General features: G+C 27.7%; 2 protein-coding genes across 6 annotated transcripts; one reads left to right on the top strand and one right to left on the bottom strand.

Moving 5' to 3' along the window:
• Window positions 1–50,493: 50,493 nt before the first annotated feature.
• LOC135928697 (A disintegrin and metalloproteinase with thrombospondin motifs adt-1-like) lies at window positions 50,494–76,657 on the top strand. Its single transcript, XM_065465154.1, has 15 exons — window positions 50,494–50,598; window positions 54,576–54,747; window positions 54,805–54,861; window positions 55,043–55,281; window positions 55,450–55,574; window positions 55,617–55,678; window positions 55,728–55,833; window positions 64,825–64,959; window positions 65,014–65,167; window positions 65,216–65,314; window positions 74,284–74,444; window positions 74,486–74,564; window positions 74,608–74,716; window positions 76,401–76,561; window positions 76,610–76,657. The coding sequence occupies exons 1-15, from the start codon at window positions 50,494–50,496 to the stop codon at window positions 76,622–76,624; spliced, it is 1,779 nt and encodes a 592-aa protein (XP_065321226.1). The 3' UTR covers window positions 76,625–76,657.
• LOC135929034 (phenylalanine--tRNA ligase alpha subunit-like) lies at window positions 62,220–108,874 on the bottom strand. 5 transcript variants are annotated; one of them, XR_010572456.1, is made up of 12 exons: window positions 108,745–108,874; window positions 108,564–108,701; window positions 108,429–108,524; window positions 103,253–103,464; window positions 103,082–103,210; window positions 101,604–101,719; window positions 101,469–101,553; window positions 95,130–95,226; window positions 88,957–89,125; window positions 88,721–88,913; window positions 88,312–88,410; window positions 62,220–62,237 (listed from the first exon to the last, which is right to left on the bottom strand). XR_010572456.1 is itself a non-coding variant. In XM_065465526.1 (11 exons), exons 1-11 carry the CDS (start codon window positions 108,871–108,873, stop codon window positions 86,983–86,985), a joined length of 1,467 nt encoding a protein of 488 aa, XP_065321598.1. In that variant the 5' UTR covers window position 108,874; the 3' UTR covers window positions 86,949–86,982. The 5 variants fall into 5 exon arrangements, 3 of the variants coding, with proteins under 3 accessions (XP_065321598.1, XP_065321599.1, XP_065321600.1); XR_010572455.1 differs by lacking the exon at window positions 62,220–62,237 and adding an exon at window positions 87,732–87,772; XM_065465526.1 differs by lacking the exons at window positions 62,220–62,237; window positions 88,312–88,410 and adding an exon at window positions 86,949–87,085.
• Between the last annotated feature and the right edge of the window lie 775 nt (window positions 108,875–109,649).

Raw genomic sequence — 109,649 nt, 5'->3', positions numbered from 1 at the left:
AAACCTGTTCTTATAAATTATAAAATGGTCTATTAATTCTAAAAATGGGTTTCAGATTATGATTTTAAGAATTGATTTTTTCACTCAAATATTTGCAAATATAATTGTTAAGGGAGCAAGCTATTAAGCCTAGCGCTAGAGGAAGATAATGGCGTAATATACGAATAATAAGGAGTTGAATAAATAAATATTAAAAAAAAGAAAGTTGATTGACTTGTGATAAATAAAACAATAAATAAAAGGGATGATTTTGTAAAAAAACAAATATATAAGCGCGAAAAGAAAAACAAACGATGATTATTTTTTTTTTATGTACGATATATATTTTATTGATTTTTTATTGAAGAAAAAATAAAGAAATATAGAAAAGTAAAATTATTAATAGTGTTGTTTTGATATTTTAACAATAAAGAAATATAGAAGTAAAAATATAAATAGGGTTGTTTTGATAAACTAACAGTGGTGACCCCGACGTGATTACGGGAAAAAGGTTATTTTAAAATTAGGAAACATAGTAAAAGGTTTAAAAAAGAAGGAAACCTAAAATTATAAGAATAAGGAAACATAGTAAAAGGTTTAAAAAAGAAGGAAAACCTGAAAGTATAAGAATAAGGAAACATAGTAAAAGGTTTAAAAAAGAAGGAAACCTGAAATTATAAGAATAAGGAAACATAGTAAAAGGTTTAAAAAAGAAGGAAACCTGAAATTATAAGAATAAGGAAACATAGTAAAAGTTTTAAAAAAGAATAAAAACCGGAAATTATAAGAATAAGGAAACATAGTAAAAGGTTTTGAAAAAGAAGGAAAACCTGAATTTATAATAATAAGGAAACATAGTAAAAGGTTTAAAAAAAAAGGAAAACAAATTTTTGTACGGCATACAAGATATATGTATAGTTGCATCTTTAGTTTGTTTACAATTCTCATAGTATTTATTTATTAACGTTGCAAATTGTTAAACTCTTTATATTAAAAGTATTAGTTAACTTTTTGTAGAGAGAAAATGAAAACTTTTAGATTTATAAAAGGTTGGGAATTACAATATAATATTATGGGAGCACTAGTCATATTAGTGATTTGGATGTGTAGTTTGATTTGGGGTAGAAGAGTCAAAAAGAGTCGTAGCGTGAGAATAAAGGGCCAGACATTAACAATAGAGGGGCATAATGGAGAGGAGGATGTTATGGGAAAGGTAACATGGTTGCCGGTTCAAGAATTAATTAATGGATGGACAGAGAGTGAAGTGGATAAATTAATAAGTAAGCCTGATGGGAGGGAAGTATATAGTAATAAAAGGTTGGGACCAGTGGCGTAGCTACGGGGGTGGTTTTCGGGTTTGGACCCCTCCCAGAGCAGAAATTTATTTTTAGATTATACGTTCAAAAGACTTAAAAGTGATTTATATTAAATAAACACCATTAATATTTATATTTTTCTGGTTTTGATGTTTGTGGAAAGATATTATATTACTATTTAAATTATTCTGGATAGTATTATTATAAAGTCACTGTGAGTAATCTACTAAATTATAATAACATATTATTGATGCATTTAAAAAAATATATTTATTATATATTATCGAAGATATGGTTATGATTTGTAAGATAAACCCGGCCGAAGGCCGGCAAAAGGCAGAAGGCCCGTTAAAGGGGTCTGGGGGCGAAGCCCCAGCTTTTATATGTATGGACCCCCTCTAAGAAAAATTCCTAGCTACGCCACTGGTTGGGACCTTTTAGCGGACCTAGAGATGATTCTCAGGGACGTAGAGGGGAAATAAGACCCAGTTTTGATTCGAGAGTGAGGGGAAGAATGAATTGTTATAATTGTGGAAGACAAGGACATATGGTCAGAGATTGAAGGGAGGCAAAGTGTTTCGAATGTGGTAGATTTGGTCATATAGCCCCTTATTGTCCAGGAAAACAAGAGAAATTACGATGCGCGGGTTGCGGAAGATTTGGTCACAATAAGGAAGAATGTAATACGGGAAATTATAATACTCGGGGAGGTTTCCCCCAGAAGGTAATGGGGCCAAATACTTCAACTGTGCGAACCATTGAGGATGCCAGAGTTGGGGGAAGAGTAGTATTTCCGAAGGGAGTTGAAGATCAAACCGTGGAATGTTTTCGATGTCGAGAAAGGGGACATGTGGAAAGGGATTGTGCTAATTTGTGACTATATGATGGTAAAAAAATGATACACGGGGCCAAGAGAGTGGGTTATTGGAAACAAACAAAATGTATTCACGAAGACAAAGAAATATAATTGGGAATGTAAGGATGATACAAGACGATTTAATACATGGTCCTTGTCCTAGAGTAATAATAGACTTCAATGGGAATAGGGTACCTATGCTATTTGACACGGGGGCAGCTATTTCAGTAATGAGTTATGCGAGATATAGGAGTATTTGGCCCGATGGAATGATAGCAAATGAAGGCTTGAGAATACGACAATTCGATGGGTCGCAAATAGCAGTAATGGGAAGAGTGGAAATAGAGGCAATGACGGAAGGAGGGATAGAGGTTTTAGAAATAGGAGAGTAGAAGCGGTATTGGGGTGGGATTGGATCACCCGGATTGGTCCATGGTATAGTTTTTGGGGGGTATTTGCATGGTGGGGAGTATTCGTTCCGATGGTGAGTGATGATACAGATGGGAGGAGGACATATGAGGACGTGGAAGTATTGCCCGGAATTGAGAACATGTTCAATTGGGAACGGGAGGGAGTTGAGGAAATGAGGGGAGAAATTAGGGGTGGAGGTCTGGGAGTAAGGTTTAGGAATGAGGGAATCAGAAGAGATAATCATAATGGAGAGGCAAGCGGAGAGTGGGGAAGGGAAATATAAGGAATAATTTTATAAGAGGGATTGAAGCGAATAAGTTTAAGGGGGAAATAAGGGCGCATAATCCTAAGGGGAAAATAGGGAATAATTATAAGGGGGAAATAGGGAATAATTACAAGAGGGAAATAGGGGCGTATAATTCCAAGGGGAATAATTCTAAGGGAGAAATAGAGGAGTATTATTCCAAGGGGGAAGTAGTGGCGAGTAATAGTGAAGAGGAGATGGGGGCAGAAATTTGTACCAAGGAAGGGGAAAAAAATAATTGTAAGGGGTGGGCGGGGGGAAGGAATTACGAGGGAGAATTAGTGGTGGGGAGTTATGGGTATGCGAGTAGGAAAAGGACAGACACTGGGAGGGGAAGATCCAGGAGACAACCGATAATGAAGCGAAGAGCGGGAAAGGGAAGTTGCAGTATAATAATGAAAATATAATAAAAAAGAAATGACAAAGGAGCATCCGAGCCAAAAAATGGCATGTGGGAACCGGGAAGGAGAGTTGGAAATAATCAGGATGCAGGAGGGAGTAAGAAAATTGGTGGATGATTATCAAGAAATTTTTGACGAAGAGTTGGGCTGTTTAAAAGATTACGAAGTAGATATCAAATTAAAAGAGGGATGTGTACCAAAGTTTTGTGTTTTGAGGCGAGTACCGTTTGAATGGAGGAAGGATGTCGAAATGGAATTGGATAAATGGGTACAGAAAGGCATCATATGTGCTGTGGAATATAGTGAATGGGCAACGCCGTTAGTGCCTGTGAAAAAAACTAATGGTCCACTACACCTGTGCGCTGATTTTCGAGTGACTCTAAATCCCTGGGTCGTAGAAGTTAAATATCCCTTACCGAGAATTGAAGAAATTTTAGCGAATTTGAAGGGAAGTATATATTTTTCAAAAGTCGATTTTTCCAACGTGTACTTGCAATTGCGGGTAAAATCAGAAGTAAGAAAGTTGTTAACCATTACTACTCCCAAGGGGTTATTTGCGTTTTGTAGATTACCTTTTGGATTAAGTGTATCCGCTCCGATATTTCAGAGGACTATGGCTGCGGTTTTTCAAGGGATGGAAGGCGTATTCTATTATATGGATGACGTATTGGTAATGGGGCGAACTCCAGAACAGCATGAGCAAAGATTGAAGGAGGTGTTCCGAAGAATTAAAGAAAAGGGTTTGCGGGCTAGTGCCGAAAAAGGCGTGTTAGGAGTGACGGAAGTCGTATATTTGGGACATAAAATAACGGGAAAAGAGGTTAGACCGTTGGATAAAAATATGACGGGAATTGCGAATATGTTGAGGCAGAATAATAAAATTGAGGTTCAGGCTTTTTTGGGAATGGTAAATTACTACCACCGATTTGTAGAGGGATTCGCTCAAATAGCTGCGCCATTATATACTCTGCTAAAGAAGGGTGAAAAAATTGATTGGAAGGAGAAACAAGAGAATGCATTTGCAGAATTAAAAGCTAGAATTGGAAGGGAGCCCATTCTTATGTGCTTTAACAACGAGTTGGAGGTGGTGTTGGCGGTAGATGCATCGATTAAAGGAGTAGGGGGCGCGTTATTGCATTATATAGATAGGATGGAAAAACCGGTTTTGTTTTTCTCGAGAATATTCAGAGCCGCGGAAACAAGGTATTCTGTGATTGAAAAGGAGGCATTGGCTGTTATATTTGGACTGACGAAATGCCGTGAGTATTTGATTGGGCGTAGGTTCGTGAGATATACAGACCACAAGCCGTTAGTACACCTGTTCAAAAAAGATAATAAAGAACTGATGATGTCGCCCCGGTTACAGAGATGGCTCTTACTTGTGGGAAGTTTTGATGTACAATTGAAATATCGACGGGGAAAGGAAAACTGTTTACCAGATATTATTTCTAGGTGTTGAGCTGGAGAAGAAGGATATGAAATGGCTCAAGAGGATATAGAGGAGGGAAAGGAGCAAGGACTAATTAGAGCAATGGTCAAAATAGCCAAAGGAGGACCGATAACGTGGGAAGAACTTAAAAGGGCAACTCTAAAGGATCGTGAATTGACTCGAATTAAGGCATGTATAAAGGGGCGAAAACCTTGGAGCGACGGAGATAAAGTTTTTAAATACATGGAAAAGGAATTAGCTATAGAGGATGACTGTGTGGTACGGGGAAGTCGGGGTATAGTACCATTTAAATTGAGAGATTCGGTCTTGGCAATGATTCATGCAGGGCATCAGGGAGTTGAGAAAATGAAACAATGGGGCCGAGAATATGTATGGTGGCCAGGAATGGACAAAGAGATTGAGGACATAAGCCGAAGCTGTGAAATGTGTAACCCGTGGGTGAGTATGCCTCACAGACAAGAAAAGTGTATGGCCCAAGACTACACAGCCGTGGGAACGTATCCACATCGACTTCTTTGACTTTGAGGGGCAAATATATTTAATTGTGGTAGATGCATACTCCAAATGGGTAGAGTACGAGGCAGTAAGGGGGTTAACTACGTAAACTGTAATAAAGACCTTAAAGAATTTATTCGTTTTGGGGTAGCGAGGACGATCGTGTCCGACAGCGGTCCCGCTTTTGTGAGTAGACAATTTGAAAAATTTTGCACGGAAACCGGGGTAAAACATGTCTTAGCACCTCCTTATCATCCAAGCTCAAACTTACAAGCGGAAAGAATGGTGGCTCTGGTTAAAAGTTGGTTAAGAAAATCGAAATATGGCGGGGGGGAACTATGGATCGCCGTGGCCTATTATAATAATAGTCGAAAAGGGGAGGAGTTGTCACCGGCGGAAAAATTTTTGGGCCGTAGAACTCGCATTCAATTAGATTTGCTAAAACAAGAGGTACCTCCAGAGATAGATTCGAGGGATAACGCGGTTAAATTCGTGGTGGGGCAAACGGTTTGGGCTAGAATTTTTGGGGGTACCCGAAAATGAGAATCCGGTGTGGTCATAGAGAACGTGGGGCACAAATTGCATAGGATAAAGTTCCCAGATGGGAGAGAAGGAATAAGACATGGGGATCAGTTAAAGAGAGGAATGGACCCCGGAAGACTTAAGTCAAGTCAAAAGACTTAGGTCCAGTCAGGAGGGAAAAGGGGGAGTCAGCATGTGTGAAGATAGAAAGTCGTATATAGAAGGAAAATAATAATAATTGAGAGAATAAGTGAGCATATAGAATGGGAGACGTAACAATTTTTGGAGGAATAAAAGAGCCTATAGGAATCAGGTGGGAAGGAGGGAAAAATTAATACAATTGGCAAAGAAAACAAATGTAAATTCTTTCTAATAGTCAAATCTTATCAAATGTAAATTCTTGCTAATAGTCAAATCTTATCAAATGTAAATTCTTTCTAATAGCCAAATTTTATCAAATGTAAATTCTTTATAATAGCCAAATTTTATCAAATGTAAATTTTTATCCTACCCCACCCCCCACCCCTAAAAAAAATCACGATATTTTCACATTATTACAAGTTTTCAATTATGGTAATCCCTTCATACATTTTAAAAAGAATAACCTATATTATATTAAAGAACTGTGAATATAAAAGAGTTCTTTTTTAGAATATAAAAGAAATTATAAATATTCCCCACATTCACGATGAATATATCATAGTATATTAATTGACATGGATATGAGATTGCTGATAGATCTAACCAGTAACTATGATTTTATGCAGTAGCATATCCAGGATTTTATATAGGGGGGGGGGGGATTGGGGAGCTTCACACCCAAACTTACTTTACCTAGCCTTCGGCCAGCTTTCCCCCGGCCTTCGGCCGGGTTTTATGTTTTAGCATAATTTAATAGTAATAATATTTCTATTTTATAACTATTATTTACTAATTCGTGCTTACGGATATTACAAGCCTATTTTTTATTATTTTAAGTTAGGTATATTATATTTAATAAAGTTTTTTTAAATGTAAAATCGAAATAAAGTTTTGCCATTTTTTTTATAAAATTTGCTTTAAAAACTAGCCTCAGCTTAAATCATACAATATAAGTAGAATATAATTTTTTTATTGAATATAATAATAGTAGTGTGTATAAAATATTGACTAGAAAATAATTTAAAAGACAAGTTTTTTTAAATTTCTTATCAAATACAATATTATACAAATTTTTTTATTAAATACTATAATTATAATGTGATTTTTAATTTTCGTGGGAATGTTACCAATTCATCAAGAATTTCGTTTGTCGTTGGAACCAAATCTCTGTGGATATTTAACAGAGCTAACCCATTTAGCCGAGATTCGGAAGTAGTACTTCGTATGTTTTCAGCCATCTTAAGTTGGAAAAAGTCCTTTCATTCGCACATGTTGTAATAGGCAAACATGCAAGAATATCAAACAACTTCAAAATATTAGGAAATTGAGCCAAGGTTTCTTTAAACCGATTGAGCGCATCAATAGAATGCTCATATAAAATAGCTAAACGTAGTAAATATTTTTACCACAATTCGAATTCACTGCTTAAATTTATTTCACTATCAATATCATAGGAATAAAATTTTGCTAAATATTTAATTTTACCAATAATGGCATTAGAAAACGAAGGATCTTTGGGTAATAAAACTTGAAGATTGCTAAAGACTTGTTCTAAAAACCATACTTTTATTTGCGATAAAAAAGTATCTAAGAATGGGATAAATGGATATTTTATAATAATCTTCAGTTGAGCCAATATTTATTTTAGATCTCAATAATTGCCTAGGTGCTAGACGAGGTTTAATTAGTGTTATATCATAAAATTTAGCCTTAATATTATGAAAATATTCATCTACATTCATTATTATTGTATCTACCTGTTAATATATATTTTCCGCCAAATCAATGACCTGAACCAAATCTAAATTTGGTTTTTATAAATTTCTACAAAGTAGTGAGCTATAGGAAAATAATTTATTGATGCAACTAGCAGCAATGATAAACTCTGATTGGTCAATTGATTCAATAATGATATCGCTTCTGACGACACATTACCTTTTTTCATGCTCAGCCTTATTTAACTTTTGTATTTCTATTTCTTTTGTTCTACAAAATGGAAGTAAAAATGAAAAATATTAAAAAAATTATAGATATTTATTAATAATTAAATATATATTAAAAATACTTATTAATTCTAACTCACTAATAATTTTGAATTTAATAAAATGATTATATATAATAGTCAAATAAATTACCGTTTGATTTCAATCTCTTTGACTAAAAATTTTTCCATTTTATTAATATTTTTGAATAATGTTAATGTGCTCACAAGAAAGGAAATTTTAATAAAGTTTATTTATAAAAAATAAGTTTTATGCTGGAAAATTGATATTCAAATATTTGTAAAATTTTGATTGGAGGGGGGGGGGAGGGGGTAAAAACCAGGGATCCAAACCGAACCTGAACCGAACCGTTAAACCGCTAAAACCGGTATTTTTTATCAAACCTGAACCGAACCTAAACCGCTAAAAATTTCTAGCCGAACCTGAACCGAACCGCTAAAATGCCTCTGAACCGAACCGGTTCGAACCTCGTGATTTTATGCTGCTAAAATAATGTGCAAGTTATTACTAGTATATTGCAAAATATTTTAATTATATTCGAATTGTTTTAAAGATTTTTATCAATCACATTTGATTGATAAGTGTCAGTCATAATTTTTATGAACTTTAGTATATTGCCATTTTACAATATTTTTAAAATTTTTTAAGCTTATAAATTATAATGCCTAGAGCAAAATTAAACCCCATATACAATTATTTTACTTATAATATTATTAATGACACATAAAATGTAATATTGCTGATTGTCAAATAAATATGAAAGGTCACATAAAAAGAAACCACCCTATAGAATTCAATAAAATTAAAATATCACAACAACAAATTCTTAATAAAATAAAAAGGCTTAAGATGCCATCAAACCAACAGACAATAGAAGAAGTATTTAAAGAACAAACTACTATATCAGTGAAGCTAAATAAAAAAATAATAATTGATGCTTGTACTGAGCTGGTAACTTTTAATGGTAGACCATTCACATTAATCGATGATCGTGGCTTTAGAAAAATTCTGGATCCTATATTAGAAGGTTTAGGTAATATTAAAATTAATTCCCAAAATATTCAATCGAATGTTGCAGAATTAGCCTTAGATATTCGGCAAAAAAATATAATCGAAGAAATAAATGGTAAATTATTATCTCTAAAAATTGACTGTGTTACTCGTCTAGACAGGTCCATTATTGGGATTAATCTTCAGTACATTCAAAAAGCAAAAATTGTTCTGAGAACACTGGCAATGAAAGAAATTTTTGAACGGCCCACTGCAGAAAATTTAAAACTCCTTTTAATAAAAGTATTAAATGATTATGAAATAAAAACATCACAACTGTACACTATAACAACGGACAATGGGGCAAATCTAATTAAGATGGTAAAATTATTTATGGAGGATAGTGATGATGACAATCAATTGTCTGAAAATCATGAAGAAGAACAAATACAAAATATAGATAATTATGATATTTATACTAGTTTCACAAATGTACCTGATGAATTAGCAAGCAATCTTAATGATTCTCAATATGATATTATAAATATAAGATGTGCTTCTCATACCTTACAACTTGTGGGTAGAGCATGCATTAAAAAATTGCTCCATTTCTAATATTATTATTAAAGCTCGTACTGCCTGCAAGAAGCTAAGGACAAAATCGATATCAATCATACTAAAAAAATTAAACTTAAAAAGACCTATATTGGATTGTTCATAGATGGTTATCAACCTATGACATGCTAGAGAGATTGAATGAATTAAAAGATATTTGTGAGGAGTTATCAGTATCATATAGTGAACTTTGTTTTACAACTCTGGAATGGGAAGCAATTATAGGGTTGGTAAATATACTAAAACCAATGAAAGTAGCTACCAAGAACTTACAACTTGAGCAGCTAACTTTAGGGGATTTTATGGCATATGGCTGAAAGCTAAATTAAAAATTTCCATTTTTACTTCACCCTTTGCTGGTTCAATAATTGATGCTATGAATTTTAGAGAGAAGCAACTTTTAAGCAACAATGCCTTTTTGTCATGCATATATCTAGATTTAAGGTATGTTTTAAAAATATTATATCTTATATAAATTTAATCAATATTTTATTTATTTTAATTAATAAATTTATTTCACTTTATATATTTTTCTATTTATACATAAATATAATAAGATTTTTTTAATGATATTTTTAATTTTTAATATATAGATATCAAGTGCTTTTGACTGAAGAAGAAAAAACCAAAGCTAGAGAACATATTATTAAAATATGGCATAACATGGAATCGAACTTTGTTATAAGAGTGGAGGATTTTAGTGAAGGTGAATCAACACCGGTGAATGGATCTTCATCTGAAGAGGACTTAGTAGAAAGTCTTCTTAAAAAAAAGATGTGAACAAACAAAATCTCTTACAAAAATCGGAGAATATTAAAAATATTTTAGTTAATTTTTCTAAAGAACCTAGGTTAAATAAAAATATGAATATTTTAGACTATTGGAGAAATCAGAGTAATCCCTGAATTATATAAATTGTCTGATATCATACTGGCAGTGCCAGCTACCCAAGTTAGTGTAGAAAAATGTTTTTCTACAATTAAATTTATATTATCCCCTTATAGATGTAATTTGAGTGTGATAAATCTTGAAAATTTATTAATTGTACGGCTTAATAAAATTTTTTTAACTAAATAAAGTTATAAATATTGTTCATATTATAAAATTAATCATTGATATCTATTTGTTATATTTATAAATTATATATTATTTTATATTATGCAATTAATAAAAATAAAGGTTTTATGCATGTGTTTTTTTATTTTAATGATAAAAAAAATATTTTTCCCTATACATAATTCGAATATAGGTTTGAATACAAAAATGTTCAAACCGGTTTATAGAGGTTCGAACCGAACCGTTATTTTTATTTTTTACGAACCGAACCTGAACCTTGAACCGTTATTTTTATCCGAACCTGAACCGAACCGATATTCGTTTCGGTTAAAAATTTTATTAGCTTAAAATGATATTTATGAAAACAGTCAAATTTGCGATGCCCCCCCCATTGGTTACGCGCCTGATTTTATGCAATATATAGATTTAATCGATGTTTAACAATATAGTATTGAATAAATTTTTACAGCAACATATTTCGCTGTAACTCATCTAAGATACCCCCTAGGATGCTTCATTTTTCAAAAAATTTGGAAGCAAAATTCTCCTACCCCTCTGCTCATGTCACGTTGACTCCATCAAGCTATGTTTGGAAGTCCTCTTTTTTAGTCGACCATCCTACAACCTCATTTATATCAAGAAGTCAGCCTGTGAAACATTCTCTTCTCTTCTCTTCTCAACTTTTTCTGGAAACGGCTATGATTCCTTGAGACCATCTTTTTACAAACGAACTTCGTTACACCATCAGACTATGACTTAATTGTGAGATGGAATACCATACGTACAACCCGTGGAACATTCCCCTTTCTTCATGACTTCCTCTGGATACAATTTGAATTCCTTGAGCATTTCTTTAAGTAATTTTGACTTATTACTTAAAAAACACTAAGCTTAGTCATGCCATCGGAGACTCATACTTGGAAAATGGTAATATTATTTGTAACTATCTCAAACACCTGTTGACTCAAAAGGATGTCACTCTCTGCAATGCAAGCGATGTAAAGGCAAGTTTTTATATAAATAGTTAAATTACAACATATATTGTGCCTTAAAACCTACTGAAATTCTTTCTCTCCTAAATCTAAAATGGCTTTGCAACGCAGAGAGTAAACGACCTGATGGCTCATCTATCCCATGAATGAGTGGTCCTAACCTATGACTTATAATGTATATATTTATTCACACCCTACAACCTAAACCAAGATACTATTAACTAAAACTAACTTTTGATTTGCCAAACAGTGGCTATAAAGGGTATGAACCCCCAGTAAAAATCTCGGTCATCTATCTCAAAAAATTAAGAATATAAATTAGTCTTCATACTTATGCATATCGTTTCTCTTTTTATTTGTTCTCTGCTACATCAGAGAAGAAAATGGACACCATCTAAGACCAGATGTTTTAACCTTATTTCCATGGGAAAGGGGTGAGATTACACTTATGTAGACATATTTCCCAAATCTAACACCCATGAGAATCCTTTCTGTGGCCGAAATAAAAAAAACAAATTTAAGTGCTAACCAATATTGAATTCGTTCATGTTGTCACATTAGCCACCGGAAACTTCGAACACGAGGCACTTAGCTTTTCAAAGGGATAGGAAGAAAAATTACCCACCTCATAGGCTATACTAAAGAACATACCGATATTTGCAAGAAAATAGCTTAGAAATTTACCTTTTAAATTTCTTATCAATTCACGGCTCTATATCGCCTATTATCCATTGTTTAGGATAGTTTTTTTTAATATATATTTACTCTTACTTTTTATGACTAAAATTATTTTTATTATATTATCTTAATATCATAATGATACATTTCTAAAGAATTAAGATTCAAAATATGCTATTTGGTGATTTTTTCCAATTTTTTAAAATGCGTTTCCTATTCGAAAGTGAAGTTTGATTAATTTATATCTCATATTTTTATTTATAATTTAAAAAAATAGAATTCAATTTTCTAAACTAATAAAAAAAACAATCGACACTTTTTCAATAATATCCTTGTAATAAAACAAATATTTGAGATAATTAAGTTTTTAGGTAACAAAACTTATTCTACATAGGATCAGACCACAATGAACACTCAGCAATCAAATAAATAAAAATTTAAATAATGGGAATTTCCTTAGATGATACAAATTATATCAAAAAAGAATAAAATACTCAGAGACCATTTAGAGAAGGTTATTATTTTCAGGTGAAAACAGAAGATCAAATTTTCCGATAAATCAAAATATAAGGAATCTTTCTAATAACTTTATTGCAAAATACAAATTAATAAGATTATTAATAGGTAAAGTTAGTTTGCAAATATATAATACATAAGATATCAGCAGATCTTGGAAAATTAAATAAATTAATGTATACTCTATCTTTTTAAATAATTTATCTGGCTAAAGTAAGTGGCAAAGGCTCAAAAAATAAGTGAAACATGATGGGGACACATGAGAGCTTACTCCAGATCACTATAAATGCGCTACAATATATAATTAATAAGAAATTGGGCCCAAAACCTCATCTAGTTAAATATTTGATTGAGTATTTGTGAACATTTAAAAAGTTAAATCAGCTATAATTTTTTGAAAATTTTTGAAATAATCAGTCATCTTTTATTATACCTACAGATATATTTATCAGCTAAAAAAATTAGTGCTGTAAACATTTTTAAAAAAATCGAACGCGTTCGCGTTCAACGTTCATTGACAAAAATCGAACGCGTTCACGTTCACGTTCAAATTCAAAAAAAGGAACGTGTTCAAGTTCATGAACGCGTTCATACGTTCAAAATTTTATGATAAATTTTTTTTTAAATTTAATTTAATATAAATAAATGCCTTATATTTTTCAACACAATATATTAGCCATGATAAAAAATAATAGTTTTATTTTGATAATATAATTATAAATACAATATAATAGAGCGATAAAAAAATAAATTTATAAAAAAATTTTCTTATTAATTTTTAATAATAATTGCTTTTCAAAATTTTCATCTGATAGGCATGAACGCTTGTCAGTTAATACAGCGTTAGCTATACTAAAAACTCGCTCAACAGGGGCGGATGAAGGGATTGCGGTGTTATACTTGATAAACAATTCTTTTAAAAGGGGGAATTTATTAAAAACATTTAATGTTTTATCCATTGTTTCAAAAAATTGAGCCATGTTATCATCCTCCAATCTGCCCTCTTCTTCCTCGTCAAATAAAAAGGATATCTCGGAATTGATTTTAAAACAGTGAAATATTTTTGATATTTGGGCTATGGTAATTCTAATTCATCTAATATTGAATTTTGATTTTCAGAATCTGATGATGAAATATTTATATCCATGCAAATGCTAATCTATTAAATTAAAATATAAAATATTCAAATTAATAAACTTTAATCTTATCTTCTCTAGCAGTATCACGTATGGTACGTTAATTGCAATATGAAAGAAGAAGAAAAACAGCTGATTAAAAAATATAAGACTTTTTTGTTAAAAAATTGGATTAAATATTAATTTTTCAAATAAATAAAAATATGACCTTTTTGTTAAAAAATGCGGATTAATATTAATTTTTCAAATAAATAAAAATAAAAAGTGTTTTTAAAATTGAACGAACGTAAAATTGAACGCGTTCATCAAAGAAAAGGAACGCGTTCACGTTCAAAGTTCGTCAAAAAAAAGGAACGCCGTTCATCACCTTTTTTCAAAAAAACGAACTTCGTTCACGAACGCGTTCATTTTGAACGCGTTCGTTTACAACATTAAAAAAAATTGATCTAAAATGCTAATTCTCCTGTATCTTTTATATACATTCAGCTATGAAAATGACTTCAAATTTAGATGAAAATATATCTGATTGAAAGCTGCTAGATAACACCTGAGTCAGCTATAATTCTTTTGGAAAAGCTTTTATTATATCTTCAACCTAAGAATTGATTTAGTTAAGTAAATGATCTAAAATGTCAGGTTATCGGTATCTTTTATATCCCTTACATTCATTAAAAATAAAGCTATGGATTCGAATTTAAATAAAAATATTTCTAATTGAAAGCTGCTAGATAGCATTTGGGTACTAAATGAAATGCTAAAAAATAGAAAGAGCATGTATAGCGGTTAGTAAAGATGCATGTAAATAGATCCAATTTGATCTCTGTTGACGTATTTCTTCCTATTAATTAAAAATAGTTTGCCCAAATGGTTTTCGAAGAACAAAGAGCTATAATGAATGTGGAATATTTTTATTTAGGGCATTTCGATGAAATAAATGCCAAATCTTTGAAAAGTACTTGAAGAAAGTTTCACAATTTAAAAATGTATTCAGTGACAAATTGCGAATAAATTTTCAGTATTTATAGAAATTAAATAGTCGAGTTAAATTAAAATGGAGACAATATGATTTCTGATAATGAAATAACATAAGATAACTCCGTCCAGGTGCAATAACAAGTGTAATCTATGCTTTATAATTCGGCTCTATAATATGCACACTACCAGTGTTGAACACTTTATAAAGTTAACGGTTATAGTTATTCAGAGAAGAAATTTAACGGTTATGTTATCACCCTTACCTAAAAAAATATGTGATTATTATCAGTTCATACTAGTTAAAATAGCTTTTATATTTTATTTTGCAATAAAACATTTACAGCAAATTAGAGCTAAAACTTATTTTATGGCTCAGATTTAATTATTAAATCGGTTTGAATTTTTAATTCTTATGCCCGGGATGCTCCAATGTAAGTATTTGATTATATTATAAGATTTTCTTTCTTCTTTCTTTCTTTCCTTCCTTCTTTCTTTTTTCTTTCTTTCTATCATTCTTTCTTTCTATCATTCTTTTTTTCTATCATTCTTTCTTTCTATCATTCTTTCTTTCTATCATTCTTTCCTTTCTATCATTCTTTCTTTCTTTCTATCATTCTTTCTTTCTATCATTCTTTCTTTCTATCATTCTTTCTTTCTTTCTTCCTTTCTTTAACATTGAAAAATTAGTTCAATGAATTCGTTTTAAATAATAATTAAATTTTGTATGTTAAACTTTTAATTTTAATAAAATGTTTATTATATATTTCACTTTTTATTTATATAAAAAAATATAAACTTATTTATTTTTGATATTCAACGATACGTAAAATATGCCAATAAGAAACCCAGTTTTAAAATTTAATGATAATATAATTCATAAAAATATAACATCAAATAGAATAATAAATTTATTTTAAAACATGTTAGGTGAATTTATAATTAATTTGGTAATGTTTATTTAAATTTAAATCATTATATTTATATATTATTAATTCACTATAAAATTATATTCTCCGTTTACAATACATCTTTACTAATCGCTTCTTTAGTATAATTCTCTAAAGTAAAGCCGCTATTCCTTTTAATCTTTAAGGTAAATAATATATTTATACTGCATACGTGGGCTATTTAACGATTTTATTTTACCTTTACAAAAAAGTAATGAATTATTTTAAATTAAAAAGAAATTTCTAGGTTAAAATAAAAAAGATTTCTAACGCCAACTTTTTAGATTATAAATAAATCGGATTTTCTTAGAAAGCACATTTATCTGGATAAATTAAAAGAATTTAATAAATAGAAACATTCCTATCTTTTTTCTTAGTAATTTTGCTAAGAATAAATTTCATAGTGATATATTCTTGACTAATCCAGATGAGCTTACTATTAAAATCATGGCTCTTCATATTAAATTTTAAAGCGTAATGAGGATTTAGATAAAGTTAAGCAAATGCTACCTTCATCCTTAATGATAAATAAACCAACAATTGTTTTTCTCCTGACATACGGAGGAGAGATAATTATCTAAAAATGAATATAATTACTTAATAATAATGGGAAACCCTTTTTTGATTTATATTATATCAATGAATTAAAAATTAAATTTTGCTTATCATGTTTTAGGGAGCTATTATTTTAATTTTTTCTTCAAATATATATAAGAATTAATAATTATAATAATTATTTATATTTATTATCGAAAATTAATATAAATGTATTAGGTCCATACTACAACTCTCCTTGTTCCTTCTTAAGTTATGAAATAAAATCAATTGAAAACAGTATGGTTGGTTATATTCAGGGGCTTTGGTCCATTTTTTGTTCAAATTAAACATCAATACTACTAAATCATTCAGAGTATACGATAATATTCATGATAGTTAATATATTTTTTATTTTCATTTTCAGAAAATTTATTTGTATTTTTTTTGCCAACATCACTGTTTTATTTTATTTTTATTGTCCCTTAACCTCACCTCAAATTACCATCCTGATCAAAGTTACCGATATCTGACGATCTTAGAAATTGAGGTTCAGTAACAAAATTCTAATTATTAGGCATTTTTAGTGAACTATTTTTTTATATTTTCCATTCATGGCTTCCTAAGGAACATGTAGAAGCATTGACATCAGAATCAATTAGTGAGATCCCCTTTAAAATTATGAGTGCACAAGTTAATATAAAAAAAAATTAAAACCAGTTATATTAGGTTTGAGGTTTCACTCTTGAAATAAATTGTATTTACAAAATACATAATTTTAAATTATATAGCTGCGCTGTTGTTACGCGATAAATTACACATCTTGAGAGATACCACGATATTTCACGCTTACTATAAACTAAGCCTTACGCTTTACCCTTTTGTTAACATGGCATACAAACATATAATTTCGTAATAATTATTTTTTCAGACCGTTCATTGCTTATTATTACCTTTTCTAGTCTAAACCTAATATATAAATTTCTCAATTAAGATAGAAATATACCTCTATATGGTCAACTGGCTAAGAGATTTGATTTTTTGTTAAGAAACTTTTACTGCACCTATTCACGATATTATCGCCAATGTTTATTATAAAAAATGTCATATTCGCCTATCAAATATCGTGAGTTTTTATATTAAAACCCTTGTCGCGAATAGAGTGAATACAAACAGCAAAAAATAATATAATACAAAAATATTATCGGAAATTTAAAGATAGTATAGCGAATGCAATAACGTGAATTTAAATTCGTGATTCATGATTGTAATTATAAAATTTAAATTATTTTATAAAGTAAAAAATAATATGCGGACTGACCACTAAATACTCAATTTTTTTTAGTGTCTTAGGTTGGCCTACACAAATTATATTTTGCTAAGTTTTTTTGCCGTATTTATCTGATAAATTATTAATAAAAACTCGCTAGCCCTTTAGGTCATCCTAAAGGCTTAGCTCCGCTTTACCCTATTAGAAAGATAGTAAGTAGTCCAACGAGTAATCCTCTGAAATTCTACCATTCGAAGAAAAAGCTTCAAATTGAAATTCTCAAGGAGAGTTTTATCTGATATACTTAGACCTGTGCGCCCACAAAATTATCGGAGGTTGGCGCAATTTTCAAAAATCTAATTAAAGGCCGGCGGGGCGCAGATTTTTAGCCGCCGTCAACAAAAGCGGCGTAAATCGGCGCATTTATAAATTTTTTTAAATTACTTAATAAATTTAAAAAAAAAAAAACATTATTCTATAGATATCTCGGCATATTTTTTAATCTTTATTTAAGAGAAAACTCATTATAAATCCAAAATCAATTTCGTAGTTTTATAATTATCATGCATAAGAATTATTTTATTTAAATTTTCGGGATATAATGATGATCTCCCTGAATTTAACGTCAATCCAGCAATAGAGAAAACTCTTTCACGCGAGCCTGGAAAGATTGGGAAGTTTACTCTTGCTTTCTCTCTAAAAATTTAGAACATTCATATCTTGTGAATGTCGTTTTCCAAAAATTCTTCTATCAAATTTGATTCATAGTTTGATAATTTGAGAAAATGTTTCCCAATTCTTTTCGAAACATTATTAATTAAATTCTTATTTAATCCAGATATGCTTTCTAGCATAATTAATATCAACGTGTTAGGACATTTAATCTTAAGATTTCCCATATTCGTGGAATTATTGTGTATCTGGGTATAGATCAGTGCTATCAAGATCTCACATGTCTGATGTTAAATCTATTGTACTTAGGCATTTTCTTTGATCTGCCTCGAATTCAAATTCAATCTCTGCAGTTTTATATCTTATAGCAGTAATAATTTCTCTAATTCTTTTGATGAGATTTTCAACAAAGGGTACCTTTTTAATACCATCTACTGTAACCAGATTGTTTAAACTATGACCCAAACATATTCATGTTCACCTAATCGAATACCCTTTCTAACATTAGGTTGTATTTTTTTTCTTTTTTAAATTAAATTCCTCTTCTATTTTATCAATCTCAGTTAGAATAGTCCCACTGGGTTATATAATGAGTTGCTAAAGTAAAGTAATCATTTCAAAATTATCATCTATTAAATGAAATTAAATGCAATATAGTTTCTTCTTCTGTATTGATCTGTCCACATATCGAATGCAATTAAGCAAAATTTTGGCCCTGAGTTAATTTGCTCTTGTACATGTGCATTTATGATAGGTAAACATCATTAAGAGCAGTACGACTTAGTGTTGTCCTGTTTGGCAAATCAGAATTAGAATTGATATTTCTAAAATAAGTATTTTGAAATTTATAACAGAAAATAATTTATTTTTAATTTATATTAGACAACAAATTAGGGAGATTTATCGAAATAAATTTGTTAAAAATTTATTCATAAAACTACACAGAAACAGAAATGATTAGGACAAATGAATATGCAATTATCCAATATTATTTAAATCATTCATGTCTATGTATAATCATATTGTTAGCATGGCTATGAAATTCAACTATTATAAACCTTCCACAGCAGCCATTGCTATTTCAATAGAAAAAAAGACATAAAGGTAGATCTATTATAGATAAATATATCAATTTTTTTTATAAATTTGATACCTTCAAAAAATTTTTAATTCCTATATTATCAATTAATTGAAAAGGGAATAAGTCAGCACAACATAATAACACATAGCTTTTTGCTAGAAGCCATTTTTTAGAGGTTTAAAAATTTGTCTGGAATTTTGGTTTGGATATAAAATATTTTTTTAAATCAAAAGAATTTAATAAAGTATCTTCTTTAATATTAGGATCAGAAGTTCAGGTGTTTTAACAAATTTCATGTGTTAATGTTGATTTAAAAGTTTCGAATTTTATAGCTAGATTATATTTTACAAAACATATTTTATTTTATTAAAGATTTTGGCTTAATATGAGAAATAAATATTTTTAAAAAAATATACTGTGAAAATGGCTTATTTAAATCATCATCGTCTACATTAGCCTTTTTTAAGCAACAATTACAGTAAAATTTGTCAGAATTTTAGGAAATTGTTTTATTATCTTTTTTTAAGTGTAAGAAACCAAAAAACTTCCACACAAATGATATTTTATTTTTATTATTTACTATTATAATACTAAAATTAATTATAGATTTATTAAATGTAGATGCATCTATTTTAAAAATATGTAAAATTATGGTATAACTTTTGGAATTTTAGATTTTTGATTGATGAATTCTATAATAACGTCAATATAATTATTATTTTAAAATATGTAGAAAATAAGAATTCATCAAAATCCTGTTTAACATTTAAAAAATTACAACAAAGATGTTGACCAATTATTAGAATAAAAAGGTATAAAATATTTAAAAAAATTCTGCGCCGGCCGTTCACCGCTGATATGAAAATCGACGGTGCGAAGGCTTGATTTTCATAAACGGCGGCGTTTTTGGCGTAACCAAAAAAGTGACTGGTCTAGACATAATTAACTCTGTTTCAATAAAAAACTATTACATTAATTTTTTCGTGCAAATTTATTAATAAATTAAAACAGACATTATAAAAGGCTTTTAAGACATTTTATTAGATTTGAAACATTAATTTTCATCCACCTATTTTGGCAAGATATAAAATAAGATTTGATTATTCCACCACTATCAAATCGTCCTATCGGGTACTGTTTAGCATTAATCTAGAAAATCTGTCTTTAACTTAATTATTTTTAAAAATTATTTGCTATTATATTATTTTTTTAATCGTTAATTATATTTTATATTATATACATATAACTTCTTCATAAATTAGAACCAATCATATTAACAAAATGACAATTTTGAATACAAATAATAAAATAAGGGAAAATAGAAAATAATCAAGAGCGAATATAATATTGTTAAAAAATATTACAGCTAGATAAATCAGTACATTTATTCAAAAAAATCCCCTAATCATCAGAAGAGATCGAATTAATAAAACAAAAATAATTAGCTTTAATAATAGCTGAGATCCACTGTCTTAAGTAAAATCCTTCACTAGGCTCTCCAAAATTTTTCCTGATTTTTGCGGCCGACGTCTTTAAAATTTATTTTAGCGAAATCCTAATTTGTTGTCTAAAGTAGAGGAAATAGTTGATGCTAATAGAAGAATCCGCCCTGTTATTTGGCGATTTTAAAATTTTACGCTCTGTTCCGAACATCTTTGTTAAAATTGGAAGGGGGAAATTGTGACCAGACAAGAAAAATCCCATATTAGAAACGTTCATTGTATAAATTAACCTTTTCCTAATTTGTTCATTCTTCCGGTCTCTAATGACTAGAAAAAGGCGTTGAAACATGGCTATTACGAGGCAAATCGCGAAAACGAGTAAAAAATATTGTCAGTTTTTAAAAAACCATAAAATGTTGTTTAGAAGACTTAGAGACATTTCAAGAGTGTAACTCTTCTTTCAAATTTTCGTTTATTGATATATATTGCATGCTTGGGGGGTTGGGAGGGGGGTAATTTGCTTCAATCTGTGAGAACAAGAAAATTTCTTTTCCACTTTTTCACCCTTTGTTTACGCGCCTGCAATGAATATACCACTCTGTTATAATAAAAAAGACCATCTTCAATTTCTCGTGACACATCTGAAGGACTTAATTTTTAAATGAGTTTTTAGGAGAATATAACACAATTCTAAATTTAAATTAAAAAAAAACTTAAAAATATTTATTTTCCTTTATCATTTCAGAATTATCATAAAATTAAAAATGGAACGTGTTTCAATAAAAAAATGACCACCATTGAAACTTACGTTATATTATTATCTAAACAACCATTTTACGGATAAAGGGCTATTTATTGGCTCTAGGGTAACAATCTCATTTTAAAATAAAACCCTACTCCCCTACATCTTTTCCAGTTATGATCCAGATTACTACATTTTGGGACATTTTTCAGCCCATATTCAACTTTATTTTTCTTTATTAATATGAAATTTCTAATATTTTATTGTATTGCCTTTAAAATCAGATTTAATCAATAAATACCAGTTGATTTCGTTTCTTGGAAGTCTAAACAGAGGTTTAATTATCCAATCAGGTTTTTCTTTTTTAAAGGCAATTTTTAGACCTTATAAAGAAAATTGAATATAGACGAAATAATAACTTATAATTTAAAATTTAAAAAAAAACACATTTTTATAAAAAAAATAAAAAACTAAAATTATTTTTTAATAATACTAAGGTTTATAATAAGTGGACTAAAAGGCCTCCATTAAAATTTATGGCGAAAAATCCCACCTAATAGCGCTCTCCACTCATGAGAAAATCCTGGATGTAGCGATAATTTTTTATATACATATTTATTTTTAATTTGTACATTAGTGGCAAAGTTTGAGGCCCGGCTCTATTGGAATTAACTTTCGCCCCGGCCTACTGTGCATATCATATATATATTAATTTTTTTTTATCCTTGCCAATAATTTTTAGGATAATTAAATTCATTAGATAATTAAATGTATGCTATTATTTAATTAATATGTTTATTATTATATCCAATTGTAATATAAATAATTAGCTTAATAAAGTTATAAATATTTTTACAATTATTTTTTTTCTAATAAAATAGCTAATATGTTCAATACCAAATGTCTACTATGACTTTCATCGGGTTTCTATTTTTAAGCGGTCCGATATTTTTATAAAAATATATGTCTGGCCTTTTCCAAACAAATTTTCTCTTTATTTGTTCCAAAAAAACCGACCCGAAATAAAAATTATTTGTCACCGGCTTAAATTTATTATGATATAGAAATTATTATTTTTTCTAATAACTAAACAAAACCGAGTTTATGATTATTCTATAAACAAATAAAAAATATTGACTACTTTTTCTTGAAATTGTTTTGAAATATATTAATTTATTTCAAAATTTAAACTCGACCTGGTCCAAATCTATTTTATTAATATTAGACTTGGCCCAGAGATCTCCAAGTCCACCTATCTATTTTTACATGTCTAAATTTTAAGTTTTCTTTTTATTTTAAAATATTAAAAATTACTACATATTTTAAATATAAATGATATTTATCTAACGATTTTATCCTTACGATCATTATTTAAGGTGCAAAGGCTCTTGGACTAGTGTCCTAGTCTGATTTTGCCCAAATATAAGAAAGTATGATGTCTATCTACAAAAAATTTGAAAGAAAAAACAATCAGTTTTCTTTTTATAGCTATTTCCGGTTTTTATAGACTTATTTTCAATATAATATATTTTATATCGTATTAAGGGCTATTATAGAGCTATTTAATAAAATTTAAATTATGGTTTAAGCTTAATATGAGATATTTAAAATTAAAAGCTTATTTTGGAATTTTTATTAAAGATGGCCATATCTCAGGAAGTAGGCTGAGTTGGGAATTAAAATTTTCTATTTTTACTAGTTAGTGTTACTTACATCATACAAATTTTAAAAAAAATCGGAAAAAATGAATTAATATCTAATAAAATTTTTGCAAATTCCGAAGAATTTGTTTATAAGGAATTTTGCTCCTTTTTTTATTCTTTTGAATTTGTCCGGGAATCATTTTTTTATATTAATAAATGCATACACATTTATTTCGCCTGGCGACAAAAACCATGGTAAAAATTTGCCATACATTCATGATTTGGTATTCGCGCAAAGCATTCCTATTAATTAATGGCGACAAAATTCCATGCTCTAAAATTTTAGCAGTAACAAATTTGTTATTATAAATATGCGATATTGCCTTCACTCTAAAATTCACGAAATATTTGCTACGACAATAGCTTTATTGTATTTATGATATGCGCATATTTACGATACTAAGTTTTAAAATGAACATGCATATATAAAGATATTTTAAATCAGTGATAAAAGGAATAATAAATCAAAATTTTTTCTTTTATGAAAAATGTTCAACATAAAAATACTGTAATTTCTTTATTTTAACAGGCCAATTGATATTTATTATTATTATTATTAAGCGATCTTTCTTTAATTAATATTTTTATAATGTTCAGTTTTTATTAATCTTTGCCCCATTCGAGCTTAGCTAGTAAAATTCTTTTAAAATGCAATCTGTCCAAGCTAAAGCAGTGCTTGTTAATCAGATAATTTTTGCCCATTCATGCAAAGGATTATGAGAATCTTTCACTATTTATATTATTTTCTCTCATGATTAGTAATTTGTAATATCGTAAATAAATTAAAAAATAACGAAATCGTAGATATAAGCTTAAGTGATAGAATGTCATTGACCATTTATAATAAACATATTAGTGAGATATAATTTATGCAAATTACGTATTTCAATAAAAGACATTAAAGTTCAATGTCATTGTGTTATTTTTAAATATATTGTGCAAAGATAAGTTATTTTTGCTAATAAATAAACATTATCTTATAGTTATATAAATATTCCATTGTATTAAAATCGAATGAACTTAATATATTTATTCCTTATTAATGGCAAACATCCTCTTTATCCGTATTATTGTTCATTGCATAGTAGACTTATAAATTTTTTACATTTTATATAAGGATTTATCATATTTTAAATAATTAAAATGAAATTAATAGATAATAAAGTTCAACATTTTATAAATTAATAATTTTCTTTAACCAAATTGAAGTTGAAATAGTTATTGATCAGAAATTTAATGCAACTCGTCAATCAAAAATTAAATATAAAACAATACTAATTAAATAAAAATCAGAAAGTTGGAAAAAGAATATTAAAATTAGACACTTGCAGAATATTTATTTTTCTGCTGAACCCACCCAGGAGCTAAGCAGTAAATTTTTTCTAAAAGCCCGTTGCGGCCGACCCAATTTTTAAAGGGAATAAATATTAAATTAACAAGATATTTATGAATGTTATGTATTATATATAAATATTCAGCAATAACTTTGATAATTTAATGTTATCTCTTTTATTTATTACAAAATATGTTATGAAAATATAGTATAAATATTTCCTATATTTTGACTTTTTTTAAAAAAAATAATTTAATTATTTTTTGAAATACTTTTATAATTGTGTCAACCAGGCAAAAAAAGGTAGAATAGGAAACATTAATATTTTTCGGGCCTTGGGCCGGGTCTATATTTTCTGCTATTAAATGAAAAAAAGGTATTTAATGAATAAGGAAATTATGATAATACAACAGTGGCGTATCCAGGATTTTCTTATAAGAAGGGGAAATTATTATTTTAATTTTTTTTGGGAGGGGGGGGGGGAAGACTTTCCCTCCCCCCAAATCTCTCTTAGATGGCTTTCAGCCAGTTTTCCCCCGGCCTTCGGCCGGGTCATATGTATGACCCATTTTATATTACTCATAATAATAATAATTATATTAATATTTTTAGCTTTTATTTACTAATTTTTTTTTCCGGTCATGGGTTACTTTATTTGAATATTTACTGATATGATATGTTGACAAAATGTAGTAGCAAATCATTAATTATTTTAAAAAGTAAAATAAATAAAGGTGAAAAATGTGGAAATAAAATTTACGGGAAAGGATAGGGGATAAAAAAAAGGAAGCTAGTGATATGGAAGGTTATTCAGTGGAAGAGATGAAACTTAGGTAGTTAGACCGAATAATGGCGGTATCAAGTCTTTGGCGTAAGAAGAGGGATTGCTTAGGCTGATCGGATTTTTCGCGAATTCGTTTGCCTAATTCTTTGAGAAAACGTTCAGCTTTGCTACCGAAGGTGGTGAAAATGGAGCAGGCGATTGGTATGAATAAGAAAGAAGGGTCTAAGGAACTGTACTTAATGGTTTTCGAGATTCTGCGAGGGCGAGGGCATCGACGTTATGGTTAGATGGTGCATTTGGGTCAATGCAGGTGAAGTCCCAAACCAGGAGCTGAACCCTTGACCAAGGAATCAAGGACATTCCATCAGGACATTTACCATCGGTTCTAAAAATTCCGGTTGGTTCAAGTCTAGATGGAATGCCTCCTGATTTGAGGGCGCGTAGTATGATGTCGTTGCATTTGGTGTGCCGTGAAAAACGGCCACGACAAAAGCGACAATGGAGACAATGTCTACCCTTGCTGTCGACACTGGTTTCGCAATGTTTGCATTGATACGGAAGAACAATTTCGCAATTGAGCCGTAGTCCAATAGCAAATCTTAGTTCGTCAGCGGAGAGCAACAAATCAAGGTTGTTGGAGGGTATGGTTTCCAGAAACTAGTAACCAGATCCTTGGTTCAAATGGTGTAAAACTGTGAGATCGTCGTCGTGAAGGCTCTATTTTAGGTAAGCGATGCAGCCTTCGTTGAGTAAAATATCCCAGTCTCTCTGTGAACATGATGAGGGTCGTGGAGTATTTGGGACAACGGAAGGGAAGTTAGAAAGCTGGTTAATGTGTGAGTCAGATGAAAGACGAGAGGCGATGAAACCATTGATGGAAAGAGTTAGAAGTGAGCATAAGCCGATACCCCCGAGCTTGCATGGAAGTAATGCTTGTATCCATGAATTATGGTTAAAGCGGAGATTAAGGATCACTTCGGCAAGAGATTTGACAGAGATTTCAAATGATTTTAATGAGTCGGTGAATTTGAAAATTGAGGTGGATCGAAGGGCATAAAGAATTTTAGCAATGTAGTAAATGAGGAGAAAAAAATCTTGATGAAGAGGGAGAAACTTAGAGATGTTTTTGGAATGAAGTAAGCTGGATGATGCGTTAGTGAAGAAGTGATTGATGGATTCCAGACCACCGACTGGAGAGCCGAGATGACTGAAGGATGAGAGTTCGGTTGTGTGGAAGTTGTGAGTCTAAAAAGGAAAAATATAAGGCAATCCATATGGATATTAAAATCCATCCAAAACAATCTAAATAAATAACCCAAAATAAAACTAATTGTAATTTCAGCTCGGTTTCTATAAACTTATAAGCCCGAGCCTGTGGTCCAATTTTTTTTTTATCTAGGCCCGAGTCCGGCCCAATTCGAAATTTAAAAATATAAATTACACCAATTTTTATAAAGTTAAATAATATAAAATCATTTTTGCTCTGTCATAATTCCAGATTCTAATTATCTTTTTATTTTAATAAAATTAGAGATTTTAAAAATAATTTTGAATGATTTTTTTGAAAAATTAATTATTTCTGGGTACACGCGTATTTTTTAATCTTCATGTGTAAATATTCCTAAGATATAAAGAAATTTCTAAAACTTTAAATTTTGCTGATCTAAAAGATAAATTTAATTTTATTGAAATGGTTTCATAAAAAAAATAATTTCCTTTCCCCAAAAGTGGAACATTTAGGAGGTTTGGGCTTGAATTGGGTTGGTCTGTGAGTTTTACATTTTAATAAAAAAATTTATGTGACTTTTTAAAATCATTTAATTCATTTAAATCGGGTTACATTTCAATTCATTCGAAAATAATAGGGTAGACTTACTTTGCTTTAAAAAGATATATTTGTGATTTGCTAAAATATTAAAATTAATATTTATTTTAAAAATTATAAAAAAATACTCATGACCCATATTTTGGTATTTAAGATTGTTAAAAATATCATATAATATTTAAATCTCATCATTTTTTTCATATATTTTTTAATAAAATGCCCAGAAGTAATTAAAAAAAAATTGCCGCCTTAATTAAATATAGATTTTTTAGCAATAAACGATAAATGACGAATATGATAAATAATATTATTATAGAATCCTTGCTTTTATATTTTTAGGTAGGTCTTAGACAGTATGAAATTTTTAAAATAATCTGGACTAAAATTTTAAAAATTTTATTTTATTAAAATGAAAAATAGGGGGTCGGATATCTTTGCTTCTCGATCAGGAAATTCTATTCCGGGGTAGGGGGTATGATGCAAGATAGGTAGAATTATGTAGAAGTCATTGTCACTTGAATAAAATTGAGCGAGATAAAAGGTAGTTTTGGTATTTTTTGTGCTAATTTTAATAGGAGGATGGAGTGGATAAAATTTTGGAGAGGTGTAAGATAGAGGGTATAATATTGATTAATTATTTATTTTTTGGAAAATATTAAATATTTAGTGCTTATTAGCAGTATACTTAATATTCCTCAATTTGCCAATCATGAATATATAAAATCGAGTTATAAACAAAAATAATCTAATACTAATTCTGAAATTTATATCAAATCATTAAGTGGTGCTTAATTAAAATTTTTATTGCTTTAATCTGTTTGTATATATTCTAAAGGAGGAAAGAATTATTGGAAAAAAAAGGTAATTTTAAATTAGAAAAATATATAAGCTCTAAATATCTGATTGGCTATAATATTTATAGTCTAACTTATAAGTTCTTTTAATTTTGCCACATAACCGATTTAAAAGAAAAATAAGATATCACGTTAAATGCAGTCTGCCAAACTTCGGCACATTAATTCTGAAACTGTAACAATAATTAGTGTTAGTTAGACATATGCGCCGACAGCATTTTCGGCGGCGGCGTTTCTTTTTATAAAATGATCGGCTGGCGGCGGTGAATCGATTTAGTCGCCGCCACAAAAATCGGCGGCGGCGTCAAATATTTTTCTAACTTAAATTTTTTAAATTAAATTTATAAATTCATTGGAAACACTTTTAAAATAAAATTTATACTTTATTATGTTTATAACTATAATTTAATGATTTTATTAAGTTATAATTATCATGAATAAATATTATTTTATTAAGATTTATAATAATGATCTTTTAGAGTTCAGGCCCAGCTATAGAAAATACACGCTCGCTGAGTGTGCTCGTAGCTGGAACGCACAGGACATTTCTAGCTAATATTGAAAGTTTAGGAAGATCCAATGCTCTTATCTTCCAAATATCTAAGACATCTTTTATCTCCAAATCATAAGGCGAAAATAATGAATAACACTCTTTTTCTAAACTAGTTAAATAGTGTTGTTGTTCCAGGCTATTGTTTTGAATAGATGAAAGTTTCGTAGCCAATGACTTAAGATAATCGAGTTTTGAAGCAACTTCTGTCGTTTCACATTCGTTTAATTCGTCCGTGTAAGGCCGTAGAGAGGTAGCGTATTGACATAAAAATTCAACCAGAGTAATATTTTTTTCCTTAAAATATTCATTTACTATGTTTATTGATTGAAAACGAGGATCCAAAAGTGCTCCTAACACCTAAGTAAAAAAAATAAAAGAAAGAGAAATAATATATAAAAAATAATTTATGTATTTTAAAATACTACCTGAAGATCGGTTATTAGAAATCTATGATCAAATTTAGTAAGCATATTTTGTTTAAGGGATGCTATGGGAGGACTATCATATTCTTTTATAATTAAATGATTTTTAATTTCACTACGAAATAATAAGGCTAAATTTATAGTAACTCCTTTTTTGACAGATAAAAATTCAACAGTTTTTTGAAGGTTTTAAGAAAATTTAAAATACTCCAATCAGAATTAGATAATTTGAGATCCGGTTTCTCCATTCTATTTAATAGAATATTTATAGGATTTTTGTTATTGCCAGTCACACTTTCCAGCATTATTAAACTACTATGCCAACGTGTAGGCACATTTAATTTTAAGGTTTTATGTTTTTTCTCATATGATTTTCCTATCATCATCAAACCCCAAACGATCTTCATAAAAAGGATCATTATCATCCAAATCTAAAATATCCGATGTATATGATATCAATTCAAAACATTTTCTATTTTCTATATCGTTTATATTTTCAAAATCCGCTGTTTTAAATCTTAGGGCAACTATAACTTCTCTCACTTTTTTAATGAGATTTTCTATTTTATTAACTTTTTTATTCCATCGACTGTCACTAGATTATGTAATCCATGCCCCAAACATAAATGATGGTCATATTCTCCTAGACGAACACTTTTCTTTACATTGGGTCCTGCATCCGTAACCATTTGAATTTTCTTGGACCCTAAATCAAATTCATTTTTAACCTTTTCTATTTCGGAAAGAATAGTTTCAGCGATATGTTTTTGAGTGACATGATGTGTCGCCAATGTATAAAATACAATATTAAAATTATTATCTATTTTGTGAAATGTAAAGATGATATAATTTCCCCTCTATATTTATCGGTCCACATATCAAAAGTTATAGCACAAAATTTAGGACCTATGTTAATTTGTTGGCATATGTAAGCTTTCATTGAAATACAAATCATCCAATCCACTCCGGCTAAGTGTAGTTCTATCTGGTTATTCTTTGGTATCTGAAATAATGCCATATTTCTACATAATAAAAAGTTAATAATAAAAATTTTATGCCATAAAAAATTCTAAATGTGGGATGTTATAAAATAATTAAATATCTTAACAGTTAAAATAAAAATTAAGATTGCCCTATAAAAAATTATAATGATTTTACAAATAACCTTTAGAAAATCTTGCATTCCAGTATTATTTATAGAAGAGAATGGCATTAAATCCTTGCAACACATGAAAACATAATTCCTTACCAGAATCCATTTTTTATCTTTTATAGGGTCAGTTGTATCTTTTACAATGGGTTTGAAAAATAACTTTAAATTTTGTTTAGATATTTCTTTACATGATAAATCATGTTTGTCAAGTAAATGTTTTATTATATTTGATGTGCTTATATTTTTTGAAAAAGATTTGATTGGATAACTAATTAAAAAATATACAAATATTTTTAAAATAATCAAAAAATTTACTCTGAAAATGAATAATTATTTTCATCCTCACCATCTTTATCAAGTGCTATTTGCAAACATATATTACAAAAGACTTTATCTGTATCAACACTGGTTCTCTTATTATTTATGTCAGTTTTTAATAAAAGATCCAAAATGTTTCCATGCAAAAGAAGGCTTTGCTTGCAAGGATATTCTATATTTTGTTACAGGGTATTGCAATGCTACATCCATCATAATTGTTTTAGTCCTGGTATTTTTATATATGTTATAATGGCAACAAAATAAAAATCATTAATTAAAATTTCCTATTATGATAAAAAATAAATTTTATATAACGAGTTTTAAATTTTTTGAAGCATCAAAATAAAAGAATAAAATAGAGAATTACCTTTTCAAGTTTAATGTCCTATTCTTATTTTATCTATCATGTTGGTCACAAACCTGCCCAAAGTGTGCGAATATGGATTGTTACAAATCAAATTTATAGCAAATAATATTTATTAATTTTAAAAAATAAAATCGCATTTTTTAATAATTCAAAAAATATTATATATTTTTCTTCTAATTACAATTCATAAATAATATATAAAATAAATTAATAATAATAAAAATGTATCACGCCGCCACGCCGCCAAATTTTTACATCGGCGGCGGCGTGTTGAGCGCCGACGCGTGGTCAAAATCACCAGCGGCGGCGCATTTGACCGGCGGCGTACATGTCTAGTGTTAGTACATTATAATAAAAATTTAGGAGAGGGTTTTATCAATTAAAAAAATTGGAAAGCAAATTTTATTCCTGTCTTATTTTCAATGGGGGGGGGGGGGGCTCTAGTGTTTACAAGGTTGGACTGACGGACCGGTCCAGTCCTAGTCGGTCTCATCAGGTTCAATCTATAATGACACTTGAATCATGGATAAAAAATGGAATAATTTTTGATATTTAGAAGATAATTAAAATATTTATTTATATATGATATATTTTATAACAAAATATCTATCGAATTATATACATATCATAAAAAAACTAATTAAATATGTAAATAAAATTGATTTAAATTATATTCAATAAATTTGTATTTTAATATTCTTTATATTAGGCATTTGTATTATAAGATATAATAAAAATGATTTGATGATATAATTAAAATATTGGTCATTTAACACTTTTCATTTTAAATAAATTTAATGCAGAATAAAACTTTCGTAGCTTAATAAAAAATTTTCTTAGATGGGACCGGACCGTTGCCAACACTAGTGAATTTAAAAAAAATCTCAAATAATTAAATTTATATGATTCATTTAAGGCTCATGAAAAGGGGAAGGCAGTCAGTGCTGCAATTAAAACTCTTTTAAAGGTAGCCTTATTTTATTGTTTGTTCATTTAAAACGAATTGTAATTTAAAAATTGTAGTTTTATAAAATGTACAAACATTTATAAATCATTATTCTATATTTAGGAATGAAATTTTAAATATGATAAACGCAGCTCGTTATTTTCATGAGCTTAGAGTAAATTGTGGTTTTCAAAGGTGTCAAATTAATTTTCCCATCGGGAAGCTATCTTATTTAGCACATTTAGGTTGCATTCTAAGCAATATCTATCAGCTAAAAAAAAAATTTTGTTGAAAATAGAACATATAAATTTTAAAAACGCTCTCTGACAATTGGGAAAAATGGATATGGGACTCATAATAGTTTTCAATTTCTTTAATTATCTATTAATTTTCAAAAAAGTTATATTTTTATTCTAGTTAGAATTCTTTTTCTTATAATTCAGACAGACTACTAAACTCGTTTGAAAATATAAAATTTGTCTTTTATAATTTTTTCAAAAATAAAAAATACAAGCTATTTTCTCGGTTAGAGATGAAAAATTTCTTATACATAAAATAAATGAATATTTAATCATTTTAATTTTTTGCAATTAATTTTTATAATATTTATATAGGTCCGATTACTTATCAAATACAATGGTTAGATCAACATAGTTTTTAGAAATTTTGGTTGTGAGAAAGGAGAAAACAATTAATAAAGAGAAAATGTATCATGGTTTTTTGAATTCTTGGATGTTATTAAAAATTTATTCGATTTTTTGGATAAAGTCTATTAAATTCGGCGTATTGTATTTAATATACCGACCATTTAAGTCGAAACTATCACTCGCTCAATTATTATTCGTAGCCCATCTCCAAGCAAAGCTTGTTTACGGAAATATACTCATTGATGAAGTAAATAATAAAAAAATATCTTAAAATTTTACAATTAATTAGACTCCATATGTAGTGTTGTGCAGATTTAATTTAAAACATTTCCATATTTTTTTAATTCGTTTGTAAATAAAATTATATAACTTGTAAAAATTGAATAAATATGGAAATCAGGGATGTGAACCCTTCGACAAAAGAAAGAATCAAGGTCCGGGTTCGGGTAAAGTAATAAAATTTAAAAAGGGTCCAGGTTCAGAGTCCGAGCTCAGGTAACATAAAAAAAATGACTCAAAATAAGACTTTTTTTTCATTCATTTATTATTATACTTTAATATATACACATTCATTATTTACAATTAAAAAATTTAATGAAATAATTTATATTTTAAATGTTTTTCAATCGCACAATCATAATATCTTCTAAAATATCATCCTTGAGATTTCCATATAAATTAAACAATATATATTTCAAAGATGAAAATCACGTTCTACACTTAACTAAAAAAGATAGTTATCTTTATAATACATAAATTATTGTACTTGTGTGGCCGGTACAGCCATGACGATCCTAAACAAGATATAATATATAATTCTGGATATATTGAAGAATTTTCTTCCCAGAATTTTAAAATATTTGTATCCTTATTTTTTTTTTTTTACTTCTGAGAACTTTTCTATAAAGATGCAATAGGCATTTTTTTGATCCTCTGATAATTGATTTTTTTTTCTCTATCTAAAAGTAAAATTTCAAGATCATCAATGTTGCTATCATTATCTTTATTATCACTACAACCAGTAGATATTAATGCAATATATTGTAAATAATGTAGTTTAGCGTATGTCATAAATACTTAAGATAGTCTTTAGCCATTTGTTTTTGCTCAATACTTATAGAAGCATATACAACACTATTTTGCAAATATTTTCATGTTTTCTAATATTTCGTATAGAAAAGGATAGTAAATCTTTCATTTAATCGGCATCTAATCCATATGCCATAAAAATCAGATAATTGTTCTGATTGTAATCTTAATGTTGTTATTTTTAAAGGAACTAATATACTAGTAAGGTCCTTTATTTGGCACCAATCTTCTCCCGACAAAATGACATCATATACTCCTATAATAAAATCATTACATAAATCTTTCAAACTTAATCATTCTAGAATCATACAAATTGAGGACCAAAGTGTTGTGCAATCTAATATTGCCATTGAAATTTTCATTGATTTCCTACAATTGTGGGAATTCTTAAAAATTTTTTAACATCCCCTGCTTTATCAATGATAGTTTTAAAGTGATTATTTTTTTAGGCAATCATTAATAGGCAGTTGTAGAGTATGGACTGCACATCTGATGCAATATATATTTATGGGGAAATATATTAAATTTACATCATAAAATACTATTACCTACACTAGAAAATAATTTATGATATCAATCTCTAAATAAAATGGAAATTCAGGAAGAGTTGAAAGAAAAACGCGAAGATAAAATAAATGATTCACGAAAAAAAGTTAATAAAATAAAATTTTATTTATATTTTTAAATTTATTTTATGACACCTAGACCTTTGGACCCTCTACTTTTAAAGGGTCCGGGTACAGCCAGAATACGAGGGTTCAGGGTCTGGGTTCGGGTTCACATCCCTGATAGAAATGTTTTGAATTAAATCTGCACAACAATGTATTATTTTTTCATTCATTTATTCATTCATTTAGTAGTCATTCATTGATTTCTTCGTGATAAATTGTTACATATATAATAATTTATTTACAAAACATTATAAAATAAACATTTATTGTTTGATAATATTAAGTTTCTTTCACTAAAATAAAAATAAATTTATTTAATATGATCATGGCAAGGTCTCTATTTTTATTGTTTTTAGAAACATAGTGATAAATGCGTAAAAGAATACTACAAAAATGTACAGTTGAATCTGTTAGCGTGGATAAATTATCACAATCATTCCAGTATCTCAATATAGAAAGAAAATACTCCATATAATATTCATATTTTTCTTGATTCAATTTTAAGGTGCTGTGAATATTAAATTCTTCATTAGTATTGAATTCAAGGCCCAAAATTTGTGATAAATTTATGAGATATATTATCATAAAATATAATAATATCGGATTTTTTTTCATATATAATATCAAATCATTTGTCTTAATAGTATTCTTAGAAAAATACTCCATTGTAAATTTGATAAAACAAGGAGAAAATTCTAATTTTTTCAATGATTCTTTTAATTTGTCCCAAATAAAAAGGTCCAAAATTATTGAAGTCTGTGATTGTTCATCTAACACACCAAATTTAGTTGTAACAGAAAATTTATCTTCTAATATATTTTGCAATGATGATAAAAATAAGAAACTTATTTCCTCCGTTTTTTGGTCAAATTTATGTTCTACTATATCTATACATATTTGAACAAATTTATTATACATCAATAAATTTGAATGTTTATTGAGATCGACATTGTTTTTATTATAAAGTTTTATTGAAATTTTTATTACTAAAAATAAAAATTTTAATGGTGGATTATTCACGGAATTATAATTGTCCACTAAATCGGAAGCGAAATTTAACAAATCACCTGATAGATTTATAAAATCTTTCTTTTTTTGTAAATTTGTATCTTTAAGATCAAGTGTTATGTTATCTATAAATGTCAAATAACTTTCAATATTTTCTAAAAGCCTCGTATCTTTAGGATCTAATTTGTCGAATATATTTGTTTCACTGTTTAATATCATCGTTTTTAAAAAAAGCTCGCCATTATTTCTAAAATTAGTATCAACGCTCAAATTTTTGAGTATATCAATAATATCCATGTAAAGATCTCGATTAGTTGAAGTAATAAAATTATTAAGTGATTCGTAATCAGCTAAAAATAATCTTGAGAATGTACTCCTTCCTACAGCGCAGTTTGTAAATAGTTTTATATTTTTTAGAATAATTTTAATAATTTCTTTATCATTAGTGGCATGTAGTAATAATAAAAATTTGCTAATTATATATTTTTTGCTTAGAACAAAATGAACATTAGATATTATGAAATTAGAACATTTATAGATAAAATTTAATAAGGATATTAAAGATTTTGAGTGATTTTCTTCAGTAAATGGAATAGAGAAACATTTATACTTTATTAATTCAATATCTAATATTGAAAATCCACCCATATTCCCGTATAATAATTTATCCCTATCATTCTCTACAAGTTTAGAAAGCATATTCAAATTGTGACATAATTTCATGAAAACTTGATTCATGTTGTTTTCATTTGTAGTACTATCCTCTATATCAGAAATTATTGCTTTAATCTTAGTATACTTTTCGCAACATGAATTATTTATAAACCTAGTCAATGTGTTATCAATAGGTAATTTATTTGGATAAAGTCTAATGTCATTTTTTATTTTGGGTGCTATGATCGAAACATCCTTATCTTCCCCTTTAACAATGAATTTGCTATCAATATCAGTGTTCTGACTAGCTGTAGTTAAACAAGTTTTCCCTTCGTTAGTTAATACATATGATTTATTGTTTTTTAAGATTCCTTTAACTATAGTTTCATATGAGATATCATCATCTAATTCACCTTTAAAAGAATTATCGCAAGATATTTGATAATGATGATCTATACCTTTACTACCATGCTTAGTTTCTTCAATAGTTGAGATTGAATTTTCATATTCATAATTGTATATCATTTTTTCTTGAGTTAAAACTGGTGACCATTTAACATATGTATTTTTCCCATTACATTTTGGTAATAGATGATTTTGAAAAGCTTTTATCAACATATCTAATTCCTCCATTGTGTTTTTAGGGAATAATAATTACTTAAAATTCTTTTAATAACATTCCTCCATAATTTTTTTACTGAATAAAAATTACTTAAATTTTTATTATATAATATCATAAGTCATAGTTACGTTTACTTTTATGCATTTTTTTATTAGGAAATATCACACGAATTTATGAAAAATCTTGATTTGGAGCATCCATTTTTCTTTAAGAATTCAAGTAACCCTATAAATAATTATATATTATAATAATAATAATTTATTTTTATATAAGCAATCTGATAAGCAGTATACTAAGTCTTAGAAGGAATTTTCTAATAAAAGGGTGAGGGGGATTAAAAAAAAGAAGAGAAATAAAGTTGCCCTGTCCGGTTCGAACCAAAGACAGAACCATGACCTTCACCAGCTTTAAAAATTTAAAATCATATGCTTTATATATAAATATGTTTCATGACCATCAATAAATTTTAACTGACACTAAATGAAATTCCATATTTATAATAAATTTTTTCTTTTCATAAGGCTAGATGCACTTGTTGAAAATATATAGACGATTTTCATCTCTTTAAAATTGATAAAATCGTGTCAAAAATTTCCTTTTCTATTAAAAATATTCTAAAAATTTACAAATAAACCATCCATATTTAAAAAAATTGAAAAACACATTTCTTAAAGATGTCATAATTCTCATGACTTTTGAACCTTTCCATTTTCAAATGTAAAAGCTCACTTAGTATTTATATTACTTTACTAAACAATCACTCAACCTTACCGCTTGAGGGTAAAAAATCTTATATTAGCATATTCTCTGATGTACCTTTTATACCGCTACCAAATTATATAAATACCAAAACTATATAGTGATATCGAGTCTCATATTTTATTAAGGATTACATATTGTCAAGAGCTTTAATTAGTGGTTTTTAAAGTTTTACAAACTTCATGTTAAAGACTGCATCTTAATATGATATTCAGATTAATATCAGATATATAATTCTTTCAAAAATTTTAATAAGGTCTTAATTATTTTATTTCTATAACTATTAAATAAACCGAAAAGAATAAATAATATCTATTATAAAACTAAAAATTATTTCGAAACGAAGAAAAATAAATCTTAATGTATTTAGGTGTAATTGATCTGAATTTCAAAGCGGCTTCCTCTAGTTATGTTGGCAATTTCCCTTTATACCAAGTTTTTCTAAAATATTATATTTTACAAAAAAATTAGCTCGAAAACTTATTATCTTTTGTTTGAAAATAAAAATAAAATTATATGTGGTAACGATTTTGCAGTTGATAAAATATTGCTTATCTCGAGGGCATTTTTCAAAATAAATTAGGGCTTTGCATTCTTTAGAAATGTGATGAGCTGAACAGTTTAGGCTTTTATCTAATATTTTAAAAATAAATGTATAATTTTTTGTTTATTTGCAGCTCAGTATATCTCAAATATTTTAAATAAAATAATTAACCTTTCCAGCGCTTTTTTTTCTCTCCTTGATCTGTCACAAGAACAAATTTAGGATAATATTCGCGTGGAACACCAAAATCTTTTTAGCATTCTTTAAGAATACCCCTTCCCCCCATCTTTTCTACCTTTTGGAATTCTGAAATCAAAAGGAATATCTTTTATAATTTTTAATTTTGTAAAAGCTGGATTGATAGGGATATATAATATGGGTTGGTAAAATTCTCACACCACATATTATTAGTAGATTAGAAATTGAATCTTTATACAATTTACTGAGTTTTAGGAATAGAGACTACCTGTCTTCATCTTCAAACTGTTGTGTGGCAAGAATTATTTTTTTACATTTAATTTTCCGTATTCGCACCTAAATCGACAACATTTATAAAAGATTTTCAGGCCTTTAAATAGTATGAAATGGTCTATAAAATAAATTTAAAAATTATTATTGTAAATTAAAATACGTGATGTTTCTGGCACAATATTGAATAAAATTTGTAATTTGATTCTATTTAATGGAGTTGTTTAGTATAAGATTAATCGTTATTATTTTTTGCTATTAAATCTATAAGATGTCCATACAAGCATTGATGTGATGGCATTTGTTAATATATTTATACATTAAATCAGAATTACTACGCACGTCCAATCTAGTCTTTCCCCTTTGACATCGCATATGATTTAAAAAATTTTCCATATAAAAGATTTATGTTCGTTTTCTTATAAGTTATAAAAATTATTTTTATATTTTTTAGCGATGGGTTTTTTTTTGATAATTATCTTTTTTTATTAAATTTTTTTTCTAGCATGTTTAAAAAAAATATTAAAATAAAATTAGAAAATTGTAAAAAAAATACGGATTTAGCAATTGTGTTCCTAAAAGGAACCATAATTATATTTGAAAATTTCGATTAGTATTATTGTCTAAATTCTTTGGTTCCACGTCAATTCGGCGCGGAAAATTCGGCGCGGAAAATTCGGCGCACGACAATTCGGCGCAGAAAACTCGGCGCGGCGTCAATTCGGTGCATCGTCAATTTAGCGCGGCGACAACTCGGCGCAACGTTAATTCGGCGCAACGTCAATTCAGCGCGGCGACAACTCGGCGCAACGTCAATTCGGCGCGGCGACAATTCGGCGCAACGTCAATTCAGCGCAACGTCAATTCGGCGCGTATCTAATACAGTTGCAATTTATTATAAATTTATTAGTATAAAAAAAAGGATGATTAAATAGAAATGATTTCGAATGTTGGTCATATTAATTATTTCTTCTTATTTTTTTTTACAAAAATCTCAATTTTATTTACTACATGTGTAATATCAATAAAAAAAATTAACAACTAATATTTATACCGATTTCCTTGCTGGACCAATTTACCACATTATAAGGTAGAGGAGACTGGGTTTAGTCGGACCGATTTTTATAAAATTGGCTATAGCTCCTGGTTTTTTAGATAATATAAAAAAAATATATGATTAGATACCTAAAACTATACTCTATAAAGGTTCCTTATAAAAAATTTTAAGAATATAATCATTTTTTTTTGAATTTTACTTTTTGTAAAAGAACAATTTTGTCCAACAAGCCCCAATAGCGGGTAAATTAAGGCAAGTTATATATAAAAATTGAAACTTAATTTTGGTTAATTTAATAAACATTTTGTATTTTTTTCATTATTAACTGCCATAATAGACGTGTATGGTTTATCAAGCCCTGCTAACTCTAAATTTCTGGATATAATAAATACTCATATAACTTTCCCAAATTATAAAAACTTCATCAATATTTTATTTCTTAAATAAAATTTTTAATAATTATTTCAAAAGATTTTTTGTCTATAGACGTAAACTAATAAAAACTATATTATGAAAAAAATTTAACCTTCTGGTGTATTTAATTTTAAGATGAGATTAAGTGGTTTGCCAAGCCCCGGTATCTAACCCCAGTCTCCCCTTTTTTGATTAGTAGCCAATATTATGTAAGCGAGATTTTGCGCTAAATGTAAGAAAAGTTTGGACTTCTATCTCTAATCTTACATGTTATTATGGCTAAAATCTTAATCGACCCAAATCGGACGTTTAACAACACTAATGTTGATCCAATAAAATTCAAATTAAGACTGATTCATTTTTTAGATTTATTAAAAATCCTTAAAATAATTCTATTAATCATTTTAAATATATATTATGTTTAACTAATTTTTTCTATTATAAAATAATCAAAAACGAATTAACGCACAAAGGCAATTTCATGGCTGTTTATGATTGGTATTTAGGATTTATGCTAAGAAATCATAATATCTCCTTTATGTCCAAAATGTTTATTAAATTAACATAAATTAAGTTTCAATTTTTATATATAATTTAATTTATAAGTATTATGATATTTTTAACAATAAAACAATAAAATTATTCTATACGTATCATTATTAATAAATAAAAATGCATTTCAATTTATTATGGCTAAAAAAACCAATGATTAGGAAGCCCCTTGAATTTGCCTCACCCCGCTATTGGGGCTTTTTGGATATTATTTTTACTTTTTCAAAAAGTAAAATTTAAAAAAAATGATTATATCCTTAAAATTTTTATAAGGTACCTTTATAGAGTATAGTTTTAGGAGGTATCTAATCATATATTATTTTTTATATTATCTAAAAAAATCAGGAGCTAAATTTTGTAAAAATCGGTCCGACTAACCCCAGTCTCCCCTACCTTATAATGTGGTAAATTGGTCCAGCAAGGAAATCGGTATAAATATTGGTTGTTAATTTTTTTTATTGATATTACACATTTAGTAAATAAAATTGAGATTTTTGTAAAAAAAAATACGAAGAAATAATTAATATGACCAACATTCAAAATCATTTCTATTTAATCATCCTTTTTTTATACTAATAAATTTATAATAAATTGCAACTGTATTAGATACGCGCCGAATTGACGCCGCGCCGAATTGACGCCGCGCCGAATTGACGCCGCGCCGAATTGACGTTGCGCTGAATTGACGTTGCGCCGAATTGTCGCCGCGCTGAATTGACGATGCGCCGAATTGACGCCGCGCCGAATTGACGTTGCGCCGAGTTGTCGCTGCGCTGAATTGACGATGCGCCGAATTGTCGTGCGCCAAATTTTCTGCGCCGAATTGACGTGATACCAAATTCTTTCATTTCTTTGATAGAATGTCTAATATTGGAATGAAAATAAAATTATTATATATCTTTTTGGTTTCAGCCTGTGAAACAAAACATTTGATAAGTTGGTGGATTCCAGATGGTTGAGTATTTAAGCGGCTTTTAAAAATTTATTGATGAGGTGATTTATAGAAGTGTGACGTTGATGCCCAGCCTTGAGTATACTGGTGTATTACACATTTGACACAAGTATGGGGCAGGGCACCACATTCTAGGCGTAAACCGATGGCGACTCTCAATTGTTCATCTGATAAAGGTTTGCCAAGGTTACGACTAGAGAACCATTAATTAAAGTTTCAAAAAAATTAAACGAGGAGCGAGAATTAAAAAAAAAATTAAAAATAAAAACTGATATAAAAAAGGAAATTTTATGTTAAAAAATGCAAAGGGTAAATAAAGATAAACATTATAAAATAAAGGCATGTATTAAAATATTTCTTAATTTTATATAATATTGGCCTTAAATTTTCATACTAAAAATCAGAACATTATTTTTAAAAAACCAATAGAAATAATATAATATTACTTTTTTTATATGAAAAAAATATCTTTAGATGGTCATAATTTATTAAATGATAAGTCTTTTACCTTTGTCATTCTTTCTTTATTAGCCTATTGGGATTTCGCCTCATCAGGCTATATATAAATATAATACTAAATAGGTAGTGCTATTAGGTTTTTAAAATTATATTTTAAAAAAAAATTTGGTACCCGAGAAGGAGCTGATCATCCCGCCTTGATTGAAACAAATTTCATTCACGATGGATGCATCCTTTTGAAATTGTCAAAATCAATCCATTTTTTTGAAGTTCCTCGGTTTAAATATGCTTCCTAATAATATAAAAGAAAGAATATGGTCAAAAATGCGTAATGGTGTTCAATAATATAAAATATCTGGATAGCAAATATAAAAATATTAAATTTCTCCATTCCTAAAATTTTGATCCCCCCCCCCCTTTATTCATTTACCCTTGTTAATATCTTTTTGTTTTTTTCTCCCATCCAAAGTTATATCATGGTAAACGCTTGTTGCCATGTGTGTTTAAAAATAATTTCACTTAATTTAAATGGCACATTTAGAAAAGATGGTTCACCCGCTTGCCTTATTTCTGGAAATTCCCCCTCCCTTCTCTCCCTGACCTTTTATTAGATCTCCTCACTCACGTGATCCCAGATCTGATTGTTTCTCAAGCTCTTTTGATTTATTTCTTATTTCACATAAGCCCCCAGTTCTATCTAGAATTCCTATAGCAGCCTGAGAATCGATTTTATAGTTCCTCACATCACTTATAAATAATTTGAATTCAGATTTCTCCAACACCCTTATGGTTAAACATGATTAATTTTTGTTTTTAAGTTCTAGTTAAACCCAAAAATAAAATAAATAATTTATCTGCCTCAATTAAGTAGAAAGTGTCCAATTTTGATTAAAATTATTTATAAATTTACTCTATCCATTAAATCCTAACTCTTTCCGCTCTAAATTGATTTCTGAAAATTAGACCTTGGAGATATTAACGGTGCTGCCAATTTGACTATTGGCGTCCCCTTCTAACATTCCCCTGCATGGCTCTTCTCCTATTCCCTAGTAAATAGGATCCGGTCTAAGACCCGTTTCCTCCTATTTTTCTCACAGTTAGGTTTTGGATAGAGGTGGGAGCGAAGTGACCTCGCATGTAGAGCGTATTTTCATAAACACTGAGGAGTAAGGTTTTCTGCAAGTTAGACTTCAAAAATGCCTTCAACAGCATTCATAGGAGCTCATTTTTACCCTCTTTCTTACAATATTTTCCCAAATTTTGGAATTTTCTTAATTCCTGCTATGGATTTCCCTCATTACATAAATTCAGGGAATTTTTCATCCTCTGAAGAGGGAATTCAGCAAGATGATCCCCTAGGTCCTTTGCTCTTTACTAGGTATTCAGGATTTGATCAAAAATTTAAAGCCTGATTTCAAATTAGACCTTAATTTATGGTCGACGATGGCTCTTTTGGCGGATCTTTACCCAATGTTATGTCGGCCATCGAGTACGTTGAAATGAAATCCAAAAATTGGTCTTTCCTTAAATAGAAAGATATGGATATTTAAATCATTCCTCACTAGGAACTCTGTCTTTTAGATTCTCCTATCGACTTTTCAACATCTTTATGTCAAAATTTTTGACAATTTGATTCAATCTCTTTTTAATTCGCTAAAGAATCTTCCTCATATTCCTAAGCATCAGTTTTTTTTCTCACCAAAAAATGTTTCTTCTTACATTAATTGCCCTCCTTAAGTCCTTCGAATTAAAATTTAAACCGAATCCCTTTTATCCTATTTTATGATTTTAATTAGCCATTTGCCTCTTTGCCTGTTTACCAGGAAGGACTTGGATTTTCATCCCCCAATTTAATGGCAATTGCTTGTTTTCTTTTTTTACGGATATCCTTTAACGACTCTATTTCCTCGCTTATCATGTTAAACGATCACTTTTAACTTTGGCCAAACAATCTTGGCTTACTCGAGTTCTTCAAGAATCCGAGCACCCCGTTTCCAGCCATTTAAAGAGCTTTCTAGTTCACATGCTTCAATGTGCATTCGAAAAACTTTGTTTGTGTCCCTATCTAACTAACATTCAACTACTCAGAAAGGCAAAAAGAAATCCTAATGGCCATGAATGCTAGACGCAATCCCGAGTGGAAAAAAGGAAATGTTACTCACAAAAGATGAGTTTGTCTTATCCCATCTGTTGACTTCTGTGCTGCCTGTAATAAGCAAGTTAATCCATTTTCTAGACATTGCTTCTCTTGCCTTACAGTCAGTGGCCGTTTTTCGTGACATGACAATTTAAATAGGTTTATTGGCAAATCTTTGATTTCGGCCAGTTTCCCCAATAGTTTGGAGCCTTTGGGTCTCCTATTATAAGTGTCCCAATGGCATGCCTTTAACATCTTGCCTCGGCGATAAAAGATTTGTCTGGGATGTGTCATGTGTTATTTCATTTCCCGTTAATAAAAATTCTGACCTCTTGGAACTCCAAGAAATCTCAAAATGCAATAAATATAGGTCCCTTTTAAATTCTTTTATTTTTATCCCCCTAATTTTTAGTGATTGGGAAACCCTGGTCCCCAATCCCTGAAATTTTATAATCAATTAGGTAAAAAAATTTTAATCGGGGGTTAAAAACAAGTCCCTTTTACTCAAACAAAATATTCAATTCGAAATCATAAAAGAGAATTACAATTCCCTCTTAGTTAACATTTATTATTATCATTTAATTTTTTTTTTATTTAAGATTTTATTTCCAAATTCAATATTTCTATGATGAAATGTCGCAAATATTTTAAAAAATTATTTAGATCTTAAAAATAAAATATTCAATTTTGTGATCAAAATAAAATATTTATAAATATTAATAAATAACTTCTTTTTTTTCTCAGATAAATACTTTATTTAAAAAACAAATTTTCACAAATTTTAAATTTAAAGTCGAAAACACGCTTAAGTTTTAACAATAAAATAGATGTTTATCAAATTTGATGATAAAAAAATTGTAATAAAAAATTTAAATTTTTAATACATAAAATCTTTTTATTAGTAAATTCCTTTTTTAAATATAAGGTTGTAAAACGTTTTTTACCTTAAATGTTTTTTTTTATTTTTCATAAAAAATCTTAATTTTAACAATAAAATAAATTTACCCCTAAAATAAAATAAAAAAATACATATATTCATTATATTTCATGCATTTGCAACCCTTCAAAATCACAAAATTTTAATTTTTTTTTAAGGATTTAATTTCTAAGAAAACTTTATTGATTTAAAATTTTTGTTTATAAATATATATACATTATTTATAAGGAAAAATGGGAAATTCTTTTAACCCGCCCGCTCCTTCTTTAAAAAATAGCCAACCCACCCATCTATTATTTAAAAATTATTCCTAACGCCCATAATATAATTTGAATGTATATATATATATATATAGAATCTTCTCCGCTAACTATAGGATTAACTGTTCCTAAGTTTCTTACCTATGAAGAAGATTCACTACACAGATCAAAACGTTCAACTCTCAACGATATAACCATAAAATTATCTAAGTCCATAAATCCTTTAAAAACGACTAAACCTAATAGGATTATGAAATATGACATAAATAATTACGAAGAGGGCAGTATATACCAAACCGATCTTAATCATAATTTACATTCATATTCATCTTTGAGGAGGAGTAAACCTCTGGGCTTTCGCAATGAAAATCATTTAAAATTACTCAAACAACAAGAAAAACATATACGCTATCAAAATCATCCAAAGAGTCGCAATGTTCATATTAAAATATTTAATGAAAGTTTTAATATTAATCTCAAAAGAAATGATAAATTACTTGGGCCCAATTTCATATACACCATTCGTAATGGTACTCATGTAAAAAATTTACCTATCAGAGTTCCAAGTTGTTATTATAGGGGATTCATATTTAAAAATAACACAGTAAATTCATTAAATAAATTGAATGAAAAAATATCAGACACTTATGAAGATACATCCTCAACATCGTTGGCAGCTTTAAGTACATGTAGGGGAGAATTGGTATAATATATACTATATTTTTATTACCTTGTAATTTTACAAGGTTTTTAGAATGAAAGAATTTGGATCTAATATTTTGAGAATAAATTTATAGTCATAACAATTTTTTTCTTCTATTTATTTGTTACTTTATTAAGTAAATATAGCGAACATAATATTTTATGAAAAGATAGTGGCGTATAATAATTTTTTTCTGACAAAATTAATAAAAGCGACAAATACAAAAATAGAATTTAGGGAAAAGAATAAAGAATTTTTAAAAAAGATGTCTAAAAAAGGAAATAATAAAGAGAAACTAGGAAAGAGAAGGAAAGAGAAGGAAAGAGAAGGAAATAAAGAAAGTTTAAGGAGGCATGGAAGATTATTCGATGGAAGAGATAAGACTTAGATAGTTAGAATGAATAATACGGTAGCAAGTCTTCGTCATAATAAATGGGGTTCCTTAAGGTGATCAGTCTTTTCGCGAATCCTTCTCATCAATTCTTTAAAAAAGCATTGAAGTGTGCTGCCGAAATTTGGCAAAAATGGAGCAAGCAATGAGATAAAAGAGTAAGAAGGATCGGTATTTGATGATTTTCCGAATTTCTGCAAGGCTGCAGCATCGATGTTATAGTTGGATGGTTCATTTTACAATGCAGGTGGAGTCCCAAAACAGAAGCTGACCCTTTAACAGAATTAGAGGTATTCCATATTTTTTTCCATCGATTCTAAATATGCCGGTTGGCTCAAGTCTAGATGGAATGCCTGTGGATTTAAGTGCATGCAAAATGATGTCATTACATTTGGAGTGCCATGGGAAATGACCTCGACAAAAGCTGCAATGAAGGCAATGTCTACCCTTACTATTAACGATGATTTAGCAATATTTACATTGGTACGGTAGAACAATTTGGCAATTGAACCGTAATCCAATAGCAAACCTTAGCTGCTCATCAGCGGAAAGCAGCAAATCGAGGTTTTTGGAGGGTATGCCAGAAACTCGTAACCACATCTTTGGTTCAGTTAGTGAAAAACTGAGATCATTATCGTGAAGGCTCGATTTTTGATAAGCGACGAGGCCTTCGTTGAGTGTAATATCCCAGTATTTCTGTGAACACGAGTAGGGTCGTAGAGTGTTTGAAACTAGGGAATTGTCCCAAATGGTCTGGACTTCCGCTGACAAGGGGAAAAGAGAGAAAATGTATGGATCAGATGAGAGACGGGAAGTGATGAATCCACTGTTAGAAAGAGAGGGAGTGAATGTTAGCTGATACCCACGATCTTGCATGGAAGTGATACTTGTAACCATGAATTATGATTAACGCGGAGATTAAGAATCTTTTCATCAAGAAATTTGATGGAAGTTTCAAATGATTTTAATGAATTGAGAAATTTGAAAATTGAGATGGCTCGAAGGTAAAGAATTTTCGGAATGTTATAAATTTTGAGATAAAATGAAGTAAGCTAGATGATGCATTCGTGAAGAAGTGATTTATCGATTCCAAATGAGTAAAGGATAAGAGTTCTGTTGTATGAAAGTTATAAGTGAATGGGATGGAACAATATATTTCGCTATTCTGCTTGATGAGTGAAAGTCCAATTGTTTGGGAGTGTGTTTTAATGATGGTCAGTGCTTTTGCGACCTCTTTGGGTGGGGGGGGGGACGCCGAATATTCCATAGTCGATGTATCAGGTGTGCAATGGAAGATCGGCAGAAATGTTTTTGACATTTCATTTATACCTATGATGAAAAGCATCGAGCTTAGAGGTTCTCCTTGTTGGATCCCTATGAAAACAAATTATTTTTGAATTGGAGATGAGATGGCAAAGAATAGCAGGAATTGGAAAGATTGAGAAAGGTGGGAAATTAATGGTATATTTGTGGAAGAAGAGATAGGCGAATGGAATTGGAAGCATTAGAAAAGTCAATTTTGACGAGGACTTTATCGCTTGAATTGTTTTGGAAATGGATACGATTAGCGATGAGGGTATTTTGCAACTCATTGATATCAATACCAAGTTGGTAGAATGCTAAATTAATGTTGCGTTGTCCTTAATTTTGAAAGATATGAATTTCTTGACAAGAAGGTTAAATACGATCATGATTGCTATTGGTAGAATGTCCTTATTAAGCTCTTCTAGTGCTATTAATTTTAAGCTTATTAGGTGTGGTGTGATGGATTCGGGAACTCCATTTAATATTTAATCACACAATGTTGTCAAATATATTGAAATAACGCTTTATTTTAAAAATCAAAAATTAAATTTATTTTCATAGCTGTCTTCAAACTTGAATAATTATTAAATTATCTCTAGATTTTATAATTCCTTTGATGAGGATATGAAATTGCAGGAGATTATTTTTTACAGCTCTTTGGTGAACTATTTATTAATTAGATCATTACATTCATAAGATTTCTTATAATTATTAACTAAAAATAATTGTTAGGGATTTACTGCTTGAGGGGGGGGGGCTTAATACCTTTTTAAGGTATATATATATTTTTAAATTCAAATTTCCAATTTATGATGTATTGAAGATCTAATACACAATCAGTTAGAAGCGAATGAAAAATTTATAATTTTAAAATATTCAGCATTTTTTGGATCAAAGAAATGCTTTTGATGATATATCTAGTAGGATAGGTATTCTAGATAAGTATTCTACACATGCTGGAAAGAATTTTCAACAAAATCCTTTAATAAATGGAATTTTGCTTTCAAAAATGTTTTAAGTAAATTTCAAACAATTGGTCATTAAATTTTGAGTCATTTAAACTTATATACTGGCAATACCACGAGCTGACTAATATATTAATAAGGCAATGCCCGTTTACTAAGTAAATGTCTAATGTGGACTAGGGTTATATATATATACACTAATTTCTTAATCTTACCTAAAATAAATAAAAGATATCAGTGGTAGGATTTTATTTCAGATGGGATGGGGAGAGGGCTTATTTAAAAAAATTGAAATATTACTTAGTATAATTTTTTTAATTATATATGAATAAACAATCAATAAAAATAACAAGAATAAGGAATAAATACATTAAAAATAAGAGTTAGGGAGGAGTAGATGCTAGGGAAATTGAAATCAAAATTGTTCACGGTGGAATCTCCAGCATTTGTAATATTTTCCCCAGAATTTGATTAAATTAAAAGGCCTCATAGCTGAAGATCCAGAATGCATTAGTGGTGATAGGGATAAATATTACTCTATTGAGGTAAAAGTATCTTTCGGAGTAAACTTGAGCTAGGACAGAATTATTCAAAACCAATTACGGTATAAGGTATGTATATGTTCGCCTTCTTGATGGCCATTAGAATTATCTCGTTTATTGCTTTGTAACGGGATTGACAACCACCAAATATTTGTGAAGGAGGGAGATGACGGCCTTTATTATCTATGGTTTGATCCCTGCCGATACAAGTGAAAGACAAGACAAAAAAGATTCTGAGCTATTTCTTAAGAGAATGAGCTAGAGTGGAGCTATGTATGGCCTCAAACTATTCGCAGCCCATCTTAGCTCTAAATATAATTGAATTATGATTAGCTTTTAGTTGGCCGGAGAAGAGAATTAACTTAACGGACAGCAAGGAGATCATCCCATTTTTTTGCATATGAGAGATAGATTTAATACAGGATTGAGGATTTTTTATACAAGACATCCAAGGCATGAGATTGCACAATAGGAATTGTTTCTCTGTAAATAAACTGGTATTTTTGATAATTTATTATTGGCTGCGGCTACGTGATGAAAGTTTTGAAAAATATCTAATTACATTAAGCATTATTTCATTCATCCTGGAACTGAAAACTATATAATTAATGAGACATCTTTAAATTTTAAAGTAATTGTCAGTTTATAAAAGGTTTTTTTTTATTGGATCGGCGATGAAATAACTTGATAAATTTATGCAAATCTTAAATGGCCGCCAGGAGACATATCACATGGCAAAAGATTTCCTATAAAAATATAAAAGATAAGAGTTGAAATATTAAACTCTATTATATTAAATATATAATTAGGATAGCTTATTTTAAAAAAATGGATTAAATTTGAGTTTAATTTTTTTTTAAAGGATGCTCAATATTTTTATATTTAATGTTGTATAATTAAATTTGCACCTACTCTAATTTGACCTGGGTTTAACTATATTGCAAAGGCCTAGTTAAACTAAAACTAGAAATGCCAAGGTAAACTGTAAATGCTTAGGTAAGATTTTTATATTTATGCCATTAATTGAGTTGAGATTCATTTTTATGATATAAACAAGTTATAATAATTTACTAGATATCTCATACACATTTTATGACAATTTTTTGTCGCATTCTTTTGTTATACTGTGATAAAGTGTACAATATCCAGTGGAATCAAACTCAAGACTAAATATGATAATTGAACATTTATCGCAGCAGCTTAGCGTTTTGCCTTCACGAGTTCTATTTTAATGTTATTTATTTTTAAAGTTGCCTTTTTTTGGTCTTATGATGGTAGATGTGTCCAATATAGGTATCAATCGATAGCTAATCTAAAAGTCTATTCAATCCAACGGAAGGTCAACCTCTTCCCCTTAATGGGCTAGTCTAGGGGGCCAATAATATTTTATTCAACACAAAATATTGATATGGGTATCAAATCTTATTTAAATATCTTATACTGAAAATATTTACTCTTAATCTTAATAGCTTGAACTTGGTTTGGGGAGGGAGATGGGGTAAAAAAATAAAAAATTGATATTGGTATTATATAAAAGATGATTAAAATATCCTTTGATAATAATTATCACTCTAAATGAGCTCGTCCCTGCTCATACCATCACCTCCTTCACCACCTATCTCAACAACGCTGAGTACTAACCCTTATTTCGCTTCTACTCCTTTACCCCTTAAGTTATGGGTTACTTCTATCAACACTATTTATTCCAACTTAATTTCGTATGCCAAGAGTTGCCAGGTCTATTTTTGCGGAAGATCTCTCAAAGATTTTACATAATTTCGATAATGATTTGGATCTTTATCAATTTGGTCAAAATTTTTACTATGCTCACTACTTGAACATATCAAAATACAAATCAAACATCTCCAGCCACATCAAAACATTTAAAACTCCTTCCCTTCCTTTTATATCCAGTAGCTGTCCCAAAATCTCCTCAATAAGATATTTTCAAAGCTAAACAGGTTACAAAAAAATAGTCTTAATATATTATGTGCTTTAAGAATAGCAACATTCAATGATTCAATCCTGATGCAGAAATCTTTGAGAAACTTAAATTTAAACATCATGCAGGCAACTTATCTACTCGTGGTCTTATTCCTGATCCTCCATTAGATTTATTAAAAATTGGAGTTCTTAACGATATCAACTCGATCAATAAAGATTTCTGGTAGTCGTCATTCTATCTATTTGCAATATCTCCTAAAACCGTTTATCCCTGCAATCTATCCCTGAAAGTAACACTAAATGGTAGTACACTTCCCGAAGTTATCCATATTTTATTTGCCTCTTAATTGCCTTAAAAAATCATATGGTGGATTCCTTCTTATTGCAATAGGCTCTCTTTTTTGTTGAATGCCTGCCAAAATAATAAGCTCTAGAATTTGATGCCCTTGAGACATGTTTTAAACCCCATTAATTTGACTATTGGCGGTTATGAAGCAGCCTCTTAGGTCTCTCATTTAATTTCACAAACACATGCATTCTTAAACTTGATTATAAAAATGCTTTTAATTCTCTTCATGAACCTTTTTGTTCCTTTTTTCTCAAAATCTTTGAATGTATCAAGTTAATATTGAATAGCTAATAGCACAAATCATTCCACAAATAACCAAGATTATATTGAATCCAACAAGGTTATCCCTTAGAACATTTTCTCTTTTGCATAGGTATCAAAAAAGCATTGACCATAACAGAAAAGGTTATTCTCGACTACAATATCTGGTACACTTAGATAAAAGTGCATTAGTATGCGATTTAGACAAACTACTAGATGTTCCTAAAATGATTAAAACCTGTCTTTTGAAATTGTTTTATCCCTTATATAATCCCACGATCCATCTTTTAAAATGCAGATCAAATAAATAATTCATTTAGGCTCTCCAATTAGTAGTTCTGACTCAGTCTTCTTTCTTTAAACAATTCATTAAATTTTACTTTGGTTTCAATGATCTGCTATACAAATAATCCTTTCACTATACATTTTCAATAAAATATTTTCTCTATATTACTAAAAAATATTCCATAGCTTTGGCTCTCCTTTGTTTTAGCATGCACAGACATTTTAGTCAATCATGAGGCTCAGATAAAACAATATCTTAAGATATTATTAACTTAATATTCTCTCCTTCAGGCTTCACTCCCATCCCAGATGGTCTTGGGATTCGGTCCCCTATTAATCTTTCAATTGCCGCTTTCATATCCTCAAGGCTTTCAATAAATAAGTTAATCACTTAGATAGCTTCTCAACCTGATCCAAATTTAGATAAGGCTCTTATTATCTTGTATCTTAATAAATCTTCAATATCAACCCGTTCTATGTCAACCCTTTAAAATGTTATGGATTTTCCCGAATTAAAACCAGAGGACCTAACCAATTTTAAATTCGCAAATCTTAATAGTGGTTACGAATAGATAGATGTCATTTCAAGTCAAAACCTAGGCTCCTTTTCTTCCGAACAATTGACGATTTTCATTGAGCTACATACCTGGTGAAATATACTTCCTTTGTCTGCTCCGTTTGTAATACACAAGTGAAAAAAAATAGTCATTACCTGAATCACTGCATATTTTCTGAAAGCTGCCATCCTAGGCACAGTGTAATAAACAATATCATTGATAAAGTTCTTAAAAGAGCCAATATCCCATGTTCCTTAGAATAGGGTTAAATTCATTGGTCGGTAAAAGAGTAGATGGATTACTCTGATGCCCTGGGAGAAAGGCCTTCCCTTTGCTTGGGAGTGGGTACTGAAACAAAGATTATTATTCAGGAAAAACAAGAGAATAATAATTTTTTCTTGATTCTATTGTCACAGATCATTTCTTAATAGTAAATTTCCCTGGGGCACGTCTGATTACTTGTTAAAATGCCCGTTTTTTCAATGTTTTTATCCATTAAACTAACTTTAAATGCGGACATACATTTTTTTCTAACTATACAATAAAATTTGGCGAAAATATATACAAAAAATTGAAATATAATTTTTATCATTTTGAATATATTTTGGAAATATAAAATGCATGTTTGTTTTCTTAACATTTTTTATAATATCTCATGAAATTTAACATAAGTAATCCACAAACATAAAATATATATATTAGAAATAATATTTTACTATACATTGGCGGTTCAAAATACCTGGGTTTGGCGCCCCACTAGTACTAGTTTACTAAGTATGATTAAAATAATATCTAGATACCAATATTCGTAAAATTTTCTCAAATTTTGAAAGAAGGGTCAAACTTTATTATAAAAGTTAAATTATATATTAAAAATTTTAAAATTTACTAAAAATGATTACAAAAATTTTCCAAATTTCACATCCTATCTCATAAAATTTAATAGTTAATTATTTAAAAATATCTATATTAGCGCAAAATTAAATGAATATTTTATAAATTAGTTATTTACTTTTTTTTTTAAATTGCCAATCATGGTGTATAACTTTTTTTGTCCTATAGTATCTTTTCCAAACACATAGCGACCTCTTAAACAGGGTAACTAGATTTTAATAATTTTTCCAGCATGTGTAGAATTTAGAATACCTATACTAAATATTTTAGTCAATTTTACGCAAATTGACTTTAACATATATATTTTAAAATTATAATATGAGCTTGCAGTAAGTAATTTTTGGATTAATATAGACCAGTACTCTCCACCTCGAAGTAAAAATTTTTGGTTATGATGACTCTGATTTAAATAACAAAGTAGTAATAAAATGCATGAAATAACAAAATAGAATCGTAGATTCAGTAATTTCTATCGTGAATACAATCCCAACATTTTATTTTTACCAATATATAACTTTATTTTGCTGGAAAAACTTTATTTCTATTTTAAAAACATAATAATATAAAAATCATATAAATGGTTATATCATGCCCAACCATTTTTTAGTTGGATTCCCAAAAAGAAGCCATAGTTATATTTGAGAATACCAATTTGCATTCTTTTCTTGCAGAAATAGGAGTTCTCTTGGTTCATTAGTATAAGAGGAAAAATGACCGTTTGTTACCCAAGGAAGAATTGTAGAGAATCTAACTGGTCTCAAACTACCCCCTGATAATGGATTTGTACGTGAGTCCGACTTATTATTAGATTAATTGAGGTATGACGTTGATGTTGGCCTTGATTATGTAAACGATTAAGTGCTCATGTCTCCCCTTAGATGTGACCAAAGTTTTGCAATCATTACAATTGTGTGGTTAGACGGTGACACATCTTAATCGTAAACCTATGACAACTCTCAATTGTTCATCTGATATTACCAAGGTTTCGACTGGGAAGGACTTCAAAACATTCTTGATCCCCTAGTCTGTCATCAGACTGAAGGAGTTGTATCAAATCGAAGGGGCGATTTGATAGTGTGTCGGTAAGAAAGTTATCAATAAGGGTTGGAAATTTTTTTATGGTTAATAACTGATGGATAAGGGAGTGTTTACCTGAATATTTTCTTTCTATATATTAATTGCAGTCTAATAAAAGGTCAGTTGGCAAAATGAAACTATATATCATAGAGTTATCAATCTAGATGTGATAAAAGGATAATGGTATATTTATTATAATTTTAATTATTAACAGTTTTTATGACAGACTAGTTTGTAAAAGTATAGATCCTAGAAAATATTATAAATATATTTTTTATTTTTATGGAAAGCGTGGATACATTAGATCGGATGATGGGTCTCATTATTATATACATCCTGTGTCCTCAAAAATTATCCACAGAGTAAAAAGGGCCATCTTAGATAAAATATATCGTTTAAATACTTCAAATATAACACGCTCATCTACAACTAGAAAAAGAAATATACACAAAAAAGTTCATGGTTTTTTAAAAAAGTCAATTAATCCGCATATCGTAATTCAATTTAAAAAACTGAAAGATCCAAATAATAAAAATAAACTACCACATGACGAAAATGATATGATTTGCCCGCTAGGTAATATTTATAAGAAATCCGTCATCCTTGATAATTGTGATAAATTAATAGAAAATTCATGAGAGTAAAGATTTGAATAAAATTATTAAAATACAGATTACATTTTTGAAGTGTGAGAATAATCATTAATAGATATTATTATATAAAATAAAATAAACCATGAATGATATTTAAAATAAAGATCATTTACATGAAAGCTACAAACACATCATAGACCCACTATCGTTTTATAAGAAAATCCCATTTGAAAATAATTCAAATAATATAAATAAGAGAAACAAACGTGCTCCTAAAAATATAAATTCTGATGCCACTGTTGAAATAGGATTATTTTATGATGAAGACCTTTATATGCAAACTCACTTGGCCGAAAATAGGGAAGAAAAAATAATGGACTACGTTTTAAACATCATGAATGCAGTAATGTAAACTTTATGAAATTAAATATGAATTTTATTAGGTCGGATTGTTATTAATACATCCTTCACTTGGGAAAATACTCTATGCTACATTGGTTAGATTAGAAATATTTGAAAAGCAACCCGTATATTAATAAAATTGAATTTCTAACTGTAGTATGTAATATAGGACTCTTTAAAGACAAAAGATGCCACTGCCTTGTTAGACGCTTTTAGAGAATTTCAAATGGATAGTAATCCAGTACATGAATTTGGCAGTAGTAAAAATTGGGACAATGCTATCCTTTTGACGGGGTATATATAATTTTTTAAAATACACGTATAAATAACATAAAGAATGAATATGTATCAAAATATTTATGCAAATGGACAATTGAAAAAAGTTCAATCTATTGCAGGTAAAATACCAAAATATCATAATTATCCAACTTCTTGAATTAATTTTAGGTCTAGCAGGAATAGGAACTATGTGCCATAATAAATTTTCGGCTAGTATTATTGAAGCTAAAGGATACCGAAGCGCTTACAGCATAGCTCATGAAATGGGACATAAGTATGTTTTAATCTTAAATATTTATTTATAAACACTTATTGTGTTAGGTAATCTTATTAAAATTAAATTCTTAGGTGAAATTAATTTTTAATAAAAAGAATGCAGTAGTAACTATATATTTTAGGGATAAATAACAAGTCCAAACAATATGATCAATAGAACGGGTGGGGGGGGGGGGGTTGAAAAACATGTAAAGAATAATCTATACATTATAAAAAGTCTCTAAAAAATGAAGTCTCGGAAAGTAGAAAATATGTACTATGTAGTTCTGTAAACATTTTCAAAAAAAAATTCGTTCGTGTTTGTCGTTCATTGGCAAAAATCGAATTTCGCCTCAAAATTCATTTGCAAGAAAGGAAAACTGAGCGCCTTTGCATTCATGTAATATTGTTCAAATACCAAATATACAATTATTTTCGATAATTTTAATTTGTATTATAATTATATCATTTTCTTCTTTAAAAAATATGAAATTTACAGTAGGTAAGTAAGTGAATAGACTATCTTGGCATAAATTAAATTATAAATTTGAGGAAAAAATTAATTTAATTCAATTAATAGTTTTTTTTTAAAACATATCTCAAAATCGTGAATATAAAAAAATTGAAAAGAAAAAAATGAAAGGAAAGGGAAATAAAGGATTATTATGAAGGGTAGGGTATAAAAGGTCTAAATCTGCCTGGCTACTCAGGAAAAAAAACCCACAAAGCATATGAAATAAGATTTTATAATTTGAATTAATGCGCTGACTTAAGTAAATGCCTTCTTTCTGATCTTCTAATTTAATCCTTATGGTTCTGCCGAGCTTTTTAATTAGACTAAGCTCCTGGCTTCCAAAGGTGTTAGGGATATAGTAATAAATGGTATTAATTTATATTCATCTATAAATAAATATATTTGTTATTTTTAAGTCTTCCGTGTATATGTAAAATCAATATTCTATCCATAAAAATATTACGCAAGTCTGAAGAATTTTCGCATGGGTAATATTTTTCTGGCTAAAATATTGAGTTATCCATTTTAAAATCAAATCGAGCAACTTAGCAACACTACTCCCTGAAGAGACCCGGGGTTCTTGCATTTGAGACAGTGACGATTAGATTGACGTACTGGTTTCTTGTACTAGGTGCACTCATAATAGAGGCTGTGAAATTTAAGTTAATGATCACTGCGAAACTGAATTCCTGATTTGAAAGCTCGAGTTCAAAATTTTTGGATGGAATGGCATATCGGTATTCAAAACCAGAACCTTGGTTGAGAGAGGTTAGGAAGGCATAATATCCTAATAGCAGGGTCGAAAAGAGGTAATCAACGCTTGCAATTTTTGGATTATCTCAATCTTTTTGTTTATGAGAGGTTGGAAGTTGGCATTCACTGTCGTGAGGGTTTCCATAAGATTAGGCTTTGTCAAGCAGCGCATCTGGCAAGTTAGGTGATCAGTTATTATTTTGAAGCTTGTCAATCTGGACGAAGCCACTTATTGATAAGACTACGAGTTATCATAACTCCATACCTCCTTTATTTCAGATTAGAGTAGCTTAATGCCACGAATTGGAGTTAAAATGAGATTAGTTATTTTTTCCATGACGTTTTTTATATTGGATTCATGTGCCAAATGACCGTTGACTGCAGATCATAGAGGATCTTCTGTATATTAATAAAAAAATTTATAAAAAAAAGATTTATATGTAGGAAGCTGTATGAGGATCTCTTCCATATTGTTTAAATTATTAAACGTAGCTAGAAAAAAGTTATGAAATAAATAAATACAAAATATAATAACACCATATTAGCCGTTTTAATATTTTTATTTTATAGAATATAATATGTGAAAATTTCAAAATATAATATTTCGGCGGCTGAGGATTATTATAGTTATCTATATTCACATTTTCCAAATTTTTAAAATTTATCTGTTGAATTTTCTATAGAATAATTTATTTTTTAGTTTATGCTTAAGGAATAGATTAGATAGGCAAGATCTAATTAATATAATCTTGCTAGAAAAAATATTTTTATACTTTTTAAAATATGGAGATAAAACATTATATTAAATTTAACTTCGAAATTTAAATAAAACTTCTATCTCCAAAAAATATCTATTAAAAATAAATCCTAATCTTTGTAAAATATAGTATTTTTGAAATTTCTGAATGAATATATTATATTTATAATCATAATCAGGAAAATATTTTAACCGAGTTTTTAGATCAGGAACTTCTTCTTTTTTATTAGACAGATTTTGCTTAGATTAATCCTTGGAATATTTAGGGTAACTATAGTGAGATTAAATAGTTGGAAATGAGTTAATTTTAATAATCTTTCTTTTTGCATACTGTCCACGATTATATCTTATTGGAATATTTGATTTTTTCTTTTCTTTTATTGTAAAATAGGAAATAAGTCGTTGAGGTATATCTAACGTTTACATGATAATATTTTGCAAACCCAAATTAGTATTAAGATTATGTAGAAAATATGAATAAATATAGTTCTTAAAAAATTATTATGTTACGTCTTAATTCTTTTTTCAGTACATCTCATTATATTGAGATACAAAGATGTACTTTCTTATCACCTGGTAATGACCAAAAATTCCTTGTTAATATTATAAGGCAATTGATATATTGGTCATAAAATTTTAAGTTATATTTATTTATTCTCAATATGATTTTGATTATCTTCATTATTTATACACATTTACAAAATTGATTAATTTGATTATAAATTTTAAATATTTATATTTACCAGAGACCTTCAGAACATTTGCACAGCCCGGATTTTTTTTAAAAAAATTTTTAGGCCCCATCCCGATTTTTTTTAAATATATTATATTTATTTTTAATTTTTATCTAATAATGGCGATTTAAAACATTCGGTTTATGAATATACGGCCCGGTCTGGATAATTTTTAACAAACTTTAGATTCGACTCGGGTATTTTAATTTTTTTAGGCCAGCCCTTGTACCCTGGCTGGGCTTAGGGCCGGATCTGCTGGTCTCTGATATTTACTTATAAACAGTATGAATTTGACTATCTTTATTTAGACTATCATTACTCACGCTCATACTGCTAAATTGATATTAATTTAATTATTCTCATAGATTTAATTATTTTCCTTATTGATGCTATCAGTCTCATTAGTCAAACTTACTAAATTGAAATTATTTAAATATTCATTTCGTAATATAAAATATAATTACTTGACTATTCTCATTTGGAATATAACCTAATTATTTATTTTAATATGATATATTGTTTATAATCAAATCTAAAAATCACATGATTTTTAAGTATTCTGGTTGTTTTAAGGATTAGGATAGGACATTATAAAAATATAATTTTTTTGTAAAGTGTTGTTAATTTGCTTGGTCGTGAAATTTAAGACCTAATTTGATGCTCAGGCCTTCACCCGAGGTTCAGACCTGTGTTTTTTTATGTTTAATTTCTTTATTTATATTAAAAAACAGCATGATATATAAATCTATATAATAACATTTAAAAAAGAATAAATAAATTTAAAATCAACATGGGAGGGAGGGAGGCAAAAAAAGGACTCTTATTGAGAACCAAGAAAACTAAGATAGTTGCCACGAAATACAGCGATTTGATTTGATTGTAACATTTAAAGCAGATCCATGATCACCATTAATTTGGGAAACTTTTTTACCCAAAATCTTAAAAAAATGATAGCCTCGGAGGTCTAGGAACCCATCAGTAGAAATAACTATTGGGATAAAGTGAAAAACAGAAAAGTCGTGTTACTTTCTAATTTTGACCTTTCAGCTGTAATAGTCGGATCAATGTTTGGGTTAGAGGAAAATTGGGAGACACAAGTGAAAGTCCAAATAAGGTGTTTTCTTCTAAATCCGGAATGTTTGTGAGCCAATCTGGTCTTTTCCCATCCGACAGGGATAAGTGGACGGGTTCCAGAAGGTTAGGATAGTTGGCAAACCCTAACTTGCTCAAGATTATAGAGTTAATAGTCCTATGTCGACTGAACCGGTCTTTAGAATATAAACAGCTTAGACCATGCTTGCCTATAGGGTCGGAGTCTTTCCTGCACCCTTTGCATATAGTAGACATATGTCATAGCCAAGTCTACATCTTATGGTCACCCGTAGCTCCTCGCCGGATAGCAAAAGACCGAGATTGGCACTAGGAACCGCTTTAAGCTATTCATGGTCTGACTTTTATCCCAAGTATCTAAGGATTGGAGTGTCTTCAAGTGGGGAGGGGGGGGGGTTAATTCCCATTAATTTCTTATAAACCAGAAGGGGATTAAGAAAATCTAATCTCTTTGTGCCGAGGACTTTGGAAAAGATAAGGCATAAATATTTCTATAAATCACAGGCAGTTTCAAATAGCCTATCGCTAACCTTCGCAAAAAAAAAGAATAGAAATAGTGATTTAAAAACCCCTAATTTCTAGTTTTAAATAAACATGGGGAAAAAATCATGAAGCATTACCATAAAAAGAGGGCTAAGAACCAACTCTCAAAATTTTACTGAATCCAAATTCTTTTTTAAAACTAGGAATTTATTAGGTGATAGATTTAATCATAAATTTTTTTGTATCAACAAACCTAACCAAACCAATCAAATAATAAACGTATTGTAGCAAAATGAGTACACTAAAATGTAACATAACTGTCTATTTATATAAAATACAAAAATATAAATTTAATATAAGGGAAAATAATTTTATGTCTTTAAAAAGAATCGCATCCAACTGGCACAGGCAGGATAATGTGCTGGAATTGCAAGATAATCTCTGGCAATTTTCGATAATATTGGATATCTATTTTGATTTAATTTCTACCAGTCTATTAGATTTGTATCATTAGTTGTGACTTCATCATCATGTTTTCTTGTTTCTAAACTATTATTGTTATGATTATGTTAGCTTGATATATTTTATCATAAAAGGACAATTTTTTGGATTTATTTTCTGTTTCATTTTTATATTCCGTTGAATTGAATATATTTATTTTATAAATATTATATTATTCGGTTAGGTATCCAATGAGAGTGTCTATACTTTTATCCTTTAGGTGACTTAATATTTTAAACTGTGGGTCAATCCTTGTTGATATAATATAGAGGTGTTTATTAAAATTAAAGTATTTATCAAGCTTAGATAAGGCAGCTAAAGAAGCCCTCTTTAAAATAGTAATAAGTATATTATTATAACTCTCAACATGCTCAAAAATGCTGGAATATAAAGAAATAATGGTTGAAACGGATGGGTGCTTGCACATGAGGCTGTAGCAAAATTAAATGGTTCCAGAAATTCTTGATATATTTATATATTATTCCATGCTAAGGCACTAATATAATTTTCTTCATTGGTATTTTGTAAATGATTGGTATATGTTGTCAAATGGAGTTTGAGCAATATTGTCATTTCAAGCATTTGGTATGTTGAATTCCAACGTGGTGGTATTTCCAAAAATTTTAAGGTTGGATTTTTTTCAAGAAATATTTTTTCGAGTGTATTAAATTTAGATATAGAAATTTTACAAATTTTCTTATTTTTTTTTAAGTTTTATTTAAGGGATTTAAGGCGGCCATAACAGCCAACTGTATAAAATGCCAAAAGCATTTGCACACATTATTTAAATTAAAATTATCTTTTTGATTAAAATTTTTAGAAATGCTAAATTATTACTTGCATTTTCTAATGTAATAGAAAAAAAATCAATTTCAAATTTTACTTTTATGTAGAATTAAAAATATTATAAATATTAATAGAACTATGTGCGGATTTAAAAGGAAAGAAATCTAATAAATGATTATTTAATTTAAAATCAATATAATGAATTGTTATGCCCATAAAGGGTATTTTATAGGGAGAGAGAAAACCATATGTTCATTGTTAAGGAAAATTTAGATGTAATGTTAGAAAGTACAGATTTTAGATTGTTAAGAGTTATGATAATGTTTTATAATTTCTATTTTTAGTGTTTTTCTAAAAACTAAAGTTAGTGAAAGGTTACAATATGCTATTAAATTTTTAAAAGGGATATTTTCAACCTTTGAAAAGGCTGTTATTTTGAATAAAAAAGTCTATAATTAAATGATTTAAATTAGTTTTATTATTTATATTATTTACTAAAAATGATTTTATTGTGTTAACTTTTTTAATTTTATTTGTTCGTTCACATTTCCTATATGATGTTGGGTGGATGGATTTAAGTGTCCATAACCCTGAGGTTCCAAAATTGGGAAGAGTTATTTTTTTTCATTTATTACAAATAGCCTTCTTGTTATCGCAACTCGTATAAAATTCCCAGATTTTTGCTGTATTTCGTTTTTTATGTTGATTGTTCTTGTTCATTATCGTTATTAGTATCATCATTATCTATTTTTTAACACTATTTAGTCTTCATTCATTATAATATCCTAAATGAATAGATAAAAATTGACATCATATAAAAAATTTACTTCCAATAATAAAAATAAACTAAAATTATAAATTATCCAATATTGATATCATAGTACAGAAAAGTTATTATTTGCACTAAATAATCGGATGTAATAAGTTTAGGCAATTTAAATAAAGTAAAAAAATATACCACGATATAATCTATCAGAAAATAATCTGGTATATGTGTTGTTTTTTAAAGATATCCTGCCTTTTCTTTGTCAATATATTTTCTCAAACTGGAAATAAGTTCAAGCTTTCTACCTTCGTTTATAATTTTATCCAGGGCTAATCTAATTTAAGCAGGGTGTGAATCATTGCTGATTAGATGTGTTCGAATTATTGAAAATAAATATAATTAAAATATAAATTGTAAACAAAGTCTTGCTTGCATTAATAAGTTGCTTACAAAACTTGAAATTATTTAAAGCAATTTTTAAAAATTTTAATATTATAATAGTTATCGTGGGAGTGAGATATCCCAAATATTCTAAAATCGAAAGAACAGTAGCAACAGGTTCCATAACATATAACATCATATATATACATATTATTTTAAATTATCACTAACTATATAAAATTGGACTTGTATTTTTTTTTTAAAAATGGCTGCACAGTTTCGTTCGACACTACCCAAGTTTATTCCACAATTGAAGAAATATTTGATTTATGAAACAATTTTACAAATTGACTTTGTACCCTTAATTTATTTTTTTATTGGTATAAAAACTGTTTCATATTGGGGCTAGGGCAGGTTAAATCATCTTCATCTGAAGAAATATATATCATTGACATAATATTCTTTATAAAATAAATTATAATATTAGACAATAAGAATATAATTTAACATAATCTTGATTGATTCAATATTAATTAGATTAACAATCTTGACTGAAAATTTAAAATAAAAATGAAGAAATTTGGTGGTTGGTCTGACTTAAAAACTCAGCTAAAATTATTTATAAAATTTAAAAAATAAATAAAAATAATTATAATAAGATAAAAGTTGTTTTTTCCATATTTTTTAAAAATAATTAACGCGTTACCGGTACCGTCTAGAAGAAAGTAACGAATGGCTTCTTCAGAGAAGGTAACGAATGGCTTTCCCTTTCTTCAAAAAAGATAACGCCGTTAGTATCGACGTTGCATTTAAAGTTACTTTACAGTACTAGTTTATATAAATTAAATAAAAGATTAAAATGATAATAAAAAATCTAAAATTTCATAAAAGATAAATTTTTAAAAATGAGTATTGAATGCTACTAAGTTAGGACTTTTTCATTTCTTTAGAACTTATAATTTTTTTGTATCAAAATATAAAATGATGAGTAGAAATGGAGATATATCATTATAAATAAAATACTAGATAATTAAGAAATTTATGGATAAACATCATTTATAATATAGATAGATATAATTTAAGGAATAACAAAAATCGTTCTATATAAATTTATATCATTTAAAAATTTAATTAATTTACTTAAATTTGACATATGTTTAATATTACGAAAATAAGAATATTCATATATATAAATGACAAGATTTGCTTCTTGTTCTAGAGATGCTCGCCTTAAGATCCCACCATAAATGCTCAATACGACGAGTATGGGTCTATCTATTATTTGGATCTATAAGTTGTAACTGTGATTGACCGAGTAATCATCATATCCATTTTCAATAAGATTGTTATATCTTGAAAATTTTTTAAGATTTATCAATATTTAATTTACCCCTACCATTTGTCAGTCATTAGAAGGGTTTCTTTATCCCTTTTTAAAGTTTCAGCTATAAAAAATTTCCCATCATTTCTTGATATCTCCAAATGTCATTTGATTTTATTCTAATATTTTTCCTTTTAAAAATATATTAAAAATCGTCAAATAATGGCCTCAATAAAATATATCACACCACATATTTGTTTTTTTAATAAAATAATATTTAAAAAAAAAAAATAAATAAAAAATTTTATTAAAAATTTCCCTGGATTCAATAACTTACCAATATAAGAATAATATAAAAATGTAAATTTAAAAAATCCTAAACTTTTTTTCCTAAAGAATAAATTTATTGAAAAAAAAAATTCATTTTGTTAAAAAGTGAATATTGAACACAAATTTTGCTATTTAATTTTTTTTTTCTATTAATTTTAGCAATTGTTTTCAAAATTGCTAAGCTAGAGAGTTTTGTAATTAAAACTAAATTTTCTATGCTAAAAAAGTTCCACCGGAGCTGAAAATGGTAATGCTTGTTATAATTTATGAATAAAGGTCTAATTTAAGGGAATTTAAGAAAATATTAATGTTTTATTTTTTAATTTTAAAAATTTCAATAACAATCGTCTCCATTAATTCTTCGTAAAAATAAGAAATTTCACTATGTTCTGATTCTACATTAATGTAATATAAAATAATCTATTCACGAAATATATGACTAGGATATAATTGAAAAATTACCTTTTATTCATTTATAAATAAGCAATTCTACCAGAAAATAAAAATAAGGCTTTACTTTTTACTTAAAATGATGAGAAAAGTCAATTCACTATATCAAATTTCAATACAATAGTTTTGGCATGGTACACGATGGAGTTAGTTACGCTAGTCGTTGTGAAAATGAAGGATTTATTATGTCACCACACACTGGAATGGGAACAAATAAATGGTCTGAATGCAGTAGGGAAATAATAAGTGATACTTTGAAGTAAGACCCACATATATAGTTTATCAAATCGATAAAAACTTATATTAATATTAGATATTTTACATGTTTGTATGAAACATCGGAAACACCATGGAAATTAAGTTTTCCTGTGCAAAATGTTCTGCCTGGCCAGCGAATAAGCGCTGACCAACAATGTGAAGCTTTTGTAGGAAAAGGTTCCAAAAGATTTAAAGGGACTCAAATTGAAGTTACATTATATAATTAATATATATTTATAAAAGTTACATAATTATAGACTATATGTTATTATTTGTGGTGTACTCAACCTAACAACGATTATTTTGCATATGGTACTCATCCAGCGCTGGACGGAACATATTGTGGTTGGAACAAAGTTATTAATAATTTTTAACTTTAAAAATAAAAATCTCTCATATTTTATTTTGCATAAACATAATAAGTTGTCTATATGTGAATTTTTTATTTTAATAATCATTATAGGTAATAATTTGATAGTATAAATAAAAATATCTTTTAGTTTATCTCTTGAAAATATCTAAAACTTTATATCTTTTATTGTTAGGAGTGTTAACCTAATAACATTTTAGGCATACACATTGTGATTTTCATACATCATTTAATAAGATATAGACTTTCGTTATTATTCCGAAGGCTCCAATTAGTATTCATTTATTTTAAGCGAAATAGTATCTCTCAGTGCTTTCCGCAGAAAGGTGGAGGGGATAAAGCTAAAATTAGTAAATTTCGAGAGGGATAACAAAGTATTTTAATTTTTTAGATTATTAAATCATACGTAGGAGATACGAGATCTTATGATCTTGGAATTATTGCGAGCTTTGTCTAGAGTACTAAACTCTAATGGTTAATTTTTTTATCAAAAATATATACAATATTATACATATACTGTCATAAAAAAAATTTATTGGTACAGAAATAAAATTTTTAAAGCACAATATACCCCAAAAGTAACTTTTTCTTATCCTGCAATTTACAACAATATAATATTGGGGCCAAAATTTAACAACCGATCCGCTAAAAAAATTTACGAAATGAGTTATAAAATTATTTTTTTCGTTAAAACAATTAAGTTATTATAACCTTTTCTTTAAAAAAATTAATAATTCACCAAAGATAAATATTTAATAATCATAATTGATATATTATTAGGATGTTCAGTTTTGTCTAATCAATTTTATAACTATATACTATAAAATTTTAAAGTATCAATCAACGCGTTTATACAATTTTAAAATAAAACGTAGGTTATCTGGATAATAAAAAATTAAAAATGCGTTATAACAAAAAACGACGAAAAAATAAATCGAAATTGATATAAAACAAAAATTTAATATAATTTTCCCCTCTGAGAAAACCCTCATAACATTTGTTAAGTTTGTTTGTAGTTGCTGAGCCTTGCTGGTGCTATATGATGTAATTTGTAGCGTCGACTATCTCAAGTTGGTAACATGTTGTTTAGTTTGTATTGTGGTGATATAGATAGTCATCATGATTTTAAGATTCACTTATAATTTTTTTTATTTTACTTCTTATATTTTGCTTTTTATATTTTACTTTTACATCTTATTTTAACTTCATGTGTTATTTATTTTACATTTTTCAATTCAAGATTTAAATTTTTAATATATCCTCGGCCTAGAATTGGAGTGCTCCACTTGCGCAAATGTTTAAAATGAGAAAATCAACATTAAAGTTTAAAATCAAAGGAAAAACTTATTGATCAAAATTACTTAAAAATTTCAGAGATAATTTATCATATTGTTAATTAATTATTGCCTAAAAAAATTTTGCTCAGAAAATTTAAATATAAAATTTATTTGATAAAATCAAATGCAAGTAAAGGAAATATAACACTTTATGATTTTTTTTTGATGTTCAAAATGCTCCATTTACTTTTTATATTAAAATTTAATAAATATATTTTTAATAATAACTTCAAATTATAGAAATTAATACTATATATTAATTTTTTTCTAATTTATTCATGTAAATGATGATATTTATCAGGAATTCATGATAATTCATCACATTAAATAATGTATAATTGAGTCCCTCGAAGTACTCCTTTAAAGAATCTTTTTGCCTGTTTCCAGTATTTTGATATAAATTTTTAAAGAAATAACTAATATGTTTATTACTTAAGTCAAATGTTTGTAGGAAAAATTATCTGCAAGCTCTAATTTTAACATTCACAACTTTAAAAAAATATAGTATGAAAAGTTTTTATAATTTAAAGAATCTTTTACCCTTCTCTTACATGGAGTTCTAACAATAAATTTGCAATAGAAGGATCCTTTAGCTTCATCAGCTAAGCTCTAAAAAGCCTCATGAATAATTTTACTCTGATCTGCATTAACTTTTTTATGACATTGAATTGTACATTTATTAAAATGATCATTCTGAACCATCCTTTCTATTTTCAAATCACCTTAATTGATATAGGTCTCACCACATTCTCTTAGTCTTTTCTTTCATTTGATTCGATTCTAGAGTTGAAGGTAAAATAAAAAGAAATCTTAATATTTAAGATATGAAACCCCAGGCTTGCTAGAATTGATATTATTACATAAAAATGGTTTATTATAAAGATCTGAAATCTTCAGTAGCTTCATCAAATATATCTTAGAATCTATATTCCAAATTTCATATTTGGTTGAGTAGCTATTAAGATATAAGCCAGAGTTATTATGCAATTTTTTTTATAATTATCTCATTTTTCAAATTATTTTTATCATTCATTATCATGTCAAAGAAAAAAAAGGATGTCATAATGCTATCAACTTTTCACTATAATAAAAATGTTGTTAAAATAATTCAAGCAATGAAATGATGGCATTTTATAATATGATTAAAGGTAAGTTAGATATGGTGTATGATCAAAATATGAATTATAATTTTAAAAACAATTATTAATAAAAAATTTACTTTGACATTAAAATAATTTAGGATAGATATGGAATCAAAATATTTTACGATTATGGAAAAGCCAATAATTAGTGTTGTTAAAGTTACTTTTGAAACATAACTAGTTACAGTTACGAGTTACATTGGCAAAAATATAAAGTTACAGTTACTAGTTAATTTTTTACAAATGTAACTAGTTATTAGTTACAGTTATTTTACAAAAGTAACTAGTTACATTATAAGTTACTTTATACATCATTCATATAACGAATTTATTTACTGAATGAATTTATTTAATATAAAAAAATTATGATATACAAAATATAAACATTTGTTTAAAAAAAATATATAATTTATTTATATAAAAAAATAAGTAAACCGAAATATCGGATAATAGAATATTTATATTTACATCGAATAAAAATATTCTATATATTGGCATTGTAAAAAAAACATATTTATTTTTCATAAAAATTTGAGTTTAATAAATGTTTATTTGCTTTTAACAACAATTGGATTTCAAAATTTTATCTAAGAGACGCGCTCGTCTCTCTCCAAAAATGAGCTTCCCTATTCTGAATAAAAGCTCTACAGGAGCACTTAATGTTTTTTTTTCTCTTTAGCTTTCACCTTTTCTGGTGGTAAGCTCCTTCAACATCTCTTTCCACTTTATGTTATTAATACAATCTCTTTTATCTAATTTATACTTCCTTATATTGGCTCTAACTTTATGGCCCCATTGAAGTTTTGGCCTTCCTCTTTTACGTTTGCCCATCACTTCCAAACTCTTTTAACTTTATTTCCTATGTAGTTCATAGGCCTTCTCATTGTGTGCCCATACCACCTAAGTCTGTTTACCATTAACTTAGTCTTAATGGGCACTACCTTTAAACTACTTAGTATTCTTGTACTGCTCACTTTATCCTTTCTTGTTACCCCAGCAATCATCCTCAGCATTCTCATCTCCATGGTTTGTAGACTTCTCTCGTCTGATTCTTTGGTTGGCCATGTTTCCGAACTATATAGAATAGTTGGTTGTATTATGGAACTGTAAATTTTTCCCTTTAATTTGTGTGGGATTCTTTTATCAAATAGCACTCCAGATAAAGATCTCCACTTTAGCCACCCTTGATTAATCTTACTCTTTATCTCTTTTTCTATTGTGCCGTTTGTTTGTATAGTGGAGCCCAAATATTTGCAGGTTTCAATTGCCGATATCTGCCATTCATTTATATAAATACTCTCTGTTTCATCTCCTCCTATCACCATATACTCCGTCTTTTCTCTATTTACTTTTAATCCGTGCGTTTCTAGGATATTTATCCAACTCACTAGTCTTTCTTTCATTTCATCCTTAGATTCGGCAAGTATCACAATATCATCTGCAAATATCATATTCCACGGGACTGTTTGATAGACTGTGCTAATACATCTATTACTGTAATGAAGAGAAGTGGGCTGAGAGCCGACCCTTGATGAACTCCTTCGGCTATTGTGAAGCCTGCTGAAGTACCTGTTGTGCTACGGACCACTGTTGTATGGCCCATAATTTTTCGGGAACATTTTTGTGGCGTAGCGCCCACCAGATAAGTTTTCTTAAGATTCTATCAAAGGCCTTTTCTAGATCGAGAAAGACCATGTGTAGCTTTTTGTTCTTTTCCCTGTATTTTTCACTCATTTGCCTAATTGCGTGGATGGCATCGGTTGTTGATCTTCCAGGCATAAAGCCAAACTGAGTCTCTCCTATTTCGATTATATCTCTTAATCTTTTTTCTATTATTTTTTCGTATAGTTTTAGACAGTGTGACATTAGTTTTATGCCCCTGTAATTTTGACAATTATGTGGATCCCCTTTATTTTTGAAGATAGGAACTAGATAGCTCTGCCTCCATTTTTGGGGAACTTCTTCATTTCCAAGTATCTTATTGTATAGATTTGTGAGGAGATGTATTCCATCATCTCCTAGTGGTTTAAGGCTTTCTATTGGAATATCGTCTGGACCCCTAGCTTTGTTGTTTTTCATATGCTTGAGGCATGTGATTATTTCTTGTTGTGTTATAGGTTAACAACATTATATTTAATAAAGATTATTTTTAAATTTGGAAAATCGTCATATAAAGATAATGTGCTGTTATTGGATTTAATAAAATTTTCAATTAATTCATCATTATCAATAATATTTTGACGCTTTAAATCAAAAAATCCAACTACATCTAATGATGTTTGTTGCGAACATGAGCCATTTGTGTTAGATTCATCGCAGGTTTTAAAGTATTTATTAAATTTAAAATTTCCATCTTTTTTGATCTATTCTTTTCTTGCCTTATCCAAGGCCAATCAGTTTTAAATAGTGGATGAAGAATAGCAGCAATTATATTATCATTATCATAAAGATCATGAAACCTATATCATTGTATTATTAATTTATAAATAATTATTTAATTTAAGTTACCTTTTTTTAATACTAGCTAATATAGCATCTTTTAAAGGTTGACAATATTTTAATTCTTGAACACCTTCCAGACAGATAAGTGTGTTATTGTTGGGGTATAATAACCTAGACAGGGTTGGGCAAATTTTCAGTAAATTGTATTCGGATACAGATACAGATACTTTATAAAATTTTGTATTTAAGATACAAGATACTTTAGAAAATTTTAATAAGATATAAGATACAAGATACTTGTATTTTTTTTAAAAAAAGTATCTACGATACAAGATACTTTTTTAAAAAACTTTAAATAGTCAAAATCAAAATGTATAAAGCTTTATTTCCTTATCTATAATATAAATTTATAAAAAAATATTTAAAATAAACTGTAGAAAATAACAAATTTATTATAAAAGATAATGTGATATTCCATTTAATAATTATATAATTAGTAAATAAATAAGAATAAATCAGCATCATAAATCAGCATTATTTTTTATATTATTAATTTTTCAAATGATTTATCGTTCAATCTTTGACGATTTGGTCTATTAACCATATTAGCAAAGCTAAATAATCTTTCAACGGGGGCTGAGGAGGGTAATATTGTATTATATTTAATAAATATTTCTTTTATATATTTATAACTATTTAACATATTTATACTCCGCCTGTCATCTTTCATATAATTTATGACCTCTATTTCAATATCATTTATACAATTATTAGAATTGGATGTGGTACTTTTAAGGCTAAAGTAATCATCATCTTCATCAATTGAAGATTTTGTTGAAGTATTAAATTCAATATTATTTTTATAAACAATTAAAACTTCATGTAATAACAAATCCTGAAGGTATTTTTTTTCTTTTTCACCATCAATCCAACGATTTTTAAAATAGGGATGAGAAATAATTGCCAAAAATGCACTTTTAAAATTGTTATCAAAATCATATATATTTTTTAATCTTTTATTTAAATAATTTTCTATGGCAATAGCTAATGGTTTGCAAAATTGTAGAATGGTTTGAATTAAATTTGTAATTTTTTTTAACGACATTTAAAATTGGAGCTGATTCTCCATAATAGCAGTTGATTTCACTCTGAATTTGTCAATCGCTATAGCCAATGGGGTCATTATATTGCAATATTCTTCTAAATATTGAATTTCAATATCTCTTAATTTAGGAAATTCTAATTTTTGACATAATTTAGGAAGTTCGCCTTTAAATTTTAATAAACTATGAAGACTATCATACAAACTATTCCATCTAGTGCAACAAGGTGTAACTAATTGTTTTCCTAAAACTGCTTTGACAAATTCTGCAGTTTTAGGCCTATTATTTGCATTCCATAGCTTAGTGCATTTAGCTATTGCATGATGATGAATTTTAGAAATGTTAGGAGAATCCTTAATAGCTCTCTCGACATCTGTTGTGGCAATTAGACTTATCGTATGGCACAAACAACGAATGTGTTGAGGCAATGTTATTGAGGCTTCTTTAGACCCTTAAATAAACAAATAAATAATTTTATTTGAATAAAATTTTTTACTAAATTTACAATATCATAATAAATTTTAAAGAAGTATTAAATAATACTTTCAATGATTTCGAATTCTATACATTCATCATCATTGATGTCAAAGTCATTCTCTAAAGCTTCCATAGAATATCCAAACTCCTTGAAAGCTTTCTTAAAGTTAGAGCCGTTATCTGTAACAGTTGCTATAACTTTTTCGTCAATACCAAAGTCACGATGAATTTCTTTATTATGATCATCTTGAAGTACTTCAAAAAATTTGCCATTAAGTATGCTTAGTTTAAATTTATTGTTATAATTTTCGGTTGAAGAATCATCTGAAGACGAAGATAAACATATTATTCTATTTTCTTCTTCCATAATTTTAAAATAGACAGATATAAAACGATTCAAATATGGTAGTTCTAATTGTTAGCAAATTCTATATGACGACCAACGTCATATATCAAAAATTATCTTAAAATTTTGATTAAATTTTTCATTTAAATCTTAAAACAATATCATTTTAAATTTTAATACTATTTAAATTAACCAATATAAATTTTTTTTAAAGTATCTGTATCTTTTTGAATACAAAGTTGGTTAAGATACAAATACTTTTAAATAATATGTATCTTAGATACTGGATACAAGATACTTTCCAAAATTTTAAAAAAAATATAAGATACAAGACACATACCTTGTATCTTAGATACAAATATCCGCGATACTGCCCAATCCTGCCTAGATACATATATTTTTCGCCTTCTAGTATATCAATAGCTTTAGCTACTGGTTGAATAATCTAATTTTTTTAATTTTAAATTATTTATAAGACATTAATTTAAATTTACTCTGCAATATACTTTAATAAAATCACGATCTTGTGATGTAAATCTACACAATTCTAATTCATCACATAATAATATTTTAGATAAAAATGTATAAAAAGAACCCCATCTTGTTACAATGGGATATGGCAGCCGAGAATGTAATCTCTTTTTAATTTGCTCAGCTGATAGCCCAGATTTGTTTTGTGTATTCCACAAACGTTAACATTTAGATATAGCAACCTTATACACTTTCCTATAATCCTCATTGTTTAAAAGTATTCTATTGGCATCTTGTGTTGCCACTAGGTTTAATATGTGACAGAAACATCTTCGATGCCTGGGAAAGTAGTCGAAGTCATTTATATTTTAATTGTTTAGCCCAGAGGAAGACATTAAATCTTCTATTGAAATGTATTCAATATCTGAATCATTATTTTCCTTATTTAGATTTATACATACATATTTTTAAAAGTAACTAGTTACTTGTTACTTTTGGAAGCTACATTGGTAAAAATATAACTAGTTACAATTTTTATAGTTACAGTTATTTTTTAGCAAAATGTAACTAGTCAGGTGACTAGTTACAACATACAAAAAATTAAAAAACGAGAAATACATGTTATTAAATAAGATAATAGGATAGACCATGAATATGAAGCAAATAGCGCAAAATTGACAGTGCTATAACTTTGGCAAAAATTAATATTTTTTAATCTAGTTTTTATTTTTATATATATTGGAAATAAATGAGTTATTATCCATTTCTAACTCAAAAATTTTGAAAATGTCGAGTGGAATTTCCAATTTTAGACCGAATATTATATTTATTTCTTATATTACATTAAATTTATATTTTTAAGCTGTCATTTACTTTCCCCTCTTCTCTGTTGATAAATAGCCGATTTTGATTTTTGTATGGCTCTTTCGTAGAAAGTTTTATACCTTGTTTACTTGGCAGATGCGGACCCAATTGGAATACGCCTGATTCTATTTTGCGCAGCATCGTAAAATTTAATCTTTGTGTTTTCGGTCTTGGTTAAGTGTTGACGTTTGAACTTCTTTAACCGATCGACGGTCTTGATACTTTACTTTTGTTAAAATCTAATTAACTTATTATAAATTAAATTATATATTTTTTTTTGCCCTATTTTATATTATGTGCTATATGAATTTTTACATTTTTTTTTTATAAACAAAATTATATATTTTTAAAACATTAGCTATCAATTTAATAATTATGGACGGGCTAAATATTTAGTTTTTAGAGGTGAAAAAAAACTCTTTTTTTGGACCGAGTCCTACCTATGAATTTTTTTGAGATCCCTGAGATTGCAAAGAAACAAGTCATATGGAGGGCTCTAATACATTAATTACTATCTTTAAAATTTATATTAACTATTATAATATATAAAAATTGTTATAAAATTTGTTTTTTCCATCATAGTGTGAACGCTTCTGGTTTAAAATGAAAAACTTTGAAAAATAATCAAAACTTTTATAATTCATATTTAAAAATTATATTTTAATAATTATAAAATTCAGATTATGATATAAATTAGAAAATTTTGGTGTAAAATCTTTAAAAAATTGTTGATATCTCTTAGAATATAATTGATATCTTTTTAAATCAAAAAGTGGTGCAGTGGAGGAACTTGTCAAAGTTGGCCATATAATCATGGTTCTGAAACAATAAATGGCGGGTGGACAGAATGGAACGCAGATAGTGGTTGTACATATAATTGTATGATTGATGGATCAGGGGTTTATTTATGGACAAGAAAGTGTGAAAACCCCTTGTAAGGATATAATATAGTATTTATAATCTAATTTTATATAGTGCCCTAAATGGTGGTGATGATTGCTTTGGCGAAAAAAATTCTTATGAACTATGTGATCCAGATATCTCTATAATTGAGGTATTCTATTAGTATTCTATTATTTATTCTTGCTATTATTTAGAGATGTGAAAAAGTTACCGTACAGCAATATATAGATGATACATGCAGAAAAAAAAGTACGAATAATACTCCATATGTTGGAGGATCCCAATATGCACATAATATTAAAGGTTTAGTATTTCGTATTATATATAAAAAATGCACTGAAATTATATACATTTGTATAAAAATATGTTTACAATGTCATACCCTAGACGTAAACGAATAGTAGCTCTCAATTGAATATCTGATAAGAAATTAACAAGGTTATGTAGATAGTGATTCTAACCATTAATGACCACCAGGTCTGTCAGCCCATTAAATGAGTTTTTTACAATTTAAGGGGTGGATTGATTGATATAGCTGTTTAGAAGTTTAGTATAAAAGGTGTGAATAAATTTTGTGAGTGATGATTGATGGAAAAGAAGTGTTCTCTCAATTTTGGCTACTAATAAATACGGTGGGGAATATTAAGTTGGATATCATAGAGTTGTTTGTTAATCTAGATGATAAGGATAAAAAATCGAGTGGAAGAAGTCGAAACTATCCGAAGGTATTTGGGCGAGTGACCAATAAAAGGAGTTAATTAGTTTGCTGACCTTTGTAAGAGGTTTAATAATAGGATCTTTACTCCATTATAAAAATCTATTTGTAAAGTTTTCATTATCATGGTTAATAAGGTTTTTATATTATAATTTTATCAGGTAGGGTTATAGAATTTTCACATATCTTGAGAAAATAGGCAATGAGATTCAATATATAAAAATAAACGGTTTTAATCTGATAAGTACATCAAAGTTTTGAAAGGTCATAAGATATGTAAGAAATAAAAATATTTAAAAAAAAAATTAATTGATTTACACAACTTATAAAACTTCAATTAAGGCCAGTTTACTTTCACACAGCACACGTCATACATCATAGTAAGCGCAATCACCCTTTATCGCTATTATGAAATAGCAGAGCTATGCTTGGACTATCTCATCACATCTAATTGGGTTAAGTAATTGGGGGTACTTCTGAGATGAGTACATCCACAATTGTTGGGCAGGCTGCAGTTACATGTGCGCGCAAGGGGCAAAGCCGCTTACTTAAACACCTAAAGAGGAAGTGAGAAAAGAGAAAAAGGCCTGTACCCGAAGCATATTAAGTTATGATATTATAGGTGAGATTGAGAGGAGGGGCAGAATTTTTAATGAAATCAATTATCAGGTAGTGGATGGCAGCATCTCTATTATTTTGAGCAATTAAATGAACGATATGAGTATATTTAATTCATAATAAATATCGATATCTTTATATATTTGGTGGGGTTCTAGCCTCCATTGACAAATTTATATGAGGGCATGAATTATTATATTTCCAAAAAGAAAAAAGAGTGAAAAAGTATTGCATTGTTTAAAATTATAATTTATTCATTATCTTGAAATACATAGGTTTTAAGATCGCACAAAGTAGAAAACTCAGATTTTATGCAATTAATAAAGCTTATAGCCTAAGATAATTTTGAATTAAAAGAATGGTTGAATCGTACTGTAAGTTTATATCTAATAAAATTCTCCTAATAATGTCCCACGAGTTGCATAGGAGACTTGTATAAAATGGGTTTCATTCTACTTTATAAAAACGGATATAAATTAAAGGTATATTCTAAGCAAAATTGTATAAAATTAAGTGTTGGTATTCTCTATACATATTGGAATATTTCATATTTAAAAATCGCTCATAATAAAAGATTTAAAATTGATAGATTCCGAATCCCATTACTATTAAAGATTAAATATATTTGATTGATATTGATTTAATGCATCTTAGTTCCTACACACGCGTGCCATGTATATTGTCAAAGAGCAGATACAGGAGAATTCGTACCATCAGGCTTACTACCAGATGGATCGTTATGCCATATAGATGACGAAGGAACTAATTATTATTGTGTTTATGGTTTGTGCAATAAACCTATTATTGGAGCCAATGTAAAAATATTAAAATTTTTAACTAATATAGTTAATTTCATTGTGTAGGAACTTCCATATTGAAAACAAATACATCAATCACAATTATACCTTGAGCATGAAATATATAAAAAATACAAATGAATTATTCAATAGATAACTAAACAAAGTCAAATATAATTTAATAAATTGAAATCAAAATAATTGTAAATTATAAGGCTCAGTTTTTTATTTATCTTTAAACCAGGTCAGGATTTTTAAAATTTTGACATCGAATAATTATGGCTGTATTTTTTTTATTGTTTCAGAGGTCAATTGAAAATATGAGCGGCAATAGATCTATTATACGATTTTCTTAGTTAATATAATTTAAATTTATTTAAAATCAACTCGACCCAGCCCGTTTTGTAAAGAACATTTTTTTTTAGACCTGGCTTAGGTTTGTAGCTTCTTTTTTATGCCTGCCCGGATGAAAATAATACTATTTAAAATCTCGCTCCGGGCCGGGTTCCGTTTCAGGCCTCTGGAATATCTTTTTAAAATATTTATTCCATTTAATCAAGTATTATACAATTGGTGCCAATATTATAAATTATTGACGATATTGTAAATAAAATATTACTTCAATATGAAAAATTTATTAAATGTAGAAAAATCTTAGACCTATTCTGCAAAATTATTTTTCAAATATTTATATGCAAATAATATAGGTAGTTAATTTATATTTTTCAAATCAGATCGAAGTTTTAAAAAAGCTGGTAGAAATGAATAAGCTTTTTTTATTGTATGATATTTAATAATGTATTTTTTTTTATATGTTAGATAAATAAAAGAAATCATAGAATAAATATAATACATTGACTTACAATTTTATTTATTAGAATAGTGATAATTTTCTTTATGAAAGATAATAATTATTCTTTCGATGATATAACTTTTTAATAGTGAATACCTAAAATCCTTTTAAAAATAGCTAGTCATATATTAATATATACTACAATTTTCTAAATGATGGGATTGATCTAATCTAAATTATAGGTTATATTCAATTATTAATGGCCTTTTAATTTTGGAATAATCAAATATAAATTAATAACATTGACGATTAAGTAAATTTTACCACTCAGTGGAGAGGTCATATTTGATCCTAGTTTGGGATTTTTTAAAAAATAAAAGTAGAAATAATCGTACATTTACCTACCTACAGTATCTGGATGGGAGGGTGATAAGGAACAATTTGCCTCCATGGTAGGGTAAAATAAACACTATTTGTGAATTTCCGATAAAAAAAACCTTTTAATTTATTAATATATATTTCTCACTCATTTACAAACATTTTAGTAGTTTGAAATTACACACTCGTGACTTGAATGTTTAGTAACAACTAGTTGATTATCACCAGCCAATTAAATGCTCGTGGCTAATATTTAGAATATGATTAGTAACAACTAATTGATTATCACTAACTAATGATCATTTGTTATTCCTGGTCTAAATAATCATAATACCTGAGAATTTAATTAGGATTTTTTTATATGGGTAGAGGTACATTTTGTAGGGGGTTGCTTCTAATTATCTGTCATGTAGACGCAGCCTACATAATATTTCATTGTCAACATGTTCCTAATGATTTTTTTTTTAACTATTAGTCAATAAATAAATAAAATAATTAGCAAATGTACATCGAAGAATCTAAAAGAAAAGTTATACCAATTTTTTATTTCTTAATAATGATTTATCTTAACAAACTAATTTTAAAATTTTAAATTCCTATTTATACATGTAAAAGATTTTGTTACAGGTGAGCTATTTCTTGACTGTAGTGTTAAAACTGCTAAATCCTAAAAGTCGAGAAAATTTGCAAAAAACTTAAGGCAGGAATATATGTTTTTCAAAATTAAGATACCTTTGAGTTTAAACCTCGATCGAGTCTAAGATGATAGTTTCGCTTAAAATTAGGTTTTTCCAAAGTTGGCTCAAAGCCTGCTAAAAATGCAGCTATTAATCACCACTACTTATAAATAAAGAGAAGCGGTAGCCTCTTGTAAAATTGAAAAATAAAACCTTTTCATCTCTATCTTTTATGTGGCTATAAAAATAATTTGAAAAAGATTTGACTATATAAATTTATTTTATAACAATAACTAGAAAAAAAGGATTCAAATCTAGCACTTTTGAAAAAATTTAGCGGAGGGGCTCATCCCTTTCCCAAAATTTGGAAAGGGAGCTACAAATAAAAAATTAGCGGGGGGTGGGATCTTAGTCTTATGAGATACACTCCTGACAAGATTCCATAAATGTCTTTATAAAAGGACATATAAAAACAGATCTAAATTTTGAATTTGGTTAAAAAAATATCATCGAGATTTTAGGTGTTATTCAATATGAAAATCTACATTCAACAAGAACAATAAATTTAAATAAGATAACTTATGAATCATAGCAATTTTTGTCAGATCAGATACTAAAGGCCCTCTTTGATATATTGGAGCCGATACTTTCAACCCAAAAGGCAATCGGCAGAATGCAAACAATCCTCTATGCGTCGTAATGGTTAATATCTTACTTGCTTCCTCACTTCTTTAATTTGTAGGTAGGCATTAGAAAAATCTATCTTGGAAAACATTGTTGCTCCCTTTAAATTAGCCAATAATTGCTCTTCTAGACAACGGATATTTCACATTCATTATCCAAGGATTTACTGATACCCTATAGTCTATGTATAGACTTAAACTGTTATCCTGTTTTCTTACGGGGACCAATGGTGTCGCCCATACACTATGAACTATTGGTCTTATCATACCTTCTTTCAGCCATTTGTCTAGTTCTTTATCTATTTCCTCTACAAGAAAACGGTAATCTTCTTATGCCAGAAAATTTAGGCCGGTAATTTTTCTCTATTCGTGTATCTACCTCAAAATCTTAGCGTACCTATTCATCTTTAAAAACCTCATTGTACCCAGTGGCCCCTACAACGAGGGTGGAGGGGAGGGGGGTCCGAAGCAACTTCTAAAAATTTGTGTGGGGGGTACTTCTTTTTTATTAAAATTTAATTCTTTTTTTGTTTTGCTACATCCATCCATAATCAAGTGATCTCTAGTTTATGAATATAATAATAAGACCCTCCACCTCCATTTGTTATTTAATTTAATATGTATTGACGTAAATTGGTGGATGCTTAGTAAATTAGGTTGTTATCCAAGATTTCTTGTCATAAAATTATTTTTCCAATTTCAAAATATGCCCAAAAATATTCAAAAAAATACAAATGCTTAATTAAAAATTACACATCTCATAATATAAGAGATGATAAATGGACAGACCACATTAGAAAAAGACATGGTGGGCTTAATTTTAACGATATAAAGAAAAGCTTTGTAATAGTAGCTTTTTTCCATATTGGCTCCATGAATCTACCCCTCGAATTCCTAGTTGGGCAAAACTATGATGGTGCCTCAAACATGAGTGGAAGAATCAATGGAGTGCAGACTTTGATTAGCGCGGAGGCGTCAAAGGCAGCTTTTATTTGGTGCTATTGTCATCGATTAAATTTAATCATTGTTCAATCTTGCCAATCAATTAAAGAACTCAAAAATGTTTTAGGAATATTAGATGAGATTTTTGTATATTTTAATGGCGTTAAAAGATATGAGGTGCCCAAAGCATGTCAGAGTAATGTACTGAAAAATGGCAACGATTTCTACGCATCAAAAATACCACTCAGTAATATTATCTTATTTGTTTCGATTTAAAATGTTTATTTTATATTTATAGAAGCTGGCAATCATCATAAAAAGTAATTGTAAATTTTTTCCTACTTTATGATGCTTTGAGGGCAGCTTTGTATTAAGAATTCTGAAGATCCTGCCACTTCCACTATGGCTAGTGCTATAGTCTTTAGAATAGAAAAATTTTATTTTATTTTGTGTTTTGGATAAAATATTGTTGATAAAAGCTTGGCTTGAACAAAATTATAAACCATTTCGAAGTATATTTGGTTTGCAATAAATCAAATTCAATTGGCAAAAGATTGCCTGATTAATTTGAGAAATATAATTTAAATTATTGTCATTATTTTTTAATCCTAATTGATAAAAACATTGAATTTTTGGATGACAAGATTTTATGAAGGAGTTTTGAAAATTCTAGACTTCAAACATTCCAATCCAAAAAGGAGAGGTATATACTTTCATCATTTTTATTTTAGCTTTAAAACCAGTGTTTTATGCTGCACTTGATTTTTGATTTGATTATTATGCAGTTTAATGAAAGATTTAATGATGAATCAATGAAATTTTTAAATCAAACATCATTTTTTACACCAAAGGGAATGGCGGAAAAGTCAATTGTAAAAATGAAATAGAGGATATATGTGAATTTTATCATTTAAATTTAAGTCAAATTTTTGAAGAAATGTTGAAGTTTCGAAATATTTATAAGATGGCTAAAACAGGGGAGTAAATATTACTCGTGATCTAGAGGTTAAAGAATCTAATAGATTCTGAGAATTGTGAATTTATTTAATTAAAATATTTATACTAATATATTTAGCTTCTTCTTCTGATGATGATAATTCTGAGACTTATGATTCAGAACTATTCTTTTATTTTACCTTAGAGTCTACTTTTAAATTTTTCTGCTTTCCCTAATTTAACAATTTTATATAAATATTTATTAACCATTCCTATTACCTCATGTACTGCCGAAAGGGTCATGAGTAAAATTAAATTAATTAAAACAAGATTTCGTAGCACCATCATGAAAAATTTATTTCTCAATAATTTAACCACTTTATCAATGGAAAAAAATTTATTTAAACAATTAAATATTGATGAAATTATAAATTCTTTCGCTTTCTCTTCCCCTAATTTATCTAAATTATTAATTTAAAATATTTTTAAAGTATATATTTTTTTACATTTTATTTATATTATGTATTCAACTTTTGATTATGGGTGTCAAAAAATAATTAAATATTTTTTCGTGGGGGAGGGGGGGGGTACTTTTCAGGGGGTATTCTGCTTCCATCCCTCAAAAAGTGTAGGGGCCACTGATTGTACCTATTCAATATATTCTTTATTACCTTGATGAAATTATCCTCAAAATCAAGTTCTACCTTATTCTTAATATCTTATTGTTTGACTTCGACTGAATCTACTTCTATTGGACTTATCTCTTGATACTTTATTCTCTTCCATGTTACTTCTATGTCTAATCAAAAATTCTGGTATTCGATTTCTCAAAATCCTGTTTAACTCCCACACTAGGTAACTCATTCTGATCATTATTTTCGCTTTGTATTATTTTTCCAGTTACATTCACGGACGTTTTCAAACAAAGACAACCCATTATAATCAGAACCTATATTCTTAATGTCATTCAGGTTTTATCTTTAATGGTGTAATCCTTATCTTTATCTCCTTATTTATCTAACAATTCAATCATATAAAAGTCTAAAATCTTAACAATACTAGCACCTAATTGTAGAGCTCTTATTCTTCTTGCTGTGAAATTTTCTTCTGGATGACATTTATTAAAATCTTTTACTCTAAACTAATCTCGGCTCTGTATCTAATAAAAAAAAATGTTTCACTTTCACCTATTCTTATCTTAATCCTCGGGCATTTACTTCTATCATCTTTTTTAATTATTTTACATACATTTTTTGTTTCAATTTCTCTTCCACTTTTTTCATAATTAAAATTACCCATTTTTGTTTCATTTATACCTAAATTATAGTTTAAAAAATCAGCTAAACTATCAATATTATTATTTATTACATTATTCTTAATTTCAATTAGTCATTTAATACATTTCTCCTGTGAATGCCCTCCTAGTTTGCATTTAGAACATAATGCTCTTAATCTTTTTTACTTATCTATTTTCAATCCTTATATACATTGTATTTCTTCCTATTGTTAATCCTAATACAAAACTTACAATTATCAACGAAAGTAAAAATATCCCTAAGTTATCAAGCAAACTCCATATATTTATCTGCGTGCTATATATTATAATGTGCTCAATAAAAATCTAATTATAAATCGCTTAAATACCCTCACAATATTAATTGAATATAAAAACCTAATAAACTTAACACTAATATATAAATATTGCCTTTTTACCTTTTTATAGAAATGGAGCTTTTAATAGACTGAAAATCTTTAAGGTGTATCAGTCAAGCACCAATTTTAGCCAATTTTTAAAAGAAGGAGTTTGAAAGTATCCTATGGCGAAAAAAGTCACCTAAGTTTTTCTCTTCTTCCTTAGAAAAATCTCTTTAAAAAAACAAGGCCCAAGCCTGGACATTTTTTTAGGCTAGATCCTGTCTTAAATTTAACTAGTTTAACTCTGCCAGGTCTGTTCAAAAGCCCATAAATATATGTTATTCTTAAAATATTCAACAATTTTATTTAAAATAATTTGGATACATTTAAATTTGCGAAAGGTAAATAAATCTATTTAAGAAATTCGTGATATTGACCACGCATTCGCTAAACAATTCGCCAGTGCATTTTCAATAATATATTCGAAACTATAGGCTATAATATATTGTAGATTCGCTATAATGTTTTTTTTGTATTCACGGTAAAAATTTAGTGGTAAAACATTCTATGTAAAATCAGGCACAAATTGAGTGCTTAAAAAGCTGTGTTGCAAACCAAATAATGCATTTTAAATGATGTAAATTAGTCAAATTACCACTTGTCGTTAGAAACCATTTTAAGTAACGCAAACTGGTTTGCTTTTTCGATACTTTTTTTTATTCATTCAGGTCTACAGCCTGTTCTTTGAGAACTCCATTTTTTCGCGAGGCTGCCAAAATTTTGTTACCCGGATAAGAATAATAAATGGGAAACCTCTTCTTAGTTGTTTAATTATATGTAAATTTAATATAATATTAAATAAAACGTAAAAAATAACTTATTATTTAAGATGAAATATTTAAAAATTAATGAAAAATTCATTTTTTAATAACTTAATCAAATTTTGAATCGAAGATACTAATAAAAAGGCAACCTCTATTTAAACAAGGGATGTGTTTTTTCTAAGTATTGCAAAACGCAAACGCCCGAATTGTGCTACTATAATGCATTCACAATATATTCGCTGAAATGCATCCTCGCTTATTTTTCGCGGTCGCGAATTAAGGGTTTCACGAAAATTTTTTTGCTATATTTCATGTAACTTATATTATAATATAGGCAAGAGCTGATGTTGTGTAAGTATTTGCTCGAAAAGTATACAATGCAAAATTTCATATTGTTAAATTCATAAGAAAATATTCTTTATCTGTGATTAGAGATCTGGATTGGGCGGGTATAAGCCAACCTACCCTATGTTTTAAAAAATTTCAACTCATTATTGGTTAAAATTCCTCACCCGCCCGCCAGCCTTTTAGTCTGAAGATTTTTACCCGCCCGCCCATTATTTATAAAAAAATTTTTAACCCAAACCCGTTATTATAAAATTTAATTATGGCCATTCTTTCAATTTTTAAGCAGCTAATAAAAAAAGTATTTCATTTTCAGCATAAAAGTTTTATAATTTAAAATAAACAATACAATGCAGAAATATTATATTTATTATCTCCAAAAAAGGAAATTTAAATTTCAATATCCAAAAATGTTTATTTATTTTAGGCTGTGTCCAAAGTATCAAAAAAATTTAATCGCGCAATTTGCGCAAATTTAACGAAAAAAAAATATATAAACCATTTTTAATGGAAAATTAAAATTTTGGCCTAAATCATTTTTTGGTATTTATAGTAATTTGAAAAAATCATTTAGGTCAACATTTTAATTTTCCATTAAAAATGGCTTATATTTTTTTTTTCGCTAGATTTGCACAAATTGCGCGAATAAATTTTTTTGATACTTTGGACACAGCCTTAAGAAAAAAGTTTTATTAAATTACCATAAAAGGAAATTTTAATTTTTAATATACAAAAATATTATTTATTTTCAGAAAAACGTTTTTATAGGGTAAATTATTAAAAAAAAAAACAATTAAAATAAAATAACAATATGTTTTTTTATTTTTGCACAACCCTTAAAAAATAAATGACAATCAAATATATAATATATAACAAAACAGATTTAAAGAATACATTAAAAATTGGATATTTTAATTTTCGTTTTTTCTTTATATATATATTCTCCTTTTTCTAAATTCCTTTAAAATATATTTCAATATAAATTATATTTTTATAAATTTACCTTAATTCATTGGTTGTCCTCGATAACCAATCTCCAAAAATTGATGCATTTTATTATAATAATTTGAAAAATCAAAAGGAATAGTATATTCATTAAGAATTGATGTTACATTATTAAATTTCGTTTCGAGTATTTGGTCGGGGATTGATCGACCTATATTTGTTTTTTAACACTCCAAAAAAATTTTCTATCGGGTTTAGTTGCGGCGAATAGGGTGGCAAATATTCTATTCGCGCTCTAAAACAATCAATGAGGTGGCTTTTATGGATGGATGCATTGTCCATAACAATAACTGCATCACTCGGTAGAATATTAATTAGTGATATAATCTCTAAATAAAAGGCTATTATAAGGTCCTTCAATATTAGGTATTGAATTTGAATTAGATAAAACAGGATCAGGATAAATAATGTTATTATTTCATAATTTTCATAGAAAATGTTTTAATAATTTGAATTACTAGATAAAATTTGTCGTATATTAAACATTTGAAAAAAATATTAAACTCTATTTTAGAAAAAAAATATTAAACTCTATTTTATAAAAAAAATTAAGTTATATAAAAATTGTAAATGCAAAAAAATTACTGTATGTATTTTATAAAAAAAATTAAATTATATAAAAATTGTAAATGCAAAAAAATTACCGTATGTATTTTTTAAATCTGTTTTGTTATATATTATATATTTGATTGTCATTTATTTTTTGAGGGTTGTGCAAAAATAAAAAAACATATTGTTATTTTATTTTAATTGTTTGTTTTTTTTTAAATAATTTACCCTATATAATACCAAAAAGGACATTTTAATTTCCAAAAAAGTTCTAAAATGATTTTAAATGACATAAATTTAAAATAGTTTTAACCCACTCGACCATTGTTTAAAAATTTTAACCCGCCCATCCACCCCGCCTAGTTAAAAATTTTTTAACTCGAATGTCCTGATCGTTCTTAATAATTTTTTAGCCCACCCACCGGCTTATATAGGCGAAGACCTCTAACTGTGATATCACCAAATACACAAAATAGGCGTATATATATCGCCTAAAATAATTATTTACTATGGGATATTTACCCATACAGGTTACATGTAGCATGATATTAATATATTAGTATATTCTTCGCATCATATTTTTAAATAATCATGATTATGATTGTTTTTAAAATTATTCGAACAAATGAAATATTTGATTCGTAAAATCGGATCACTGGTTACGATATGATCCTAAGGGTATGCTTAAATGAATGGCCGGTATGAAAATATAATGTAAACTTATAACAGAATAATATAAGGGAGACCGGGGTTATATTGTCCATAAAAAATTGAAGTGCTATAAAAAAATAAATGAATCAAATAACCAAAATGTTTAAACGTAGTTTTATTCTTTACAATCTCTATGGTAGAAATTAATATTTAAGAACAAAAATCTTAGTTTTTTTTATTAACATAAAAAAAATATTTAAGAATGAAAAATACCCTGGGTACCTAATATGCTTTCGCGTTGCGTGCCATAGCGCTTATTAAATTTTTTTATATTTAAACATGTTAATTCCAAGAAATAAGAATAAATTGACAAATATATTAAACCAGGTTCATCAATATTAAAAGTCAATCATAGTCATATTGTCATTCGTAGCCCTAGACAAGCTATTGGCTTCTAATGTTCTTATAATTTTTTTTATTCAAAATAATCCCTGCATAAAAATAGATACCCCGCGAAAACCTGCCCCAGTCTAAACAATTAATTAAAATTTAATATGAGGATATTATATCACCATAAATATTGTCAATATATTTATACATGATAAAATTGAGTTTATTTTATCATTTATAATTGACATTTAGTGTGAGAAACATTTATAAAAACAATTATTAATACAGCACTAATTCTCATGAGTAAGTGTGAAACATTTTTAGACCTGCTTATGCACCTTATTAAAATACATATTTGGCTTAAATTTCAAATCTCAAAATTTATTCGTTTTAAAATTATTTGAGAAGAAATTATCTGCCCCATTCTACCAATATTTTATTATGCGTTGGTGAGAATAAAAAAATAGTTTTGCTAACTTAGGGACCTGTCTCATATGAAATATCTTTTAAATACACCGCAATAGAATCAATATATTTATATCAATTTAAAATTTTCGCTTTCCCAGATCTTAATAAGTTACACGAAAAATTTGGGAATATTTATTTAAATTTAACAAATTGCATATTATAGTTATTTAAAAAAACATATAGGACTCTCGTAAACCATTTGTAAATTCACTTTATGTCCAACTAGTTCTCTTATATTTGATATTCCATATAAAATCATAGTGGGTCTGTTATTAAAAATATTATAATAATTGTTAGGTTTAAAAAATCAAAATTCGGAATATATATATTAATTTAAATTCTTTTGAATATTATCTGAAGAAGTAAAAAAATTTAGAACATAATTTTATAAATCACTTATAAAGTGAGCTTATACTAATTAAATAGACATTTTAATAACAAAAATGTCAAATAGCAAAACATGATATATTTTAATAAAAATGTAAAAGAATAACGTATTTTAGCCAGGGTTGGCAAGTCGGTCAATTGACCGAAGGAGTATATTTAACCTGGTCAAATACTTTAAAATGTTATTGGTTGATAATTTATTTAATTAACTAATATGTATTATTTAAAGCATGTTTATCAATCTAATTAGGTTACAATTTATTTTAAAATATATTTGTACCATCAAGGCATCGATTTAATTATAATAAGATTTTTATATTAAAAGATTAGAATTTCATTTTGAAATATAAAAATTTTTCTCATTATTAATTTGATTGATCTTCAATATATAAATAAATATAATAATTTTGCTAAAGCATGGTTTAAGAAAATTGCTAATTGACAATTTATATCACATTATGTACAATTATTCAAACGAGATGGCCATCGTCAATAAAATGTAAGGCTATGCAAAAAAGCTCTGAAAGCAGCTGTTGAAGATTTGGATATTTGTCCGAAAGAAATTACTAATAGTATATTAAATGAAGAAATATTTTGGACAAAAAATTTAAAAATCTTTAATATTTCACTATCTTAATGTTGTTGCAAAGGGATAAATGTACCATGGCCAACGTAAAAACGAGATGTTTAATTTGGAATACACATAATTTAATCATGCCATGATTTTATAATTTCTCCACCTAAGAAAGAAAATTAAAGACACGTTTGAAAAAGAAAAACAATCCAAAAAGATGTGCTCACAATGCTGATTATTTATTGGATTACCAATATAAGGGGAGCATCTTTCTAATATTGAGTTTGATGAAGCATGTGATATAATAAAAGAATTAGACATTTTACAAGGTGATGATAATCGAAATAAATATTTTAGCGATATCCTAAGTTTCAGAAGTAAAAGCGGGGCATATTTAATAGCCAAAATAAGTGGGAATTGGTAACTTTCATAAAAACGATGAGATCTGGGCTCAAGTTGTTGGGATGGGATTTGCTCACTTTTAACATTAAAAGAAGTTTCTAATATCTTAATAACAATGTCTAGTTATACTTCTTTTTAGAATGAAATTGTTCGGTGTGGGATAGTATATACGAAAGAAATCGATTGAAGATCTCGACAACCAGCTAATTGGTAAGAGTCTATCATAACCTAAGATTGATTAAAAATATTAAAGAAGATAAAATTGAATATTAAATCTGAACAAGACTCTGCTATGGAGAACGAAACAATAATTATAGAATCTTAAAAAATATTATTATTATATAGATTCATTTTTTACCATTATATATAAAATAGTTAATATTGTCTTAAAAAACATTTATTTGAATTTGACCATATTTGACAGGTCAAATATGGGTCAATTGACCGAATCCTATTTGACCGGTCAAATGGACAGCCCTGATTTTTACCCTATAATTAAATTATGTCAAATTTATATATTTTATTTTAAATTTATAACCTTTCTAAGGATAAACCCCATGCGATAACAGAGATATTAGTTGGTAAACCCATCGGCAATAACATCTCTGGTCTGAAAATGCCTGAATTTCCAATTTCTACCCATTTATTTAAACCGTCATGATAACTATAAATTTCCATGCTGGGTTCTGTGTACGGATTATAGGTCGGCTTAAATCTTAATTTCGTTAAACCTTAAAAATTAAATTTTAAACGTTGTAATGTTAAAATACTAACCAAGTTTTTTATAAAACTCCTTTAGGACCCCCATTAGATGACCTAAGCTTAAGTCGTAATCTGCGATGATTCCCTCAATTTGATGAAACTCAGCCAAATGTGTAGCATCCAAATTTTCATTTCTATAAACTTTATCAATGCTAAAATATTTACATGGCTTGAAGTTATCCTAAATTGATTTTATAACATATTTAATTTACTGATGGATAACATTATAATAAATAGATTTTACCTTGCAAATTAAATAGAAAAAAATTGAATTTTATTATCAATTTTTATTCGTATATAAAATTCTGATTACAACATAATTATTAATATATTATCTTATATATATTAGTCCATTATTGTTCTCTGTGGAGAGAATATTTCAATCTAAATCTGTGCATCTGGGATAGGCTAGTTGTTATAAATCGGATTACTCTAATTTTCTTCCTTCCCAATATTCAAGAATATCGATGATTTTAAATCCGTTCGATTGTGCAGATTTATAATAGCCTAATTTTCCAACCCGGCCCATATTCCTATAAAATATGCTTAGCCCGACCCTATCGCAATTTTTTTTATTTGTCCTGAAAAGCCTGACCCGAAATAAAAATTAAATATCCACCTCTGAGGCCCAAATTTATTTAAGTAGAAATTGATTTTTTTTCAATATAGATATACTGAACATAATAGAGCTTTTTGATCATTCTACAAACAATAGTTTGAAATCTCTTCAAACTAAAAAATCCTTAGAAATTTTTTTTTCTTAAGGTTTTTTTTAAAATGCTAAAATAAGATTTTAGATCAAATTTTACCTAAAATTCCTAATCCTTTTTGTAAAAATCATTTATAAGTAAATTTTTTGTGATTTTTATGCATTAAAAATCTTTCATGATTAAAATAAATTTTCAATTTTATGATCTTAAGATTTTGGCTCAAAACTTTAGGCAAAGCAAATCCATGAAGATTTTTTTTTACTCGGACACAAACAAATAAAAAGTATAGAGCCTTGTATTTTTGCAAAAATTTTTAAATATTTTAATTTTTATATTAACAATTAAACTACTTTTGCAGATCTTAAGTACCTATTAATCGCTCTTGTTTTATATTGTGTGACAAATTTTGACTTTTCTTATTATCTTTCATATCCAATAAGGATTCAAAATCGTTGTTGGAATCGGGATAACAATTTGTATATAATTATATATCCATCATCAAGTGACTCAATTCATGTAAAATTTATATAAAAAATAACATGTTTTATAATCAGGTTATTTTCTATAACAATATTTGATGTCGGGGATCAAAATATAGACATGAGCAGAATGTATCATTTTTTAGCTTTATTATCTCATTGATTTTATGGGAAAAATTTACAAATTAAATAATGCTTTAGAGATAAATATGCTAAAACTGTGTCCAAAAAAGGCCTATTCAAAAACGAATCGAATAGTAACGAATAATTGGAATATTCGACATATTTAAATAGTTCGTTTTCGACAAATTATAAAAATAATTTATTTCATTCGAATCAATCGGGCGGGCTTGAAAAATATTAGGGGTACCAATATTTTTTATCGGATCGGGCCGATATTTCACCTATTTTAAAATATCGGTTATCGGCCAATAATAAAATTTTCCGATCTGATATAAAATGGCGTTTTTAAATTTTTATAGAATTTTTAAAAAAAGTCATATCTAAAATCATTTATTTTATAAATAAAATCGAAATCCATTTTTATGTTAATTTTTTTAATAATAATTAATTAGTAAACATTCTGCCATATTGTTTTTTTTTGCGCATTATGTTTAGAAAAGTGTGCGATAATCTCTTCAGAATCTGTTTTTAGTGAAGCTGGTGATATTGACAGTTACCATCGTCGCAGACTGATTTCTGATTTGGAAATTTAGGTATTTTTAAAAAGAAATCTTCGATATATTAATGTTAGATATTATTTTAAATATTTATTTCAAATTTCATAATATATTTGTTTACTTATTATGTATATAGATTAATGTTATAACTTATTATATAAAAGTGATTTAATAATAAAAATATTTTGTATACTTTTAGAATTGCAATTGAATTGAATATTAACACTGATCATTATATTATATTTAAATGACATAAATGTAGTTAAATCAGTGGCGTAGCTAGGAATTTTCCTTAGAGGGTGTCCATACATATAAAAGCCTGGGGGGGGGAGGGGGGGGTTTCGGCCTGGTTTATCTTAAAAATCATATTTGTTTTTATTATAATATAAAAGTCCTAGAATTATTGATCCTTTTAATTAGAGTTGTTAAAAGGCTCGATATGAGCCGATTTTTATAAACAGCTAACTCAATATTTTAGCCAAAAAAATATTGCTAAAGCCTAAAGATTTCACGAATAATGTCTAAACCTTTTGAATCATCCATGAGCAAAATTTTCAGGCTTGCATAATTTTCTGGCTAATATATTGAGTTAGCCATATCGGCTCAAATTGAGCCATTAACAACACTAATTTTAATTAAAATAACACATTTTTCAATTTATATACTTTTATAGATATACCTTTCAATTTATTATACTTTTATAGAAATCAATTTACAAATAAATGGCGATTATTTAAAATATAAATATTATATTGCTTTAATTATAAATATTATATTTTGAGTATTTTTAACGTATAACCAGAGTTGGGCAGGTCCTCCAGAAAAAGAATCTAGATACAGGTACAGTTTCTTTATAAAAAAATGAATCTTAGATACAGATACTAGTATCTTTTTCAAAATATCAAAAAGATACAAGATAAAAGATACTTTATCTTTTACTAAATTAGAGTATCTTAAATACAAGATACTTTTAAATTATAAATACTAATTAAAATAGAATAATTTATAAAATACAGTTTTTATTATTTATTTGTGAAGAACATAGCATACACATATAAGAATGAATATTTGCAATAATTAATAAAATATTTATTAATAAATTAATTATAATAACCAGGGATTTTAATATTAGTTTTTGCCATTAATAGCTTAAACAGGGAAGGGAGAGTAGTATATTTAATGGGAGTTGAAAATTTGCAAATAAGAAAAAAAAATTAAATCAAATGATTTATTAGAATTTGCAGGTTATTTTCTGTGTTGTTTTAAATATAGCTTATATTCGGAGTATATGGCTAAATTGCATCTCTAAAAAAAATATACTAGTTTTATTTTATTCATTATCTTTAATAAGTATTTATCATTACTTATTTGTGATTTTATGTATTATTTAAATTAGTTTATTTTCTAATATGACTTATTAATTCTTGCGTTTGTAATATCATATATATAAATATCATTTAAATCTCTTTTCAAATTTTTTTTATATATTTCTTGCAAAATCATTAATTATATATAAAAAATATCATAATAATGTACAACTTTATATTATAATTATTAAATACATAATTATTATTAAAAAAATATACATAAAAATGGATTTCGATTTTATTTATAAAAATAAATGATTTTATATATAATTTTTTTTTAAATTTTATAACATTTTATTTTTGTTAAAGAAGCCATTTTATATCGGATCAAATTTTATAATATTGGCAGATAACCGATATTTTAAAATGGGTGAAACCAGCCAGATCCGATCCGATAAAAAAATCGGCACATCCCTAATATATTTTATATATAATTATTTTAGCAAGTTCTTATTAGAGAAAATATTTAAGCTACAATTGATATATAAAAATATTAGATAATTTTAAAAGGCTCTTAATAAAATAATTATAATAAGGTAGAATTTAACTTTATTAGTTACTTTTATTTATATATGATATAAGTAAAATTACATTACAGTATTTATTTACAAAATTTAATCAATTTAAAATGCATTAAAGAAAATTATTATGTTTAATAATTAATTAATAAATATTCTGCCATATTGTTATTTTTTTGCGCATTCTGTTTATAAAGGTGTGCGAGATTCTCTTCAGAATCTGTTTTTAGTGAAGCTGGTGATATTGACAGTTATTATCGCCGCAAGCTGACCTCTGATAAATTGGAAATATTGGTATTTCTAAAAAGAAATCTTTACTATATTAATGTTAAATATTATTTTAAATAATTATTTCAAATTTCATAATATAATTGTTTATAACTTAATATGTTTATAGATTAATGTTATTATATTATATAAAAGTGATTTAACAATAAAAATATTTTATATACTTTTAGAATTGCAATTGAATTGAATATAAATTATTAAATGACATAAGTTATGGTATAGTTAAATTATAGATGTTATACTAGTAAAGTATATTAAAAATTAGAAGCATTGGTATCTTTAGAGAATACAAAGTTAGATATGATATCGGATCGGTAATCGGCCGATATCAATTTAATATCGGGAATATCGAATCGGCCTCCGAAAAGTGGTATCGACACACCCCTAAAAAATATATATCCAAAATGATTTTAATTTGTAATCAACCATCTTCTATAAAAAAATTTATAAACAATTATCTAAGAGGGAGTTAAGTATAGGTATTATTATGTTGATAATTATAAAATAAAAATATAATATACTTTAATATGTTTAAGTTTGTAAAGGAGTTTGTTGAACCTTTAATAACTTTTTTACTTCTGCAATTTTGACATTCAGCTTGTACCTTGTTCTTTTTCATATGAATTTTATAAAATTTTCCATCTAGAATTTTAAGATTCGGATTTGATTCAGGAGAACCCATCTCCATAATTTCATCTTCACTACTATGATTGTTAAACATTTTACAAATTAAAAAATATTACATATAAAATATATCCTTTATTTAGTTTTGGTGTTGTTATTTTTAATCTATCTATCTTTGTGACCTATAACATTTCCAGCTAATTTTGGTTATCAATATATTTAAAATATAGCGGGAAAAATAAAGAAAATAATACAAGATTTCACGAAGAAAATAAAGTTACATTGTGTGATATGTAAATGTTTTAAACAAGAATATAAAAAGAATCTGTATCTGTTTAAAGAAAATGAAAAAGATACAAGATTCTTTTCAAAATAAAGGATCTTAGATACAGATACTAGTATCTTATTAAAAATGTCAATAAGATACTGAGTACAAGATACAAAAGGATCTTGTATCTTAGATACAAGTATTCGTGGTACTGCCCAACTCTGCGTATAACCTAAAAAAAAATTACTTGGACCCCCCCCCCCCCCGTAGCTACGCCACTGAGTTAAATATAGATGTTATACTAATAAAAGGTATATTAAAAATTAAAACCATTGGTATCTTTACATAATATTGGATCGGTAATCGGCCGATATCAATTTAATATCGGGAATATCGAATCGGATCGGCCTCCAAAAAGTGGTATCGGTACACCCCTAAAAAATACATTTAAAAAATAATATAGAAAATGGTTTTCTCTTGTTTTATCAAAATAAAATGATAATTAGAATTTATCTGTTATAAAGAGAAAGCAATTAGTGATTTTTACTAATTTATTTTCATAAAAATAATTCATATATTATTTTTCAATTCGAGCTGGGCCGAGCCAAAAATAAAAAAATTTGACCAAACTTAAAAATTAATAAAAATTTTAAAAATAATTGAGTTTGCAGGGCTTTGTTTAGAGGCCTGCGTTGGGCAAGTTTTTGCCCACCCATAGTAAGGTAGGTGTGGCTATGAGGGCCATAATATTTAAACATGGGGCTAGCGAGTGAAAATATTTTTAAAACAATGAGTGGGAAGGTTATTGTATTATTTTACCGAAGGAATGAGAAGGAAAGGCTTATCTTTATTAAAGAAATAATTTTTTATTTCATATACAGCGTAAAGTTTAAGTAAAAATAAATTAAAATAAACAAAGAGCCAAAACAACTAATCAAATAATTTCTAAACATTTGACGGGCAGGCTAAAAAAATTAAGTAAATGAGCGGGCAGATTTTTTATAAAAAATGAACAGGCGGGTTAAAACCTCGTTTATTACAACCTAAACCTTCCTAATTATCTCAAAATAAATAGGAAAGCTACAAGGTGTGAATCGCAGAAAAAGATTGGATGAAATATTCTCGAAAATAAAAGGGACACATAATTTCCAGGGGTTTTAAGTAAGTAAGCAATTCGACTTTTGGAGATAGAGATACTTATTTTGAAAATGAGATGGATGTTAAATAATAATTCAATGTGAAAAAGAAAACTTGAGCTAATTTATATAAAATTCTTGTGCTAGCAGCAGTTGTATGAGTTCTTAAAATGTTTTTTTGAGCCTCTTCAGTTTTCCAGTCATATTGATAACTTTAATTAATAGAAAAAAATGAATGATTAAATCATATTAATCAAAGATGCACCAATAATTACGGTATCGCCGATACTTTCCATTTTAAGCGATATCCAAAATAAAAATAACCAGTAAGAGCTTCATTACCCTTCACTAGTATCTTAAAATTCGAACCAAAAATCAGCTTATTGGAAAACCCCTATTTTTAAAATGCGATAACCAGAGAGTTAGGCCATAACGCGAATACTTGTATTTAAATACTAAATAAATTTTTTTATTCACATTTATTTGAATATTTTAAAAAGTTAGTATTTTTTTAAATATTATTAATTATAATTTATTATATTCTAAAATTAAGATTGTATTTCACCTAAAAAAAAAAGTATTTTCAATTTATTATGATTTCACGAAATAAAAATATTTTCTTTATTTTTTATTATAAATTAATTTATTACATGTAAATTCACATTTATTTATAATATTAAATTTGTGATCCGAGTTAGCTAAAAATTGAATAACTTTTATTTTAATCCTATTTATTTTTAAAAGTATTAGTGAAAAATTGAAAATACAAATTTTTAAGATGACGAAGATATAGTAATTGAAGGAAGGGAGCTTCTATATTAAGCTATTATGTTTATAAGATATCTTTGCCTAGATTCTATGACAAGATCAACATCTTCTAAATGTAATTTGACAATTTTTTTAAAACATCAAAAATATAGTGAAAGCTAGATGTAATTATCTAAATGCTCAACTAAAAATAAAACCAAAATCATAAATAAAGCAATTTTATCCTCCAAAAATTTATTATACTCTCTGCAAAACGGCGATATTAATTATATTTACCACTATTACATAATTTACAACAATATACTATTTGTAATGTTTGTATTACTACCAATTTCGATAATTTTAGAAAATGGTTAATAATAAAATTATTATTTAAGTTAAAAAAATTGATAGCGGTCTAAAAAAATTGACGCAAAAAATAATAGTCAAAGTATTTATTTGTGCAAAGTATTTATATTTAAATGCATTTTTTGAAGGTATTTAATTGTTTAAATTACTATTCTTTGGTTATAATACCTTTAGGTTACCTGATATATCCTCAAATTTTTTTAACTCAACAAATTAAAGACGCCTTGCAACGTTTCTCCCCATCTCCAAGAGATGAAGGGTCCCACAATTTTTTATAACATAAAAAAGCTTCTCCTATTAAGCTTAACAAACTTATTTCAAAGAAAATCGACTGTTTAAATATTAAAGGTGCTCTCAAATTGGCCTCTTCTTATGATTCATTAGCAAATCACTCAGATGAGACATATTCCTTTCAAAACACCCTTTTTCCACTTCAACACCAATCACCCAACAACCTTATTCTCATTGTACTTCCATTTCACTTCAGAAGTAAGAAAGGCAATCATATCTTTCCACCAAAACTCTTAGACCCACATTCCTCTCGGAAGCAATTTATCCATTGATCAGCTAACAAACTTCCATCCCTCTTAAAATCACAAACTTGTGCAACCAAATTTATAAGGTGATGTTCCCAGCTTTGTCTCATCAATCCTTTTTGGAGCCAAACTTAAACCTAACAAAGTTATGAGACAAATAGCCATTGGTTCAACTTTCCGCCGCCTTGTCGATAAAATGATGACATTCAGGATAAAACATGAGGCCTCTCACCTTCTCACCCCATTTCAATTAAAGGTAGAAGTAATTGGCGGATGTGAGGCTTCTGTACATCTCGTCTTTATTTAGATTTGCTAATGCGTACAACACCTTCTCCCATAACTCATTCCTGCAATCAGCGAGCACATCATTCCCAAGCTGCACCAAATTTCTCTATATTCTTATTACCAATTTCGATCAATTTTGCAATTAACTCTCATAAAGTACTCTCAGCCGAGGACATCCAACAAGGTTATCCATTGGAATTTCTTCTATTTTATCTGCAATCAATAATATAATTCAAACCATTAATTCAGAATGCTCACTTTCCCTCCACGTCTGGTATATAGACGACGGAATAATTAGTGGACCTTAATTAAAAACCAATAAGGTCGCACACATTATCAAGGAAATGCGATGCGCTGTTGGTTTCATCCTCAACCCCATAAAATCCGAATTTGTGCAAGTAAACTCCTCAGATCAAAATCCCCATAATTTCAAAATTGGAGCTAACACATCTAGGTTCCCAGTAGACGGATTCACAGCAATCAGTGCTTTCCTCCACTCTACTCTTGATATACTTAGGTTTGGTGACCTCCTTGACTTGCTAACATCGCATAAATCATTCTTCCTCCTTAATAACTTCTTTAACATGTCACGTACACTTTATACTCTGCGCTCAACGCCTATTTTTAAAATCCTATAGCTCTCAAAATTCAATAAAACAGCATGGGCTTAAGCTTCATTACCTCCAAAAGCGGTGGATTAGGGATTAGATTTCCCACCGATTGTGTTCTCACTGCCTTTATTTCAGGCAGTCTACTCTCGAAGCCCACAATCACATCCCACACCTCAAAAGAATCCCTATTATCTAGCATGCTCCCAACAGACCGTTTTCTCTTCACTTCTTTATTTATTGGATCCGGGCATAAATTTTTGAAAGTTATTCCTTCCAAAAATCTTCAACTTCAACTAACCAACAAGCTAACCCACGCAATAGGAATCCTCCTCACTTTGTTTTGGCTGCAGAATCCCCATAGACTGCAAAGGAAGGCACAGCTAACATTGAGGCACACCCAATGAAATTCCTTGATCATCTTGCAATGAAATTCACCCAAATACCGCTATACTTGAACCACCAGGACTTTTTAGATCCGATGGAAAGTGGCATGACGGAATCACCCTGATCCCATGAAAACGGGGCCAATTTCTGGTTTGTATTCTTGTATAGATCCATTCGCTTTATCCAACCAAACTCCAAACTGCCTTAGTAAAAAAGAACAATATAAAATTTCCAAATATTCGGAAATATCAAAAGATCACATTTTTATCCCAATAATACCCACTACCTAAATCTTTTTAGGAAAACTTGCATTATCCTACTGCAAGGAGATCTCACATCCGCAAGCATACTGGCGATCCGCGAGAAGGCTTCTTCTTCAGACAGAAACTGACTATAGCTATCCTTAAAGAAAATTATCAAAGTTTCAATGACAGTCTTCTCTCCATAGACCTTCGCTAGATTCACTTTTTCTTCCTTATTCATCATTTTACACTTTATTTCACCTTAATATTATTGAATTTGGAATTTTTTTTTTTTCACGTATATAAATTTTGTGCTGACTTATATTAATTGATAAATAAAATAAATTTTTAAAAAATGATAAATAAATGTAAAAATTATAAATTTTTTTAAAACGTAATTATTGTTTTTTGAAAATTTCCACAACCTGTTTATAATTTAGCCAAATATAATTATTGTAAGCTCTAGGTTTGGGTAGGTCCCAAGTCAAAAATTTTTTAAATTAATTTATTATTGAAATTTACGAAATTGGGTTGGACGTATATAATTGCGAGAATTTTAAAATGTAAATGTTAATTTCTTTTTTTAGAAAAAGAAACGCCATTCGTTACTTGTTCCAAAAGGTACGAGTAACGCGTTTTTTGAGTAACGGTAACGCAAAACGTTACTTTAAATTTTTTCTTAAATATGGGAGACCAACGACATTTTTATTATAAACTTTTGAGACAATAACAAAACAGAACTATATTTATATGTAGTCTAATCCAAAAATTGAAACCAAACACTGGATTTTTTTGAACCCGGGTTCAAACGGGATCAGTTAATTTTATATTTAAAATCATAACAAATATTAATATTTTAAATTAGATTTTTTAATATTTTCAATTTATTTAAATATAAACGATATAAATCCATAAATATTATAGATATTACTTAATGATGATGATGAGATAAAAAGGCATTTGTTTAAATCCTTAAATATTATAGATATTACTTAATGATGATGATGAGATAAAAAGACATTTGCTAATATATAGAGTCGGATTAAAACAATATCCACGCCCCCATTTTATCTGATGATAATAGTTCCAATAAAGTCATTGAACAAGAAGATTTAGAGATTGGTTCAAAATAAATAAAGGCAGGAGAAAATACTTAAAAGAGGGCCAACAATTGCAGAGAAAAGTATAGGAGATAATTACTGGATTTAAAGATTCTAAAAGATTGGATAAAAATATTTTACATTTTTGGTAGTCTGCTAAGCTGCAGCATCCTGATTTAAATATTTTATACAAAATCTTATTTGTTGTTCCTGTAACTCCGGTTAATTTTTTGAATTTTCATATTCATATATATTTAATAAACGTTGAAAAATCTTTTTCACGAAATTCAATCTTTCATCGCATAGATCGAGGAAGAGCGAACAACTCTTGGAAGATATGCTAATAGGTAAATAAAATTTTTAAATTGATGCATGACTATGCTTTGTAATTTTAAATATATTTGCCTATAAATAAAAAAAAACATTTTATTTTTATACCAAATTTATACCTAGTTTTTGAATTGTCCCCGGTTCAAAAATATTCCCCTGAACCAAATCGAACTCACTTAATTTTTTTTACCTGAACCAAACCCAAACTGAACTCGCTTAATATTTTTGCCGAGTTCATATCCCTCATAAACAAAATTTTAAAAAGTGCAGATTTCTACCTATAAAACTTTAGAAGCTGTGATTAATTATCAGTGTCATTTTCGCCATTTTTCCCCATACATAAGGTGAAGTGGTTAAAATAAAATTGAACATAACTATATTGTTTAATTGAACAAAATATTGCAGTTTTGACATTATTTATCACTTTTTGTACAAACGTATCAATACAATACCGGAATGTAAAAAATTATATCAAAAATAGCATTTGAATGTGCTCATTTTAGGCACATCGTACATTACAATTATTTTTCCCCTTTGCGACTATTTAAAAAATTTTATTCCAAATGACAAACTATTTATCAATGTTCCTTTTTGCACAAATGTATCTTTTTATATGGTATATGTATATGTTAATATTTAATAATTATCTTTTACAGCTTCAGACCAAACATTTTAACCATTTTACTCATAGAAACTTTGAAAACTATTATTGCGTGAATTTTAAGCTATAAACTTCCATTAATCTTTTTTATAGCTATGGCTCTAAGGAACATTTATACAAATTTTTTGAGTCTTATAATAATCTAATTAATATTGAATCAATCAGGGTATGTTAATTTATAATACCTATTTTAACAAATTACACCAATTAAATTATTAAATATAATACAACCCTCCCATCCTCTGCCAGTTGAACGTGTGTTGCTGTGTTGAGCACTAAAGCTCTTATTTATCTAATCAAATTTTTCGAAAATAGATTATTGTTAATTATCTATAGCAGTAAAAAAAATTATATATAATCCCTAGTGTTTTTTAAGTAACGAATTACTTTTTTGAATAGTAGCAATTCCTTTTTCAAACGTATCAAATTATGCCGCGTTTCTTTTTTGAAATAACATTTATAGCAATTATTCAAAATGATGTACTTTTTAATAGTTAAAATTATGTTATTATAAGAATGAATTTAAAAAATCACTGATAAATTATTAACAAACTAAATTTTGACCTTTCAGCTGTTATAATCGAATTAATATTTGGCTAAGAAGATGGATATTTATAATGCCATCCGGTATGGATAGATGAAATGGTTAGAGACGATTTGGGTAATTAGCTAAGCCAAATTTATTCAAAATTATTATCAATATTTCAGTGGTGACTGCGCCCTTTATAATACAAGCAAGCTATACCAGGTCTGCCATTGGGCGCACTCTTTCCTAAATCCATTACATTGATGAGACATATATCACAACCTAGTCCCAATCTTATTATCACCCTCAACTCCTCATCAAATAGCAACAGACAAAGATTGGCATTTGGAATCGCATCCTGATATTCATAGCCAGTTTTATCCCAAACACTTGTATTCAATAAAGGGATTATACCTACCAATTTCTAAAAATTAGTCAGAAGAGTTGAAAAGTCTCTATTTTATGATTATTGGAAATAAATAAAAATGATAATAATGTAGAGTTTTTTATTATTTTTTAGATTTTTTCAATATATACCATATACAATAAAATTGTATCGCTATCGGTAGTATCAGCAAAAATATGGTGTGGTACATCTCTGATATAATTATTTTAAATTGTTTTATAACAATATATTAATAAGTATGAACAGTTTATGCATACCCTAAAGATCCAAAGCCTCCATGTGTGTGAATCTTTTTAACTTTTTTTAAATATTCAAGAGGTATGTCTAAGCAATTTTTTGGATCTGTAAATATATAAGTAATAAAATATATTTTAAAAATCAAACATAATAACCGCTTAAAAAGAAGGTGTCGTGTTCATCTCTAGCTGGGTGGTTTTGAGGTTGAAATAATGCGTCAAAATTCCAAAATGAACTTTCAATATAATTATTCGTAGCCATTTCAGAAAAACTAGTATAAATAAAATATTCATTTAGTTATATTAGAAAAATTGTATTTAAATTTGGTTAATAAAATCAGGTCCAAAATCTATCTTTTTTAAAATTATATTCTTAAAATAAACTACCATTAGTAACTAAAATATCTAGACATTTGTAGCAATTTTAGGGACGTGCGAGTTGGGTAAATAATTAAAGTGCCATTGTTTTAAAAATCTAAAGTAAAATATATAAAATAAAGCTTCATTTATGAGATAATAGACTTATGCTTCCATAATGCTGTTAGATCTAGATATCGCAAAATAAAAATAATCATCTTAAATGGAAACCTAATCATAATGTTAGATTAGTTTCGATTAATTAGAATCGAAAAGTAAATTATCCGTTTTGCTCGATTGCTCGAATATGAATAAATAGTTATTCGATTCGAATAAGGCGAATTCTTCGAATAATTTGTCTTTAAAATAAAATTTAAAAATTTAAAGAAAAAAAATTAAATAAAAATTTGAAGGAATTTTTTTTTTTTTTATTTAAAAAACATTTCATTTTAGAAATAAAAAAAAACATAACGTATCAAAATAATTATATTAAGAATTGTATGAAAAAAAATATATAAACATTAAAAAGAACTATAAAAAAAAGCCCTAGAGTGAATGTTTAGGAAATTTGGACCAATCGAAGGAAGAATCTTTCATTGGGGTGGCCTGTAATCTCCTTTTTCCTATGGTTTTGATAAAATTAAGGGCCTCATTTCCGAACATGCCTAAGGTGTTGGCAAAGATTGGTATGAATACTGTGTTTGTGAGGCCAGCATATGGCAGAAAATGTGAGATTAGACTTCGCTGCAAAATCAATACAAGTGCAGTCCCAGGTCAGTGGGAGAATGTTCATTCAGTGGTTAAGGGATATACCCACCGGGCGTAGCCCACTGTTTCAAGAGTGGATGGGATATTATCTTTTTTGAGATTTGTCAGTGCAAATACCTGTTCATTTCTGGGTGAAATTTATATTTTACTATATTTTTGGATAAATGGACCCCAAGGAAAATGGAGATTAGTAATACAGAAAGGCCACAAGCAAACCTAGAATTAAGTTATATTTAAAATTTGATTGATATTTTAAAAAAAAATTAAGTATTTAAATCTTAAAATGATATTTTTAAGATTTGAATGACGTTTCGGAACCTAAACAGGATCTATTTTTGCCGAATCCATCTTAAACCAAACCGGGTTCAAGATTTTAATCTGGTTTTGAACCCGAACTGAATCAAGTAGAAAACGCGGGTTCTAAGCCCTGGTTTTAAGCTTCGGGTTATGGTATTCAATAAGCTATCTTTTTAAAAAAATGTGTTATATTATATTTCAGAAAAATTTACCCCATTTCTAAAAATATCTGTCTAAATTGAGTCTTCACTTTCATTAGTGGGTGAAAATGGCCAGAACTTGGGGAAACACCTAATGCCTTAAAATTGTATTTTTTAAATGTAACATCTTTCCATAAATCCCTAAATTTTGCAATTGTATAAGAATGGTATAATATAATTTACCCTTCAATCATTTCTGGAGATAAATCAGTAATTTCTTTATCAATTTTAAGTTTAAATTCTAAGCCTTTACTAACTCTATAGCTTTTTACCAAGTTTTCAGTAATTAATTTCCTTCTTTTAAATTCATGTTTTAAATTTGATGGTATATCTTCCACAATTGAATCTTTTATTTTAAGCAACCATTGTTGGACTTGATCTACAATACTATCTACCTTTAATATAGAAAATTGTATATAAAATGTGAGAAAACTATATATATAAACAAATAGTAAAACAAATCATATATTAAAAATGAGTGTAAATTTTAAAAATATCGATGGCTCTAAAAAGAGCTTATAGTAAAAATGTACCTAAAAAACATGTATAATTATGTTTAAAAATTTCTAATTGTATTTTTTGTTTTAGGAAGATTGACTCGCGTTTTTCGTTTGTTATGTTAAAAATTTTATGTGCTAAAATTTTTAAAATGAATATGTTGATTGGGAGAAATTACCGTTAGTTGAGATGACTATGGGTTGAAAAATAAAATTATTTAATGTTGAGTATTTATTGGTTTTTTTATTTTCGCCATTAGTAAGAGGATTTGAATTAATTGATGAGGGAAAGGAAGAGGCACAGGTAGCGTCCCAAATTAGGGATTTCCCATTAATAATAATTTATTAAATAATAATCTCGCGGCCCTGCCTGATTTTTTATGTGTAAATTGTCCAGCTTAGTGATTTTTTATGCATGGATCGCCGGCCTTATGATAGCATAGATATGAAAATAAAAAATCTATCAAAGCACAGTTTATACAATTCAAAAATTGTAATTTAGACCATTTTTTGATAATATTTTTATAGTTCTTTTATAAGGCCAAAGCTCATCACACCAGAACCTGACACAATTCAGATCATAGGTAGGTTCTCGAATTAAATGGCTCCAGTCTCAGGGCTTAATTCATGTAATCTCTGATGATTAAACTGCTATTATTGTGATTCAGAAATTGGGAAAAACAATAGAATAATAATTTTCCTAATTGATTCGTGATAAAGTATTGCTTCCTGACTAGTCTTTAAAAATATTCTCAGAAGAAGATTTGATATAAAATTATGACATGAGAAGAAAAATTGGAATGCGCCAAGTTTGATTTCTGAATTCCCTAGGAAAAAGTGAATATTCGTCCAGCTCAGCGATTAAAGAGACCTCAAAATATGGGTTTCATAAACCCATAATTATTTATTAAGAAGATAATATTCAATTAGTAAATGTGGAAAATGAAAGTCAGGCGGTATGTAAAATACAAGTTATCTAATTAGCAAGTAAGCATGAAATGATAAACACCGTTTTTCAAGGTCCCTTTATTCAAAAACGTTTTTCCAGTTGGTAAGACCCAGTTGGATATAGATTGATATATCATTGTTTAAGTTATAGATCCTACAAGGAAAGCAAAAAACTGCTTCAGCTTCAATTTATAAAACTTTAAAGAAAATCTTCTTCCATTATTAGTAACAGTCTTTTTGAGTGATGTATTTTGGCATATTTGGTAATATTAGATTTAAATTAGATGTAAAATATTTGCAATAAGAATAACTACAAAACCTTACCTCTCCAATTTGTTTTTGGAAACTCAGGGTCACTTTCCTTACTCTGAATCTTGGTACCTTGATCATTATCTTAATCCATTAAATTAACTATATTTACATTTTCTCCTTCCTCATTACAATATGGGAAGCAGTTGGCGATATTAGGTATTTCAGTATACATGTTTAATAAGTCACTAAAACTCGGGGAAATTTTTAATATTATTTTTTTTAAATATATTATGAATATGATAATTACTCGAGCTATAGACCCAAATGATATATCGACACTCAACGTACGTTTATGGAGGGGTCTTAAAGTGAGCATCCCCAGAATTGGAAGAAAATCTTCCTCTCATTTATATATAAGTGAATATTCTTATTTTCGTTAAAAATGTCAAATTTAAGAAATTAATTAAATTTTTAAAAGATATAAATTTATATAGAACTATTTTGTTTTTCGTTAAAATTATATATATCTATATTATCATTGTTTATATATTATGTTTATTCAAATAAATTGCCTAATTATCTAGTATTTGATTTAATAGTCCTAACTTAGTAGCATCCAGTATAGCACACGCTTTTTTAATTTTTAAAAAGAATATACTCTATTTTTAATGTAAAATGAAGAATTGTAAAAATTTTCACAAGAAAAAAATATAAAATTCTTAAAACTTTTGAGTAATGAAGCTTTGAATTATTATTACATCAAAAAATTTCCACCCATATCCACACAATTACATATTTATTATTTTTAAATAAAAAAAAAATTTAAAACCAATAATGGGTTGAGCAACAGTTATTTTTCTCCAATTATATTCTTATTTCTAAAAAATTTATCCAAAAAATATTTTCCAAAACCAAGATATTTTTTTTTAATTTAAGGAGTGGGGCTAAGATACAAGATCCTTTCGTACTTGTACTCAGTATCTTATTGACATTTTTAATAAGATACTAGTATCTGTATCTAAGATCCTTTATTTTGAAAAGAATCTTGTATCTTTTTCCTTTTCTTTAAAAAGATACAGATACAGATTCTTTTTAATATTCATGTTTAAAACATTTACATATCACACAATGTAACTTTATTTTCTTCGTGAAATCTTGTATTATTTTCTTTATTTTTTCCTGCTATATTTTAAATATATTGATAACCAAAATTAGTTGGAAATTTTACAGATTACAAAGATAGATAGATTAACAATAACAACACCAAAACTAAATAAGTAAAGGTTATATTTTATATGTAATATTTTTTATTTTGTAGAATGTTTAACATTTATAGAAGTGAAGATGAAATTATGGAGATAGGTTCTCCTGAATCAAATCCGAATCTTAAAATTCTAGATGGAAAATTTTATAAAGTAATTCATGTGAAAAAGGACAAGGTACAGGCCGAATGTCAAAATTGTAGAAGTAAAAAAGTTATTAAAGGTTCAACAAACTCCTCTACAAACTTTGTTAAACATACTAAAGTATATTATACATTTTTATTTTATAATTATTAACATAATAATACCTATACTTAAGTCCCTCTTAGATAATTGTTATTAAATTTTTTTATAGAAGATGGCTGATTATCAAATTTAAATCATTTTGGATATATATTTTTTAGGGGTGTACCGATACCACTTTTTAGAGGTCAATCCGATCCGATATTAAATTGATATCGGCCGATTACCAATCCGATATCATATCTAATTTTGTATTCTGTAAAGATAACAATAATTTTAATTTTTTATACTTTTTATTAGTATAACATCTATAATTTAACTATACCATAACTTATGTCATTTAATAATTTATATTCAATTCAATTGCAATTCTAAAAGTATATAAAATATTTTTATTGTTAAATCACTTTTATATAATAAGTAATAACATTAATCTATATACATATTAAGTAATAAACAATTATATTATGAAATTTGAAATAACTATTTAAAATAATATTTAACATTAATATAGTGAAGATTTCTTTTTAGAAATACCAATATTTCCAATTTATCAGAGGTCAGCTTGCGGCGATAGTAACTGTCAATATCACCAGCTTCACTAAAAACAGATTCTGAAAAAATTATCGCACACTTTTATAAACAGAATACGCAAAAAAATAACAATATGGCAAAATGTTTATTAATTAATTATTATTATTTAAAAAATATACATAAAAATGGATTTCGATTTTATTTATAAAAATAAATGATTTTAGATATAACTATTTTTTTAAATTTTATAACATTTTATTTTTGTTAAAGAAGCCATTTTATATCAGATCAAATTTTATAATATTGACCGATAATCAATATTTTAAAATGGGTGAAATATTGACCTTATCCGATAAAAAATATATGCACATCCCTAATATATTTTATTTATAATTATTTTAGCAAGTTCTTATTAGAGGAAATATTTAAGCTACAATTGATATATAATATTAGATAATTTTAAAAGGCTCTAATAAAATAATCATAATAAGGTAAAATTTAACTTTATTAGTTACTTTTATTTATTTATGATATAAGTAAAATTACATTACAGTATTTATTTACAAAATTTAATCAATTTAAAATGCATTAAAGAAAATTGTTATGTATTTAATAATTAAATAATATAATGTTGTACATTATTTTCATATTTTTTATATATAATTAATGATTTTGCAAGAAATATATAAAAAAAATTTGAAAAGATTTAAATGATATTTATATATATATGATAATAGAAATGCAAGAATTAATAAGTCATATTAGAAAATTAATTTAAAAAATACATAAATATCACAAACAAGTAATGATAAATACTTATTAAAGATAATAAATAAAACTAGTATATTTTTTTAGAGATGCCATTTAGCCATATACTCCAAATATAAGCTATATTTAAAACAACACAGAAAATAACCTGCAGATTCTAATAAATCATTTGATTTAATTTTTTTTTCTTATTTGCTTCAACTCCCATTAAATATACTACTCTCTTTTCCCTGTTTAAGCTATTAATGGGCAAAAATTAATATTAAAATCCCTGGTTATTATAATTAATTCATCAATAAATATTTTATTTGCAAATATTCATTCTTATATGTGTATGCTATGTTCTTCACATATAAATAATAAAAACTGTATTTTATAAACTATTCTAATTTAATTGGTAATGATAATTTAAAAGTATCTTGTATTTAAGATACTCTATGTAAGTAAAAGATACAAGTATCTTTTATATTTTGAAAAAGATACTAATATCTGTATCTATGATTCATTTTTTTATAAAGAATCTGTATCTGTATTAAAATTATTTTCTGGAGGACCTGCCCCACTCTGGGGGTGGGCAATTAATTTTGAAAAGAAATAAAATCATGATTACATATAATTAATAATTAGTACTTAATTAACATTTTTGAGAAGTGTAAAAAATAAATTATAAAATATTTAAGCAATTATATTTTGGAATTAATTATACTTTTTAGGTAATTACGCCAAAGTTATATATTTTATTTTATAATGAAAGTTATATAATTATGTCTCTAATTGAAAAAACATATATAAAATAGATAATATCTAGTAAAGTTAATAATTTTATAAAGAATAAAATATTATAGAATTATTAACTTGTCTATATATAGTAGGTTCATTTGATTTATCAAGTTTTATCCATCCAAATGACATTGCTTTACTAAACCCAATTTTATAATTTTTGACATTTTCCTAAATTACATTATTTGATTAATTACTATAAATAAATACCATTAGATCTTTTTGTGAAATCCCATTTAATGGTATCGAATTATATAAAATTGCTTCATAACTACCATTCTGAGCTATTTCTAGACCCTCAGGAGTCAATGTTATATTTTTACATGACATGGGTTGAACATTTATAAACTTAATTAAATGGTAGTTATAAAATAAAAGCAATGATTAAAACTTTTGTAAATGACTCCAAGCTTTTAATAAAGCCAATAATTTTTTGATGATCAACATTTAATAACCTAGCTATTTCCAGTGTTTCAATGGTTTCGAAAGAATTAATAGTTTTTAATATTTTATCTTCCATAGCAATCTTGTCTTGTCTTATCTAGCACGTAAAAATATCACAAATAAAGTTACCGATCTGATACGTAAATTATTGACAAGATATAAATCAGCTGTCATTTTATAGAAATATTAATTGTAAATAGCTAAAAAAAAATAATAATCGCTATTTAATTCATTCATTATTTAGACGTAGGTCTACGAAAACAATACATAAAAAGGTATGTATAAAGTTTTAAAAATTTTTATTTTAGACAATTTTTTTAATTTTTGATAAATAAATATTAAAAAATAAACTCATCTGTTTTTTATATTTGGTATTGAGAATTCAATGTAAAAACAAGTTATTTATTACGTATTTAAATTTATACGTTTCACTAATTCTTGTGGTCAACACGACAATACTTTCAATTAATTCAAAATATGTACTAGCACAGGGCCGTAGCCACGGGGGTGGGGTAGGGGGGGGCCCAGGGGGACCGGCCCCACAAAAAAATTTTTGTCCCCCAAATCTGGCCCCCAGAAAAAATCTTTGGCCCATAAAAGTAGCCCCAAAAAAATTTTTTTGCCCCCCCCCCCCAAATTTGAATTTTTTTTTAGAATTGATTATTTTTATATTTTTAATATAAATTTTGAATATTTATTCAAAAATATTCTAAAAACATATCTATTTAGAATTGATATTCTAAAAACATATCTATTTAGAATTGATTATTTTTATATTTTTTAAAATAAATTTTGAATATTTATTCTACAACATGCCCAGTTTGTAAAAAATTTTCTATCCTGTTTTATTTT

This window comes from Gordionus sp. m RMFG-2023, chromosome 4 (assembly GCF_954871325.1).
Source record: "Gordionus sp. m RMFG-2023 chromosome 4, tfGorSpeb1-WG-v2, whole genome shotgun sequence".
Lineage (NCBI taxonomy): Eukaryota > Metazoa > Nematomorpha > Gordioida > Chordodea > Parachordodidae > Gordionus > Gordionus sp. m RMFG-2023.
Note: the sequence above shows the minus strand (reverse complement) of the source record. Positions and strands in the feature narration are given on the sequence as shown.

Coding starts and splice junctions, on each gene's coding strand:
- LOC135928697 (XM_065465154.1), top strand. CDS start 50,494: ATGAGCTCGTCCCTGCTCATACCATCACCTCCTTCACCACCTATCTCA. Junction 50,599..54,575: donor CTTTACCCCTTAAGTTATGG/GTTACTTCTATC, acceptor TTTTATGGAAAG/CGTGGATACATTAGATCGGA. Junction 55,679..55,727: donor AAAAGTTCAATCTATTGCAG/GTAAAATACCAA, acceptor AATTAATTTTAG/GTCTAGCAGGAATAGGAACT.
- LOC135929034 (XM_065465526.1), bottom strand. CDS start 108,873: ATGGAAGATAAAATATTAAAAACTATTAATTCTTTCGAAACCATTGAA. Junction 108,702..108,744: donor GCTTGGAGTCATTTACAAAA/GTTTTAATCATT, acceptor CATTTAATTAAG/TTTATAAATGTTCAACCCAT. Junction 101,554..101,603: donor CGACACCTTCTTTTTAAGCG/GTTATTATGTTT, acceptor ATATATTTACAG/ATCCAAAAAATTGCTTAGAC.